This window comes from Puma concolor, chromosome A1 (assembly GCF_028749965.1).
Source record: "Puma concolor isolate L17-30 chromosome A1, mPumCon1.1.hap2, whole genome shotgun sequence".
NCBI classification, from domain to species: domain Eukaryota; kingdom Metazoa; phylum Chordata; class Mammalia; order Carnivora; family Felidae; genus Puma; species Puma concolor.
In genome coordinates this window covers 31457277-31599894 of record NC_141667.1, presented here as the reverse complement: position 1 = coordinate 31599894, position 142618 = coordinate 31457277, and the positions used below count along the sequence as shown (strand labels likewise).

At 42.6% G+C, this 142618-nt stretch overlaps 1 protein-coding gene and 1 non-coding gene across 3 annotated transcripts; both read left to right on the top strand.

Annotated features, from left to right (window-relative positions):
* Positions 1-54771: 54771 nt before the first annotated feature.
* Positions 54772-140645, top strand: LIFR (LIF receptor subunit alpha). 2 transcript variants are annotated; one of them, XM_086677534.1, is made up of 20 exons: positions 54772-54790; positions 80250-80410; positions 82040-82154; positions 84506-84645; positions 90365-90528; positions 101960-102134; positions 103955-104209; positions 109320-109449; positions 109878-110047; positions 111891-112036; positions 113673-113835; positions 116001-116071; positions 119377-119590; positions 122247-122426; positions 125043-125144; positions 125693-125860; positions 129656-129817; positions 130737-130830; positions 132686-132764; positions 133403-140645. In XM_086677534.1, the coding sequence occupies exons 2-20, from the start codon at positions 80269-80271 to the stop codon at positions 134024-134026; spliced, it is 3294 nt and encodes a 1097-aa protein (XP_086533660.1). In that variant the 5' UTR covers positions 54772-54790; positions 80250-80268; the 3' UTR covers positions 134027-140645. The 2 variants fall into 2 exon arrangements, with proteins under 2 accessions (XP_086533660.1, XP_086533653.1); XM_086677527.1 differs by lacking the exon at positions 54772-54790 and adding an exon at positions 55319-55629.
* Positions 117130-117325, top strand: LOC112861909 (U2 spliceosomal RNA). Its single transcript, XR_003223780.2, has one exon. It is a non-coding gene; the product is annotated as a U2 spliceosomal RNA (small nuclear RNA).
* Positions 140646-142618: the final 1973 nt, after the last annotated feature.

Genomic DNA, 142618 nt, shown 5'->3' with positions numbered 1-142618 from the left:
AAAGTTTATTTATTTTGAGAGAGAGAGAGAGAGGGTGAGCTGGGAGGGACAGACAGAGAAGGAGAGAGAGAGAGAATCCCAAGCAGGCTCCACACTGCCAGCACAGAACCCAATGCAGGCCACGATCTCACACACTTGATCTGAGCCAAAATCAAGAGTCAGGTGCACTTGACCTGAGCCAAAATCAAGAGTCAGGTGCTTAACCAAATGAGTCACCCGGGTGCCCCAAGAAACCCACTTTAAATAGAAAGATACAAACTGGTTAAAAGTAAAAGAATGGGAAAAGATATACCATGCTAACATGAATCAAAAGAAGGCTGGGGTAACTTATTAATATCAGACAGAGTAGATTTAGAGCAAAGACTGTCTCCTAGGACAAGAAGAGTCATTTCATAAACATCAAGAGGTCAACTCACCAACTTTTATGCATCTAATAAGAGAGCCTCAAAATATATGAAGCAAAAACTGATTGAGGCCCAATAAGACATGCTAGCCAGATATTTCTGTTTCTGAGAGTATCCCTCTCTCAATGATCAATAGAACAAGTAGACTGGAAACTTCAAGAAGATAGGAATAACACTATCAACCAACTTGACCTAACTGGCATTTGAAGAACACTCCCCCTACAATGGAGGATACATTTTTTTTCAAGTGTATATTTCTTTCAAGATTAATTTTTTTTTCAAAGATACATTTTTTTCAGGTCATTTACCCAAGATAGATTATATTTGGGGTCATAAAGCAAGTATCAGCAAGCCATATATTCTATGACCATAATGGAATAAAATTAGATTAAATTCATTTAAATTTTAGTTCGGTAGTAACAGAACACCTTTGGAAAATCCTCCCAAGTATTTGGAAATTATATAACACACTTGTATAAGTAATACATGGGATAAGAAAAATCAAAAGCATTAGAAAGTATTTTTTGAAATGAGTAAAAATGTAAAAACAGCATATCAAAATGTGTGGGATATATCCGAAGCAGTACTTAGGGAAATTTTTATAGCACAAAAATACCTGTATTAGAAATGAAGAAGGGTGTCAAATCAAGTGATCTCTGCTTCTACCTTGAGTAACTAAAAAACAAGAGAACAAATTAAAATTAAATCTGAAACCAAATTGACTCTGAAAACAAAGTTGGAGAATTATCATCTGGTTTCAAGACTCTTCTAAAGCTACAGTAATTAAGACAATTTGGAAGTTTCTTTCTTTCTTTCTTTCTTTTTTTGAAACGTGTGTTTTTCAACTTCTTGAGATAGAATTGACATACAGCATTGTGTAAATTTAAGGCACTGATTTGATACACTTAGCAAGTTGATTTGATATGCTTATATATCGCAACATGATTACTACCATAGTGTTAGCTAATACATAATTACCATTTCCTTTTTGTGGTGAGAACATTTAAGATCTACTCTTTTCACCACTTCCAAGTACATAATGTAGTATCGTTAACTATAATCACCATGCTATCCATTCGATTCCCAGAATGTATTCATGTTACAGCTGGAAGGTGTCACCTTTGACTAGTATCTCCCCCATTTTCCTCACCCCTCTGCCCTGGTAACTATCATTCTACTCTCTGTATCTGTGAGTCTGGCTTTTTTAGATTCCACCCATAAATGATACCGTACAGTATTTAGCCTTCTCTATCACTTTGCATAATGTCTTCTAGTCCATCCATGTTGTCATACATGTTTCCTTCTTTCTCATGGTTGAATAATATTCCATTCCATATTCTACGGCTTCTTTATCCATTCATGCATCAATGGACACTTAGGTTGTTTCCATATCTTGGCTAGTGTGACTAATGCTGCGGTAAACAAGGAGTGCAGATATCTCTTTGAGACTTATTTTAATTTCCTTTCGATATACACCTAGAAGAGGAATTGCCAGATCATACTGTAGTTCTATTTTTAAATTTTTTTTTAATTTAAAAAAATTTTTTTTACATTTACGTGTCTTTGAGAAACAGAGTGAGACAAAGCATGAGTGAGGGAGGGGCAGAGGGAGAAGGAGACACAGAATCAGAAGCAGGCTCCAGGCTCTGAACTGTCAGCACAGAGCCCAACATGGGGCTCGAACCCACAAACTGTGAGATCATGACCTGAGCCAAAGTCGGACGCTCAGCCAACTGAGCCACCCAGGCGCTCCATATTTAAAATTTTTGTTAATGTTTATTCATTTTTGAGAGTGAGAGAGAGAAGAGCGTGAGTGGGTGAGAGGCAGAGAGAGAGAGGAAGACACAGAATCTGAAGCAGGCTCCAGGCTCTGTGCTGTTAGCACAGAGTCCAATGCAGGGCTTGAACTCACAAACCGTGAGACTATGACCTGAGCTGAAGTCGTACGCCTAACCGACTGAGCCGCCCAGGTGCCCTGCTTTAGTTCTATTTCTAACTTTTGAAGGAGCCTCCGTGCTGTTTTCTGTAGTGGCTGTACCAGTTTACATTTGTTTACATACAAAAATATTTGCCCAAGAGAAATGAAAGCATATGCCCATACAAAAACTTGCGCACAAGTGTTCGTAGCAGCTCTATCGATAATAGGAAAAAGCTATAAACAATTCAAATCTATTAACAGTTGAATGGATAAAAAACTATGGTACATCCATACGATGGAATACTGCTCAGCAATAAAAACAAATGGATTGTTTACACTGGCAAAGGATGAATGAACTTCAAGATAGTTTTGCTGAGTGACAGAACCCAGACCAAAAAAAAAAAAAAATGAGTCCACTTAATGGAGTCCACTTAAATGGAGTATGTGACTCCATTTATTTAAACTTATAGAAAATGCAAACTAATCTATAGTGATAGAAAGTAGGCCAATGGGGTGGGAGTTGGGGGAAGGGTTACAAAGGGGACAAGAAAACTTTTGGGTGTGATGGTTATATGTCCACTATCTCGATTGCAGTGATGGTTCCTGGATGTATACATACGCCACAACTTATCCAACTGCACACCTTAAACTCATGCAGTCCATTGTATGTCGCCTCCGTAAAGCTTATACCTCAATGAAGCTGTTAACAAATTTCATAAAATTATACTTCAATGAAGCTGTTAATGAAAGAAAAGGAGATCAAACCCAGATGTAGAAAAACCGGTTTCCGTCTATAAAGAGGCGAAACAGTGTGGTGACTAACTGACATTATTCTATCTGAAGAGCAATATAGGTTTACTGCACAGTTGTTATTGCTTCTTTTGTCATCTTGAAACTGTGGAGAAAGCCAGAAGGACAAGGCCATACCATGTTCATCACACGTGTTGCATGTGGGGGGTCTTTGAGGCGTGGGTCTCAGTACTGCTAGTGTTTGAAGGATCTCTCTAGGCTGTAGAATCTCTCCGGTTCACTTCCTTTCTTGACTCTTTGGGTGTGGAAGTTATTAGGGGGAACATTAGTCATTAAATTCAAGGTTTAGGCCAATCCCTGGGCCGTGACCCCGTGCTAGGTTCCACATCTGCTTCTTTTGTTTCGTCAGCATTCCCTGTAAGGTGCAATTTAAAGAAAATAGACAAGCATTTTAAGGAGATTCAAAATCCCACTGGGTTCACCAGTCTTGGAATGAGGTCGCCTGGGGCACCATTGCTGGAGGCAGTAAGGGGGAGAGATGCATGATGGGGGTTCTGCAGCTGCTAAGGTTTCCCTGGAGTCACGAGAAGAGAAATGCCACCAGCACCGGGGTCAGCTGGTTCACACCAGTCAGGTGGGAGAAGGCACCCACCTCAGCAGGGAAGTATTCCTCCGTGCTGGGCCTCTGCTGATAGTTCCTATAGGTAATTTAGCAGGCATCACTTTTCCTGAATTCTCTGTGCCAGGCTCTGGACTAAGCAGTTTACGTCTCATATTCTTCCTGCCAACCTTGCCAGGTAGTAGCTCAGTTAGGGCTGCATTTGGCTGCATTCGGCTTAGCGTCACAGGCTGCTGCTTCCTCTCCTTATCTGTTCTCCTATCACAAGGAATCCAGGGACGGACAGTGGGGATATGTGCGACCGTTCAAGGGGCAATGCTTCTTTTTTTGTTTTTTAAGATTTTTTTTTAAATAATCTCTACACCTAATGTGGGAGTCGAACTTACAACAACCCCCAGATCAAGAGTCCCACGCTCTACCAACTGGGCCGGCCAGGTGCCCCAAGGAGCAATGCTTCTTAATCCTACTTGTTCCCTCACTCTTGGTATGTGGTTCATTCTGCAGTGGCTGCTTCCTCTCGGGGATCTCTAGCACATTCTTGGCGGGAAGAGGGGAGTGCAAAGAGCAAAAGCACGTGCTCTTGGGATCTCTGTCCATCGGGACAGCCCCACCCAACCACATCTGCTTATCATTCATTTACCAGAACCAGGTCACGTGGCCACCCCAACGCTACCAATGTCTGGGAAATGAGTGTTTCTAACTGGAAATATCACGAAACTGAAGAGAGTCATGGTTGTGTGAAAAGGAACATACACACTGAATAGGAAACTGGCAAGCAGCTTCCGGGGATAGTATTAATAACCCTATCTTGGGGCTCCTGGGTGGCTCAGTCGGTTAAGCGTCCAACTTCGGCTCAGGTCATGATCTCGCAGTAAGTGAGTTCGAGTCCCGTATCGGGCTCTGTGCTGACAGCTCGGAGCCCGGAGCCGGCTTCGGATTCTGCGTCTCCTTCTCTCTCTGCCCCTTCCCCACTTGTGCTCTGTCTCTCAAAAATAAATGTAAAACACAAAATTAAAAAAAAATAACAACCCTATCTTACAGATGAGGAAACTGGTGCTGACGAGTTAGCAAAACTAGAAACTAATAGATTAGATGAGATTGGAGCCAGCTGCCTGGCTCCAGCCCCTGGGCACTTTATCGCTACAGCAGAAGCCACCTGCTCTGGGAGTTGTGCCTCTGCATAACATCATTGCTGGTGACATATTCCACGGGCACAGATATGAGAAGGATATTCTGGCCTTCTTTTTTGCAAGATCAATAAACGCTTTCTTCCAATGATTTCCTTCCTGTAGGCAAGTCAGCAAACTGATCTTCATGCTATACATATACTCTAAGAAATTGATTCAACATTTACTGGAATAAGTAGCGAGCTTTGTTTACATGTGGTGCCATTTGCTTAAGAAATGCAGGGTTTTCCCCACCTCCGAAATTAGGAACAAAATCTCAGTGGTGTCTTTACTCACGGGCTGTGAGAAAAGCCTAAATTCCTTGTGAAAGACCAGGCCTTTGTGTTCCCCAAACGTGTCATGCCTGCTGTTTCTGTCCTGATGGCAGACAGTTTGTTTACATCGAGTGATCGAATTTGTAAGCTTGCCTGCTACTTTTACATTGGGTGATGGGCGAAAGAGAAGATGCCAGTTTCCATCTCCTCCCTTCTCACAAAAGGTACCAGAACCATGATCCCATAGACTCTTGTGTCAGTGGAAGCCCTGAGTTTCATGTGTGTAGATCAAAGTAAGTAGCAAACCCGTTTCACCAGTTTCAAGGGCCACGGAGTTGGCATAAGCAGGTTACAGGCTCAACTCCATTTCCTTGTGTTGATTCAGCTCCATATCTCCTTGGTGATAATCATGCCAGATCCACGTGTACTTTAGAAGTCATACATCTGTTATCTCTGGGACTCAGGAGTATGCAGGTCCCGCTGCGACTGTCCCTACTTACACATCACAAAGGCTAAGAACCCCTATAGGTTGGAAACTCATGTATAAGCTCGTGTGTGTATTTTTGTACTCAAGTAAAGTAATTTGCTTTTTAAGAAACTGATTCTTAACCTTGCATTATCAAAATGTGTAAATAGACAAGCAGGAATGATGATAAGACAGTGTTCACGGGACTCGACTGTTGGCAAAACACCAGAAAATTCCTATGTCTTACTAGATTTTTTTTTTTCCCCTCAGTTTGTAATGTGGGAATCCACAGTGCTCAAATTAGTCAGATAAGTAGCAAATCTCCCTTCATTTGGTGTCTACTAAGAAAAACATTAAATTAGTGTTTGACTGCGTCTGGTCTTCAATTTCAGGACTTCCTTTCCCCTATTGAAGATGCCATGTGGATGAACTGTACCCTTTAAGCTGAGGAGATATTTCTTGTCTCTGGTTTGGTTTGTTTGGATATTTTTGGCAGTGAACAGTTGCGTTTGTTTGCATGTTTATAAAGAGTCCTTTATTTCACCCTGTGTGAACTTGACATTTGACTTTTAATATAAATAAATTGCAAATAAAGCAGTAGTCACTTAACCCTGTGCCAACCAGAGTAGCTAAATACAAAAACCGAAAGCCTAGAAGCTTCCAAATGTGTCTGCTTTTGTTGGAATGACAACCTCCCTGCAGCCGCACAAAGCTAAATAGTTCAAGGAAATGGTAAGGGACAAAAGTGTATTACGTTTCCTATCCACTCTCTCATCTGTGGTTCACACACAGCAACAGTAATCAAGGCATTTTGACATTTTTTTTGGCTTTGTTAAATGAGCTTAATGATGGAGACCCAAAATGCCCCTGCCTCTGACCAATACTTGGGCAATAACCTCTGGTCTCTTTTCTTCCTTCCCTGAGCACACACAAACATACTACCTGTGTGTCTTTGTGCAAACAAACTAACCCTTTGGAGATTTTTTTCGCACCTGTGAAATGTTGGTAATGCCATTTCTCTCACAGAGTTGTTATGAAAAAAAAATGAATTGTGAATATATCGTGCCCTGATTCTGGAATATAGTACATGCCTAATAGACGTGAGAACGCTGGCCCTAGGTTTTCTTCTATCCCCAGGGCTGACTTCATGGGTGTGTGACCAGAGGAGCCAGACAGAGCCCCATGCTTGCAAGAGCCCCCACTCATGCTTTGCTCTCACCATCTTGAAATTGTTACTACTTCTTGGGGGCGCCTGGGTGGCGTAGTCGGTTAAGCGTCCGACTTCAGCCAGGTCACGATCTCGCGGTCCGTGAGTTCGAGCCCCGCGTCAGGCTCTGGGCTGATGGCTCAGAGCCTGGAGCCTGTTTCCGATTCTGTGTCTCCTTCTCTTTCTGCCCCTCCCCCGTTCATGCTCTGTCTCTCTCTGTCCCAAAAATAAATAAACGTTGAAAAAAAAATTTAAAAAAAAAATAAATAAATAAATAAATAAAAAAAGAAATTGTTACTACTTCTTGAATGAAGGACCCATCCACACTTCCAATTTGCACGGGCCCCACATATTACGTAGCCAATGTGCCTCGCCATTTTTACTCTTTCGCCCCTTCTCTGAACTTCTTGGGTTTGAAGAGCAAGACATTCTCTTGGTTACCCAGGTAGTTCCCTGCCATCGGTTGCCCACAGGTGTTCTGGTGGCCAGAGCGATGCCCATGGCTGAACTCCAGTGTCTCAGTCTTGACCTAGGCCTTACCCTTCTCCCGCATGGTGTCGCCACCATGCTTCTGGTTAAGGGGTATGTGAATAGATCAGGAAACAACTGTGAATGATAAAGCTTTCCTTAGAAGCGTATGTTGGCCCACAATTTGTAGTTGGCCCAGCACAGAAGCTATACAAAGAGGCCCCATCAGCAGCATCAGGTCACTGGGGGTTTTCGATTTCATGGTCTGCTCCTTGATGTTCCCCACCAGGGGCAGACTCAGATTTTGTGAGGCCTGAGCTTATGTAATTTGTCAATTCTCTGTTTTAGAAAGAGAAGTACAAAATTAGAAACACATAATTACACTCGGGGTCTCGTAAGGGGCCCTTGCTAGTGAAGGAGCCTGAAACCTGTGCTTTCTTAATTTCCCAGGAAGCCTGCCACTTCCTCCTCTGAATTCTACTCCTCCGCTTGTGAAAACAGAAAACAATCACTCCAGTACCCCGGCCCACTCTTTCATACCCCGTTGCTTTTTACACACGGGTGGTAAGAAACTGAGTAAGGGACCTTGAGCTTAACATTGTTTACGTTCTGTGAATGTTGGACTTACTCAGGCCAGGGGCCCCTCTCTGTTTAATTCTCTGGGTGCTTTAAACTGTTCCTATCCTTTGACACCATGAAGTTGCCAGAGGCTTGTTTATTTCTGTCCCCCCTCTGAGGTCTTCCCTGAGCTTCAGGCTTGTGTGTGTGGTTGCCGCGGGTCTTGACCTTCCCGTGGGTCTTCTTTCCCTCACTCTCCCCCATCTGTCACAGGCCTGTTGCTTCTTTCTCCAAAATAAACCTCACGTCCAGCCCCCCCCGCCACACTTTTTTGCACCTCCACTGCCACCAGCCTACTTCAGGTCACGTCCACTTCCTATATGGTCTCCCCATAAACACAAACATTCCACTCCGATACAGTTTCTGTTTAGCACCTAGAATAATGTGCTGACACCTAAATCAGATAAACAGAAAAACAACCTGTAACCTGGATCATCGCCATTCCCGACATGATATCCCCTAATGGCTTCTCATTGGGTTTTAAATAAAATTCCTTATTGTGGTTCCCACAGTCCTGCATGATTTGTCTCCAGCCTTAGCTCCACCACTCTCCTTGCAAGGCCTCTGATTCATTCCTGGCTCCAGGCTCATTGCTGTGTCCCCTGACTTGGGGGCCCTCATCTCTGCTCTTTGCAGGGTGGGCGCTTCTGTTCTTCTTCTCTCTACCAAGACATCTGAGAAAGCTTTTCAGTCCCCGGCAAGAGCGTCGGCCCACCCTCCCCATTATCACTGCCTACTATTTGCTCCTTTACAGTAAGAGCCTAGTATTTTTGGAAATTGTATAGTTTTTTTTTTGTTTGTTTGCTCACTTGTTCAATGTCTTTTCTTCCATTAAGCTGCAAGCTCATAAGAAGGGTAAGGACCTTGTCTGGTTTTCCCCCAACATATATTACATGCCTTGGATAGTGACCAGAGAAATTGGCACTAAGCACATCTCTGTTCAATGAATGAATGAATGAGCTACCTCCAAACGTGGAACAGACATGATTATATTTGTCACAATAAATTTAATTATTTCCATGTATTTTTCCTGGCTTGACGATGAACTCTGTAGGCAGGTTGTAAATAACATTTACTCCCTGTATGTATTGCCAACATTTAACACAGTGCTCAAGATGCACATATCCTACTAAGTACTCAATTAATGCATATTTAATTAAATTAGCTTCCAAATTATTGATGACCACCAGCTCTCCACTTAGCAACATTCAAAGGAACACAAGACAGAAGATCATCTCAGCTGGAGGAGCAGATCCTAGGGAGAGAATTTGTAGAAGTGCCCAGGAATAGGATAAACACAAGTTAATTCCACAGCAGTCAGTTTGAGAGATACGTGAGACAGTAGATAACACAATGTCACTAACTGAAGTATTTTTAAAAAAAAAATTTTTTTTAACATTTATTTATTTTTGAGACAGAGAGAGACAGAGCATGAATGAGGGAGGGTCGGAGAGAGAGGGAGACACAGAATCTGAAACAGGCTCCAGGCTCTGAGCAGTCAGCACAGAGCCCGACGCAGGGCTCGAACTCATGGACCGCAAGATCGTGACCTGAGCCAAAGTCAGACGCTTAAGCGACTGAGCCACCCAGGCGCCCCATGAAGTATTAATGTAGTATTACAGTAGTTTGTACAAAGGAAGAAAAGTCACAACTCTTCCCTGAGCATATCAGCACGATTTTCTGTGATGGCCATTACATTAAAATCTAACTCATCCAAGAGGTGTCCAATAAACATTCATGTATTTCAATGAAATACCAATCGTCACTTTTTAAATTTTTATTTATTTTTATTTTATTTTATTTTATTTTATTATTATTATTATTTTTATCTTTTATTTTTATTTATTTTCAATTTTTATTTACCAGTCGTCACTTTTGAATGTCCTGATCTGATGGAACTGTTTATCTCTCCAACTAAATTATAATCTTACTGAAAGTAAAACCTTGGACGTGTAATTACTATTTCTTTGAATCTTCCCTAACAGTGCCCCATAGTTTTGGCAGAGAGAATGCTGCAGTGTTGACTGATATTTACCATATTTCCACCCTATACGCCAATGCACAAAACCAGACGCTTCATTGCTATTTAGGGGTGTCAAAGCGTTCATCTGACTTCCTGTTAATTCCCAACCCTGGAAGGGATCTTACCTATCGCCTGGCGACACCTTCTCTTTACTGACAAGGAAACGGCCTAGAGAAGGTGTCTTGCTACACGGTACCAGGGCAAGAACCAGGCTCCAGGCTTCCCAGCTTGGGATCCCATGTTTATTCTACTGTAGGAATGCTGAGGGTGTGGCTTCAGAAGGATAAGGAAAGAAATAGAAATTAGATATGATTTACTTACGTTACAGATTATTTAATGTGATTCTTGAGCATCGGGAAGTATTTTTATTTTATCAGGTTCATCAGTGAAAGCACAGTAACAATTCCCAGGTTAATGCTAAATTAATTTGCCTCGTAAAGACTCTATTGTACTCAAACAGGGAGGAAATGTACAGAATTAGACTGGTCATATTTCATAGAGACAATGTTTGTTTGTGATTTATGATACTGTCCTGTTATTTTTCATAAGACATAATTCATCCCAAAGCTTTAATTTATGATTATGTTATCTATCTACCAAAGGAAAAAGGCATTTTTCCCCCAGACAAATAAATAGCTAGCGGAAAGTGCTTAATTATGAAGGTAGCTTTTAACCTTTGATTTACTCTTTTTTTCATGATTTTGATGAATATTAAAAATCAGTGTAAGCCTCTGATTGAGATATAAGAAGACTGAACAAGGACCCTCAGCAATTTGAATTTTCCCAGATGACCCAGACTGACCACACAGTTGAAAGAAGACTTCTCTCCTACTGGAAAGCTGCATGTCTTATAGTGCTAAAGGGTCCCCCAAAAGTAATTCCCTACAGCTCTTTGGGGAGATCTGTTCTCCCCCACTGAGCAGGCTACCAGTCCAGGGAGTTATTACCTCTTGCTGCACATTGGTATTATCTGCGGGGGTGGGGGCTGGGGGGGGGGGGAGGTTGGGAGGCTTAAAAATATCACTTAGTTCTCATCCCAGACCAATTCACTTTGAATTCTGAGTGTCTGTACTCTAAGTAGTCTAAATGTTTAAAATATTTGAAATGATGTAAACCTGATGTACAGCCAGGGTTGAAAACCACTGGTCTGGATGGGTTCTTCTGCCCAGCTGAACTGCTGTGTCCCAGCCCCTGCCCGGGTGGGAGAAGGAACCACATGGGGAATGGAAAGGCTGGTTCTACAAGATCCCATTGTGTTTTCCAATCCTGAGCTGAGGAGTAGGGAAGAGAATGGCAGTTCCAGGTGTGTGCCTGGAGGACAGATTTTGTTTTGTTTCCTTTCGTTTTAGTCTTTCTGCCAAAGGTGAAGAAAAAAAGAGAAACAAAGGGCCTCCACTATCTCCTAGAGAAGTTTTTCAACCTCGGCTGTATTAATATTTGGGGCTGGATACTTCTTTGTTGTGAAGGGCTCTCCTGTGCATTGCAGGATGTTAAGCAGCACCCCTGGCTTCTACCCAGTAGATGTCAATAGCACTCCCCTCCCTGAGTTGTGACGACTAAAAAGTATCTCCAAATGACCTCAAGAGCCATGAATTGCCCCTGGTTGATGTAGCCTCGACATAGCAGCCAAAGCTCTGATGGAGAATTTGGTGGTGACTGGGAGGGCATGGCTTTTGTAACTATTGGCAGAGGAAGACAAGGAGGGCTTGTTGGTGAAGACATTGGTGGAGATGGGGATTTTGACCAAGGCAGCAAGCAAAACCCTAAAGGTGGGCATAGTGCCCATGGCTGTAGGCCAGCTGTGGGTGGTGGAAAAGACTTCCAAAGCCTGGTCACACTATGCTTTGGACAAGGGGAGCAGTTGCGGACTCTTCAAAAAGAAGTAAGTTGTTGGTTGACCTTTGGGGCCGGTGGAAGGAAACATGAAAGGGGTGTCAAAGTGTTGGCAGGGAACTTGAATGCCACTTTTGAAGGATTAAAATATCACATTTGGGTTGGACTCTTGAAATAGCCAGTGAAAAGCAGCTATCCTTGATAAGGCAAGACTCCCAGATGCTAAGTCAATGGAATGATTTACTTAACACTATAATTAATATTTCATTCGTCATAGGTATTAAAGTAGGACCTGAAAAGTTAGACCCCATTTCCATCCACTCTCATAAATGCGGTCATATTTACCTACTTGCTCTCTCTCCTCTGATACAAGAGGAAGGGGAGGTTGGGGAGGACAGAAAGGAGTAACTTCCAAAGCCTGTGATTAGTCCTGGATTTAGGGATCATATGACTTTCATTTTATAGAGAGTCGTAAACTTTAAAGCAGCAAGTGATGTTAGAGGTTATGGCCCATCAAGTATCAATCTCAATAAAAACTATGGACTATGAGAATGTTGTATGAACCGATTCTAACTTTGAAAATGCATTTGGCCAAATGCTAGGATGTTAAGTAGTACCCAAGCTTCAAAGTAAAAAAAAAAAAAAAAAAAAAAAAATTATATATATATATATATATATATATATATATATATATATATATATATATCAGCCATTTCCCCTTCAGACTTAGAATTGCCATTTTGCCACCACTTACTCAACAGTTTAGGAAATGTACTGTTAATTCAGCATCTTCAAGTGTTTCAGTGGAAATAAACCACTTGCCACTTGGAAAAATCGTTGAAATGTGTTTGGAGAACAGTACACCGAGGTTTAGCTGGTCACGGTCCAGGTCCCATATCACATTGCAAACAGGCTGCTTTTAGACCAGCTCAGCTTGTGCTTACTCTTTTTTTTTTTTTTTTTAAGGTCATAGAAGCTGAAGGTTGAAAAGCAAACAGAAACACACACACACACACACACACACACACACACACACACACACACACACACACATTTTCTTCAGCTTAGAGATAAGCAGGAAACCCAGAGAACATGTTCTTAACAATAAGACCTCAGTAATAATACTGAATAGAAAGTCAACTAAGTGGGTCTGACAGAAGTCCAGGCAGACGTCCAGGAGATTCTTGTGGTGAGCTGCTGAGTCACTCCCAGAGCCTCTCTTCCTCATCTGTACATTGGGGATATAAGCAAGGAAGCTTGTATCACTATGAAAGCATGATCTTGTTGGTATATTTTGAAAAAAAGTGTTTATGAATGCACAGATCATTTCTGAGAGACACATCCTCTCCAGAGACAGAGGTAGAGTTAATGCACAATCCCATGTTCTGAACGATGGGTTGAAAAGTGTTGTTGGTATCATCATGATCGCCTCTAAATTAATTCCAACTCCGTGACAGTTATTATGTATGCAGCTGCCTATAACCCCATGCACCTGACTTCACCCATCTTCAGACACTCCTGGCTCTGCCTCCAGCTTGTGGTGGGATTTAGGGGAAGTTACTTACCCTCTCTGAGCATTGTTTTCCTTGTCTGTCAAGGGGAGAGGGAGAAGTAGGTCAATCTCCGGGGCTTCCAGCTCTCTCCCATTCAATAGTCAAGATGAGCCAGCTGCAGTGAGTGTGTGGACTCCCTGCTCCACTCACTCTCCTATAAAGGTCTCTATCCTGCTGGAAGTAAGAACTTACAGGAGTTTTCCATACAATTAGGAGGAAGGAGAGGCTCTGAGCTAGTGTGTGTGCGTTTGGCTGATAGAGAAGAGGGGTAAGGGGACTTGGGAAAGCCATGTTGAATGCTGAAACTCCGGTGCTCTGGAGAAAGGCTTGATAGGTGAGCGCCACGGGACACCGTCCCAGCACAGGCTCCTGCTCCGATCTGCAGAGGTGGAGCGGGCGGCGGGGAGGGCACACAAAGAACGTCGGAGGGCCTCTTCTTACATGCGATGCGAGGCCCAGGGAGATGTGGCCTCTGTAACGCCGGCTGGGACCCCGAGCTCTAAGTGCTGTCAGTGGGTTTGCAGCAAAATCATCCCAACAAGTGCAGAAAGATCCTACAAATAAGAGTATTTGGATTTCAAATGTTAAGTAACCAAGGGAAGACACCTGTGTAGGAGGTGTGACCTCATTTCTCCATATTCTAAGGAAGATGTTTACAAAAGCATAGGTTGTTCCCCGAGAGCTTAGGCGATGGGACTGGTGGGCAGAGAGAAGGTGCAGTGGAAGGAGGCTTGCTTTTTATTGTAGAGTGTTAAAAGAAAAGAAAGTATCACATGCAACTTTAACCTTGTCTAATAAAAGTTCTAATTAGTGCTAAACGTAGAGGTGAGATCTGATATGAATTGTGTGATTTAAGAGGTTTGTGAACCACTTGCCAACCAGCAGGTCACGGGAAGTAATGGGTTGCCTCGAACCCAGACATCCCCTGGGGAGACAATGTCACTTGATGAGAAGGTTTGGGCTTCAGACTAAGACAGACATGAACTTGAAGCCTGGCTCCATCACCAAATGCGGAGCTATACAGCCCAGAGGGTGGTAACCTCTGAGCCTGTTTTCTCTATAAAACGTGAAAAGAACACCCACTTTGTAGATTATGGGGTGGAATCAGACAACAGAAGTACAAGTTTTTATTCCTATTTTTAAACAGTAGGTGCTGGCGCTATAGATAATTTATGCCATCTGACCATTATTCATTGTCTCATCCTGGGTCTGCCCAACACAGAATCAAATACAGATGGACTGATTTTACAGACACTTCAATAGTACTTGCTACATGCCAGGCATCCTTCTAAATGCCACATAAATTGTAACTCATTTAGTCCTCATAGGAATCCCAAGACGTAGGTACTGCGATTATCATCCCCATTTTACAGGTGAGCGAACTGAGGCACGGGGAGAGGTCAAGTAATTTGGCCAGAGGCACAAAGGCAGCCAGTGGTGATGCCAGGATCCAGGCCATACGCTAAGCAGAATGCTCTCCCTAACCCCGATGTGGTGCTGCCCCACGCAAAACTGGAACTATAGCCCGACGTCTTTAACACACTTGGCCTTCTCTGGAGGAATGTGTTAGAGATCCGAGTTAGAGGTGCCACTCTACCCCTTCTTCCCATCCTCAGGTCTGGGAGTTAAATAGTAACTAGTAGACTCACTCTTTTCCCGGTAGAAGTAGAAGAAAAATGCTCTGCTCCCCTCGGCCTCAGCAGTTACAGAAAATGCCTCCCAGGCCTCCCTGTACCGAAGCTCGAGCTCTCCATTATACCTTTGTGTCCCTGCTGCCTGCGTGCAAACACGCAACGCTGAACTATGCCGTGTGTACAGCATTCAATAAATATTTGTTGGGTGCCCACTATGTGCGCGGGGCTTTCAGAGTCTACGGAAAAACAGTCCAAGTGACCAGCACCTGCCCTCAGGAGACCTAAGGACTGTGACTGGAGAGCACTAGGAAATACACAGGAAAATATAACCAGCAACGGGATAACAGATGGGAGGTGTTAAGTGAATTGAGTTTAGGGATGTGATTCAGCCTGGGTCAGGCCAGTTCAAAGTGGAGTCTGACCACAGGAATGAATATGGGCAGAGGACATCCTGGAAGACTGGACTTTCTCTGCATAATAAAACATGTCTGACATCCCCATCCAGTCCTGAAGTTCAGTCTCTGGAAGTAGGAGGATACCAGAGAGTTTCCCTCCTGGAGGTTAAATTGGTGGCCATCCTACTGTGAGCGATGGAGATCTCTTCTTCCAGAAAGGCTCCCAGAGCCCCTTGAGCCTGAGTTAGCCCCTTCTCTGTCCTCCCAGGTCACCCTGGGCACGTCCCCAGCTTTGCCCCTTGACACATGCCGTAAGGATCTGCTTCAACCAGTTCGGACTGGTTTCTGCTGAAGACTTCCTTGAGCCTGTGTATTGTCAATATGCAGCCTTCCTCAAACACATTTGGCCATAGATTCTCACTTGAGGAATACCCATAAACTAGAACTCTGAACAGCACCATTTAGAAGTGCTGTGCCAGCTGCGGAGGAGACAGAAATCCCAGGACAAGGCCCCACCCTCGAGGACTCAGATTTTAGTGGGGAAGATAAAAGCCTGCATGAGGAGGCTCCTAAGGGCCAGATTACAGGGGGGTACAGGGATGTGGTAGCCAATGGGGGAAAAGGCTCAGAGAAGGCTTCAAAGAGAAGCTGATGCAGAACTGAGTTTTCAAGGGTGACTTGGCATCCACCAAGATAAAGGGAAAGGGCATTCTAGGTACCGGGCGCTTGAGCATGAAGACATGGAATTAGGAGACAGCACGATGATCCAGGAAGTGGCCACTATTCGTAGGTGAAGCATGAGGTGCTACCAGGAAAATGGTTGTTAATAAACCTAGAAAAAAGAGGGCAAATCAGGAAGGAGGTTGCACACCGGGCATTGGGTTTGAATTTTATCTGGCGGTAGGTAATGAGCAGTCACTGAACCGTGGGTAAGATCCTCAGCTTCCCACAGTGTAAGGGACAATGACAGAGTCACATGGGGGCCTGACTGGGAGGTTGTAAACCTGGGTACAGATGACTAGGGGAAGCTGCTGAAACGTCCAGGTGAGAGATGCTAAGAGATAAGCAAGAAATGACAATGTGGAAGGAAGAGTATGACAAATGAACGGCTGATTTAAGAGGCAAAGTTGACTTACGGATGGAGAAAGAGCGACGAGTCAAAGATGACTCCCCAGTTTCTGGCTTGGATGACCACGTATCACTGTCAGGACAGAGAACCAGGCAGGGGAACAGAGTCCCGTGTGGAGGGGGAGAGAACAGCTTCAGTTGGGGGGGATGCTGATTTTTAGGTTTTTATGGACTGTTCAGGTAGAATTCCAGGTCTGCAGTTAAGGCTGGAAATATGTATTTGGGAGTCGTCAATTTAAAAATAGTATCTCGAGGGGCGCCTGGGTGGCGCAGTCGGTTAAGCGTCCGACTTCAGCCAGGTCACGATCTCGCGGTCCGGGAGTTCGAGCCCCGCGTCAGGCTCTGGGCTAATGGCTCAGAGCCTGGAGCCTGTTTCCGATTCTGTGTCTCCCTCTCTCTCTGCCCCTCCCCCGTTCATGCTCTGTCTCTCTCTGTCCCAAAAATAAAAACGTTGAAAAAAAAAAATTTTAAAAATAGTATCTCGAGGCACTGGAGTGGGTGTATTCACCTCGCAAAATGAAAAGAAGCTAGCCATAATGCAGAATCTTGGAGAACAAATGCCAGGTGGGCATGGAGGAAGGAACCAGGAGGTCCCAGTGGAGTGACGTGGCAAAAACTCATGGAAATAGGGTCTGGAAATCGGGACCTGTGTGTTGTTTCTGCTACTACAGGGGGTGCATAAGCCCATGTCAGAGCCATGCTCTGGTCGGAACTTGAGGTCCGTGAGACAAATGATGAACTGACACCAGACCACCCACCTGCACCTTGCATCTCTCCCTCGTCCAGTCTCTGCTCCAGTCCTTCAAGTTTGTGTGCTGGTTGACTGGCCCCTCTAAGGTCAAACTTCCTGCTGTGTTCCCTGCTCTACCTCTGTCCTTGTCCACCCTGCCACACCAATGTTGGCTTCCAGCATCAACCCAGAGCTGCTGGCCTCTGTTAAATGGTGCCTACACTCACTCCTTCCCCCAATTCCAGAGGACCAGGACCAAAATGATCAGGAAAGACATCAGGGTTTGAGGCTTAGATCTAGAAGTCATCTTCATACAAAAAGCCATAACTGAGACCATGGCTGAGATTAGCAAGGTAGAATTTGAAAAAGGGGAGGAAAGGGACAAAAGGAAATTTGAGCACTAATCTGCTTTCAGGGGAACAAGGGAGGCTATAAAGTAATATTCCAGAAGACTGAAAAAGAAGCCAGAGAACACAGTGATATGGAAACCATGGTTGCTGACTAGTAACGGAGGGGGCGGCGCTCGGGGTGCTGAATGCTGCAGAGATTACAGAAGGTGGATCGAGAACAGGCCAGTGGGTTTGGCAATGCAGAAGTCAGACAGCCTGCTACAGAGACATTTCGGTCACGTGCTGATGGCAGAAAACAGGGAAAAGTAAAGGAAGTGAAGGGAAAGGGAAAGTTCTTTCCAGAAGTTTAATGGTGGAGGCAACAAGTTTAATCAGTCAATGTAATTCATTTAATTCTTGAGCGTCTACTCTGTCCAAGGCACTAAGATGATCAAACTTTAAAATCTGAAAGTGTCTAAGGCTGCCGGAACGGAGTGTAATTAAGAAGATAAGCTACACACAAAATGTCCCCTGAAAACACAGGACACTGCAGAATCGTTTGCACCTTTTCAATACTAAGTCCTGTTCTCATGCGACACTTCTGTCCCTCTCTAATTTCATCCAGTTCTGCAGCTGCAAAGACCACCTGTGATATACGCCCTCTGTGCTAATGAGACCCCAAGATGTGCCTCAGGTCCCGACCTGCCCCCTAGTCTCCAGATCTGTGGCTCTGCTATCTGACTATTCCTGTTTTACCCCGTGGGTTCTGCAGCTGGGCTCGTGACCCTTCCATTATTGGGGCCAGAACACCTGAAGTCAAATTTGGGAGCCCTTTACCAAACATGCTTTAGGAGTCTAATGCAGGGGCGTTCAAACTCTCTTTCCTGGAGACCTAGACACGGCCCCTGGTTTAGCTTTAGAGAAGAGCAGGGAAAGGCCTTGCATACATGAACTGCATATCCCTGATTCACTTTCTGTTTCTACTCTTTGTTTTTTCTGTGACCCGTTTCTGAGTTATGGTTTTGCTGGAAGGCTCCTGGGGAACGCCTGCTCATGCTGTCTTTCCTGGCCATAGGTCTGGGGGAAGGTGGAGGGCCCAGAAAGGCGTACTGTGGCGGGGGGGGGGGGGGGGGGGGGGGCTGTCCCATGCACGGTAGGATTTTGAGGAGCATCCCTGGCCTTTGCCCCTAGATGCCAATAGCACCTTCCTCTCCAGATGTGACAAGCAAACATGTCTCCAGACTCTACCTATGTCCCTCGGCTGAGAAACACCACTGCTGGCTCTCTGTTCCTGCAAAGCAATATTTGCAATTACCATGACTAACTTTTCAGCCCAGGAGGGATGGCGTCCCTGGGTCCGAGGGAGCCCCCGAGGGGAAAGCCCTTGCCCCTTGCTTTGTAATCCTCTCGCCTACAAGCCACTTCTGTGTCTTTTCTTTATGCAACACCAGCTCTCCAGCTCAGACTTCCAGGTCCCGCCTGAGTTGATAATCTCATTACAACTAATCCTGTTTACGGCCACTCTCTTGGCAAAACAATCTTGTCAGGACCTTTCCTTGCCACCCACTGTTCTTGCTGCTCCATTGTTACTGGGGGCCGAGGCCTGGCAGTGTATACGCTTTCATTGATAGGGCTTATCCTGTTTACGGGGAGTCCGCAGCAGGGCCTCATCAAATACTTCCATCCCTTCCTTCAATAAATGGCTCCCTTTGATCTGCGTAAGGCAAATGGTGTTTATCAGAAGCTGGGCTTCCTCTAGCTGCTGATGGGGACATCCTGTCCCAGAAAGCACCCCAAAATAACACTTTCTGAATTTCAGAATATTTCCAGGTTTCTCTTCTTTTGTAAGCATTTTCCCCCCCACCCAGGGTGTCTCTTTATGGAAAGCGAAGAAAGGGTTTGATTTTACTGGTTCTTTTTTAATGTTTATATATTTTTGAGAGAAAGAGAGAGACAGAGCACAAGCAGGGTGGGGCTGGGGGAGGGGCAGAGAGAGAGAGGGAGACCTGGAATCTGAAGCAGGCTCCAGGTTCTGAGCTATCAGTACGGAGCCCGAGGCGGGGCTCCAACCCGGGCACCGAACCGTGAGATCATGACCTGAGCCAAAGTTGGACGCTTAACCCACTGAGCCACCCAGGCGCCCCTGGCTGGTTTTAGTTTTTGAAGCCCAAGGTAACACACAGCTGAATGGTTTTCTGCATGCAGATCACCAAACAGGAGAAAAAGACAGGGCTGACGACAGTACAAGCTTTCGAAACTAGGAACACATACAAGACTAGGGCTGGCCAGGTGAAATACCTTTTTGTATTGTTAATTTAAAATTTAAGTTATCTAACAAGGTGAAAAAGAGGTCGTGGGTGTTTGTAATCTGACCGATGACGGTCAGATGGAAGGGTGGTGGAAGTTAGTTCAATTATGCAGATGAATAATAAGTGGAGTTTTACACTTTCTGAGCTTTTAAGAGCTGGCCAGGTGAAGACCACTTCTCTGTCTTCTCAAAGTGTTGTCCCTACATCCAGCAACATCACCCAGGAACTCGTTAGAAATGTAAATTCTCAGGCCTCACCCCTGATGCTGACCTGGCAGCTCTGGGGGTGGGGCCTCCAACGTGTGTGCTCAGGAGTCCTGGGGTAATTCTGACGCGTGCTGGAGTTTCACAACTACCCGTCTACATTAATTACCTTCAAATGCAGCGTCCCTAAGGATGACTCAGGAAGCTGACTGAAATGCAGAGTCCCAGACCCAATCCCTGAAGATACAGATTTCCTTGGTCTAGGGTGGGCCCTGGAAGTCCGTCTTGTTCATAAGCATCCCAGCATGATTTGGAGACAAAGGTCCAAGCCCCGAGCTTAGGGAAGCACTGACCTATATAAGCAGGAGCAGTAGAAATTTTCCACAGTGCTCCCGCCCTGTTCGGAAGGGACTCCCTTCAGGGCTAAGAATGAGCAGGTCTCACAATTCAGCGTCCCTCCGCCGTCGTTGGGTGAAGCTGGCTGCTAGGATTACCTATTGTGGCAGGTGGTTCTTTTCAGGATTACTCCAATACTAGAAGGTAGACCGGCCCCATCAGTTCCTTTCACGCTGACATCTGAAGCACGTTGCTAACTCCTAACCTGGGTGGGGCTTACAGGGCTGGCCTGGAAGCAAAAGCTTTTCATCCTGTTACTAGTTCCTTGAACCACAATCCAAGACACGGCTAGGTTTTCCCAGGAGTTTCGTTTTGCACAGCTGATGCATTCCAGTCATCGTTGGGATGCATTTCCTTCTCCTCTTTCCCTCCAGCCCCTGGACCATGCCTTATGTGCATATATAGGCTCCTGGGATCAACCTCCTCAAATCCTAACCCTCTCTCCTGGAAGCTGCCTCTCCTACCAGTGCCCGGCCCTTCTCTCTGCAGAACTGCGTTTGCCAAGACTTCTCTCAACTGAATCCCAGCTCAGAGAGGCAGCTGCTGGGTCTCAGACATCAGCTTCTAGGTACAGTATTGCTGTGGTTTGCCTCCTGCCTTCCCGGCTTTGTCTCCCACGTCCCTTTTAATTTCTTACCACCCCACTTTTCTGCTGCTTCTCAGGGTCCCTCAGCACTCTGTTCTTGGCTCTCCACTAATAAGAAACAATATTGCCCGTATGTCTTACTGTGATTTATTCTCAACAGATTCTTTCTCCAGTCCATCTCTGGCACCTACAGAGATGGTCATCCTTTGTCCCCAGTCACTACAACCACACCAGCCTCTGTTTGGAGCACCATGTAGTAATGGGTAGGGTTCCAATAGAGCCACTGTGTACAGTTGTGCAGTTTGTGCACTGCACAAAGACACCTGAGAAAGGGGGCAAGTGTAGACTGAAATCCAGCTTGCACTCCGCTTACCCAGATGAGTGCCTGACTCTGTGCTGTGGACACCTGGAGGACAGTGCACTGTTTTTTTTAATGACCAAATATTTACATAAGTACATAATTACATAAGATTATCAGCTGACACTAAATTAATCTGTTTTGTTGTCCTTTCATTGTTTATATGAAAATGAAGACTTTTAGAGTGTTTGAAAATATTTTATGGGAGGGGCACCCAGGTGATTGAGTCAGTTAAACCTTTGACCCTTGATTTCACCTCAGGTCATAATCTTGCGATGCGTGAGTTCCAGTCCCACATCAGGCTCTGTGCTGACAGCGCAGAGCCTGCTTGGGATTCTCCCTCCCTCTCCCTCTCTCTATGCCCCTCCCCCACTCACGCTGTCTCTCTCTCTCTCTCTCTCTCCCCCCCTCAAAATCAATAAATAAACTTAAAGAAGAAAAAGAAAATATTTTGTGGGAAATAGTTAATTCATACATTTCGTTTCTTAGAGCAGTTTCAGGTTTATAGAAAAACTGAGCAAAAAGTGTACAGAGTTCCATGTACCCCTCCCACTCCCTCCCACCAGTTTCCCCTCTTATTAACATCTGGCAATAGTGTGGTACGTGTGTCACAACTGATGGACCGATACACTATTATGAGCTGAAGTCGAGAGTTTACATTAGGGCTCATTCTGTGTTACATATTCTACCGGTCTTGATAAGTGGAAAATAAAATGTATTCACCAATTTTGTATCTTTCAGAATAGTGTCACGAAAACTCCCCCATACAACCCTCCCTTCCCCAGGCCTGGGAAGCCACTGAGCCTTTTACCGTTTCATAGTTTTGCAGAAGGTACACTTTTTGCTTTGTACAAAGGAATATCTACCAGCCAAAACCACAGGGATGCTTCTGCCTAGAGGTGCATCATTTTTAGAACTTAGCCGGTGCTAAGTCGGGACTCAGTCGATTAAGCGTCTGACTCCTGACTTTGGCTCATGACCCAGGTCATGATCTCAGGGTTCATGAGTTTGAACCCCCCACCTGGGCTCTGCATGGACAGCTTGCTTGGGATCCTGTCTCCCGTTCTCTCTCTGCCCCTGCCCCGCTTGCTCTCTACCTCTTCTCTCAAAATCAATAGAAAATAAACTTTTAAAAAAAGTAAAAGTTACTTTCTAAAAGAAACAAGAGAACTTAGCCAATGCCTGGCACCTAAGATCAAGCCCATTTCACGATCTTCTCCTGGGTTGGTTCAGTGAACCCATCTCCTCGTGTCTCCTGCTCTAGTTCATCCTTTCCCTGGTCAGCGTTACCTTATGGTCCCCTTTCCCCCATTCATCCGTCCCTCCCCTTCTCTGACGAATCTTCTGTGTCATCATAGAACTTTCTGTAGTGATGGAAAGGTCTACATCTGTGCGGGTCAATACAGTAACTATGAGATTCATGTGGCTTTGAGCACTTGAAAGGAGGCTTGTGTGAGGGAGGAACTGAATTTGAGAATTCTATTTCATGTAATAATTTCAACTGAACTAGCCCTTGTGGCTGGTGGCTATTGTATTGGACAGCACAGGTGTAAGTTTTTGCCTCTGCCAGATCACCCTTTGTGATAGCGTTCATAAACTTTCCCCTGACCTTACACTTGAAATCCTCCCCTCCCACGGGAATCTTCCCTAGTTAGGAAAGAAACAGGATCCTGCCTGACCCCTTGTTGGAATACATAGCTCCCAGATCTGTCAGGTTCATCGCCATAAAATATGCACCTATCCTTCTCTTGACACATAATATTAACAAGCTTATAAAATTTCGTTATTTTAGGAGGCATTTCCATGTTCCTTAACCATGTATTTTTATGTCTCCCTCTGTTAAATGTTCTCTGTTCAAAACTCTGTACTCCTAGGAAACAGAGTAGAATTACATAACTAATGTTTTGGTTGGCAGTAACTATAAGCCATTGTTAGTGGGTTGACACATGTCATTTTAGATGATTGTAGTACGATATTTCAGGTATGAAAGAAGGAGAAGGGAAGAAACAATAACATCAAAAGAAACTAAGAATTTCAGTTCCGGAGTCAGCATGAGGTGAGCAAGGAGCCCTGGGCTGTGGGCTCTCAGGACATCTGAGACAGCTGACAGCCTCTCAGGAGGCTGGAGGTCTAAGGACATCCGTGCCACCAGCAACCCATGACATTAGTCACATCACTTCATCTCTCAGGGTCTCCGCTTTCTTGCATGCAGGGTTTTGACCAGATGCTCCAATTTAAGGTCTCTCCCAGACTGAAGTGCCCCTTGGGTCACAAGTAGTTTGGGAATAACTAGGAAAGTTGGAACCAACTTTTGTGACACGGAACATTCCACACAACATTTCACGCCCACCACCGACCCCTTCCCCAACCAGCAGAGTTTACGATGAACACATCAACCTTGCTAAGGGAAAGACCAAAACAGTATTTCGAGAGCTGACAAAACCCAGGTCAGAGTGCGTCATTGGTCCAGACTATAGCTGCTAAACTGACCACAAAAGCTTGTGACTAGTCTATATGGTGTCCTTAAAACATCTGCACGAACCCTTTATTTCCGGTACTTTGAACAGAAATAAACACAGTCTTTAATCCGATTTCTGCCCTCTACAGATGAAAAGTTAGAGTATAAGCATGGGCTCCCTGGCAGTGTCTCTTACCTACATGCCCATGTGAGCGGTCAGTTAAATGCCTGGTCTGTGTTATATAAGCAGCAGGAAATATTTGCATATAAAAACAGGGTGAGTTACCCTGAAGTGAAGTCTGTGTTCTGGAACTCTTAATGTGCGCATAATTACCACTTAGGCTTCCAAGCGAAATGATTTGCTAATGGCAACTGAAATGTGACATGTCCCAGAGTGAAATAATTGATTCATAACTTGAGAGGATCTGAGTAGATTGTCCTCAGCCAAGTGCCTAACTAGTTTTCCTTTCTGTCCCTAGACCTTGCTTCTGCTGCCTCACGTGTAAAACGGGAACAGTGTGGTGGCAACTGAGTGAAACGAATACCTAGTACCACAAACCTTTCGTTCAAAATCCTCACCACCATTGCAATTAGACATTTGTTTATATCCTCACTCATCTAGTGTCTCTTTTTGCTAGACTGTAAGTTCCAGGAAGGCAGGGATTGTGTTAGCTTTTGCTCAGGGCTGTAGTAGGGAGTCAAGAAACGTCCCAATAAAACACGGAAGCTATTTTCAGTCACTGGAGTCAAATGCCTGGACTTGGATCCTCCTGTGCTCTCGGATAAGCAGCTTTCCTGCCTATGCCTTAGTTTCCTCCTTTGTAAAGGAGGATAATAATGATATCGACTTGATGGAGTAATTGTGGGAATTAAATGAGATAGTACACATGAAGAGCTCAGAACAGTGTCTGGTTCGTAGTGAGGACTCCGTAAATGTTAACGATTTTTAATGAGATGCAACAATGCTAGCTGATGTGTAACGAGCACTGCATGAGGGATAGTTCTTCTTCTTCTTTTTTTTTTTTTCAAAGTTTATTTATTTTTGGGACAGAGACAGAGCATGAACGGGGGAGGGGCAGAGAGAGAGGGAGACACAGAATCGGAAACAGGCTCCAGGCTCTGAGCCATCAGCCCAGAGCCCGACGCGGGGCTCGAACTCACGGACCGCGAGATCGTGACCTGGCTGAAGTCGGACGCTTAACCGACTGCGCCACCCAGGCGCCCCATGGATAGTTCTTCTTCTTATTGCCGTTGTTGTGGAAAGAGTATTTGCCCTTGGAAGTATCCATTATTTGGAGGTCCCCAGTCACATGCACTAGAGCAGGACGGCTACTTCCCTTCGTACATTCTGCCAGGCGTGGGGGCGGAGACAGGGTGTCAAAGGAGATACCAAAAAGATGTTCACAAGAGTACATGGGTATCTAAGGCTCAAGGGAAGTTACAGAATGCTTTACCACCTCCCTAAATTCACCCCTCCCTTCCCACCTTGAATTCTCCACCCCAAGAGAGGCGAGTATTTAACCAGTCCTCCCTGAAAGCTCCCAGCTTACAAATCAGCCTCCCCTATAGGATCTCTCTTCCCATCACAGTTGAAAGATGCTCTTCAGCAACCCATTCTCTTGCAGAAATAATTTATTGCCAGAAGGTAAATGATAGAAGCCTATATTCCTATATTCGGGACAGGAAGGGAAAACAAGAGAAAAGACTTGAGGCTAATTCTCGACCCCACCTTTACTAACAGAGTCATCTCTGTAAGTTGCTAGATTAACTGTGTCTCAGAATAATATCAGGTGGGAATGATCGATATGTGATCTACCTCCTGGGTTTATGAAAATTAAATGAATATGTAAAGGACCTAGTTCCAATTAAGGCAAGAGGGTTTCTAAATTATGAAACAGAAATTTTGCCCCCTGCCCTCCCAACTCTAGCCATTCTGAGTTTCCAAACTGATCTGGGAGATTTAGTTAAGGGCTTTTTCCTTTCTCCTGGGACTCCCTTTTTAAAGGCTGAGGCTACTTTCTGTTGGAGGACAAAGAACAAGGGGGAAGAACACATACACACACACACATACACACAAATACATGCACACTTTCTTTTCTTCTTTGCCTTCTGACTCCTTCTCTCTTTTTTTTTTTTAATGTTTATTAATTTTTGAGAGAGAGAGAGAGTGAGTGTGAGTGATGGAGGGGCAGAGAGGGGGACAGAAAATCCAAAGCAGGCTCTATGCTGACAACAGCCCTATGCGGGGCTCAAACTCATGAACCGCAAGATCAGGACCTGAGCATGGGGTGCCTGGGTGGCTCAGTTGGTTAAGCGACCAACTTCAGCTCAGGTCATGATCTCGCAGTTTGTGAGTTCAAGCCCCGCGTCGGGCTCTGCGCTGACAGCTCAGAGCCTAGAGCCTGCTTTGGATTCTCTGTCTCCCTCTCTCGCTGCCCCTCCCCTGCTCACGCTCTGTGTCTGTCTCTCAATAGTAAATAAATGTTAAAAAAAAAAAAATTAAAAAAAAAAAAGATCAGGACCCGAGCCAAAGTTGGACATTTAACCACTGAGCCACCCAGGCACCCCTCCTTCTCTAATTTCTAAATAAAACTTGAATGATGCTATAATCTCATTTCAATATTTTACATATGCTGTTCTTTAATGGAATAAGGTCATCAAATTTTATCCTTAACTGCTCCCCGAATTTCTGGACTGAGTGACACCAGATTTGAATTTTATGGCATTTTCAGGAGCAAGTTTTTGCCCATGTAATTTGGGATTCAATTTCATTTATTTGAGAACTGTTATTAAAATCAGATTATTTTTAATAAGCAAATCCACTTTGATATTTTATTCTTTTTTTTACAATTAAAGAGCACGTACTTTAATATTCATAGTTCTTTGAACTATGCATTACTATTTCTTGTTTGAACATGATCTGGCAAGATCAATAGTTAACCTGTAAAAAATATAAATGGGGGAATGGGTAAGCATGACACTCAAAGAAGGCAGTATCTCACAGAACATAATTGTAAAAAATGAGAACAGTACCCTAGATCTCTCAGTATGAAAGTAAACTGAATATAAGAAATATGTGCATGATCTGATCCATTTTATTCTGATAGGTAGAATATATAAAAACTTTGCCAACCTGTAGATTCATGGTTTAGACCAACGATTGGGTAGGTGATCTGGAAAATAAAAGAAAAAGCTCAGAGCATTTCACGAATCTTACTAGAGCAAACCGACCTCTAAAGAAAAATTTTCAAGTTCAAGTTCCCAAGTTCAAGTCTTAATGTAGCTTTTAGCCTATTATAAGCCTTTCCAGAGTTGAAAGGACATAACTTGATTAATTCATGGGGATTTAAGGCCTTTTTTAAAAAGATACTCAAAGACCTAAGCAAGTATCTGAATTTTATAAATATTTTATTTTTTACTTGTCTCAGCCAAATCAGGTGTCCTGCTAATAACTCTAACCACATACAACTTTTAACCTAAAGAAAAAAAAAAAAAGGGGGCGAGTGGGGGTAGGGAGGAAAGAAAAAAATATGCTTTGGGATTTAGTTAGAATTGGATTCATTTCCTTTCTAAGTAGCAATGACTTGTGTAGGACTTTTCAACAATGAGGCTGGTTAAAAATAGCTCAAGCCATGGGGAACGATTGGACAATCTCATGCCATGTCACACACAGTGCTCTTAGTGTCCAAATTATTTCCCCCGAGCCCCTTCCTCTTCCCGGCTCCTCCCTCTCCCCCTTGCCAGGAGTGACTTTCTGCTCAGAGAGAAACTGCGTGGCTGTGTGGCCCCAAGAGTTTGGTTCCCAGGACAGATGTTGGTCTCCCGGTTCTGGGGCTTTCCACCTGTGTGACCTTCAGCTAGTGGCTTAACCTTCTGAACCTCAGTTGACCCATCTGCAACAGAGCACTCACTTTGCAAGGTTATTGTTAGAACCAAATCAGACTGTGGAGACATTGCTGACGGCACAGTGTTTCCCCAGAGCCCCCAGTTGCAGTGAACTTTCACTTTGGCATAATATTGCCGTAGGTCAAAATCAAGTGGCTTTGGGGGTATGTATAAATGGATGGGGTCAGAATATAGATCCCAAATTCTAGCCTCCAAGTAGGAACAGAATACAGGTTATACCTCCTGGACAGTGCTTTTGAATCCCTACAACTAAGGTGGGCCCTGATACCTAGTAAGCATTAGACACATGTGTTTTGAATATTTTTCTTGGTGGATTTGATAGAGGTAAGATTCCCTGACTAGAATGGAGATGGTAAAACTAGGAGACAGTAGAGAATGATGAGTTAAGAACAAAGGATAGGAGTCAAGCACATTGGGTTCAAATTCCAGCTTAGGAGTGACTTTGGACCCAGATGCTTAATTTTTATGAATCTGGGTTTAAATCTGATCCTTCTTTTTTCTATTCCACACCCCCCCCCCAACCACACACACACACACACAGAACAATACCACACTGAATGGCTTCATGCTGTGTCCAGGATAAAACATGGCCCACCAGGTTCTCCTGCCTTTCTATCTCTGGTTGTCTCATCTCCATCAATAGTGGTCCAGTGCTTTCACTGTCTCATCCGTCTGGTATGATTTTTGCCCCCAACACCAGCACCTTTCCTCCCATTACCTGAATAACCTGAATGGCCTTAAACATCGTTTTCCCAGTGGGACTTTTCTTCCCATCCAAGTCTAGTTTAGGACTCCTGTATATGCTCCTTAGTTTCCCCCTTTCTTCATGAGATATGAAGGAAGAGGCTGGGGTGGGGTGGGAGCGTCAGGCTTACCTTTTCACTGCTATACTCCCAGGGTCTAGCCCGGAGTCTGCTCATAATACTCACTGACCAGATGCATGAAGGACTTAGTGTCAGGACACTAATATCTACTCGTAGGCTGTGAGCACTAAAGGAGAGGATGTATGCATAGAGTTCAGCACAACTCTCGGTCCATGGTACATGTCTCAGTCCATGGTGGCTATCATCACTAATAAGAATGTGTAAGTGATGAATTTGTTTCATGTATAAATTCTTCAGTGGGCACTTCTCCAATGGGAGAGTTAAAGGAAGGTAGCAAGGTGCCCTTTGGTACCCATTCTTCTGATTACTATTTGAGAGTTTTAGAGCAGAATGAGGTAGAATAACATGCCAAACCTAAAATTGGATCCAGGATAGAAATGGCTTTGATGTGATGGATCTAGCGTGATTATATGTTTGCATGGGCTTCGGGTCTGGCTACGTTCCAGGCACAAACATCTATAATCCAGTCTGTCAACCAGATGTGACCAGTTTTGGGAGATTTTTTTTTTTTTTTTTTACCAGAAATATGATCAATGCTTATAGAAACCTACATGTTAGCACTTGCAAAATGACTGCAGTGAACATTGTAAAAATACAATTTGCAGCAGATAATTATGGCATCTGCATGACAATCTTATACTTGAGTAATAAAGTGTGACTACTGTACCTACAGCTGGAATTTTAAGGTAGGGTTTTCATGATGAGAGCAAGACAAGATTATGTGAAACTTGGTGTGATAAAGTTGCATCTTTTCTTTTAATGTGTATTTATTTCGAGAGAGATGGAGAGGTAGAGAGAGAATCCCAAGCAGGCCCTGCACTGTTAGTGTAGAGCCCAACACGTGGCTCGAACTCACAGACCAAGAGGTTATGACCTGAGCTGAAACCAAGACTCAGATGCTTAACTGACTGATCCACCCAGGCACCGCTGCACGTTCTTTTATTAAAAGATTACAAATAAGTGTGAGGCCTTTTCTTTCAACTGACCAGGTCTCATAATTAAGTTACATAATTTGCTGAAAATCTAACATGGGCAGATTGGATGTTGATGATTCTTAGTGTTGGAAGAAACTTTACTATTCCAAGGAATGAAGTCATAATGTTGGTATGATACGTATCAGGACTGATGTTTTAAAATGAGAACTTTTAATTCCACCTTCTAAGACTGGTGCAAAGTTTCATGGAGGGGGAGGGAGGCAGGGAGCAAAGGGATATTTGGGGAAAAAGGGAGGAAAGCCTGACTAGCTTCTACCTCTTGTAATTTTGAATCCCTCTACTACTGGCATCCTGAGACGTTTTCCCTGAGGATTCCTGATTGAGCTTCTGTTAATAGACTTGGTGTATCAGTTAGGGATGTATTTGGCTGCAAGTAACAGAAAACCCAAACAACAGTGGCTTCCACAAATAGGAGATTACTTTTCACACATACAGAAATCCAGAAGCAGGTGGTTGCTGGCCTTGTTTGTAGCTCGTGAGGGACCCAGTCATTCTGCCTGTTTGCTCTGCCATCCCCACTGCTCATGTTCCAAGATGGGCCAAGACATTTGCTGTAGTTCAGATATCACATCGCTTTGAAAGCAGGAGGAGAGTGGTCTGTCTGTCTCTTCTTAGTGGGATATCAAAGGCTTTACCAGAACTCCCAGGCAAATATCTAGTTGTGTCTCACTGCATGGGAAAGTGACTATTTAGCTGGACAAGTGTTTAGTGATGAAAAAGAGGGAAATGGGTCTTAGATAAGCAACTCCACTGATGCTACACTTGATTCAAGTCTTCGTGCTATCCTGGTTGTCGATGGGAAGTGGGGAAGTGGATAGACTCATGTACGTGATCGGTCATGCTCCCTTGGTGGGAGTGGATGAGTAAGTTAAGATTTGACAGACCATTTCTGGTGGTTTCCAATTCCATAATAGCTCAGTTAGCAAGGGAATTCATTAATAATATTTTGTTGTTAACTTATACTTTAAAAACTATGATGTTATTTAGAATAAAGTATATAGCCATTCTGAGGTGCGTGGGTGGCTCAGTCGGTTGAGTGTCCAACTCTTGGTTTCGGCTTAGGTCATTATCTCACGATTCGTAGGATCAGGCCCTGAATTGGTTCACAGCCTGTTTGGGATTCTCTCTCTCTCCCTCTCTGCCCCTCCCCTGCTTATGCTCTCTCTCTCTCCTTCAAAATAAATAAATAAACTTAAAAACAAAAAAAGGCATATAGCCATTCTGAGCAGAATTAGATGCTGTCCTACACAGGATGAGTGACTAAGTAACCATTTGCAATGGTTCGTAGGTGACTCTGTATGACTATGTGCACTCTAGAAATAACTGGGCCTTCTTGATGTCCAGACTGGCACACAGCCTTCTTGCCAAGTCGGAAAGGGATCTGAAAATTCCCATTCCATTCCATTTGCAGAAGCCACCACAGCATTTCTTCTTCTGACCCTAATGGGAAGCACATGGAGATCATTGAACGTCGGGAGCCCTCCTATGCTCAAATTATGTTTTTCAAGCCAGGGCTATGATAAAGTAACCTCCAAACATGACCCTGGCAAAAGTCAGTAGCCTTGCTTATTCTGGCCACGTTCCTGGTGCAATCCAGGGTTCTGGGAAGATTTACTTTAATTACAACCTTTTTTGCCCTCTTTCTCTCCCGCTTACACTCATGATTTCTTACATAACATGTGTTAGAGTTAGCAAAACCGAAAATTTCATTCTTGAGCTAATTAAATGGATGTAATGTGTGCTTGGCTTCTTTTATTTCAGAAGATCTGGCCAAATTAGCATGTTGTACTGTGTTTCTGAGGCATATGTAACTTCAATCCTCTTTAATTCTTTAGTTTTTATGTCTCAGTGAAACTTTCATTTTTGTTTTCCATGGCAAAGATAATAAAGAGACTTACTGTATTCTTAAAAATTTTCCCTAGCCAAACAATACCCTATGGAGAATATTGCCTCTAAAGACTTTTTCTTGGTATTCTAAACAGTGCTCATGAGAATTGGCTCATTTCCAAAAAGTTTTGCATGGAGCTTATATATGAAAGTTAAAATTCACATTAATTAACTTGGAACATATTGGCTAACACTAATAGCACCACATTCTCCATGAATCATGGAAGTATTAGCATGCATTAAAATACCAGATTTTGGAAGTATTTTCAATTGTACCACATTGCTTACCACAAAACATCTAAGTCGTAATTTTTGCCTTCTGTTCGACAGCAGCTCAGTGGGACAAACATTAATTGAGCACCTTATGTATGTGCAAAGGCCATCTGCTCTAAGAGAGAAACTGGACAGCACAATACCTACACTCACAGGACACTTATTCCTTTGAGAAGAAACAGACATGTAAACCAATAATTGCAATGGTTTGTGAAAACACAATGATGAAAAGATACCCAGGCACAGAATTTAACTCTGTTGGAGTATAGTGAGGAGAAGGTGTTGGAAGGAGTTCAAAGGGAAAGTGACACCTGATGAAAAGCTTTCCTTGATGTGGGGTGGGGGGGAGCTGCGGGAGTGGTGGGAGACCATTCTGGGCAGAGAGAAAGCAAGTGGGGTGTGAAGGAAGAGCCCAGGTAAGGAGTGATACGGGCCCAAACTAAGACAGTGCCAGTGAGGAGACCGGGGACGAATCTGCAATCCTTAGGGGGTAACACTGAGCACTTCAGCAGTTGGCTTCATTTAGTATCTTTGGTAATATGCTACCAAAGGTGGGACTTTTTGATGGTTCAAGATAATTTTGCTGGTACTGTCTTTTCAATAGACAACCCGATTTAAAGCAAAGCTTTGACAAACATTAGGTGGGCATAATCTGTTTTCATTTGAATATTACACGTACATAAATGCCCAAGACTTTTTAATACGTGCAAAAATAGCATCTTTTAAAGGCATTTATTCTTGGTACGTAGCAATGAACTAAGAGCAAAATAAGAAAATGACATAATATTTGGTGAGCACGGAGAAAACCCCAAACTGGCTTTCTCACTGGTCTCCTTTCTGCCTGCATGAAGGAGTTACTTGGTCACCTACCACTGCCTATTAGCAGAAACGTTTTCCCCAGCCTTGCCTATAAATGGCCAGGCAATAAACTGCCTCATTCATCCATTCTGTTGACACGTTCCGGCTACTAGGATGCTGGGAACCTGGAAGAGAGAAATCAAGAAGTTGTGGTCATTGCCTCTGAGAGAAAGGGGGGCATAAACAGATATTCTCAGCACAGTGTGACACTCTATTAGAAGTGGAGCCAGAGTCCTGAGAGAATGAAGAGAAGTGTACCAACTGCTAGGTGCCAACAGGAAAACTTCACAAAGGAGGTGATAATAAAGCTTGGAAAGTTTTGAAGGAAGGAGAAAAGGAGGGGTGTGTGATGGCATTTCAAATATAAGGAACCGTGGAAGACCATATTATTGTCTCTAAGTATTTGCTCCATCCTGCTGTGAGAGGTTTTTATTTCTCTGCCCCTTAATTGGCGCAGGGAAAACCTCAGAGACCTGGGCATGGTTGTTACAGTTGCATGACTAACACAGAAGCATTGTGTGCAAAGGCACAGAACTAGGAATGAGTATGGAGTCTCTGAGGAATGGGAGGCTTAGCACAGCCCAGAGTGTAGACTCCGTGTGTAGAGCCTCTGTGGCCAATATGGAACCCAGAAAGGCAATTGAGAACAGATTTTTAAATGGTTTTAAATGTCCTTCTGAACAAGCTGAGCTGCATTCTTTACACAGTAGGAAGCCGGTAAAGCTAAGGATTGACATGATGAGATTTGTTTCTTAGGAAGACGATTCTAATGGGGTGGAAAGAGACTAGTACCAGAAGAATCAGCTAAAAAGTTGTTGTGATACTAATAACAAACGTTTATTGTGCATTTACTATGTGCCAGGCATTTTGTAGGCATTTACCAAAGTAATCCTCACCCTATTTGGTAGATATTATAATGATTCTTTATTATATATAAATGAGGAAACTGAGGCACAGAGACATTATATAACTTGGCTTGATCACTCTGCAAGAAGCGGTAGAATCAGAATTCCATCCTAAGCTGCCTGGGGGGCCAGAACCCACACTCTTTGCCAGCACACCACACTCCCAGAATCCAGGCAAATGATACTCAGCATCTGAACTAAGGCAGTGCATGGAAATAGAGAGGAAGGTATCAAGTCTCCTATTTCTGAGATTGTACAGAATGTGGGCATGAGTTGGAGCTTAAGAGTGAAAGAAATAGAGGGGCCAGAGAGAACGCCCCATTTCTTGTTTAGGAGACTAAGTAGGTGGTGAAACAGTGAGCGGAAACAGAATATAAGAACAAATTTGGGAGGAAAATGAAGAGGTTTGTTTGGGAAACATTAATTTTGAGGCAGGATACGCGGCACCAGGCAGAGATGAGCTGTCATCATTAAATATGGTACCGAAGCTCAGGAGAGTGTGGGGCAGAGACAAAGCCAGGCTGCGCAGAAGGCCAGAGGGCAGATGCAGACAGTGAGGTGAGAACAGGAGCAAGGACAGAATAAGAAGAACCCCATCCTTCAAGGACGAGATCTAGCAGGAGGAGCCAGAGAAAGACTGAGAGGCAGTGATAATGGAGAGAAAGGTGTCAGAGAACAGAGGCTTAGAATGAGTTAAAACTGGAAAAATTGGGAGACGACTATGGCCACTTCTGCTGTGGCACCTCCAGCCACATAATGACTTTGAGAAACCAGAACCTCCGCGTATATAGAGGCATAAACATCGTGTATCACCAGCACCGCCGTGGGGGTACAAGGACGCGTTGGGCGGAGGCAGAGAAGTAGAAATGAACTTCCCCAGTCATGGCTCTCATAGAGTTGACCACATTTATACTGATTTATAACTACAGAACTGCTAATGAACTTGTGAAATACCAGGTTCCCATAAATGGAAAGAAACAGTACATTGCTTCGATTTACAGGAATTACTTAATTCCAAACATGGTAATGAGAAAGATTTAAAAGTAAAATCTTCTCTGGAACACTCTCATACCTGGAAGAATGGCTTATTAGTTTCACTTCTTCTGCGATCCACAGTAACACTATTACATTTCAACTGCCTGTAACTAGTTAGAATAATAGTAAAAGTATTTGCATAGAATTCTCCAGGTCTTTGGATAACTTAGTACAATAGCATAATTTTTTAACATGTGAATAGCTTGAAGCTACACAGAATTTATTAGGAAATAGTACTAGGAATAACCCACATGCATGCTCTGTAGTAGGGGAAGAAGAAAATACTATTGCATCTACAACACAATTTCAGGGTACCTGAAATTGTTAAGGTATGTTGGGACGGTGTTTGAAAAGGGCTCTATGGAAACAAAGCTTGGAAACGTGGGATTAAATAATCATAATTTTTTTCTCATTGCAGGGCTTCTGGGAGCCTTGAATGTGTTGGTTTACACTTATAGCTCTAGATGTAGTACACAGCAGTCCCCAAACTTATCTGACCATAGATCCCCATGGTTTTTCAAGAACACATGACCTACTTTATTGAATGTCCTACTGGTAGATTGTATTTCTGTTCAGAATGTTTGCTGCTCCTACTTTATAGGATCCATTTTCTTAAATCTTTTTTTAAAAAAGTTTAATGTTTATTTATTTTTGAGGGAGAGAGACAGACAGACTGAGCATGAGCAGGGGAAGGGTAGAGAGAGAGGGAGACACAGAATCCAAAGCAGGCTCCAGGCTCTGAGCTGTAGGCACAGAGCCTGACACAGGGCTCGAACCCATGAACAATGAGATCATGACCTGAGCGGAAGTTGGAGCTTAATCGACTGAGCCACCCAGGCGCCCCTGTATCCTTTTTCTATGGGACTATCTTGCCCTACTCCACTGAACATAGGAGCCATTATGGACCTACTTTGGCCAACGTAATGTGGCTACAAGTCACGTGTGTCACTTTTGAGCAGACACTTCAAGAACTAGCCTGTAGTCCACTGCTAACAAGACCAGCTATGCCAGATAAAGACTGTTCCAATAGCGCAGAGGTCTGGAGTGTCCTGTGATGAAATGCAAAGACATAAGGAATAAACCATTGACATTGTAAACCATTAATGTTTTAGGTCATTTGTACCACAGCTAACTTAGCCTAAGCTGACTCCATCCTTCCTCTAAGCATTTCTAAATTACATGGGCCCGACTGCTTTTATAGGTGTACTCATTCAGTTTCAATTTTATAAATGATGAGATATTCTTAGAATTCCTCTTTAGGTTCAGAAGGTGAAATATATAGATTTAGATAATACATATTTCGGAAGGTGACATATACATATTTATATAAATATATAGATGACAGGACTTAAATGGTGCTCAAACTCTTATATGCCTACAAAATTACCTGGAATTTTGTCGAAAATAGACATTTCCAGGCCCAATTCCCAGAAGTTCTGATTCAGTGGGCCTGGAATGGATCCAGGAAATCTGAATTTGATAACAGCTTCCCAAGATATTACCAGTACAATGGTCTACCAGCCACATTTTGGGGAGTGTATTGCTCTCTAAAGCCACTCATCTGATTACCAGGTATAGGTACCAATAAATGCCATTTCAATTTTATTTTATTTATTTTTTTTTTGCCATTTCTTTTTTTTAAAATTTTTTTTTCAACGTTTATTTATTTTTGGGACAGAGAGAGACAGAGCATGAGCGGGGGAGGGGCAGAGAGAGAGGGAGACACAGAATCGGAAACAGGCTCCAGGCTCCGAGCCATCAGCCCAGAGCCCGACGCGGGGCTCGAACTCACGGACCGCAAGATCGTGACCTGGCTGAAGTCAGACGCTTAACCGACTGCGCCACCCAGGCGCCCCTTTTTTTGCCATTTCAATTTAAGGAGGCACCATGAAGACTCCTCTTTGAATGACATGTATGAAGTTAGTCACATCACATTTTAGTTTATATTCATTATGCTTTGTTATAGTTTACTGGAAAATATTTTATGCACAAAATGGTACTCATGTGTGAATGCCTGTCTTATTCAGAAAGCCTGACTCTAGGTGACCCTTGGCTCTTTCAAAAAAAAAAAAAAATCAATCTGCTCTACAAAGATGAAGTTCTATTATCAATGAAGATCAAGAGCTATTTTTGTTGCAAGTGACTGAAACCTAATTCAAACCATCTTAAGCAAAACAAATTTATTGGTTACAGAATTAAATTTCCATGGTTTTGAGAGAACGAAGTTTGTTGCTGGTTAAGCAGGCAGCATGTGTTAGAACTGGAGAACACACCTGCCTATGGGAGGGTCCCATAATGGCTCCTGTGCCTTAGGAGGGGGAGACGTTAATAAGAGGGCCAAATGAAGATGGTGTGCGGGTTCTGAGGGAGGAAGACCCAGTAAGCAAGGCACTACCTGGAGAGTCTGGGGACAGGTGAAGGACAGTCTACTCAGGTGATTTGCACTGGGGAAGTTTGGCATGTGTGACTAAGTGGAAGTCTTGGAAGCTGGTTAAGAAAGTAGGGAGGTAGACAGAGTAAAGGGTGTCAATCAGTTGGAATCAAGGCTTTACTTACAGTTGGATACAGATGCTCAAAAGATGGCTTCAAGTATCTATTTTTTTCCACCTCTCAGTTCTGCTTTCCTCCATGTTACTTCACTCTCAGGCAGAATTTCCCATGAGGAGCAAGATGGTGACCATCAATTTAGTAATCCCCAAGCTGGGTCTCATTGGTATGGCTTGGGTCAAGGCCAATCTTTGGCTCAATCACTGTGGCCAGAGATGCCCTGTTTGGCCAGGACTGGGCTGTGTGCCCATCTCTGCAGACAGGGATGAGGTTACAGTTATCTAAATCACAAAGGTTTCCCAAAGGGAAATTGGGACTCTATTCCCAGCAGCAAGGGAGCAATGAAGACCGTGCAGGCAAAATTCAATCTGTCCACTGTAGACTTAATGATACTTTTCTTACTCTGGATTAGCAATCTGACAGGAAAGGGAGCTCACACACTGGATTTTTTTTCCCCCAAAGGACAACAAATGAATAAAGAAAACAATTTCAAAGCAAGCCAGCAAGCGAAATGTTTAAAGTAAACAAACCATATCTATCCCTTTCTGGGAAAATATCAGAGAAGAACTCAGCGTTTTAGACTGCAGTTAGGTCTCATGGCAGTCACAAGAACCTGTGTTTTCTTCTTCAAGATTGCCTGTTAATAAAATTTTTCCCATAGATATGTTGAACCTGCATACTTTTTAACCTTGCTTTAAATTCACTATTGTGTAGTTTACATGGAAGCCAGATTTTCTACAGATGCATAAAGTTTAAGGGGGAAAAATGCTGGCAACCTCTTGTCTATTTAAGTTAATTACTACGGGCTAGAATCAGAGCCATTTCCTGCAGAATTCTAAAAGTACCATGGAGAGAAGCAGTTCAGTCCTCATTATGACTTCTATTGACTCATGATTTTTAACCAAGATGATCTGCACGAGATCTCTTTACAGACAAAGGTTTTGGACTCAGATTCGCCTTTCCCCTTATGGCTCCCACTGTCACTTGTGTGGTATTATGGAACAATTTAGGGGAAGGAAGCTTATGAGTGAAGTTATTTCTCCATTGACCTATTCTTTTACCTTTTTCCTCTGCTTGTTCCCCCTAGTATAAGTAGACTCCCATTCTTATATTTTTGTTTGTATACCGGGTTAGTGTGATGCCTTGTATACGAGTGTTCAATAAATGTCACTAATTAATGACTCAGCCCGATATCAACATGTTTTGCATTATGCCACCATTCACTGAACTGCAGAGTCATTTCTGAGACAAGTCAGAGCTCTGCCAAGATCTATTGGACGTTTTACCAGAGACTTGGAAAATTCCAAAAATGAGATTATTTTTTAAGTGTGGCTTCTTTTTTAAAAAGCCAAAACATAGCAGCCACTTTTATTTGTTAATGCTCAAAATATAAAGTGGAGAACAATTAAGAAAGTGAGGTTTATATGGGAAGACTGTTAAATGCCATCTAGTTGTTGACAGTTTTGGCACTCAAGATTTCAACATCTGACTGCAGAGAAATATCTCTGATGCATATAATCTATATATAACTTGTGTAATCGTGCAGATCAGGCAATTTCTGCCCTTCCTCCCTTCACCTTTCCTCCTCTGCAGAGCTGACACGGCAACAAGTGTATTTATCATTTTCGGGCCATTGTAGAAAACATAGAATCAGCCAGGAAACCAGATTCCTGTCCTGCCCCTGCAGCCTATAGGCCATTGTGAAGGTGATAAATAGCTGTCATCCTGCATGGCATTCGGGAACTGAAAAGTTCAAGGGCATGGAGGGCTCATCTGTGTCTGCCCCTTCCTTTGGTAGCTTGTAGGAAAGCTGTTAGGAGTCAGAGTGGGAAGAGAGAGGAGGGAGGAGAGTGAGTTGGCTGCTTATCATGGCTAGATGTCCAGAAACCAAACCGTAACAGGCTTTTCGACTGGTGTCCTTGAATTCCTTGAGCGATTCACGAAATTCTTATAACCTCAAATATCTGTGTGTCATCAGTGTCAGTTCAAATCATGGACGCCACGGACAGCTTGATAGGCGACCTTCCGTTTTATCACAGACAAGTGCACTATCGTTCCATTAATTATGTTGCTTAGGTGAGCACTTTGGGATTATATCTGTAGATCTGTTTCCAGTTAAAAGTTTCGTTTTCAGAGTGTTGCTTTACCAGTTGTCACAAATTTATGCCTCGGTTGTGTCTGGGTTTTGCCCCAAGTGCCTCTCCACAACAGGCGTCCAAGCACAGCTGAGGTTACTTGATTCTCTCTTATCACAGACAACTGACTACTGTACCCAGAGAAGTCCCTGCTGACATGATTGTGACGCCTGCCAAAGACTCTGTCTCATGTCATGTTGACGCAGTAAAAATGATGACCGACCTGACTCCAAGTCGTCCTTCACTAGAGGCTCTAACGGCGTGTTGACTCTTGGCACTTACGGTTGTTTGCTTATTGAAAAGGTGTCAGGTTTCTATGGCTCCGAGTGCTGGCTCTCATTACAGTCAAGTGGAAGCAAGAAAATTCAGGCAAGCCTTTCATGGAAAGAGAAGCCTGCCACAATTTCAGGTTTCATGGTAAATGAACAGAGAGAAGGGAGATGCAATCTCTCTTGACTTTTCCAAGATTTTGACAGAAGGAAGTTGTGGAGTTGAGGATGTGGGTAGGTCACGTTACTGCTGGAGACCAGACCTGCCTTCATCTCTGAGACGGTTGTGGGTGAGCGTGTTGCTGGTAGGGTAGGAGCAGAGGGAGGGATGAGGACAGTGTGCGGGTCCAGTGTGAAGGCAGGACCCTGTGTCCAGGGTCACAGAACCTAGAGAATCCAGGGACAGAAAGGTGGCAATCCAGGGAAGTAGTCTGTGCTCGGAAGGTTAGGTAAGGTGAATGTCCTGGCAGGTGGGCTAAGCAGGACTAGAAGTAGTGGGAATGAGGTAGTCGGGATCAAGAGCACTATTCGTCCAAAGTTGTGGCACCATCTGGGATTAAAGGATAGATTCTAATCTCGAGAGGGGTGCTGGAGTCTACAAGGAGAGCAGTAAGACAGGAAAAGCACCATGATTAAATCCTGAAAAATCCAGTTATAACAGTGGCTTGGTCACAGAAGAGTGAGGAAGGGGGAGCTAATATCCATTGATTGCATAGCAGACATTGAACTGGGCTATAGATTTCAGTCATTCATTTACTCAACAAGTTTTAATTGAGCACTGACTATGTGCCAAACACTGTTCTAGGCACAGGGGATAGAAGAAGCAGCGAAGAAAACAAAACCCTTGCTTCCTTGGATCTTACATATTCATAGGGGAGACAGAAAACAAACAAAATAAACTTTTTTACTAGGTTAGAGGGTAATGTGTTCTCTGAAGCAAAATAATGCAAGGTAGAGATAAGAAGTATGGAGGATTAAAAATTTTAATTTTTTTAATGTTTATTTTTATTTCTGACAGAGAGAGAGACAGAGCATGAGCGGGGGAGGGGCAGCAAGAGAGGGAGACACAGAATCCGAAGCAGGCTCCAGGTTCTGAGCTGTCAGCACAGAGCCTGGCGTGGGGCTCAAACTCACAGACCGTGAGATCATGACCTGAGCCGAAGTCGGACACTCAACCGACTGAGCCACCCAGGAGCCCCATGGATTAAAATTTTTAATAAGGAAGCCAGGGAAAGCCTCACTGAGAAGGTGACCTTTGGGAAAATCCTTCCAGGAGTGGGTGCGAGCCATACAGATACCTGGAGGAAGAATATTACAGGCAGAGGAAAGAGCAGGTGCAGAACTGAGGTGCCTGGCACACTCAGAGAACAGCAGGGAGGCCAGACAGACGGATCTGTGCAAAGGAGAGGCAGGACAGAAGACGAGGGAGGAAGCAGCTGACAATGGAGGTCAGGAAAACATCTAAGCCCTTTTAGGACAGACAGTATTTCTCAACTGGGATCAACTTGTTTCCAAGGGGACACTTGGCAGTGTCTGGAGACATTTTTGGTTGTAACAACTGGAGGCTGCTTGCCCTGAGCAAGACTTTAAACAGTCCAAAGTGGCATCTTTACATGCATAGGAAGCTCACATCAGGCCAAATAGTGGGTGGCCAGTATATTGGATGGTGGATTCGATTTCAAAACAGTCTCTGTAAACTGAAGTTGTCTGAAACAGATAGGAAGTTGTTTTGTAAAACCTATTACTGAAGTATAATACACATAAAGAACAGTGTACATATCACAAATGTACATGTTGATGGATTTTTATAAGCAAACACCAATGCATAACAAGCATCCACATCAGGAAACAAAACATGATCAGTCCCCTGAAAATCCCTCCACTCCCCACCCCCTCCAATCACTACTCTTCCAAGAGCAGCCACTCTTCTGTCTTTGATTATTTTTTATTTTTTTTAAAATTTTAATGTTTATTTACTTTGGAGAGAGACAGAGACAGAGCACAAGTGTGTGTGTTTGGGGGGGGGGGGGCAGATAGAGAAAGAGGCACAGAACCCAAAGCAGGTTCCAGGCTCTCAGCTGTGCGCGGGGCTTCAACTCACACTGTGAGATCATGACCTGAGCCAAAGTCAGATGCTCGACCAACTGAGCCATCCAGGCGCCCCTACTCTTCTGACTTTTAATACCATAAATTCTTTTGCTAGTTGTGGAGCTTTTATAAATGGAATCATGTAAGCATATACTTGACTTCTTCCCCTTAACATTGTGTTTGGGAGATTCATCCATATTGTCGTGTAGACCATAACCATTCATTCTCATTGTTATACAATATGCCATTGTGTGAAAGAAAATAGTTGATCTATTCTACTTGGATGGGCATTTGGATAGTTTCCAGTTTGGAGTTATTACGAGTACTGCTGCTATGAAAATTCTAGTACATGCCTTTTGGTAAACACGTACACATTTCTGTTGGGTAAACATGTAGGAATGGAATTTTAGGGTTACAGGAGAGAAAAGAAGTCTTGATGAGATGAAATGTAGCATATTGTAGCCAGGGCAGTAAAAATAGAGACAGATAGAGATAGAGATAGAGATAGAGATAGAGATAGAGATAGAGATAGAGATAGAGATAGAGATAGAGATAGAGATAGAGATAGAGATAGAGATAGAGATAAAAATAGAGTTAGAGATATAGAGATACATATACATATATACATATACATATACATATACATATACATATACATATACATATACATATACATATGATAGAGAAGGTATGGGTAGGTTCACGAATGGAAGAAGAAGTTCAGAGCTCAGGAAAGAAAAGGCAATGATGTGAAATAGAGTGTGGTTTAAGCTAAGGAGAACGATGGTGTGTGGAGGTCGGTCAGCATGTAGCTTATGGAAATCAAGTAGCAGCTATGTGGGGCAGCAAAGGGCTTGGGTAGGTGTCAAACAGGCCTAAGTTTGAAGCTTGCTCTGCCAAATGTGACTGTGTATCACCTGATAGCTCGAAGCTTTGACTTTCCATTGCAGGAAATAGAGGTTGTTGAAAGATGAAATCCATTTACTCCACAACTATTGATCGAATATCTACCCGTGTGCAGCATACTGGGGATTCGGTGGTGACCCAAAAATAAGAGTCCTTGCCTTGTTGATTTTACTGGTAAGGAATAGAGTAAACAATGATTATTTCATTACAATTATGGTAAATACAATGAAGGAATCTAACTTAAACTGGTGGTGGTCAGGCAGGAGTATCTGGGGCCAAGTAGGCATGAGTCTGGCCAAGAGTTGGGGATGAGAAATTCCAGGCGGATGTAACAGTATGAAGGAAATCTAAGGAGGCATGCTCTAAGGAGCATGGCATGTGTGAGGAAAAGAGTGAATAAGAATGCAGAGGGAAGAACAGGGGCAGATTTGATGGGAAGGGCAGGAAGAGCCTTTAAGTGATGAGCTTTACTGTAATCATTAAGCACTCTAAACTGGAAGTAAGGAGAGGGCTGGTGGAAGAAGCAGGACTGGCGGCAGAATCACATCAGTGCAAAAATGTAGGTTGATTCATGAATTTGCAGTTCAATATTCACCCATGAATTCAAATACCTTTACGGGATGAGGAACCACCAAGTGAATCCGGTCATGTCTGAAATTATTTGGGTATCAATAACTAATGAATGGATGAATATATAAATAGTAGTTTATGAAGTTAACATAATCTACAAAAATTGTGCTTAAGATTATTCAATCCTCTGGGGCACCTGGGTGGCTCAGTCGGTTAAGCATCCGACCTCGGCTCAGGTCATGATCTCGAGGCTCATGAGTTCAAGCCCCGCACCAGGCTCCGTGCTCACAGCGTGGAGCCTGGAGCCTGCTTTGGATTCTGTGTCTCCCTCTCTCTCTGCTCCTCCCCTGCTTAAACTCTGTCTCTCTTTCAAAAATAAATAAACATTAAAAAAAAAACTTAAAAAAAGATGATTCAATCCCCTTTGCTCTGATATTGACTTAGTTCTGTAAGTAGATTTCCATTCTGAGCATAGTAGCTCGTATTTATTGTGTTGCTATGCACCAACTTCCATTCTCAGCAGTGCCTAACATGTGTATGCTCTCATTTAATACTCATCACAACAACTCAGGAGGTCCATTTTATTATTATTTTTGTTTTACGGATGGGGAAGTAGATGCCGAAAAATGCACTGATCCACTTGCCCCAGATCACCCAGTTAGTAAGCATGGCCTCAGGAATCTCCCAGGCAGTCAGATTTCAGCCCACAAACTCTCAATGACTACTCTTTATAGCCTCCAGAAAGAGGTCACCAACAAGCCAACACCAACATCTGGTTGGTTTGATTGCTCCATTTCTCATTTTGAATTAACATGTTAGCAGTGTGCATTGCACATTCATCTCTTGTGAGCTCATTAGTAGGATTCATTTCCCAAGGGTCTCATCCCCTAATAGTGGACTAAGAAGGCGGAGCTTCCGAACCAGCAGACCTAGTGGTGGATCAATCACTGGACCTCAGGAGAGTCATGTGAGTAGAGATTGGGGAGGTAGGCAGGATCCGAATCCTACAGGCCTTGTGGACCATGGAAGTGTCTCAGACTGTTCTCTTAGTGCAGAGGAACGGGGTATGATTGGTTAGGAGGTGATCGCAACAGTCCGGGTGAGGGATGCTGGCCACTTAGACCAGTGTGATAGCAGCTAATGGAGATGAAATGAGAGATTCTGAGTAAAAGGCCTTGCATAATGCTTGGCACATAGTAGGCACACGGTAAGGGGCAGCTATAGTTAACAACTAAGGCATATTCATTTCAGTCTGGCAGGGCACATTTCATGGCTTGGAAACTGCTGCCTAAAGCATGGCGTTGAGAAAGATACCAAATGTCTTTCAGACCTGCATGAAAGGAGGAATAGCGGTGGCTGCCGTGAGCTCTGGATAAGCAGCTGGTCGCACACACACGGAGGATTGCTTTAATAATGATTTGCAGGTAAGGGTGCTTGGGTAGCTCAGTCAGTTGACCATCCGACTTTGGCTCAGGTCATGATCTTACGGCTCATGAGTTCGAGCACCGCATCGGGCTCTGTAATGACGGCTCAGAGCCTGGAGCCTGCTTCGGATCCTGTGTCTCCCTCTCTCTCTCTGCCCCTCCCCTCCTTGCTCTCTGTCTCTCTCTCTCTCTCTCAAAAATAAATGAACATTAAAATAATGATTAGCAGGTAAAGACAAGATTCTTATACAGATGATTTTGAGTCATTTTTCTCAGTATAATAATATTAAAATATGAAATCTTGTATGATACAGAAACTTTTATAAAAGGATTTTTATTAGATAAAAGCAATACATGATGAATGGTAGATTATAGAAACTTACTGAGTTGACCTTGGGTTTGGAAATATTCACAGACAGTGCACGGCAAACAAAGGTTTGTGCAGACAAGTTAGTTTGACTTGGGTCAAATAATTTGTAGAGATCCATGATGCACATCAACGTGTTAAAGGTTCAGAAAAGGAAGCATAATAAAAGAAATCTCTTTTCTGTTATTGCACCCAGAATTTTTCAAACTGATTTGACTGTGGAACTTATTTTCCACCTGACACTTCCTAACATCTCATTGAAACATGACAATATTTGCATTAATATTATGTTACGATAACATGATGCTATACTACAAAGCTTGTAATGGCATCTCTTTGGTCCTGGCTTTTGTAGAGCTCGGTTAGTGAGAGAATATACAGTATTTGTTTTTAGACAACCATTCTCACTTAAAGGTAGTTGGTTTTATAGATGGGCAACTTTGCTTTGAACCCAATCACTGACTTTGTGACTGACAATAGTTAACCTTTGTCCAATGAAGGTCAGTTCCTAGCCAGAACCCACGTTCTGAAGCTGCTTCAATTTGGACGACCCAGCAGAACACAGATTGCCTAGAAGTGGGCCAGTCCCAGAACACTAGGGCTCATTCATTTTAAAAAGTTTCCAACTTTTAGCTCAGCGCTTGGTGCATAAAAGACACGCCACAAATATCTTTTGAGTAAATGAATGACCACATAACCGAATGAATAATCACGGTCACTATTTGTCCTCATAAGAAAAGGTAATTATGAGACCAGTAGGTATTGTGCCAAATCTAGGAGAAATCTTAAATAACACAATAAGCCTGAGAAATAAACAAGATTTCTTTTTTTTTGTTCTGCGGGGATTTAGCAAGTTAGATCTACCTTTGTTGAATTATACATATTGAAGGAAATAATGTCTTTGGGCAAAAACTGGATAATATTATTGAATAAGTTTGTCCTTTAATAACTTGGATACATTTGTGTGAATTAGACAAGTCACATAATTTCTTTGTTTTTTGTCTTCTGGACTAGGTGATCTCTAAGGTCCCTTTCAGTTCAAAAGTGTCTGTGAATCTATTCACTCATAAATGCTATGCTTTGTGCTTGTTTTTTTTTTTTTTTTTTTCTTGCAACATTGGAAAAGTGCATGATCTTCATTATAAAACCAGGTCTGAGTCCAGACTGAAAGAGCCCCAGGAAAGCACAGAATTCCAGAATGTTTTGCAAGAATATCCTCACTCATTAAAGAAATGCTGCTAAGAGGAAAACAAGAGCTCTATTAGCAGCTTTCCCTACAGAAGAGCTGTATGAAGTCCCCTTCATTGGGAGTATGAATCTCAGCAAGGAGTAGTTTCCTCTGGAACAGTCTTGATGAGCACAAGTGAGCACGGGTCAACATGGGGACTGGTGACACAGGCAGGTACCCAGTAGCCTCTAGGCATGATTATGAACCAACACTTATATGTGCTCACTTAACAGTGGCTCAGTGACAGCCACTGTTCTAAATGCTCTGCTTAGACTAATTCATTTAATCCTGACAATGACGTTATGAAGTAGGTATTATCATACTCGTTTTAGAGATGGGCAAACCAAAGCATAAAACATTAAATTTGCCCAGCACTGTGGACCTAGTAAGTGGTGGGGCCAAATTTGGACCTCAACAGTACGGATCCAGAAGCCCTGCTCTTAGCCATTCTGCATATGGCCGTCTTAGGATACAGTCTAGCCATTGAGGAAAGACATAGACCAAGCCACCCAACATTATTGGTAGCCCACAATGCTAAATGCTGTTAAGGACTGAGAGGGGGTGGTGAAATGATGAGGAACTCATTCCTGCTCCTACTCGGCTAACAAGTAAGCAACTCACTCCGGGCGGAATGAAAGGAGTATTAGAGGTTCTGGGGAAAGAGAAAGGTAGAATTCAGCTAGCCTTGACAGATAAAATAAAGAGCATTTCTGATTCAAGCAACAGCATGGGTTTTGGGGTGTGCCAGATAGACTTGTCTTCACATATTGTGGGACATATGGTAGGAAGATGATGTTTGGCTCTTAGAAGGTTCTGTACCATGCTAAGGAGTCTCAATGTAAGTAAGTCTATAAGCAGTAAGAGCAATTTATCCTTTACTTGGAATGTAATTCTGGAGATAGCATAGTGGGCTATAGTCTAAGCAGAAGGAATGGGGAATTAAATCAAGGTAGTTTGAGTGACAAATGTCAAGAGGGATGTTGTGGGTGGTAAGTATTGTGAAATGGTTCCCAGACCACTTTAAAGAATAAAGGTCTTGGGGCGCCTGGGTGGCGCAGTCGGTTAAGCGTCCGACTTCAACCAGGTCACGATCTCGCGGTCCGTGAGTTCGAGCCCCGCGTCGGGCTCTGGGCTGATGGCTCGGAGCCTGGAGCCTGTTTCCGATTCTGTGTCTCCCTCTCTCTCTGCCCCTCCCCCGTTCATGCTCTGTCTCTCTCTGTCCCAAAAATAAATAAACGTTGAAAAAAAAAATTTAAAAAAGAATAAAGGTCTTATTATCCAAGTCACTGAGAATGCTGCCAACAGAGAGACCTCAGCCGTCAAGCCTCTTTATCCACAGTCATACCCTCTTCCTGAGATAGTTGGTGTCCAAGGACTGATTACTGCAGGGGTATAAGGGCACCACCTCTCACCACAGCTCTGAATGGTCATCCTAGCCTCAGAAGCCCCTGCACTGCAGTTGAACTTGTTTCTCTGCCTGGTCCGGCTTCCTACCCTTCTCTTCAACAGGCTGGTGTCCTAAGAATACTCCCTAATAAACCTCCTCGATGGTAATAATCTCTTAGAGTCTGAAGCCTGGGAAACAACCGGCTTCCAACGGCTGCAGAGTGCATTGTAGAAACAGTTGGGCATCTATGCAGGGATGTAGCCAGTAGAAGAAAAGGGGAAGTCAAAGAAGATGACCAAACCAAAGTAGCTAGAAGGATGATGGTCTAAGACAGTATGATCTGTCCCCTGACAACTCTGAAAGGCCCCTTGACAACATCCCTTTTCTCTTCTTGATCCCTAAAATCTGCTCTTCACCTATAGGCTAGAGGGATCACATACAGAAGAAAATCAAAGTCCTGATCATACTTTTCTGGTCTCTCCATTCTCTATGCTCCAGCCACCCTGGCCTCCTTACAGTTCTGGAACATGTCAGCCATCCCACCTGTTGGTTTCCAGATATTAGCGAGTCTCCATCTCTCATCTCATTTGTATTTGTCTGCTCAAAACTCCTTCTCAGGCAGGCCTCCCCAGCTGCCCGCATGTAGAATAGCAACCTCTGTAATTTTCTACCGTTAAACCCACTTTATCTTTTCCAAAGTATGTATTTCAAGTTGACACTGAAGTGATATTATTACTTATTTGCTGATGTGTTCATTGTCTCTTTTTCTTTATAGAATTAGGGCAAGAACATCATGGTCTTCACTGTTATATCCCTGGTCAGGAACGTAATTAGTGCGTAAGTTCACGAAAATTAGGGACTTTTGGCAGAAAATATGAATTTCATTTGGAATATGTGGAGTCTGAACAGCCTCTAGAATTTTAGAAGACAGTTACCCAGAGAAGAGGAAGTTCCTTCAGAGTGTCCAGTACCCTGTGAAGTGAATGGGGAGAATGAGCTACACCAGTTCCCAAGTTGCTCCAGAGAACATGTAGAGCATGCCTTTAGGCTGGGAAGGGCTTTGCATGGTGCTCCAGCAAAACCCAACTTGGTCAAAGCATCACCTACAGTGGCAACAAGCTGGAGGTGAGATCCCAGTGAAGCTCCTAAAACTAGAAGTGGCGAAGGTTTACTGGGCAGCACTCATAGTGGAACAGAGTCCAGGAATCAGAGTGTGGATTTTAGAGCCAGTCTGTGGTGGTTTGAACTGCACTGTTGTTGATACCTGGCCTCCTTTGTAATTGGGGATGCAAACTCACAGGGTTGCAGAGGGTGCATGAGTCAGTACATAGCACCTGGCACACTGCAAGTGCTCGATAAATGTTTATTGCTATTATCTGCCAACTAAATATTCTAAACCCTGCTCTTAGCCCATGTCTTCAAAATCATTATAACAACTTTGCAATTAGACTGGTATTTTCAAATCTTTGTTGTTTTACCTAAAAAATTTTTTTAATGTTTATTTATTTTTGAGATGGTAAGAGAGACAGAGTGTGGATGGGGAAGTGGCAGAGAGAGAGGGAGACACAGAATCTGAAGCAGGCTCCAGGCTCCGAGCTGAGCTGCCAGCACAGAGCCCGACGCGGGGCTCGAACTCACGAACCAGGAGATCATCAGACGAAGTCAGACGCTTAACTGACTGAGCCACCCAGGCGCCTCTATTTTACTTCTTTGATCTTTGGTTTGTTTGTTCATCTGTAAAGTGGGACTAATCCCTATAACACAAAGAAAGTGCCCAGCGCTGGGACTGTTGGTAGCTCTTAATTGGTTAGTTACCAATTAATATTAACCTCCCAGTCTGAAGGTCACACGTACAACTGTCTCTCTTTCCTAGAGTTAAGAAAAAAATCTAGCAAACTTAGATTCATTGGCGTAGTCCGGGTTAGGCCTACGTAGGTGGGTAGGATGAGATTCCATGAGCTCTTGACTTTGAACTGCATCTAGGGAGTGGTAAAGTTTCTGTCTGCTCTTTGAGCCTAAGACTGTGCTGAAACAGAATAGTCAGAAACCCCCGATTTCTTGGGTTTGTCATGGAAAAGGTTCTCAGAGCTGCTACCTTTTCCTTTGAGAGTCCTCAGTTACCTCAAGTTCCGGCAAGCAAATCATCAACAGAAATGTTCCTGTTGACCAGAGCTACGGTAGTGATGGCCACTTTTGTTTCCAATAGGAGACCCAGGCGGTGTACCAGATTAGGAATCTGAAGGAAACCCCAGGGACGTTGCCGTTATTGAAATTAATTATTTAACGGACTCATTATTTTTCAATTGTGTTAGAGACCTTGAATTAAGTCTGTTGGCAAACGTGTAACCATTGAAAATTCTTCACAGTCAGAAACTGGAAATGAAAACTTTCTTTTGGTTTTAGATTTTTGGTCTTGTGCAGACCATTGAAGTCTGTGGATTAAGTGCATTAGTTAGAATAATATATTCAAGGATTTAAGGAATTTGGGTCCAATTTCGAACCACTCCACTACCTCTGGCTTGACCTCAGCTCAATTCCTTAATCTTTTGGCTTCGTGCTCCATCTGTGCGAGAGGCCTCTGGCAACCCACTGAGTGCAGTAGCTGTAGGAATAAATTAAATAATGGGCTTAATATCACCACTGAGAATGGAGTAAATTGCTCTTTTGTGGCATCCATTAGCTCAACTGAGAATATCAGCACAGGATTCTGGGACTATGATGGACTATACGGGATAAGGTAGCATCAGTGTTAATGTCTTGTTTTGCCTCGAATGACTCTAGACAACAGATACAGAATACAGAGAAGAAAGAGAGAAACAGGGACAGAGGAGAGGGTTTGGAGAGGAAGAAGGAAGAGAGAAAAGGTGAAGGGATGGAGGGCCATAAGGTAGGAGGTGAGGCATGAGTGTAGAGGTTATGCAGGAAAAGAGAAGACCAGCAAGGCAGGGAGGGGAAAAAGCTTACGGAGAGGACGCGCTTTACCCAGTAAGGATAGCAAGGTTTTATAACCACCTCACAACCACACTTAGTCCCAAAGCAGGCTCTCACATCTGCTTTGATAGATTTAGGAGGGATAGCAGAAATTGTAATAATGAGAATATTCCCAGCTAACATTTATCACTTACCCTGTGCCAGGCACATGCATAATGCATTCTTCCAAAAGGGACTCGAGGCTGTTTGCAATACAAGACAAACTACAAGAAGGGAGGGAAAACTGTATGTGCACACGTTGGCTGAGGGAAATTTTAGCAAAAGTAACACAGCGGTGAGTGGTTTTATAGGAATTAACTCATTTATTCTCTCCACCACCCAACGAGGTAGGTACGTTTAATAACCCCTTGTTATAAAGAAGGAAACTGGGAAAACCAAGGTTTTGATATTACGTCCTTGGATTGCCTTCAAAGGACAGTCTAAAAAAAATAATAACCCTGTGGGCGTCTTGCTACTTACTTTCAACAATAGCAATTTCAAAGCTATTCACCAGGAAAAAAAAATATATTAGCTCTGCTTGCCACCAAAAGATGGCCAAAAATTATGTTGTGTAGTGTCCTTCTTAACTTAGGTCTTTTGAAAAGTTTATTTATTTATTTTGAGAGAGACAGAGACAGTGTGAGTGGGGGAGAGGCAGAGAGAGAGGGAAGGAGAGAGAATCTCAAGCAGGCTCCACGTTGCCAGCACAGATCCTGATGCCCAACGTGGGGCTGGAACTCATGAACTGTGAGATCGTGACCTGATCTCGATCGTGACTTGATCGAAATCAAGTCGGACATGTAACTGACTGAGCCACCCAGGCACCTCTCTTAACTTTCGAGTATCCCTTATATAAAGACTCTTAAATTCCTCTCAGAACTTGGGCCAGGAGAGACTTTCTCCTAAATAAACTGTGTGATTCCTTCTACTTGACAATGGGAGTTATGAAAATCTTCATTTCCCCTATTTCACTTGGCTATGAGGAAGCTTGGAGCTAAGTTTTGTGCTCAAATGCTATTTGTCTCAGCCAGAGTTTTTTTGACTTGTCCTTTTTAATATTTGTCTTTCACTGTAAACCACCTTAAGTCTCTTTGGAAGAAGGCACAGTATAAATAAACAAAAGACAAACAAAATGTAATCCTGTTGGGGTTATGCTAGGGATATAATAATTTACCGAAATAGTTTCCATAACACCCCTGAAATCTTTTTATCTGAGAGGGAATATTCTACACGGTATCCTGGGCAGATACTATCTTTCATGGTGTTTATCGCATTTTTCATGCCCCTCAAATAGCATTCCAGACCACTTTGGGTAAGGAACATGACATCTAGAGAAAATTAGCTGATTGCTCTCATATGTCTTCTTGTTACAGGGATCTAATTAAAGTTTTGAATCTTGTCCAAAACTGTGCTCTAAAATAACCCAATTTAAATCTACATTTATCAGTCAGGCTTAAAACAAAGAACAGTTTCGCTCACCCCACCTATTCACTGGTTAATCACTACACTTAATTTGTAGATTTTTATTCAGTTCCAAAACTTCTTTCAGAAACAAAGCCAGTTCTCATCCCCTCGATTGATAAACACTATGCATGTTAGATCACACATCCCAAGAGGCCAGCTTAAGGGCCAAGATGGAAGTAATTTAATAACAAAACCTTATCTTCTCAAGGTTGCTTCTTCTGTGGGTGATCGACCCTTTCAGAGAACAAAGCCTTTCATTTCCAGAACTTACATTATAGGTATGAGTACGATTTTTGTTTCACTTAGAGATTATTTTATATTTTAAGCATTTCAAATGAAATCTTGTTTATAAAAAAAAAAAAGAAAGAAAAAAGAAACATAAAACAGAAAAGCAGGGAGAACGGCCAAGAATTTGAAAGAAGAATGCAAATCTTGGGCACAAAATAACTAAGAAGCTAAATTCTGCTGTCCAGCAGGAAGTTAAAGTTTAACAATTCGCTGCTTCATTCCATTTTATTTTAGCTTATAATATAACCTACCCTTTTACTTCCAATTACGTGATCTTTTCTATTTCATTCTTGCTGTTTAACGAGCATTTAATGGGAACTATGTGTCAGGCTCTTCATATTATAAGACCTAAGCATCAAAAGAAACAAATTCTTGTTCTGATATTTCTTTTGCAACAGCTCATGAAATTGTAAAAAAAGTAAATACTCGATAAAACAATATTTACAAATTGACTAGCCTGTGACACTTGAGTGAAATCCATGGCCCTTGAAATTAAGCTGAGATTCCCAGGAGAATCCACAATGGTTAGTACACTTTTTACACAATAGTTCAGAAAAATTTACTCCTATCAGCACAGATGACAGGACCATATCAAGTACTGCAAACTGAATTATGGCCTCGTCATAATCGGGATATTACCAACGTATTTTTAAAGCCACTTCTTTGTATGGAAATATAAAATCCGTGATTTCTTGGGAGAAGTGTGAACACCCCCCCCTCTTCAAACCAGACCTGGGTATGTGGTGAGCATGATGGTGGCCTTTAGGAGCTACCGCAAGTTCCTAAGTTTCCTGACCTATGAATTGGGTAGAGGGCATACATCAGAGGCAGTTTTCTGTGGAGCTAACTAAAGCTAAGCTTCAAGGCATCTTTTCCAGGCCCCCCTTCATGGCCCTGGAAGGAGTCCTAGCAATAATATTCACGCGGTTGTGTGTTTTTGTACAGTTGGCAAAAGTAAGCTCTTTTAACCACAATCAGCTGGGATTGAGGTCCTTTTGCACGTGGATTTTCCCTCCGTCACTTTCCCTTGTGTTGGGTGTTGCTAGAGCAGTATGAGTAGGCTGCATTTGGTTTTTACTTTAAAAGGACTATCCCAATTGCATAAAGTTCAGGCCTCACAAAAAAACTGCATCAATGCCTAGGTCCAGTAACAATACCTATATTACAGGTGCATCATGATGCTTAAATGAGTAATGGACAGATCCGGGTACATGGTATATACCCAATGGATGCTAGGCTAGGCATTATCCCCCCAAATGTTTTCTTCTCTCTCTCTCTCCCTTTATCTTTCTTTGTTCCTTTCTATCTGGAAAACAAAGTTCCAGAAGTTAGCATTTTATGTGCTTAAAACTGCAAATATTTTTCATGAAAAGGAACTTTTCAATCCTAGGTAACAGGATCACATGATTTTGGGGGCCCTAGGCACTTTTGCCTCTGTTGAATCCCCTCCTCCATTAAAAAATAATAAATAAAAATTAAAAAATATACTTTAACATTGTATTAGTGTAATGACAAATATTTTAATGTATATTAAAACACTCTCTTAGACCTTAAAGTTAACTTTTTTCCTTCTGATTTGAAATGAGACCATTGACGTGGGCCCCTAAAGCTATTATGGGCCCTAGGCACTGTGCCTAATGGAAAAGCCAGTTATAGGCTTCTCCAATATAAATAATAACTTTCTCTAACCATCATGGACTCAAGAATGGGGGTAAGCAAAAGGCAATGTTGTATATCTTAAACCGAGCTTCAGGTACACAGAGAAGAACCATGTTTTCCAAACAAGATCTTAAGGACAATAGGAAGCATTTAGTTTTGGTGTTGCAAATATGCACGTGGAAAAAAAAAAAAATACTCACATGGATGGAGTTGGCTCTTAGGAACTAGCAGGGACTGTGAAGCAGGGACTGTCTTACTGTGAAACACATTTTTTGTCTCTGAAGCTTACTTTTCAATTAACATTCTTGCAGGTGTTTGGTTGCCTGTTTTAGTCACATTATCAATAGTGAAACGTTCTTTCAGAAAATAAGCTTCATTTTTGCCAGTTTAGAATTTCACCCAAAGGTCTCTAGAAAACACATTGGTTTTGGTGCTGGTGCATCAAATAAATCACAAATGAAACAAACAAGCTGGCTTCCTATCAAAGGTGTGTCTGCAGAGCCCTGTGACTCTGCGTGCCAGGGGCTCTATCTGGCACATTTCTTAACTTTGCAAAATTAATCGTGCCAAAGAGAACATCATCAAACGCGTCCGGCATAGAGTGTAAACATCTTCAAACCATGATTCTGCGCCATCAAGCGCTCTCCAGCTAATTTCATTTGGTGCATTACTCTGGAAGAAAATCGAGGCCAAGTGAAACTGCGGAAATGGGAACAATGCAAGGAGGAAAAAATCTCACCCCATTAAGGGATCCGTTTCTTCTTTGCACAAATAAACCCACCACGCCTTGGAGGCAAGACTAGATGGCTCCAGGATATTATCAGAACGCCCCGCGGGCCCTCTCGGACTGAGGGAGCCCTGCACTACAGAGGAGGAAGGTGGCTGGAGCCGCAGGGCCCCAGCTCTGGGCGCCTTTTAGGTAACTCCTATAATCTAAGCAATCGCTCCTCCTCCCCTCCCCCCCGCCACCCTCGCGGAGGCACAGAAGCCGGTTTTCGTGTGTTTTCACACGGGAGGCTAAAGCACGGCCCCACATTTTCCAGTCCTCAACGCAACGTTAGCAAGGCGCACTGATAGCGTTTCGGGAGCCACTCTCCTTCCCGCAGGGCCGCCGCACGCTCGGCCGGCCTTCTGTGGGGATTTGCACGGCCCCGTCCGCTTCGCTCTCCCTGGCTCCTCCATGACCTTCCGAGATTGGCCTCGGGACAGGACTCTCCGCGGAAGCACCACCCTCGGCGCTCCGACCCCGCGCGCGGCCGCGCTCCTGCGACTCCCAGAGGCGGCCCCTCGGGCGAGGGCTGGACGCGCGCGGCCGGGCCAGGGGGCGGGGACGGCGGGGGCGCGCGGGCGGTTTCCGGCGGGGGCGCGCGGGGCGCGGGCGGCGGGGCGGGGCGGGACTGGGGGCGGGGCCGGGACAGCAGCGCCCCCCGCCGAGCGGCGTGCAGGCACCGCCCCCGCGCGCCGCAGTCCGGGCTGAAGCGTCTCGGCCGTGGCCGTGGCCGTTAGCGTTGCCTCCTGGAGCCTCTGGCGGCGGCGGCGACTCCCAGGGCTCGCGGAGGGCAGCCGGCCGCCCCCAGCTCGTGGCCGCCTCGAGCAGCCCGGCGCTGGGACTGGGGAGGCGAGGCGGCGGCGGCGGGTTGTGCCCGGCCCCCCTCCTCCTCGCCTCCGGTCCCCGGGCGACTGCGGACTCCGGGCAGCCCCCGGGCGGCGGCCGAGCGGACGGCGGGGGATGGCGAGATAGCGGCGCGGGAGCGGCCCGTGAGTGCCGGAGGCGGGTGGGCGCGGCGCGGGGCGTGGGGAAGCGCGAGCCACGGAGCCCGGTGCCCGGTGCCGTGGGCGCGTCGCCGCGAGCGCCTGGCGGCTCGGGCGGGGTGGGGGGCAGCGCTCCGGCCGCCTCCGGTCTGGGGGCGTCCGCGAGGACTGACACCGGGGTGGGGGGAGTGCTGCGGGTCGTGCTGCTCTCCGCGCGCCCTGGGGCCACCCCGCGTCCGGGAGGGCGCCCACTCCCTGGCCGCGAAATTCTGCCCCACGTAGGGCAGTAAGTTCTGAGACCAGAGGCTACCTGGGGGATGGGAAGGAGCTTTAATTTTTATTTTCCTTTGGAGATGTAACCAGCCGGGTGATTGCGTGACCCCGTGCCTCGACTCTTCATTAAACAGTTCTTTCTCTCTTCCTCCCTGATTTATGAGTGTATTTAATTTACCTGTACTTTTTATGTGCTTCTGTCCGAAGGCGCTAACCTCGATAAAGCCAAAGTTGAAGTGTTAGCGATCAAAGTGAGGCTTCTTGCACGATGCCACTTTTGATGTGTTGTCTGAAAGGAAGGACCTGGAGTCTTGAGTTCTGACCCCTACAGAAAACTCTGCACGTCAGGTGGTTGTGCATTAACTTCAGGGCTTGAATAATGGGATTCTGGTGCCCACCTTCGGCTACCAAAAAACAAACTCAGCAGCATATGAGGTCTTTACTCTCCGTTGGGTATCTTTGTGTTCCTTCTTGTATGAGTGTGTTTAATGCAGTCAAATATTGATAGAACGGGTGTGCATTTTTTTGAGTGACATTTGTGTGAAAATGAATTCTTTGCATTTGTTTTTATGTGTCCTTTTAACTTACATTTTTCAACAAAAAGGTTTCAGTTTAAGGTTTGCCTTCCCATTGTTCGTTTTCAGTTTCAGATTTCTCTTTAATTAAAAAAAGTTTTGGTTGGAGTAAAAGTCATGTGACCTAGTAGTATCATTTAGTCAGGGGTCCACAAATGAATCCTAAATTAAAGCCCATTCCCATCCGCTGCAATTGAAAAATTAAAGCGTTTGTATACTGAAAATGATGGTTGCCCCTCCCCCTAAAATTATTTTGCTGCAGATCTGAAATCATATTTCACCAAAATCGGAGGGTTCCTTGTCTAAACAAGCCTGGCAGAGGAAAGGAAACCTAAGTGTAGTAGTTAGTGTGTTCTCAAAAACTGGGGACTCTCCCCTCGTTTTTGACATTGACGTCCTGTTTTATTGCCAGGTGGAAACTGTGTTAATTTGGAGACTTCATTAGGTAGTTACAAGCTCAATTTAAATACGAGGTATGTTTTCAAGGTGAACCTAGGCAGCTCTTTCCCTTCCAAGAATTGAACTGAGGCTTATTTGCTTTGTAATAGGTGAGATCACAAGCGAGCCTCTCTTAATTAGTGGAGACTTGGATTCTCTTCTGGGAATTAAGGATCAGGAACTCTGCTGTCGAATGGAACAACTTTTGTGATTTTTGAAAGCCTGTACTCTTAATGGGTCTTCTTGAATAATATGTTGGTAACCGTATACGCTATTTTGATATTGAAATGTATTAATTTGTGGGACGGGCAGTTTGTGCACACTGGAGGAGATCAAATAGATATGAAGAGCTCTGGAGTGGAAAGTCCATCTTTCTCCCTTCTCTGCAGCAAGTACCCTGTTCTCCCCAGGAATCAGGGTTCCTAGTTCCTTACATATATCTTTCCAGATATACCTTATGCTAGTATAAACGTTTTGTATGTTTCTTTTTATTTGTCTTTCCGCAAACGAGGTCACTTTGTATATGCTGTTCTGCACCAGCTCCCCGCCCTTCCCTTAGAGTACTAAATCTTGGCAGTCTATCAGTACTTAAGAGAGCTGGCTCATTCTCTGGGAGCCGCTGAGAGTACTCCAATAAGGATGAACCATAATATATTTAACCTCTTTTTTTTTTTTTTAATTGAGGTATGTGTAGGTTGTTTCTAACATTTTGTTATAAAATTATTGTAAAACTTGTGTTTTTAAAGTTTTTGAGTGGGTTTCACTTATTCCCAAAGGCAGTAGTAACATACGTCTCTGTAGCACATTCCAGGAAATAAATGCCCCTTCTCTCCAATATACACTTTTTGCTTTTGTATAATTTCACAGTGACCCATAAAGATCTTTGGTGTCTTTGTGATGAAGCCTGAGCCATGATGGCCAGTAAACTAAGGTCATATACCTTGATGAACACCTTACCTCTTTGTTTCGAGAAAAGAAAGAAAAGAACAGATACAAATTTTTAAGAATAATCTGTAGGAAAAACTCATAAGAGATTAAATATTTTTGAACATGGAGAAAAGGCCTGTACCTTTGATTAAGTTGAAGATGAAGGCAGTTTTTGTTTCTTGAGACTTGTTTACCATTAGGCACTGAAATACCTGCCTTCTGTAGATTATCACCAGTATCTCATACTTTCATGCTGTTATAATATGGTTATAATTTGTACAGTTTGGGAGGTTAGAAGTAACTCTTAAGGGGAGGTATGCTTTTGGAAAATATTTGGCTCTTTAAAAATTGACATCTCAGTGCTTTTAAAACGAATCGTAGAAACAGTACTAATCCTAGAAATTGAGCCTAATACATCATAACATTTGAGTATTAGCCAATGTTGAGTTTTACATGTTTATTACATTTATTTTTGGAGAGTGTTTTTAAGATGAGGGTAAGCTATACTTTTTTTTTTTTAACCTATCAAACAACTTTCTTAGTGTTTAAGATGTTTTCTTTTTCCTTATTATTTGGCACCTGTCATTGTAGTACAAAACTGCTAATATTGTCTATATTTGCTCTTCTTAAATAAGCATACATTGAGCATCTGTTACATTCCAGGCACCCTTATAGGGACTGCGAATATAGCACTGCACAGGGCAGGCAGACCCCACTTTTAATGAGTTCACAAATTACTGGGGGAGATGGATAAAAAGCAGAGAAGCAGTAAAGGAAATGATACCAAGTAGTGATAAGTACTGGGAAAGTAATGAGTCACTGTGGTAAAGACAGGATGGGGGCTGCTGTTTTAGATTGAGTGTTCCTGGAACTTTCTCTCAGGTAGAGAGATTTGAGCAGAGCTGAATGAGGCAAGGAGTCTGTGTGTTTGGAGGTCTGGAGGAAGAGTGGCTCAGGCAGAGGGAACCGCAGGTGCAAAGGCCCTCCGGTGAGGCTGGGCCTGTCTTACCAGAGGAGCAGAGGGCTGCCTCTGTGATGGAGGCAGATGGGGAGAGTGCCAGGCCGGGGAGAACAGGCACTGTACCTGGTGCCCGAGTGTTTGCACGTGTGAAGGAGTATTGTAGACATGGAATAGAGGCCTTGGATGGGTTGTTCCTCCACCTGCTGAAAGCTCCAGGAGGGCAGGCAGGGGTCTGGCTGTTCCCCACCCTCTCCCACCAGCAGGAACAGCTGGCTGTGAATATTTGTTGAAGTAATGAATAATTGGGGAGTTTCAAAAAAATAATCCTGCCTGATTTTGGCCAAAATACTGGGATTCGGGAGTCTTGAGCTTTCCATCACGGCTGTGGCCCTTGACATTACCAAATCTGTGATGTACATCCTCTCAAAGTATTGCTTTGTGTTGGTTGCATTTGATTGCTTTTCCATGAAATTGAAGTGTGAGGGCTTAAAAACATACCTAATTTTCCAGGACATTGTAGTGACTTCTGAGTAATTTAGTCAGAAGTTTCACCTGTGATATCAGTAGATTTGCTATTTGCTTGAGCATAACATTTTCAAAAATGCCTTTTTTGGGGTTTTGTTTACTAAATGGATGAATTCCTTTGAGCAGATGACAGACTAATGAGCAAATAAAATATATGTACTTTATGCAGGTACTTCTATTCTCACAGGAAGAATGTGTGCATGTTCTATTTTAGGGAATATCAGGAACTGGGGTATTTCCTCTTCCCAACTTCTAATCTGTTTGTCATTCTAAATACATGTTCCCTTACATTAATTGAAAGCGTGGGAAATGAGTTTTGTGCCAAGTAATTGTTATAGATGTTTAATAAGAATCTGTTATCTTTCTCTTGACTGTGACTTTTTGGCTTCTGTGTGACATTAGGAATTTGGTCATCTCGCAGAGTGAGGGTTTTAAATTTTTTAATTTGCTATTCGAACTGGTTGATACCAGAACCAAATAAGTTGTTTCTAGGTTTCTCTTCCAACTTTTTCTCATGAGTTCTGCACAGACACTGTAAAGGATGGATTCTGTGGCTCCTAAAACTTAAGTCAGCTTTGTCCTTGTCACTGTCACTGCAGCGAAAACTCTTTAGCGGTATAGCAGAAGCACGTGAGCATCTGTTTTATATGTAACTCGTTGTGGTCACTTAGCAGCTTAGATGTTTGAGCTGAAGTACTTTTCCTGCCTCCTTTGGATTTCCTCTGTGAACCACAGAGATGCAGAATTCCAAATCAGACTTCGGTTGTCTGAAATCAGAGCAGATACTTTCTCGCCCATCACTGCTGCTCATGTTGCTCACATAAGCAAAGGTTGTGTTTATCAGATGCGGTTTTATGGGTTTTATGTTGGAAGTTGGAGAAGAACTTCTGGTGGGTGAGCTTTTCATGGAATTTTGCACAGAGGTGAGAAAAATCTTGGCATTTACCCAATTCTTCTTTTGTGTGGCAGGTACAGAAGACGACTTGGAATCCTGATAGGTGCCTGGAGTTGAGAATCTATCTGTGTTATTAAGTGGCAGCATTCTGCACTTAGACCACAAAGAAGTGATGTCACTTCCTGAAAGTGTGTGTGTGGCCTTTCCCTAGAAGGGGGCTTGGGTTACTGAGGCCCCTTGCTGCGCCTTCATCTCACTGCTCTCAGAAGCAGCCTTCAAGGAGACTCTGGATCTGAGGACAGTGGAAATGGTGGCGGCAGGAACATCTGGTGGAAAATAACAAGTGGCAGAAGTAGTGTTTCCCATTTCTAATATTAGAAATGCTAATGGGGCAGTGAGTGGTAGACGTTCTGTGGGCAGAATTGTGTGTCTGTTGAGCTGGGGGTGTGGGTGAGCTGGGGAGAAGTGAGAATCCGCTACCCAGCCCTGAGTGCCGCAGCCCTTGAAAGTGCCGCCGTGCCGCCTGAAAGCTAGGGTGCCGGCCGTTCCTGGCCACAAGCTTGGAGACCCACTGCCGTACCAGCGAGGTCCTGTTTCACATTTCATGCCTCAGTATTCATAGTGCAGTACAAAAGTGAAGGAGGCAAGAAGGTTTTAGAAACCTTTTCAAAGAAACTGTTAAAGTTGGGAGCATAAATCTTCATCTAATTGGAAACCTCCCCTGTGTTTATTCCTCGAAGATACCTGGCTCACCAGAGTTTTACCGTGAATATAAAATTATCTTTTTTGGAGATCCAGGTTCAGGTTTTGTGGAACTATATAGAGCTTAAAATGCAAAGCACGTATCAGTAATAAGAACTTACACATTCAGACAAAACCGAAGAAAGTATAGAATTTGAGAGCCACAAGAGGTCGCAGGTCATCGGGTCCACTTCTTTTTTTTTTTTTTTTTAATTTTTTTTTTTTCAACGTTTATTTATTTTTGGGACAGAGAGAGACAGAGCATGAATGGGGGAGGGACAGAGAGAAAGGGAGACACAGAATCGGAAACAGGCTCCAGGCTCTGAGCCATCAGCCCAGAGCCTGACGCAGGGCTCAAACTCACGGACCGCGAGATTGAGACCTGGCTGAAGTCGGACACTCAACCGACTGCGCCACCCAGGCGCCCCCATCGGGTCCACTTCTTAAGTTTACTTGCGAAGAGACCAAGACCAGAGCTGTTGTAATTTGCCCAAGAATCCAGTGGCTCCAGACTGGGACTGTGGAACCACGATGTGCTGATTCTTCGCTACAGGGCCCTGAGCCTCCCCCCTTAGAACAGCAGCTCCTTGAAGGCAGGGACTCTGTGGGGTTCGCCACTGTGTCCTCAACAGAGAACATTGCCCAGCCCATAGGCATTCAGATACTTGTTGCTAAATGAGTATCTACAGGATTTTAACAACTTCAGAGTGCCCCATTAGCTATAATATAGTACAGTATTTATAAAACTTGAAAGAATATGCAATTTCATGAGTTTCTTGTTAAAAAAATATATCACATTACTTTTTTTTTTTTTAATTTTTTTTTTTTTTCAACGTTTATTTATTTTTGGGACAGAGAGAGACAGAGCATGAATGGGCGAGGGGCAGAGAGAGAGGGAGACACAGAATCGGAAACAGGCTCCAGGCTCTGAGCCATCAGCCCAGAGCCCGACGCGGGGCTCGAACTCACGGACCGTGAGATCGTGACCTGGTTGAAGTCGGACGCTTAACCGACTGCGCCACCCAGGCGCCCCATCACATTACTCTTAAAGCCCCCAATATTAAGCCTCATATTAGCCAGATGGGAAAGTGAAGGTGTGGCGTTTTACTTACTAGCTTGGCACTTTTCTGAGTCTGGCTTCACTACATTTTCTAATTGTCATTCTGTAAGCTCTGTCAGCTGGGATCTGATGTCATTAACGTTTTATATTTTGTTTTTGAAGACATGTATTTTAAAATACAGCATTTGGGCACCTGGGTGGCTCCGTCAGTTCAGCGTCTGACTCTTGATTTCGGCTCAGGTCATGATCTCATGGTTAGGGAGTTTGAGCCCTGCATTGTTTCCATGCTAATAGCATGGAACCTGCTTGGGAGTCTCTCTCCCCCACTCTCTCTCTGCCCCTCCCCTGCTTGCCCTCTCTCTCTCTCTCTCTCTCTCCCTCAAAATAAATAAATTAATTAAATAAGTTTAAAATACGTCATTTGTTGTCTGAATTGTTTGCTGTTTCTCCACATATGTTTTACCAGTCATTTCACTATTTTTAAAACCGAAGGCCATATAGGGATTTGATTGTTTAAAAACAAATCTAGCCAAAGGGACGGGGGAATTGTCACTTTCAAATCCTGCTGGTGGGTGTTTGAATTGTTACAACTTTCCAGGAGGGCAATTTGGTATTACTCATCGAAAGCCTCAAAAATGTGCCATGTCTCTTAGTCAGGCATTTCCATCACAAGGAATTTAAACTAAGGAAAAAAAAACATGTGTACAGAGACCAATCTGTAGCAATGGTTCTTACCTCCACGCTGCGTGTGGAGACCATATTCCTCAGTAGCTGTCTTTCCCACACTGGTTCTTAACTTGATGGGAAGTCCACTTAGTGTGGAGTGTCTCAAAATTGCACGGGGTGCTCTCTGAAGTTTGGGAAAAACACATTTCCAGAATCTGGTGACGTCCCCACAAAGTACACACAAAAAAACAAACAACCTCTAATTTGCAAAATGATTTTTGTAGTTTTGTTTATAGTTCTAAGCTAGAAACAGTTTAAATGCTCAATAATAGGGATTGGTTAAACAAATTGTGGTATGTACATGTAATGGAAAAAACCCTTTATTCATGAACAGTGAGGTAGGTAAGGGAGTAATTTATTGATGTGAAAGATATTCAGAATTTGCAAACTGAAAAAGCAGATTGTAAAATGGCGTGTGTAAAAAAAAATTTTTTTTAATGTTTATCTTGAGAGAGAGAGCACGAGCAAGCAGGGGAGGGGCAGAGTGAGATGAGGGAGAGAGAGAGAATCCCAAGCAGGCTTGGCACAGCACAGAACCAGACATGGGGCTCGACCTCATGAACATTGAGATCATGACCAGAGCCAAAATCAAGAGTTAGCCGCTTAACTGACTGAGCCACCCTGGCACCGCATGCATGTGTAAATTGATCTAAGTTTTTTGGTGATTTTATTTTGGAGGGCAAATGTGACAGAGCATCCAGAATACAGACTGTGTATACAGTTTTCTACCTATTACATGGGAAAATGTCAGGGAAATTATACACCAAATATTAGGTAGGATTATCTTTGTGTGTTGAAATTACAAGTGACTATTAGTTATTTTTTTTTTATTACTGTTTTCCTGATTTCCACTATATAAAGCATGTTATATAATTAAGACAATGGGATCAGATGCTATTTCCCATTTACTGGTTGTGTGAACCTGGGCAGGTTCTGTCTCTCTTTCCTTATCTGTAAAATGGGAATAATAATGTCCAGCTCAAGGTGCCTGAAGTAGCGTTTGATAAGTCTTACCTTGACTTCACCTATCTGATATGATTAAGACCAATATTATATTTCTATTAATATAGAATTTCTAAGCAGGATAATTTGTTTTACAAGTCCCATTGTTGTGAAAAGCATTTCAGGACATTCTGACAAAATATTTCATTGCTTTTGGTCGCTGATTTTGTTGAATTTTTATTTAGTTTAAACTTTTTTTTTTTTAAGTTTATTTATTTAGAGAGAGAGAGAGAGGGAGAACACGCATGGGAGGGACAGAGAGAAAGAATCCCAAACAGGCTCCCCACTGTCAGCATGGAGCCCTATGTGGGGCTCAAACTCATGAACCATGAGATCATGACCTGAGCTGAAATCAAGAGTTGGACGCTTAACTGACTGAGCCACCCAGGCACCCTGCATTTTTATTTACTTTAAAACTGAAATGCTTTCCATTGCCAAGAAATTTTATTTTGAATTGAAGGCTTTTTTCCCCTTCTGTTTTTGTCTTTAACAGTAGTAAGTTCTTGAAGGTCAAGGTCTCGTCATCTTTCCTTTTGTAGAGTCAGAATGAAATGTGATTCACTCCTTCAGTAACTGTTAGGGGCCTTTTTTCCCTGGGCGGTGGGTAGGCATCAGGTACACAGCAGCGCCCAGGACAGACATGCCCCATCATTTGCATGACATGGGAGGTGACCAGGACGGTTCAGGGCCAGGAGGCACACTCACACTCAATAAAAGGTCTTCCGCAGCTGACAGACACGTAGACCTCATTTCCTCCCCTGCAATTTTAAAAGAAACTTGGTTGTGATGTTACTTTTCAGTGAAACAAACTGTGCCTCCTGCTTATTCCACAAAGCACCTGAGGAGCAGACTGGGTTATTGTTGCCTTCACTGACAGTTTACATTACACCTGCTTGAGAATACCCGAGGCTAAAAGTCTCTAAATTGCTGCTGTGTGTCTTCTGTGAAGGACGGGCCTTTCTGAGCTTACCTTTTATAAAATTACTGTGATGGGTTCCTACTAGTAAATTTAGGACCGAATGGAATACGTGGATCCCATTTGAGAAATTCTAGCACATACTCTTACTGAGGGTGAGGACAATAAAGCATGCACTTTAGAGTAATGTTTCTACTTGACAGTGTATAAAATGACATTAATTTTGTAATTTCCTAATGTAAGGGCAGTTTTTAAGTTGGCAACAGTTGCAATATTCTGATGCAAAGCAGACCGAACAGTCACAGAGGAAGCCTTGGAATTTCACAGGTAGTGACCTTGCGTATCATTCCCCTCAGACAGCCTGATAAAAGAACGTGGTCCCCACAAACCTTTTTTCTTGTGTCTACAAAATGCGTTGAAGGTTAAGTCATGCCACAGGTCAGAGGCACCAGCAGAGCCAACATTTTATTCTTCATTTATCTCACGTTTTTCCTGTCTACACCATTGCTTTGCATGGTCCATTTTACCCCCTCAGCAGTTAGCTTCCCTTTTTTGGTTGAGGAAAGACCACTTTGCAGAAAGAAACACGCTTTATCTCTCTCAGTGAGATGTACTGAGTATGCATTGGCGAGTAGGAAGCAGCCAAGCTGTGTTGACATGCAGACAGTAGGCTGTCAGCTAGACATCGAATTTAGCGCACTCGCCCTTTCTCAAACACCAGCTTCAATAAAATTACAGACGTCTCTGTTTTGGAACTTTTCAGCTCTCTTCCAGATAATCAAAGCTGTGATTGCTGTACTCACACATCCCATGGGCTGTATTTATTGCTGGGATCAAAAGCTCAAACACTTGCAGGTGCAGTGAAGGTCACGTACCTTGCTGAGTGCGTCCGATCTGCCTTTTGTTTCCATGCTTTTGGTAGACACAGCGATACTTCACTTTCTTTTTACTACACGGTAGACAGCAGTGATGATCTAGATGGTGAATGACAACTGGAAGTTGTCTCAGTTCTGGGGACCAGTAAGGAGAGACACCAGGGGAGGTTGCTGTGCAACGTGAGCTTCGTTTCGAAGGATGGGCTGGTGTTTGTTCAACAGATGAAGAGTGGGACGGACATGCCGGGCGGAGGGTGCAGCGTGTGCAGTGACCCAGAGGACCACCGAGTCTGGCATGTCTGGGGCAACTTGAGTGCAGGGGCAATGTGTGCAGAGGTGGGATTGGGAAGTTAAGAAAGCCTCGTGTCCTGCTAAAGTTGGCTCCTTTTCCAGTAGGTCAGGGAGACTGGTGGGAAACTTCAGGCCTGTGAGACCAGCATTTCAGAAACGTGACCTGGTTGTGCTGTGGAGGGTTTGGGGAGCCAGAGACCAGTGAGGAGCACTGCAGCAATGCAGGCCGAGGGGAAGGGGCCCCTGCCAGGCCCGGCCCCTGAAGTCTGTGTTATCCTAACAGTGTCCAGGCGGTGGCACACAAGCTCCTCTCGCGCCCGGCCCTCCGTCCCCGTTTTTCAAGCTTCTGATTGAACTCCACGCAGAAGCATTCCATGCGTTTAAAGCTCCCAAGCACTGGTCTACTGATGGCTTCTCCTTAAGTTGCTAAATGTTCAAGGGGTTCCCAAGTGTGCGTGGTAGGTGGAGCCCGGAGCGATGACGTAGCTGCTTGGGTTAAAGATGTTGGTCAAAGGGTAGGAGCTTTCAGTTCTAAGGTGAGTGGGTTTTGGGGATCTAATGGACAGCAGGGCGAGTACAGTTAATTTTGTATTGTATGCTTAGAAATTGCTGTGAGAACAGATCTTAAGCATGTCCACTCTGCACACACAAAAAAGTAACTGTGAAGCGATGGACGTGTTAAGTTGATTGTGGTGGTCATTTCACGGGGTACATGCATATCAACACATTAAGTTGTACACTTGAAATGTATACAGTTTTGTCAGCTCTACCTCAGTAAAGCTGAGAAAAAAACAGGTAGGTACACCTGTGGAGAGATGGGATAAGAAAGTGTGGTGTGAGATTTATATTGAAGTAAGAACTTCTTTTTTATTCTTTAATAATTTTTTTATGTTTTGATTTTTTTTTTGAGGAGAGAGAGACCACGAGCTGGGGAGGGGCAGAGAGAGGAGGGTGGGGGACAGAGGATCCGAAGCGGGCTCTGCGCTGACAGCAGAGAGCCCGATGGGGAACTAGAACTCATGTACTGTAAGATCATGACCTGAGCCCAAGTCGAATGCTCAACCGACTGAGCCACCCAGGTGCCCTTGAAGCAAGAACTTCTCATAGTTTGAGCAATAATAAAGACAATAATAGTCTCTGTTTCATATTAATGATACCTTGACATTTGATTACCTACCTGTTAATTTTTCAGACTAAAAGTGAATCCTCCAGTTTTAATGCCACTGGAGAAGAGGATTTTATGCATTGTGGTAAATGAGGAGGCAAAAGAGTTATCCTTATTGTTACTGTTTTGGCAGTTACGTTACATTATTGGCCCATTTCACTGATCAGTCTTTGGTGTTTTTCCCGCATGTGGCTGCTAAATTATGTCTCTTCCAACCTGTGTTTGTTCATTTTCTACATGTGTTGTCATTGTCAGCATCAGTGTCATTTTGGACCTGAAATTATCAATGCTGAATTTATCTTATTGGATTAGTTTGTTGGATTAGTTTATTAGAATCCTCATTATTACATGCAGTATATTTGCTGTTTTGTCCATTTTTTTCATCCACGGATTTGACGAATGTGATTCCTGTGTCGTCATCTAGTTCGTTAATGAAAATGTCAAGAGAAATAGTGTGTCACACCTGTCAGTAAACTTTGTCCAGGGTGACGTCATCTGCTAAGAGGCACCCCTTGAGTAAGGCTGGGGAACATGGTGAAAGAACCCCCTTCACTCTTTTGCATACAACCAGTGTCTCTTCATCTCGTTCATAAATACCTTTCAGTAAATATGTTCTGTTTCTGACGCTTGCTTTCCCAGTTCAGTAGCCTCATCAGGTAAGGGGGTGAGGGGTGGGGGCTGAGTACACTGGCCTAGGGTCCCTTTCCTGACATGTCCTGCAGTCTGACCCAGGATCATGGTAAAGCTTCCGTGTCTCTGGTCTGTAGAACCTACTTTCTTGACGGAACATCTCACAGAACATCCCTTTCCAAAACGGTTTTGCCAGAAACCAGTTATTTCTATTGTATTTTTCATTCTCTGTTCCACTCTGTTCAGAAGTTTCAAGTGAAGGTAAGGTGCAGTGCTCTGCCCCCACATCTGTACAAGATGTTGTAGACTGTGGTCTGAAGCTAAAGGTTTTGTTTTAATTCTTTTTCTTTTCCTTTTTTTCTTTTGAGAAGCACTCGTATTCTAAAATAATGCTTCAGATTTTGAGATCTGTAATTAAAGAATACCATAAAGGAAAGAAAAGGACTCAGTGAATTCTTTTGGAGAGGAGAGCTTTGAGATTCCAACCCCAAACAATGTTAAGAAACATTCAGGCCCCCTTTGGTCGATATCTGTGCACTGAAATATAAATCTTCAGACCGTTTATATTTTAAGATCATTTCAACAACAAGTCAAGAATTTTTTAATGCCAATACATTTTGAAAACAGGTTGTTAACTGGTGCCCTAAGAACTGTACTTGGCCTTCAGACATGTTTCCTTTGGCCCGCATAGTGTTTTGTAAAGAATTAGTTGCCAGCGTTAAAAATAAGGAGATTTCACGTTACAAAACCAAACCAAACCTGCCTTCCTGTCCCTTTTTTCAAAAAGGGTCAAAAAGGTCTGTGACTACCGGGGCCCTGTGTTCCCACGTGGCGGTTATGTAGGAGTCCAGCACGAGCTCCAGGCTGCCCGCCACCGCTGTCCGCTCCGTGCTTGTTCCCTGCAGCCGGCTCCACTCGCCTCATCTGGCTGGTCCTCGGAGTAGGTTTGAGCTTGCACCTGCTGGGTTAGGAGCTAACCAGTTCCAAGTATACTTGGGAGAACAGCAAGGTGGTAGCAGTCTGCAGTTTTGTTCCCTGAACACAGGTTGTCTGACCTCTGTCTTGAGGTGACAGCCAGAAGTGCCTGGTAAAGCAGGTGGAATTTCCCCAGGAACAGCACGCAGCTGGGCAGCTGGGCAGGGTGGAGGAGGCCAGCACTCTTCACGCATTCTAGCTCTGCTGGTTCCCGGTGACAAGCAGCGTGCCCCAGGAATGAAACAACTGTGCATTTCTTAGGACATGGAAAGTAGGGGGAAGTAGGCCTGGGCGGTAGTTGTCTGATTCTAGAGACGTCAGGGAATTTGTCTAAGGTCACATACCTGCCACCCGGTCAGTGGCGGAATAGGGACTGGAGCCCAGGACTTGTTGCCCTGGTTCAGTGAGTTTTCCACTGCACATTTTTCATTTATGTGTAATTGTCTAGAGATGGGGGAATCAGGCCTGGATTCAAATCCACGTTCTGTTCCGGACAACATGTGTGACCTCAGGCAAGTGTCAAAACCTGTCTGTGCATCATTTTCCTTGTTATAAAGAAGGGGAGAATAATGATACTGACCTCATAGGGTGCTTACGGGGATTAAATATGATACTGCATTTAAAGAACTTAAAGCAATGCCTGCTTGTGATAAATAATGTATTAATAATGCATGATACCTGAAAATAACATTTGTACATTCTATATTATCATAGTAGACTTAGCTGAAACCAGCATCGCAACCGTACAAAACTATTATGTAATCATTTTTTTCCTCTTAGAATTTAGAAAGGGCTTTTAGGATGGCTTTACTCCATATATTTTTTTTTTTTGAAGCCAACAATTTGAGCCAATTTTATCTTTTTATTCATAATTTTTTTCTGTCGCAGACAGGCGCATTCAAAAGCATACCATACAGCTTCCTCTTCAGAATGTAAAGAAATAATTGAGTGTCATGAAAATATTTTCAGTTCCTCACCAAAATTGCCATTTGGGTGGATTTGTTCAATTCACTGAATAGATCTTGGATATATTGTGCATATAAAACCCTTTCAGATGCAGGAGTGTTATAAAGATAAATCTCTGGGGGCGCCTGGGTGGCGCAGTCGGTTAAGCGGCCGACTTCAGCCAGGTCACGATCTCGCGTTCTGTGAGTTCGAGCCCCGCGTCGGGCTCTGGGCTGATGGCTCAGAGCCTGGAGCCTGTTTCCGATTCTGTGTCTCCCTCTCTCTCTGCCCCTCCCCCGTTCATGCTCTGTCTCTCTCTGTCCCAAAAATAAATAAACGTTGAAAAAAAATTTAAAAAAAAAAAAAAAAAAGATAAATCTCTGTTCCTTAGGGAGCTCATAATTAATGGGAAGAGAGGGTTGGAGGAAGGGAAAGCGTAACCTCCGTTAATACCTGGGGTATGATACAATAAATGCCCGAGGTGGAACTTGTGCAGGGTGCACTGGGAACATTAAGTGATGCCAGCGTCTGGGCGTGATGGCCTGCGAGAGATCCAGGAGGCAAGGACGCCCAAGGACAGGGAGTTGAGAAGGAGGATCAGCTTGTGGGGCCGAAGTTTGAATTTGAGTTTGGACGTACAGCCTGAGCAGTTGGTTGGGCCGCCTCCTGACTGTTGGCCTGAAGCTTGAAGGGACAGTGAGGGCTAGAGATGGAGAAGCTGATGGAAGCCAGGTGAGTCATCGCCGAAGCCAGAGGCCACGAGGTGGATTAAGCTGTGATTAAAGTACATGTGACGGCGATGCTGCTGAGGGCCCGCCAGAGCAGTGGCCTTGGAGAGAGGGGGAAAGGGTTGGGGGGGAGAGGCGGAGCCACGTGTAGGAGGTAAAACTGGTGAGTAGGTGGACGAGGTGGGGAAGAAGGTGGGGTTAAGGGTGACTCTCGCTTGGGTGACCCAGGAGAGACTGGTGCCACGAACAAGACCTGGGGCGCAAGAGAGTAGGTTGGGAAGGGAAACTGAGTTTAATTTTATACCTGTGGAGTTTTTGAGGGATCTGTGAAATCTCTAAGTGGATATGTCGCGTCAAAATATTTGTCATTCTTGAAGGACCTCGTTTGAGTGGATTTGTGTAGATAAACAAGAAGTTGCCTAGTGGACAGATGGTTCATCTGTGGCTGGGAAGAGACCAGTCCTAGAAATACGGATTTGGACATCATTAGCTGTTGAACGATGATTAAAGCCACCGAATAGATGATGCTGTTCAGTGAAGATGCACAGGGTGAAAGAACGGTGGGCTAAGGGAGTCCCTTCCCAGCAAGGAAGTTGAGAAGGAATGCTCTCTTATGGGCGTCTCTAATCAACGGGGGAAGGAATGGATTCTTTAATTAGTGGTGTTAGGGTCAGCGTAACCTTTGGGGGCCAGGGGAACCTGCGTCCCGACTCCTCTTGTACACCGAAATTAATTTCAAAAGGACCAAAGTTTCAGATGTTAAAAGCCTTAAATGTACTGGAAGATTAGATGGGTGACCATTTTTACAACTTCGGCATGAGGAAGTGTTCACGGTCAGAAACCAGAAAGGACAAAATTGGGAAACCTGACTTAATGAAAGTCCAACAAAACCTCACTGGAAAGTAAGAAAACAAGCTGGAAATATGTGCAGTGCATGTAGCAGTCCATCTGTATACTGGGCTGTGATGTTAGGCTGTTTCTTATCAAGCAGTGTGAAAAAGATTAGTGTCTAATTAGAAAAATGGGCAACCTCCCCCGTTCATGCTCTGTCTCTCTCTGTCCCAAAAATAAATAAACGTTGAAAAAAAATTAAAAAAAAAAAAAAAGAAAAAAAAAAAAAAGAAAAATGGGCAAAAGACAGAATGAGCATTTTATTCATAAAGCGTCTCAGATTACCAATAGGCACGTGAAAGGTAGTTTTGACTACATATTCAGGAAATGCCGTTTATGGCCTAACAGATGGAAGAGATCAAAATTAAAAAAAAAAAAAATCCTTGATCTTGGTGAGAGTGTGGGGAAGCAGGTACTGGGGAACGAGCTGTTCCTGTTTGTTTTTGGAAGGTAAGCTTTTATCGTGCTTTTCCCCAGCACGTTGAAGATCCCTTGGCTGATTTTGGACCAAGAAGGAGTGTTCTTCAGGTTGTTTCTGTACTATAATAATAGAGCGTTTAACTCTTGTGATAGAAGGCAAAAACAAGTTCGCGGGTGTGATAGACATTGTTAGCATTTATCAAAGGCTGTTGCATGTCAGCGACTCTGACCGCCCAGCGGAGGTCAGAGGCGAATGTACAGACCTCAGTCGGCAGCGCCGTGGAGTGTCTGGTGGATCCCGAAGCACAGGAGGAGTTGGGGGTGTGGAGCATCCCAAGAGGCAGTGGTTGGAGGGGGGTCCTAAGGCCTGTGGGAATGTGTGGAGCTGGAGGGTGGTTCCCTGCTGCAGTGGGGGGTGAAGGGGATGGCTCTGAAGGGTTTTGTCTACCAGGCTGGCCAGGAACTTGACGCTGGAGTCATGGGGAGTCTTCAGAGGAGTCTTAGACACCAGAGTGGTGTACTCAAAATTGTCTTTTTTTTTTTTGAACGTTTATTTATTTTTGAGACAGAGAGAGACAGAGCATGAATGGAGGAGGGGCAGAGAGAGAGTGGGAGACACAGAATCAGAAGCAGGCTCCAGGCTCTGAGCCATTAGCCCAGAGCCCGATGCGGGGCTTGAACTCATGGACCGCGAGATCGTGACCTGAGCTGAAGTCGGACGCCTAACTGACTGAGCCACCCAGGCGCCCCTCAAAATTGTTTTGACACGCTGAAGTTGATAGTGAACAGCCCCTTGAATTAACAGGGAAGTCCTCACTGGAGTGAAGATCGTCAAAACTGAAGGAGAGGAACGTAAAGATCCTGAAAAACAAAAACTCAGACCCAGGAACACTTTTGGGGAAACGCTATCCTGCAGAATCCACGAAGACATATTCTTATAGCACAAGTCACATTTCATTATCATTCTCCTGCACGCAGATTCAGATTAGAGCAGGATAATGGAATCTGGAGGCCGTGGAGATGTCTCTCAGATTCCCAAACATTTCTTGGCTCACAGGGCTCTTGATGTTTCATTGTTTTCATGGTGCCCCTAAGTCCAAAGAAATGCCTAACAGCTCTTTTTGTGAAGTACTTAGTTCCAGACAACTTAGTATTTATGACCTGACACTTTAGTCGCGGTTTGGAAAAATAACGCGTATCAATTTTTAAAACAAAGATAATATTTTGATGTTATTCTTTAAAAGCCACATGTGTGAAAGATAATATTTTGATGTTATTCTTCAAAAGCCACTTGTGTGAACCTGTTGGGTACTGCATACCTTCTCAAACCTTGGAAACAGGTCGGGACACTGCCACCCTTGTTTCTATTTGTACGTTGATATCTGGATGGGTGGTGCTTATATTTTATCACAGCACCCAATGACCCTGTCTTTGCAGGATAAGTGACGTCATTGAGAGGAATGTAGCATCGCCTAGTGTTGAAAGTGACCTACCTTGGGGTGCCTGGGTGGAGCAGTCTGTTAAGCGAAGCATCCGACTTTGGCTTAGGTCATGATCTCAGAGTTCATGGGTTCAAGCCCCGCGTCGGGCTCTGTGCTGACAGCTCAGAGCCTGGGGCCTGCTTCGGATTCTGTCTCCCTCTCTCTCTGTCCCTCCCCCACGTGTGTGTGTGTGTGTGTGTGTGTGTGTGTGTGTGTGTGTGTGTGTTGCATGCGCGCTCTCTCTCTCTCTCTCTCTCAAAAAAAGAAAGAAAGAAAAACTGACTTGCCTTCCTAACTTGAGCTAAAGGTTCTGACAGTGTTGGACAGTGATGTCACTTTGTTTCCTTTGAAAATTTAAGATACACTGTAATATCCCAGATGGCTTGCTTTTGTGCCTTGGGGCGCCTCAGTGCGTCGATTGGGAACTGCAGCTCCAGCTCCGACTCTGTGTTCTGGGCTGGGCAGTCCTTGGGTCAGCCATCAGCCAGCTTAAACTTGTGAGTGTCGGTGCCGTGCTGGACAGTGGGGGTTTACGGTGAACGGAGAGGCAGCATCCTCTCAAGGAACTTGGAGTCTGTAGGAGGAATTACAAAACTGGGAAGTGATGCCTGGGAGCCAGGGTCAGCAAGCTTTCCCTAGGAGGCCAGGTAGTGAATAAATCTTTTAGGCTTTGCTGGCCATGCAGTCTCTGTGGACGCTGCCCAGTCCTAACACTATAATGCGAAAGCAGCCACGGGCAGCATGTAGCAAATGAGCACGGCCGTGAGCTAGTAAAACTTCATTCACAAAAGCAGACATGGCCCACGGCTCATTGTTTGTGCAAGCCCTGAACTAGAGATGTGATTAAAGCGTGGAAGCAGAAGAAGGAGCCACTGACCTGCCGGGGAATCCCAGAAGGGATCTCAGAGGCCGCCCTGGGCTCTTCCTACCTCCTGCCAGGAGTTTCCCAAGTGAATGGAGGAGAGGAGGCGACAGAAAGCCATACAGAAAAGGAATTCCAGGCCCAAGGGAAATACTTGCAGATACAGGGAGTTGTGAAGGGGTGTGGCAGCTTGGAAATGGTAACTGTTAGAGGGGAGGGCACAGGGCTACAGTTCCATGGATCATTTCTCTCATGTTTTGTTTCCTCCCTCATTTTTTGGTGAATCGCATCCTCTAGTAGCCTCCGGAGAATAGGTGCGTGGAGGTGTAGCTTTTGAGTTCTGGCATAGCTTTATAAAATAGATTTTATCATCTCTCGTAATTAGTAGTTTGAGAATAGAATTCAAGTGTGAAAATAATTTTTGCACAGATTCTGGAGATGTTCTCTTTAGCTTTCAATGCCAAGAAGTCTGATACTCCCCCCCCCCCACTCCCCCACTGTGTCTGTGGACCACACACCCAGTGTCTCCTCTGCAGCCCGCTCTGAAGATAGTGCTGTCACTGTCCCAGTGTGCTGGCGGAGGGCTGGTCGGGTTCATGCAGCAAGTCCCAGCGTCCTGGTTTTAGAGAACTGTTCCCATAGTGTCTCATTTCCGAAACCTTGTATGGATGGCCTTCCCCTCCCTGGAAGCTTTTGAAATTTTCTTTTACACGGTTATTCTCAGTGATGTACTTTGTTGTAACTGTAAATTCACTGTGCTGAATACTTGCCTGGCTCTTTGAGAACTAGACTTTTTTGCAGCTGAATATATATATATCAACAATTCTTTGTCTTTGTTATTGCAGTTCTCTCTTAATTAATCTTCCCAAAACACCACTTCCTTCAAGCTTCTCTCTTCCTGAAAAACCTTTACTGTTTTCCTACACAGTCTAGTCTCCATCTGCCTTTCCAAACCAGCCAAGTTTGTGTTTTTCATAGGTATGTCTCCCTCAACTCAAATCCCCACACTTGACTTAGCAGCACAGTGGGGTCTCCCTAACTGCAAAGAAGTTCATGTTCCTGCCAAGCCTTCTTCAAAGGCAGTGCCCCGGAGCTGAAGATCTCGTGTATAGGGGAGGTGGAGGCGTGGAATGCAGTTAGGAAACTAGTTGCTGGTCACAGTTTTTCAACGTTTTCTTTTGTCCTCTAATAGAAAAGAATAAAGGGACACTAAAAGAGTATGAATCAGCAGTATGGATACTGTTTACTTTCCATTCAGTCTCCCTTGCTTGGGGGTAAACATTCCAGCATCTCTCCTGTAGGTTTGGTGACCTTGCCTTGTAGTTAAGTGGCTTTTCTCCCTCCAGTGTGCAGTTCCTTTTCTGAATCCATGACAGGAAGTATCTCAGGGTGATGACAAAAAGCTACATTCTCGGGATGAAGGATGCTCTGGGCCATCCTCATTCATGTCTCCCTGACTGAACAGGTGTTTCTCAAGCCCCTTCCCGCTGGCTGTAGTGCCACCCGGGCACTGTAGGGAGAGTCCTGCCGGCAGGATACACTAGCTCTCTGCCACATTTCCCCTTCCCTCCTCACCCCCCTCCCCATCCTCCCTCCACCCCGCCAGAAGAAAAATTAGATCAAGCAAAATCTGTCTGGACCGCAGTTTCTGGTCCTTCTCTGCCTTTAGCTTTACTTCCCTCTTTTCAACCCTCTTTTCTAATTGTCCTCAGCAGAAAGGACCAAAACCTCATGTAGATTGGAACCGGGATTCTCAAAGCTGAGGAGGAAGCAAACCGAGTGCATACGTGGAGGTTCCATTTCCCCAGGAGGGGCGGAAAGCACTGCATGCGGGCTGGCCTGCGCTTCTCCGCAGCCTATGCGAAGTCAGGACGCAACGTAAAGAAACTAACTAAACCAGCGAAAAATAGATTTTTTCCTTTCGATTCCAGCAATTTTATAAATTGATTCTGCTTGATCTGTTTTCTTAAAAAGAAGATTTGTTGATGTTTTTTAATCCTTTAACATAATTGTATTGCATAAGAGACAGACTGGTGGCCCACGGGTGGGGTACCTTCTGAAGGCATATTTTGTTTGGCCTTTAGAATGTCTAAAAAATACAAGTTAGTTCCTTACATTTTACAAAGTTGAGCTTTTCATATACATCCCAGGTTTCTACCTTGGCTTGAAAAATAAAATCTGGCAGCATGAGGCCCGCTGCTGCCACCTCTAGGCTGGGCGGGGAGCTCCGGTTTGTGCCTGCCCCTGTGGCCTGTCACTTCTTTTGTCCTCCAGGAATGTGCTGCTGCATTGGGCTGCCGCAGCAAGCCACAGTGAGCCTCCTTTTGAAAATCAGCTCCTAAAGCTCTCTAAAAACGTGTTCTCCTCTAGGAATAAGGCATCCGGTGGGGAAAAAAGTAAATTTCTGGCAATGTTTCTATCGGAAGGGAGCAAAGACCAGTTTCACGTGTCCTTTTTCCATTAAAGTTCATTAGAAGGCTCTGTTCGTGTATTGTTGTGGTCTCAAGTGAGTCCCTTTGAAACTCTGCTTAGTAGTGAAGTCAGATCTATCACAAGCACCGTATCATATGGCGCGAGCGACTTCCTCCGAATTTGCTACATAAGTGTTAAGGACAGAAGAAAGTTTTCTTTATCATCCTGCGTGTGTTCACTTAAGCAGGTGTTGGTGGCATTGCCATTGATTGTCCTGTTCCTGAGCACACCCAGCACCCCAGCCTGATGCTCGCTGACCTCATCAGTGGTGTCCTTGATCGCTGCCTGCGGTCGGCGCCGACCTTGTGCTGGTGTATCTGCTTGCTTGTTGCCTGCCAACAGGAGTGGAATAGCACACCTTGACTTTGGGAAGTTTCTCGCTTGAGCCCCGAGTAGAGGCGGCTTCGGTGCTGCAGTCCCAGAGGCTGAGGCCGGGAGGGATCAAGTGATTTGCCTCAGTCATGCTGCTGATTAGCCTTGGAGCCAGGAGGAGAGTCTGCGTCCACAGGGTCTGGTCCAGAGCTCGCCTGCCTACATACCGCTCTTGCCACTTCACAGGACACATGTCTCCTTTCTAGAACAACTGTAAACTTGTAGTGAGGGACTGTTTCACCTCAAGCTAATGTTCAGCCAGTCAGTGAATGCGGTGTGTGGTTATTTCAGTTACGGTTTGGTCGCTTCCAGGGCTCCTTGATTCAGTTATTCCTGCACAGGCCATGTAATAATTCTGTAACTTTAGCAACTGGCATTTTAGACATTCCACGAATACATTTTCATTCTAATATGTGAGCGAGTTGACACCAGAAGTGACTAGGAAGTTATTCAGCCAGAAAATGGCTGAACGCCTTTGAAATGTGTGCCCGTGCCTCTTGTTGTGTTTTGGTTATAATTATTTAAGCTACTCGAGATTGCTGTTCTGAATTTTTGACAGTATTCAGCAGTAGCTGAGAAGTCTTGCCGTCTGCGTTTGCTAAGAAAAGCGTTTTCTGAATCCTCTTTTTGGGCTCCAGTTAGTTAGATGTTGGATCCTTTTTCCTCTCTCAAGTCCCTGCTCTTAACATCTCTTCTCACCTGTTCTGTTCTTGTCTTGGGTTTTTTCCTGAAAGATTGCTCTCAATGTTGTATCCGTTTTTAAAAAACTTTTAGTATCAGCCAATGCATTTAACTTACAAGAGCTATTTTTATTCCTGATTATTCCTTTTTCATTGCATCTCTTCTTGTTTTTATGACCGAGTCCTGTTCATTCTGAGAATACGATTTAGAGGTGGGTTTTCTCTTTGTGTTTCAGTTTTCCTCTTTTCCACGTTATCCCTTTTCTCTAGGAGTAATTTTTATTTGTGCCCTGGTGACCCTGTTTATTTGGAATTTCTTTTCATTGTTTTGGGCTCTGCCTGTATGTTTTATGATCCTTGGTTGTCTGTTCCAGTATAAAAACGAGACACTATTAGGTCTGACAAGGAGTTTTCAGTGCCTTGGAAGGACTCGTGTGTGGTGGGCTTCATCCCAGCAGCAGCGAATGGGAACGTCATTCCTCTGAGGAACCCCTGTGTGTCAGATGCGGAAGCCTTTCCTCTTGGATATCTGTGCCTTTGGTAGCTGCTCTGATTTCCTGGACAGTTCTTTTACATTCTGCAGGGAATATGTCTTTGGGGAGCAGGAACACATCAAAGTTGAGGTCTTTAAACAAATCTCTGTTACAAACAGACTGTCTGTAAACAGCCCCGTAAATCGCTGCCTCCCTCTTTATGGACCCAGAGAGGATTTAAATGGCACCACCATCCTTCCATTGTTGTGTTCCCACCAAATCTGATAGCCATCTTTGCTTCCTGTCTTTTCCCTCTATCTCACACAACACACTGAATACGCTCAGTACCACTTACCACGTGTGTGGTACTCGGCTAAGTGCTTTACGTTTATTTACTCCTTTAATCTTTACAAAAAACTTAAGAGGAAAATATTGTTATCACCCCCACTTTACAGATGAAGAAATTGAGGCACAGAGAGGTTCACGCCACACAATGAGTAGCACGGCTGGGCTTCAGCCCCAATCTGTGTTTTTTTCACCACACTGTCCTGCCTGCAGTGCATTGGGAAGACCTTCCATCTCTAGAACAGAGCCTACATGTGACTGCCTCTTCCACGTCTGCTCTTAGAATCCTAGCCTTCACCACTGGTGGTGATGTCACCTGCACTATGGTTTCCCTGCCTCTTCTCTCCTCCCCTGGAGCCCACCCTCCATGTAGCAGCTAGAGAAGTCTCCCAAAAGTGCACGTCAGATCATGGATCTCCCCTGATTAAAACACAGCAGTAGATTCTTTTCTCGGAACTCCATATCCTTTCCATGGCCCAGAGGCCCTCTGTGGCCTGACCAGCCCACCTCCTCTTGGCCCCAGCCCCGGCCCTTCCTCCTGACGTTTGAACCTAGTAAGCTTGTCCTTTCTTAGGGCTTTGTATCTGCTGTTGCCTTTCTTTCCCCTGCTCTTATCATGGTCATCTTCTAGTTATAGTCAGGCCTCAGCTTAGCTAACATCTTCACTTTCACACTCTCACACACATTGACTTATTCTAGTTTTTTGGTTTTTTTTTAAGTTTATTTATTTATTTAGAGAGAGAGCCATGGAGGGGCAGGGGCGGGGGAGAGAATTCCAAGCAGGCTCCACGCTGTCAGTGCCGAGCCCGACTAGGGGCTCAAACTCACGAACCGTGAGATCATGACCTGAGCCAAGAATCAAGAGTCGGAAGCTTAACTGCCTGAGCCACCCAGGCGCCTCAGACTTCTTCTAGTTTTTAAAGCACCTTTCAAGATCTGAAATTTCTTACTTGTTTGTATATGTGTATCTCCCAACTAGAGTCCAGGCTCCTTGAGGGCCAGGACTTGGTATGGCTCAGTGTGTATCTCCAGTGCCTGGATGGGGACCCAGTGCTTGGTACCCTGTCTCTAGGCATTTGCTGCTGACAAGTGTCTCTGGGAGCTCTTAGGCTGAACAGCGCCTGCCTGCATTGCAGCCACTCCCCATGGCACTCCAGGTTCAATCGCTGCCCATCTTCTTGTTTACCAGCAGCCCCTTTCCTCCCATTGTGGTGTTTGGTACACTTTCATCATTTCTGTGTTGTCAATACTTTTGTCACATCTGCAAACCCGCTATACTACTATTTATCCTAATTCTTTCTTTAAACTATTTAAGTTTATACGAAAGATAAACATATCACGGTATAAACAAAAAAGAAATAATGACTTGTCACAAATGACTATGTTAATTAAAATTTAAAATGTCATTCCGTACATCGTTTAAAATTGTCAAAACTTCAATTTCATGTTCTGCTTTTCTATACTGAATAGTATTGGAGTGGAGAGTTATAAATATGTGCTTGGTTATAATCTTGAACTTGAAGCCCATCATTTGTTTGTTTAATTTTTTTTAATGTTTATTTTTGAGAGAGAGAGAAAGTGGGCAAGCGCACGTGAGCGTGCACAGTGGGGGAGGGACACAGAGAGAGAGGGAGACACAGAATCTGAAACAGGCTCCAGGCTCCGAGCCCATGCGGGGCTTGAACCCAAGAACCGTGAGGTCATGACCTGAGTTGAAGTTGAATGCTTACCCGACTGAGCCACCCAGGCGCCCCAAGCGGCTGTCATTGAAAGTTGAGCCTGTGACGGATCCCGGAAGCAACCGCTGTGTCTGAATGTTCACATCTCCTGAAGCCCGGGCAGCCCGAGTCTCGTGTGCACAAAGTTGTTCATGTAGAGTATGTTTCAGTATTCGCGCGGCTCTGTTTTCTGTGCCGGTGGGCACAGTACGAGGGGTCTTTGGAGCACTTTGAGCACCATTTGAAACTCTTCTCCTCGCCTAGGACTGACTGCTTTGCACGGATGATGAACATTTCCTTGCGTTTGAGAAGACCATCCCGGATGGTGGATGGTAAAAGGATGAGGATGACTTCAAGTTTCCAGCGGCTCTTACTAACATTTATTCTTCTGTATTTAATGAATCAAGTAAATAGCCAGAAAAGGGGTAAGTACATCTGAGTCTTAGAGAATAAACTGATTGCAATGCCATTGCTATTTTTTGCCATTACTGTTTTGGTTATGAGGTGATCCTGTGTCTTTATTGAACCCTTCAGGTTTTCTGTGGTTAAAATCCATTTCTTTGCAATCTTTTTTTTTTTTTTTCTGTGTACTTTTTGTTCTCTTTTATAAAGGCCCATAAAGGTAGATGTAAATATTCTTGCCCCATTTAAAAAAATTAAGATATTATTTACATAAAATAAAATTCACCCTTTTAGGATAAAATTGTGTGAGTTTTGACAAATGTACACAGTCATGTAAACACCGGCACAATCAAGAAGTAGGACATTCTAGAAAATTCTCCATGCTCCTCTGTATTTAGCCCCTCTCTCACCACCTCCAGCCAACACTGACCTGTGTTCTGTCTATAATTTTGCTTTTCTGAATGTCACATAAATGAAATCTAAATATCTTTCTTTAATAAAATGCTGTGTCCATCTTTTTTAAATATATTGAAAATGTTTGTGTAGATTTACTACCTCACTTATTTTTATGAAGAACATTATCCTTTTGCCCCTGAACTTATTTTTAATATTACTTCCATAATTAAACATCACTTTTCCCCCAGGATCACTGTTGAATAATTTTATTATGATTACTGATAACTTCTAATGTATTTCTAACGTTTTTGTTTTCTGTCATATAAATAGCTTTATAATTTATTGCTTTCCGAAATGCCATGCCAATCGTGTGTAAAAACTAAAAAAATCTTTTTCAGAGACATTTATATAGAGTCTGAGAGAGAATAACCTTTTTTACACTATAATTGCTTTATCCACTCCCTCCTTCCCTCTCTTCCTTCCTTTTGCCTTTTGTCCTCCCTCTCGTACCCTCCTTTTTTTTCATTTTCTTTTCAGCATGATAATTTTTCATTGTATCGTGCTTCTGTATTCCATGACCTAATAGTATTTTATAGGTGTGAATAAGCACTATTAGGATTATAATCTTCTGAGTCATTTGTTACTTTTCAGTTGTTTAGGCCTACACAAAAGACATATTTTTCAGACTCGTGTCAGTTCATTACTGCGTAAATGTCATATGCTTCATAAAAATCTAAAGATTGGTTATGGGGTTTCCATGCAGGTAGCAGTCTGGTAACAGGCAAAGAGACAGCAATGGCTACAAGTGCTCAGAAGCTGTGTTTGTGGGCATGGGGAACTTGTAATTTTTACTTGTAGTTATTTGTTTTGGGGGAAGGAGTGGGGCCAATGGGGCTATTTAAAAAATCTTCTAGGCCCTCTCTGGGTCTCATCCTTGACTCTACCGTCCCTCCCTGCATTTATCTTAGTGGCTGGAGGTGGGACTTTGATGGAGGCCCAGTCCCTAAGTGGTCTAGTGGTTGGCCCACGTCCATCGGTTTCCTCTCATTTTTTAATCCACAGCTACAAGGAGAAACCTAAAACCAGTCCCTCCTGTGACTCTGCAGTCAGTCCTGCAGAAAGAACCTGGCTCCTGTGCAGACACATGTGCTCATACTCATGACTAAAGATGATTTGATGTGTTGACCTTTTTACAGTGCAGTTAAATTATTAAGCATGTTCTGTGTGTGTGTGTGTGTGTTTCTCTCCTTCTCCAGGGGCTCCTCGTGATTTGAAGTGTATAACTAACAATTTGCAAGTGTGGGACTGTTCTTGGAAAGCACCCTCTGGAGCAGGCCATGGTACTATTTATGAAGTTTGCATTGAAAGCAGGTAATAGAGATACTTTGATTATTAGCTGTAACCTAAAGGTCTTCAGTTGTAGAACATAGAGATTTTGTTCTAGAAATATTTTAATGAAATTTTAAATCTTAGCTGTTTCCTAAAAAATCTGAATCTTACGTCAATCAAAGTGGAAAAAAACCCTTCTCCTGGTTAAAACTTTGATTCTTTTGTTATATGAATATTAAGTATGGAACACACCTTGAATATGTTGTGGATTCTGATCTGTAGAGAAGTTTTACTGGTCTGTCCCACACCATCTGTCTAGATCAGTTAGGTTGAGGTTTTGACTCTGCCAAATGGGAAAGGTCAGGCCTGGAGTAGGCAGTTCAAGGCTGACATGGTTGTTGATGAGAGACCCAGGTTCCTCTTTATCATGCCGCCGTGCCACCTTTAGCAGAGGGCCTCATGGTCCCAGGATGCTTGAGGAGTGGCCGTCATGTCTGCCTTTCCAGAAAGCAATGAGGAAAAGAAGGGTGATTTTCTTTGCATAAGAGGCGGGGTAGTGTGCCTGGATAAACCTGGGGTTAATGTAGGGAAAGGGAGAGTGGACATCAGGAGGCCAGTCACAGGTCCCACCACCTTCCCCCTCTCGGGCGATCTTGGAGAAGGCCACAAGCTCCGAAGCCTGGAGGTGAGGCCTTTGGGCTCTCTGCAAACCAGAACATTCTCTTCGCTGTCCCTGACTCCACGGGCCCAGGCAAAGTGGTTCAGCGACACCAGAGTTGTTCAGCACGGCGGGTCTGAGGCCAGTTGGCTGATGGGCGGTCCTAATGCGAATTGACATAAGTCTGCATTTAAGTACTACTCAGGTTTTCCCCGTTTGGTGTACATTTATTGAGCATTAGTCTAAGCTTTGTGGGAATTTGTCAACCAGGAGGAGCTTGGTTGTGTTGCAGAAACAGCTCTAACATCTTACTTGCTGTGAAAATAAAGGCTTATTACCTGCTTTCGTGCTGTGGCCCTCTGGGGCCAGCTGGCATCTCTACCCCGAGTCTCTCCCGCAGGGCGCCCGGCCTAGGGCTCCCTCACCCTCCAGTGCATGAAGTGCTGGCTTTCAGAGCTTCCTTCCTGAAGTGACAGATGTGACTTTCACTCCCATTTCTCCATAAATAAAGTTGCATCGCTACGCCTTGCCTCAGAGGAGTGGGAAGTGCAGTCCTGCTGTGAGTCCAGCAGGTCTGGGAGAACCTGACAAACCTGGTAAATAACATGAGTGGCTTACCTCAGGCCACAGGGAGAGGGAGTTGTTCTGGCTCTCTGTTCACAGGAGACCAATCGTAGCAGTGCTGTGGGTCAGGTGCTGCCAGAAATGTGGAAATTCTATGTGAAGGGTCGACGGAGCATTGACTGAGGAGCGTGGGGTGCCGGAGAGGCTGTTGGAGGGGTGATTGCGGAGTACTAATTCCCGGTCTTCTCAGCAGCAAAAGGACAGAAGGACATTCCAGCCTGAAAGGATAGGGGCTCAGTGGCATAATGGAACTTATGAAATAGCACGATTTAGCGAATTCAGGTGCTTCTGTGTTACTGACACCTAACGAAGCCTCCCGCTGTGAGGCTGAGAACAGGTGAGCCGACCTGTTCCGTGGTGGTCCTTCCTAGTGAGTGACGTGGAGAGGCCCGCGCGACGTGCCGGGCAGGGACGCTGGGACGCCGGGACACCGCAGAGGCCCTTTGCTTGAGTTCAGATTTGCATGGGACGTTAGAAATATACATGAATAACGGTTAAAATAATATAAATGCGCTCTTGAAAGGTTCAGAGGGCCATGAAACCACAGAGGAGAGGAATGACTTTTGTCCAGGGGATAATGGATGGGGAACTGGAAGAGCTTTGGAAACAGAGCGGATGAGAAAGTGTTGTTCAGACCAAACCGTGAGCCAAAACAGGAGCAGTGGCCAAGTCGAGGGTGTGTTTGAAGGGCCACAGACAGCCAGTTTCATTCTTGTCCTCTATCTGTGGAGCAGCCTCTGCACGTGAGACTCTGTGATGGTCTTCTGTAGAGGGGTGGGGGGTTAGGGGAGCAGGCGTGTGCAGCTCGAGGGAAGGCTGCAGAGGGAAGGCTGGTGGGAGTGTGAAGGGCATGCTGAAATCCTGAGTTTCTTGAAATGACCATCTCTGCTTATCACTCGACTCTCTGGCCCAATCTGGTTATTCATCCTCCATGTTGATGCACTTACCATTAACCTCTCTTTTTTCAGTCTTAAAACGCAGTGTAACCTATCGTGTTTCTGTATGAAAGAACAGAAAGTATTTTCTGGTGCATTTTGTGTTAATCAGGCTTTTATGAAAATTGCACTATTAGTTTTATCCACTAATTAAAATGTGATTTTTTATATTGCAGGTCCCGTTCTTGTTATCAGTCAGAGAAAGCAAATGCTAAAATCCCAGCTCTTTTACCTGGCGATCATGAAATAACCATAAATCGTCTATATGATTTTGGAAATCCTATAAGTAAATTCACACTAAATGAAAAAAATGTTTGTAAGTATTTGAAAAGACAATTGATTTGAAAATAAGGCAGCAACAGTGCTTTGTAATTGGCAGAAATTTACTCTTCTTTTGAATTCCACTTGTTAGACTAATAGTTGCATTTCCCCAGCAACCATACTGTGGATTCTAGAGCATAGCCAGGATCAGGAAGGAAGGAGTCAGAGTAAATGTCACAGAGTTGACGATCCTTTCCACATGCGGGTACTTTTCTTGGCATCACTTCGCCTCGTTGATTCCTGCATACCTTTCAGAATTCCTCAGGTGTCGCATGCTCTAGGAAGTGGTCTTTGACTATCCCCTCCCAGAGGAGATCCGATTCCTTTCTTAACATTCCCTTAGGCAGTGTGTTTTTCTCCTTTGTGGCATTTCTCACAGTTGCATTAATAATGTGTTATGTAATAAGGCACTGCGTTTGTTGCTTCTGCAAGAAATAGGCTCAGTAGGGCAGGGAGTGTGCCTTCTACACCTGGCACCTCGCCCACTGCCTTGCACGTGGCAAGATCTTCTACACGTGTGTTGATTGAATGCCTATGACCTATGTTACCCTCGTGACATAGCCCAGACTGATGGAGATGGAGATTTTGCTACACACTGAGACCTTAAAAACCCCAGTACTCTTGACTCTTAATGGTGGGAGAAGCAGGTTTCTTTCTCTCCTGACAACTGTGAGGGCGTGGCATCGTAATGACATTATGATGAGTCTTATAAGGATGACTTACTTTGCAACAAGGAGAAAAATATAATTGGTGACTTGTTCAATTTTATAGATAAGATGCATGTTTGGAGCGGTCTGTGTCTGAGATAGAACAGATTTTGAAAGGATAATAACAAAGCGTGCTTTCCAGGAACTTAGCATCTGTCTCACTGCCTTTTAAGTTAAAGAGAGAAGAGCCATGTTTGTTACTTTCTTTCTGTAGCTGTATGTGAGATCCATGTGAGAATGTTTTGAACAGATCAGCCATGATCTCAATACCCACAGAGAAATACTGTTAACACTTAAATATATTTTCTGTGCATATACATATAAACAGTGAGGTTCATATTAGTACATAAGTAACCTGCTTAACAGAAAACAGAGTTTTCGGTTTGATATCTAAATAAATCTGTATTATTTGTATAGGCTGCAGAGTATTCCACTGAGTGGAGGTACCATAATTACTTAAGTGACTGATTATTAACATTGAGATTTTTATTTCTGGTCTTTCAGTGTAATAACCAATGCTTTAATGAACATGTTTCGCAAATACGTGTTTCTGATTTGTGTGATGATGTCCTTAAGGCTAAATTCCTAGAATTGGGAAAGCTGCATTAAAAACAGTCCCCTTGTTAGGATTTTGATGTCCATTGCCAGTTGCTCTCCAAAACTTTTGAGTCTCTGCATTTCAGTCTCTTTGCAAACGTCACACTAGAGGGGACTTGTTCTTCACTTCCTTGCCAGGACTGGGTTTTGCCAATTTCTCTTAGTTCTGCCATTTCAATCTGGTGGCCCCCAGTTAGAGCACTTTGACTTTGCATTTCTGTGATTACTTTTTTGGGAAAAAATGATCAGTCATTCTCATTCTTTTCTGAACTGTCTGTATCCTCTCTCATTTTTCTCTTGTGTTGAAACTCAGCTTTTCCTCCATCAGTTCACAAGAGCTCTCAATATTGTTATTAATTCTGCCATATTTCCTACAAATAATTGCCCAAATTTAAAATTTAAACTTCATGGTTTTCATTTTTATATAAATATACTCTCTTGCTATTTTTCTCTGAGATTTTGGTTTTATTATCATGCTTGATTTAAATCCTTTACACATCTGGAATTATTTTGTAGTAAAGTATGAGGAATCTAACTTAATTTCATTCCAGATTTTTAAAAAATTCCCCAGGACTCTGTCAGAGAGCCAGTTTGTGTTGTCTGATTTTTCAGCAGGTATTGAGAAGATTCTGTCTGGGAGCTGCTTGAAGATGTCAGTATTGGATAGAAAGAAGTAGAAAGGGGTGGGGGGGGGGGGCGCCTGTGTGGCTCAGTTGGTTGAGCGTCCAACTTCAACTCAGGTCATGATCTCACTGTCCGTGGGTTTGAGCCCTGCGTCGGGCTCTGTGCTGACGGCTCAGAGCCCGGAGCCTGCTTCAGATTCTGTGTCTCCCTCTCTGCCTGACCCTCCCCCACTCATGCTCTGTCTATCTCTGTCTCTCAAAAATGAATAAACATTAAAAAAAAAAAAATTAAAGAACTAGAAAGGCAAATCAAGACAGATTCTGGATGACTTACTAGAATGATATAGTTCATTGTTTTTACATATCATGTAGTTTGTTGATAGCATTTTTAATAATACTGGCTCTGATTGTGATTAGAATATTAGATTAATAGTATCCCAATACTAAGCTGCTACTACTATGATAATACTGCTAAGAAAATTGAAAAGCAAACTAGATGAATATAAGAGAGGGAGGTGGCTGCATCAGCAAATCTTTGAGTACCTGCTGTGTTCGGGAGAAGCTGTGGAATGTTGGTGCAGTTGTGCGTTAGAGGATCTGGAGTTTGGGGCATTTGGCTGCTTAAAAAAGTATGAGAAATTCAGTTTTCTTCAGATGCTTTCAACAGTATACATATAAAGAAAACTAATATATATATATATATATATGTGTGTGTGTGTGTGTGTACAGTTTTTTTTAATAAGCTTCTAATTGGCCAGGGCTAGCACAAAAAGAAGTCTTTGTAAGACTTTTAGTGTCTTAAGTTTAAAATAACCTGAAAGTATGGATCTGTCTGAGGCAGAATAAAATCATGTAGATCCCAGAAATGAAGTAGGGAAGCCCCCATCTTCTGATGTCCTGAGGAAGAAGAACATGGAGGTTATAGGTAAAGATGTACTAGCTTTAAAAAATAAACACAAATGATTACATTTCTTTCCCAGCTGAAAAGTTCCTGTTTTTTAGAAAGCAAATTAATATTGTCCTCAAGTGTCCGTTTTAGCTGGAAAGAAATGCAGATAATAGATAGTTCATGGGAGCTTAGGGAAACTTCCCTTTTACTGTGAGGATGTATACTATGAAGTAGTGAGAAAAGTGTGTGTATATTTAATCTTTTCATTTGTATAATTGTGATTATTCCCTTCCTTAGCTTAAAATACTGTATATGACTTGTGTTTTGAAGAGTAGCCCACTTCTATTTAGATAACATGTAAATTACGTGTACTTTTCAGGGAGGGAGCATCTTAATAGACAAATACTTTGTGTAAATTTTCCCATAATCTTTAAGTTACTGGATCATGACATCCTGAAACACTTGAAAGAACCATGTTCTTAGAAGCCTCTGCTCTGGGTGATCACACTGGCACCTTGAATTTCTTGCTCCTTGTTTGCTTCTTCTGTTTTATTGTTGTTATTATTATTATTATTATTATGTTTTTATTTTAATTCCAGTTAGTTAACATATTAGTTTCAGGTATATGATATAGTGGCTCCTTCTGTTTTATTTTATTTTTTTAAGTTTATTTATTGTATTTTGAGAGGGGGGAGGGGCAGAGAGAGGGAGGGAGAGAGAGAATCCCAAGTAGGCTGCATGCTGTCAGTGTTGGAGCCCATTGCTGGGCTTGAACTCATGAACCGTGAGATTGTGACCTGAGCTGAAACCAAGAGTCGGACACTTAATCACCTGAGCCACCCAGATGCCCCAGTGGCTCCTTCTGTTTTAAAAGCAGTTCCTACTTAAAATTTGCCCTGTAAAGCATCCTCCACTGTCCTCATGTAGCTGTGAAACTGTTGACTTTGCTACATAGTGGTTAGGTTTTGAATCCACATGTACTATTTCCTGTACAGCCATAAATATTTTACACAGATCCAGTGTAGAGCACTGTGCTCAGCAAATTTCAGCTAAATTTATTGAGAACTTATTCGTAAATCCCAAGACTAATTTGTATTGATTTGCTCTGCCACTTTTGTTATAGGCTGTATAGTGCAAATACAGGTTATATAGTGCTATGTTCTTAGCACATTTGGCTACCCTACCTCTGGAAAGTCCTGCAGTTTGTGCTTGCCGTGACTTATTTCACTGGCCCCTGTGCTTTTTGGGGAAGTGCTAGGAGAGGTGTGAGCCCCCAAGAACATGTGTCTCTGGGTTTCTTTTAACTTACGTTCACATTGTTATTTGAAGAGAGAACATGCAGGAAAGAATCCCAACATTGTCTGCCCTTCATACCAGAAGACTATGTTTCATAGAACAGAACAGGTTCGTATCTTATGTGTTTTTCATTGAGCCAAACTATTTTAGTAATTTACTCATCCCTTGTAGGTAGGGAGACTTGAAGATTTTGAAAAGTAAGAAATTTACCATTTTCTCCCTATGAGGTACTATATCCTTGAGCATGTTTTTTTTTTTTTTTCTTTTGTAAGGCAGCTTCAGAGCCCATTGCCTTCCCAAACTTCTCTCTCAAATATTAACAGTACCCTCACCAATGTCAGTGGTCTTTGCTCAGTTTTCTTCTATGAACTGTCTTTATTTGGCCCAGATGACAACCCATTTCTTTTGGTCTCAGCAATGCTGTATCTTCTCTGGTTTCCTTGTGCCTCTCAGGATTCTTGCTGGGGTTCTCTGGCTCCTTGAGGCTGTGACTGTCTATTGGTAGCTCTCAAACAAGCTTTGGCCATTTTGAGTCTGTGTTCAAGTTCATTTCTTCAGCTACACTCAGAGAGTTCCTCTTGAGCCTGTGTCCATGGTGCTGATGGTCCCCGTTCTCACTTGCTATCTGCAGACCTCTCCACTGGTAGGCTCTACCTCCCCAGATACTTGGTCATCCAGAGCCTATCCTCCCGTTTCTTCCCAATGTCGGTGATTCCTTTTGCCTGCTTTCTGGGCTAGAAACTTGAAGAAATCTTAGATGTTTCCCTTTCTCCTTATGCTAATCCTTCATTTCTTCAATCTGGTCATTTCTTTGAAGTGCCTATCAGGGTTTTTCCTTTTCCATATCCCTCATGCACATGATGAGGTATCACGATCCATATCCTTGCTACCCTGGTCAGCCTTTCTCCAGTGGTCTCCCACTTAATCACATTATGTCTCCCAGCCCTCTGCACTGCATTGCACGCCACAGCTCAGCTAGCTTTTCTGAAGGACTTCTTACCCTGCTGAGTACTTCACAAATCTGCATGGTACCCTGTTGGCATCCTCACTTAATGCCTTGGTCATTCCTATGGTCTTGCTGCTGTTTACAGATATCCACACCAGTAATAGCTCATAGCATCCCCAGGTGGGTGACTTTCACCAGCATTGGGGGTTCTGACACTGGGAGATGAGTGGGAAGGGTGCAGAGGAAACAGATGGAAAGGTCTACCAAAGCAAGCTTTCCATATTCCATCATTTTCTTAGGCTTGACCTACAGTTACCCAAAGGAAGCTCCTTTACTTCTCTCTGATGTTGCCTATTTGTAGATTCCAGACTGATGACACTACAGTAGTATGCGAACCCAGTAGCTGTTTGTATAAGGAAACATACTAAGATTTGATAATAATTTACTCAAATTTGACTGATGAATCATTGGGAGCTGCTTATACAAATAAATACATATGTTCTCTTTTGTCAGTAATCACTTTGAGAGTTTGCTTTTAATTCTTGATTCTTTTTTGATCAAGAAGGAATAGAGTTTAAAATAGTTGATTAACGGAATTACAATATGAAGACAACATTACTTATTTTACTAAGTTTGTCTTTTGTTTTTTTCCCAAGCCTTAATTCCAGATACTCCAGAGATCTTGAATTTGTCTGCTGATTTCTCAACTTCTACATTACACCTGAAGTGGAATGACAGGGGTTCTGTTTTTCCCCGTCACTTAAATGTCATCTGGGAAGTTAAAATTCTGCGTAAAGAAAATACGGAAATCATAAAATTAGTAAGTTTGAATCAAAATAGATTTTTTTCTTGTGACATTAAAGAAACCAAATAATTTTTATTTTTTTTTTTATTTATTTATTTTTTTTATATATATATGAAATTTATTGTCAAATTGGTTTCCATACAACACCCAGTGCTCATCCCAAAAGGTGCCCTCCTCAGTACCCATCACCCACCCTCTCCTCCCTCCCACCCCCCATCAACCCTTAGTTTGTTCTCAGTTCTCAACAGTCTCTTATGCTTTGGCTCTCTCCCACTCTAACCGCTTTTTTTTTTTTTTCCTTCCCCTCCCCCATGGGTTTCTCTTAAGTTTCTCAGGATCCACATAAGAGTGAAACCATATGGTATCTGTCTTTCTCTGTATGGCTTATTTCACTTAGCATCACACTCTCCAGTTCCATCCACGTTGCTACAAAAGGCCATATTTCATTTTTTCTCATTGCCACGTAGTACTCCATTGTGTATATAAACCACAATTTCTTTATCCATTCATCAGTTGATGGACATTTAGGCTCTTTCCATAATTTGGCTATTGTTGAGAGTGCTGCTATGAACATTGGGGTACAAGTGCCCCTATGCATCAGTACTCCTGTGTCCCTTGGATAAATTCCTAGCAGTGCTATTGCTGGGTCATAGGGTAGGTCTATTTTTAATTTTCTGAGGAACCTCCACACTGCTTTCCAGAGCGGCTGCACCAATTTGCATTCCCACCAACAGTGCAAGAGGGTTCCCGTTTCTCCACATCCTCTCCAGCATCTATAGTCTCCTGATTTGTTCATTTTGGCCACTCTGACTGGCGTGAGGTGATATCTGAGTGTGGTTTTGATTTGTATTTCCCTGATAAGGAGCGACGCTGAACATCTTTTCATGTGCCTGTTGGCCATCCGGATGTCTTCTTTAGAGAAGTGTCTATTCATGTTTTCTGCCCATTTCTTCACTGGGTTATTTGCTTTTCGGGTGTGGAGTTTGGTGAGCTCTTTATAGATTTTGGATACTAGCCCTTTGTCCGATATGTCATTTGCAAATATCTTTTCCCATTCCGTTGGTTGCCTTTTAGTTTTGTTGGTTGTTTCCTTTGCTGTGCAGAAGCTTTTTATCTTCATAAGGTCCCAGGAATTCACTTTTGCTTTTAATTCCCTTGCCTTTGGGGATGTGTCGAGTAAGACATTGCTACGGCTGAGGTCAGAGAGGTCTTTTCCTGCTTTCTCCTCTAAGGTTTTGATGGTTTCCTGTCTCACATTCAGGTCCTTGATCCATTTTGAGTTTATTTTTGTGAATGGTGTGAGAAAGTGGTCTAGTTTCAACCTTCTGCATGTTGCTGTCCAGTTCTCCCAGCACCATTTGTTAAAGAGACTGTCTTTTTTCCATTGGATGTTCTTTCCTGCTTTGTCAAAGATGAGTTGGCCATATGTTTGTGGGTCTAGTTCTGGGGTTTCTATTCTATTCCATTGGTCTATGTGTCTGTTTTTGTGCCAATACCATGCTGTCTTGATGATGACAGCTTTGTAGTAGAGGCTAAAGTCTGGGATTGTGATGCCTCCTGCTTTGGTCTTCTTCTTCAAAATTACTTTGGCTATTCGGGGCCTTTTGTGGTTCCATATGAATTTTAGGATTGCTTGTTCTAGTTTCGAGAAGAATGCTGGTGCAATTTTGATTGGGATTGCATTGAATGTGTAGATAGCTTTGGGTAGTATTGACATTTTAATAATATTTATTCTTCCAATCCATGAGCAGGGAATGTCTTTCCATTTCTTTAAATCTTCTTCAATTACCTTCATAAGCTTTCTATAGTTTTCAGCATACAGATCCTTTACATCTTTGGTTAGATTTATTCCTAGGTATTTTATGCTTCTTGGTGCAATTGTGAATGGGATCAGTTTCTTTATTTGTCTTTCTGTTGCTTCATTGTTAGTGTATAAGAATGCAACGGATTTCTGTACATTGATTTTGTATCCTGCAACTTTGCTGAATTCATGTATCAGTTCTAGCAGACTTTTGGTGGAGTCTATCGGATTTTCCATGTATAATATCATGTCATCTGCAAAGAGCGAAAGCTTGACTTCATCTTTGCCAATTTTGACGCCTTTGATTTCCTTTTGTTGTCTGATTGCTGTTGCTAGAACTTCCAGCACTATGTTAAATAACAGCGGTGAGAGTGGGCATCCCTGTCGTGTTCCTGATCTCAGGGAAAAAGCTCTCAGTTTTTCCCCGTTGAGGATGATGTTAGCTGTGGGCTTTTCATAAATGGCTTTTATGATCTTTAAGTATGTTCCTTCTATCCCGACTTTCTCAAGAGTTTTTATTAAGAAGGGTGCTGGATTTTGTCGAAGGCCTTTTCTGCATCGATTGACAGGATCATATGGTTTTTCTCCTTTTTTTTGTTAATGTGATGTATCACGTTGATTGATTTGCGAATGTTGAACCAGCCCTGCATCCCAGGAATGAATCCCACTTGATCATGGTGAATAATTCTTTTTATATACCGTTGAATTCGATTTGCTAGTATCTTATTGAGAATTTTGGCATCCATATTCATCAGGGATATTGGCCTGTAGTTCTCTTTTTTTACTGGGTCTCTGTCTGGTTTAGGAATCAAAGTAATACTGGCTTCATAGAATGAGTCTGGAAGTTTTCCTTCCCTTTCTATTTCTTGGAATAGCTTGAGAAGGATAGGTATTATCTCTGCTTTAAACGTCTGGTAGAACTCCCCTGGGAAGCCGTCTGGTCCTGGACTCTTATTTGTTGGGAGATTTTTGATAACCGATTCAATTTCTTCGCTGGTGATGGGTCTGTTCAAGCTTTCTATTTCCTCCTGGTTGAGTTTTGGAAGAGTGTGGGTGTTCAGGAATTTGTCCATTTCTTCCAGGTTGTCCAATTTGTTGGCATATAATTTTTCATAGTATTCCCTGATAATTGTTTGTATCTCTGAGGGATTGGTTGTAATAATTCCATTTTCATTCATGATTTTATTTATTTGGGTCATCTCCCTTTTCTTTTTGAGAAGCCTGGCTAGAGGTTTGTCAATTTTGTTTATTTTTTCAAAAAACCAACTCTTGGTTTCGTTGATCTGCTCTACAGTTTTTTTAGATTCTATATTGTTTATTTCTGCTCTGATCTTTATTATTTCTCTTCTTCTGCTGGGTTTAGGCTGCCTTTGCTGTTCTGCTTCTAGTTCCTTTAGGTGTGCTGTTAGATTTTGTATTTGGGATTTTTCTTGTTTCTTGAGATAGGCCTGGATTGCAATGTATTTTCCTCTCAGGACTGCCTTCGCTGCATCCCAAAGCGTTTGGATTGTTGTATTTTCATTTTCGTTTGTTTCCATATATTTTTTAATTTCTTCTCTAATTGCCTGGTTGACCCACTCATTCGTTAGTAGGGTGTTCTTTAACCTCCATGCTTTTGGAGGTTTTCCAGACTTTTTTCTGTGGTTGATTTCAAGCTTCATAGCATTGTGGTCTGAAAGTATGCATGGTATGATTTCAATTCTTGTAAACTTATGAAGGGCTGTTTTGTGACCCAGTATATGATCTATCTTGGAGAATGTTCCATGTGCACTCGAGAAGAAAGTATATTCTGTTGCTTTGGGATGCAGAGTTCTAAATATATCTGTCAAGTCCATCTGATCCAATGTCTCATTCAGGGCCCTTGTTTCTTTATTGACCGTGTGTCTAGTTGATCTATCCATTTCTGTAAGTGGGGTGTTAAAGTCCCCTGCAATTACCACATTCTTATCAATAAGGTTGCTTATGTTTATGAGTAATTGTTTTATATATTTGGGCGCTCCGGTATTCGGTGCATAGACATTTATAATTGTTAGCTCTTCCTGATGGATAGACCCTGTCACTATTATATAATGTCCTTCTTCATCTCTTGTTACAGCCTTTAATTTAAAGTCTAGTTTGTCTGATATAAGGATGGCTACTCCAGCTTTCTTTTGGCTTCCAGTAGCATGATAAATAGATCTCCATCCCCTCACTCTCAATCTAAAGGTGTCCTCAGGTCTAAAATGAGTCTCTTGTAGACAGCAAATAGATGGGTCTTGTTTTTTTATCCATTCTGATACCCTATGTCTTTTGGTTGGCGCATTTAATCCATTTACATTCAGTGTTATTATAGAAAGGTATGGGTTTAGAGTCATTGTGATGTCTGTATGTTTTATGCTTGTAGTGATGTCTCTGGTACTTTGTCTCACAGGGTCCCCCTTAGGATCTCTTGTAGGGCTGGTTTAGTGGTGACAAATTCCTTCAGTTTTTGTTTGGGAAGACCTTTATCTCTCCTTCTATTCTAAATGACAGACTTGCTGGATAAAGGATTCTCGGCTGCATATTTTTTCTGTCTAGCACACTGAAAATCTCGTGCCAATTCTTTCTGGCCTGCCAAGTTTCAAAAGAGAGATCAGTCACGAGTCTTATAGGTCTCCCTTTATATGTGAGGGCACGTTTACCCCTTGCTGCTTTCAGAATTTTCTCTTTATCCTTGTATTTTGCCAGTTTCACTATGATATGTCGTGCAGAAGATCGATTCAAGTTACGTCTGAAGGGAGTTCTCTGTGCCTCTTGGATTTCAATGCCTTTTTCCTTCCCCACTTCAGGGAAGTTCTCAGCTATTATTTCTTCAAGTACCCCTTCAGCACCTTTCCCTCTCTCTTCCTCCTCTGGGATACCAATAATGCGTATATTATTTCTTTTTAGTGTATCACTTAGTTCTCTAATTTTCCCCTCATACTCCTGGATTTTTTTATCTCTCTTTTTCTCAGCTTCCTCTTTTTCCATAACTTTATCTTCTAGTTCACCTATTCTCTCCTCTGCCTCTTCAATCCGAGCTGTGGTGGTTTCCATTTTGTTATGCATTTCGTTTAAAGCGTTTTTCAGCTCCTCGTGACTGTTCCTTAGTCCCTTGATCTCTGTAGCAAGAGATTCTCTGCTGTCCGCTATACTGTTTTCAAGCCCAGCGATTAATTTTATGACTATTATTCTAAATTCACTTTCTGTTATATTATTTAAATCCTTTTTGATCAGCTCATTAGCTGTTGTTATTTCCTGGAGATTCTTCTGAGGGGAATTCTTCCGCTTGGTCATTTTGGATAGTCCCTGGCGTGGTGAGGACCTGCAGGGCACTTCCCCTGTGCTGTGGTGTATAACTGGAGTTGGTGGGCGGAGCCGCAGTCAGACCTGATGTCTGCCCCCAGCCCACCGCTGGGGCCACAGTCAGACTGGTGCGTGCCTTCTCTTCCCCTCTCCTATGGGCGGGATTCACTGTGGGGTGGGGTGGCCTGTCTGGGCTACTTGCAGACTGCCAGGCTTGTGATGCTGGGGATCTGGCGTCTTAGCTGGGGTGGGTAGGCAAGGTGCACAGGGGCAGGAGGGGCAGGCTTAGCTTGCTTCTCCTTAGGTGATCCTCTTCAGGAGGGGCCCTGTGGCAGCAGGAGGGAGTCAGATCCGCTGCCGGAGGTTTGGCTCCGCAGAAGCGCAGAGTTGGGTGTTTGCGCGCGGAGCGAGCAAGTTCCCTGGCAGGAACTGGTTCTCTTTGGGATTTTTGGCTGGGGGATGGGCGGGGGAGATGGCGCTGGCGAGCGCCTTTGTTCCCCACCAAACTGAGCTCTGTCGTCCGGGGGCTCAGCAGCTCTCCTTCCCTTTGTCCTCCAGCCTTCCCGCTTTCTGAGCAGAGCTGTTAGCTTATGACCTCCCAGACGCTAAGTCGCGCTTGCTGTCGGAACACAGTCCGTCAGGCCCCTCCGCTTTTTGCAAGCCAGACTCGGGGGCTCTGCTTGGCCGGCGAGCCGCCCCTCCGCCCCGGCTCCCTCCCGCCAGTCCGTGGAGCGCGCACCACCGCCTCGCCACCCTTCCTACCCTCTTCCGTGGGCCTCTCGTCTGCGCTTGGCTCCGGCGACTCCGTTCTGCTAATCCTCTGGCGGTTTTCTGGGTTATTTAGGCAGGTGTAGGTGGAATCTAAGTGATCAGCAGGACGCGCGGTGAGCCCAGCGTCCTCCTACGCCGCCATCTTCCCTCTCTCTCCCCCAAATAATTTTTAAAAGATTTTTAAGGTGGTATCAGTGAACTTTTCTTTACAGTGTTAAGGGAGTAGATCAACTATCCTTTTAGGGTTCATTAAAAACTATATGCTATGACTCAAAAATCACTTAATTATTAAAATGATGTATAACCATTACAATAAGTTTAAGAAATTAAGGGAGGAATAATGCATGATTCCACCACACAAACACAGTAAACATTTTTCTTTTTCTTTCCAGCTTTTTTCGTGTGCGTGTTTTTACATAAACAAACTTATCCATATAATTTGCTGTTTTATTTTTGTCTAATACTATAAACATAAAAATAAATGTTTTGAAACCTATTTAGTCATAGTAATTGTTGAGAAATTTTGTATAAGCCTGTAAATTTGAATTTATCTGAACCTGAAATAACATTATTACATTTAGTAGTACATGTTTTTTTCTCTATTTTTTAAAATTTTGTTTATGGTTTCCTTATGATCTGCTTTTAGTTTGCTCTTAATCGCAAGGATAATGAGGAATAGCAGTGAACAGTTTTGACAGCTGGTACTTGGTAATCCCCCCTTTTGTTCCTTGAACTCTCTTCCTCCTCAGTGGATTTGAAATGCGCTTAGATTTAAGAATTGGAAGACTATCTCATGATTTTACAATTATTTGCCTGAGTGCATAGATAAGATAGACAGTAAAGGTAAAAAAAAATAGAATGACTCTGTACTTTATAGTTACTGTCTTGTTTTTCCTTTCTGACACTCTGTGTATGACATTCCTAAAATGAGAGCCGCCATAACTGTAGGCAACATGTCTCCAGTGCTTCCGGCAGTGCTGACACCTGTAAAACCTCTGTAGGTGTTAATTCCTTGCATTCCTGACCCTGCGGTAAAAGCTCTGTGTATGTTCTTTGCATCCTCACAGCCGGCCCATGAGGGAGGCACTATGAACATCATCCCCATTTTATAGATGAAGATACAGAGACACAGGAAGACATTAAGTAGTGGAGCCAGGACTCAATCACAGGCAGTTTAGTTCCAGTCTGTGCTCTTTCTTACCCACCACAATTTCCGCTACAAAGTAGATATATTTATTTTTGTGTAAGGAGCCTTCCCTTTCCTTTTCACCAGTGCAGACTGAATGTACATTCAAGACCTAAGTCAAATCCTGCCCCTTATTTTAAACCCCATCCTAATTATCTCGGCCTAAAATGCTCTCTCTTTTCTTGAATTTCAATGTCAATTCTTGTCTGTCAGTCTAATTTGCAAGTAGCTTTGATATAGCTGTACCATTGTTGTCTTATAACTATTGCTTATCTGAAATTGTCTCTTGTGGCTTTTTATCATGGCCTGACACTTTGTGCTTTGGGTTACCACTTACCGGCTTAGGGTAACTTCCCCAAACCTCCTTTTTGTCATTTGTGAAGTGGTGCCAGTCTTTGCTTTAGTAAATGATTAGTGTTATCTGTAAAGCTGCTAAACAATTATCACTTGTCATTACCTCCTTTGGGGGCTCCCTGAGGGCTGCTAGAGTTAGAAGGCTGATCTTTGCAGCATAAGTGAAATCAAGCATACATGAACAGAGATGCTATTTTTAAGATCATCTAGCTCATTGCCACAAGATATGAAAGAAGATGACACTGACAAAGTAGCAATTCCCTACTTTTGGGGATGTGATCTTTGAAGAAAAATCTTTGTATCGAGCAGTAGAGAAAGAGGCAAGAAAAACAGAGATAGAACAAATTAATTTTTAAAAAGTGAAATGTAAGAGGGCAGGTGATCCAGATCTATAGTAAAATGTGACATTTTTGTTTATAATTATATGTTATTAATACCAGCATTTAAAGCATAATTGCTTATAACCTGTCATTTTGTGACAGGTTATATGCTATTATTTTGTGATAGTTTAAGAATCAAGAATACTATACGTTAGTGTTTATTTGGAACTTTACCATTTATGCCCTTGGCCTCATACGCGGGCAAGGAAGCATGTGCTGCACAGACCAGGATGCCAGTGACTCCTGGGAGCTACGCAGCACCCTCCCGCCCCCCCCATATTTCTCTCCCTATAAACAACAATTTTCAATTCTTTTACCTGATTCTTTTATTATGTATTTCCATTTTCCAAATAGCATGCCTATGTTTCTCTTTCTTCATTTTTCTTTTCAGTTTTGAGCAATGTTTTATTTTAACAGTGGGTAATGAGAATTTAGTCCCCTCGCCTTCCCTGGGCACACACACTTGCATGCTTCCATGCTTGCTGTCTCTTACATTTCCCATCTTTTTCCAATATTGTTCTCTCATTCTGCTCTAATTTTTGGTAGACTGCTCTAATTTTTGGTAGATATAGATATAAACACTATCCACAACTGAACCAAGTAGTGTATTATCATTTTCCTTTTTTGGGGGTACAACTTCTTGTCTTGTATTTTTAGTTTTATTTTCATGCTCCATGAATTCATTCCTGAATTCTCTCCAAGTTTTATGAATCTCCTGTTGAAATGTCCACGCACACTAGTATCTTACCAGCTATGCATTTGTGAATAGCTCTGAGACCTTCTGACTTACTTCTCAACACTTCTTACAGAGGGTTCACGTAGATAATGTTTGTACAGCAGGAGTGTGGTAAGTAGCTGAGGACTCTCGTGGCCAGAGGTTTCTCAGGAGCTCCAGCAGCCTCCACTCCTACCAGCAGCCCTTGATTAGAAGAGATTAATACCTAGGTATACACGTAACCCATCCAGGGCAAACCTCTGTGTTTCTTTTTGGCACATTTGTTATGAAGCTGCGGTCCAAGAGGTCTCCTGTCATCATTCGGGAGATTCCTTTTACCTTTTTCTTACAATGGATCCTCTTTTTCCTGAATTCTTCCTCTTATTTTCTCATTTTGGTAGAAATGTATATTTGGTAGAAGTGTATATTCTCGTAGTTGTTAGCTATTTATTATAGCTATTTATTATAGATACTCTCTGTTACCTACAATGATAGCTTCCAGAGATAGATATATTGATAGATATAGATAAGATAGATATTTTCTTAATTAGTTGCTAACAAAATTTAAAAGACTGTCAGTTCCAAATATTGAGGAGAGGTAGAACAGTTGGAACTTTCATACACTTCTGGTGGGAGTATAAAATGCTACTTGATAAATTCATTAAGACACATTTCTAAAAATGTCTATTTTGCACTCATTCGTGATTACTATTTTAGCTGGGTATACAATTGTAAGTTGGGGAATTTTCCTCAAGATTTGAAGACATTGTTCCATTTGTTTCTCATTGTGGATCTGTCTTCCTTTGTTGTGCTAGGAGCAGTCATGGGCTCCTTTCAGTCTCAAACCACATGTCTGTCAATTTGGGAAATTTTCTTATTTTATGTCTTTGATTTCTTCCTCTCTGTTTTCTCTGTTCTTCAGAAATCAGACCTTCTAGATTGGGAAGTAATTTTCTTACTGTTCTTACTTTCTACCTGTTTTTTTTCCTCAATTTTCTGAGCAGTTTTTTCTTAAACTTTATCTTACAGTCTGATTATTGAATTTATATTAATATATATATTTTTAATGTACAAGATATCCCTTTTCTCTGTTCTTTTTGTTTGTTTAATGGATGCAGTATCTCTTCTTACCTCTGAGGACATCAGTTACCTAATATTCTTTCTTTCTGTTCTGTTTCTTCAAGTTGCTTTTTTCTTTATTTTGATCTTTGACCCTCAGAACTTTTTCTTCAATTTCTGGTCATCCTGGTTGCTGCTCATATTTTAAGTGGCTCTTAAAAATTTTTTTTTTATTTTTAAATCTAATAGGAACTTCTGTTTGCCATCCAGGGTCTTGTTGACTGAGATGTTATTATAGGTGATTAGGATGGGCCATCTAGTTGGCAGAATCTTAATAGTATTATTTTAGGTGTTCATCGTGACCTGTTCCTATGCTCCAGAAAATTCGTTTTGGTTCCTACCAGGTAAGTAGGAACTCTGCCGTCAGCCTCCTAATGGCTGGGGAGAAGGCAGGAGCACACCAGCCTTCACAGTGCATAGGTTAGCAGTCTTCCTGGTTGTGGTACCATATTCCCCATTCTCCATTCTTTCTGAGGTTCTTCATTCCAGAGATATTTGGTTTTACTTTCCCAGAGCATGAATCTCCCATCTGCCAAGATGAAGAGGAGTAGTCTTTTGGTAGCACAGAATGTGGGAGGGGATCTGGGTATCTAACATTATCTTCAGACAATTTTCAAGCAGCTTTCTGTTCTGTGCCTCACCTTCACCTGCATTTCCATAGGAGCCTGGTGCATACAGCCCTTTCCTGAGCCCTTTGGCATTTCCATGATAGAAGTCAGGTTGTTTCTGCCTTTTCCACTGAAGGCTTCAGGTTCAGCTTTCTCAGGTCTTCTGAGTCCGTTCCCCTTGTCCATCAGCCCTCCACCATCCAGAATTTGACTGGTGGTGTTTCTTCTCCTGTGTTTGCCCTTGTGCATCTATACCTTTTTAAAAAATCCATGCACTTTTGTATTGGAGACATTTCGGAAGGTAACAGAGAGGGAAATACAATTATTTAAGCTGTTGTCATTGGCTGGAGGTCCCAAGGTCTCTTTTAGTAGATCCTCAATATTTGATTGAAATCCTTCCCATTTTTCACAATTGAAATTAATAATTTATATTATTTTATATTACTTATAAGTTGCATATTTAAAAATAAAACTTTAAACATATAACACATAGATACAAATCCAACCTGAAACAATTTTTTGTTGAAATGCTGCTCCTCTCTTTGCCTTTAACTCTTTTTATTTATTTTGAGAGAGAGAGGGGCACAAGCATAAGAGGAGCAGAGAGAGGGAGATAGAGAATCCCAAGCAGGCTCCATACTGTCAGTGCAAGGAGCCTGATGTGGGGCTTGACCCCACGAACTGTGAAATGATCTGTGCCAAAATCAAGAATCAGACCGAGCCACCCAGGCACTCCTGCCTTTAACTCTTGGAAGTACAGACCCATTATTTTTCCTCAGTGAAAAATGGAGATGATTTTAGGCAATGGTACATTTGTCTGTGAAATGTATTGAATGTTTTGGAAAAAGGAACATCATGTGTAATAATGCAGTGGAGCCTAAAGTTGAAGAAGTAAACAAGTGCACCCATTGTGATGAGCACCAGGTGTTGTATGGAAGTGTTGAATCACCAAATTGTACACCTGAAACTAATTTAACACTGTATGGTGACTATACTGGAATGAAAACAAAAGAAGGAAACATAAATGAATCACGATTATGGATTCTGTGAGTTATTATGCCTTTTCAAAAACTGAGAGGGTTGTACAAAAGGACAAACCTTTATTTAACTTAGTGGTGATTGTGTACAGTCTGTTGCGTCTTTTAATCTGAAAAGAAAGCAGGACGTATCACTTAGAAATCTCACTTTGTGTTTGTGTTGGTTTTTTAGGTGACCCACAACACAACTGTGAATGGCAAAGATACAGTTCATCACTGGAGTTGGGCCTCAGACATGCCCCTAGAGTGCACCACCCATTCTGTGGCAATTAGATGCTATGTTGACGATCCTCATTTCTCTGGTCGCAAAGAGTGGAGTGACTGGAGCCCACTGAAGAACATTTCTTGTAAGCTTATATGTGAAAAGCTTCCGTTTCAAATGAATTAGATTAATCTTGCTTAAGGTTTAGTTTAAGCTTTAAGTTCTCCGAACGCCACTTAGCGTTATGAGGGTCACCTGAGGATCTTCCAAGTCTCTCTCCCAGAACATTTTGATTCAGAAACTCTGGGGTAGAAGTCAGGAATCTGTATTTTTAGAGACCTTCCTGAGTCATTGGATAAACGTCTAGGTTTGAAAGTCACTGTGGTAGGCGTTGAAGGACATTTAAAAATTTTAGGTAGATGTTATTGACGTCAAGTTTATATTTAAAAAAAAAAAAAAAAAAAAAGGCTCCTAGTTTCTTGCCCACAGAGCAGATCCATATGAGCTGCAGAGTTATTGCAGAGAACATGGGGATCTGTAAGTGTACTGAACTCATCTGCACCCTGAATGGAACTCATGCAGGTAGAACGTTGGCAGTGGGAGAGAAGGCCTGGAAAATTGTTGTCAATACCTAGGCTGATGTTTATTGTAGATCCACTCTAGCGACAGCATGGAGAAGTGGATCCGAGGAAGGAAGGACTGGAAGCAGGTAGATGAGTAAGGAGGGTCTTTTGCAGTTCAGCAAAAGACAGTGAAGCTGTAAAGTAGGGCACTCGGGTTTGGAAATGAAAAGGGAGAAAAGTTGTGAACACTGAAGACACAGGATTAAAATTGGTGACTGTGTGTTTGGTAACCAAGAAATAGAACCAAATGTGAGCATTAGTTTGGGCAGCTGAGCAGCTGGTGATGTCTTCCACTGAGGCAGAAAATATATGAATGAATTCAGTGGGAAAGATAAATTCATTCTTAATATGTTAAGCTTGAGGTGCTTATGAAGTGTCTGGGTAGCAGTGTCTCATAGGCAGTGATTAGTAGGAGCTGAAGATCTCTATTTGAGAATCATCAACATACATGCGATTCATATTGTTTACGTCTGGAGGTTAACATGCTCAGGGAAAGAGAAATGGGGACCAGGGATACACATCTTACAAGCTTGAATGTCTAAGGGTAGGATGAAAGAAAAAGAGGCCAGCAAAGCAGACAGTAGCCAGAGGGTTAAGAGTAGCCCGGTAAGAGTAGCCCGGTGGGGTAGAGTGATGTAGAACCCAAGAGAGAAGGGGGTTTTGAGAAGTTAGAGCTTAGGCAACACACCCGATGCTGTGGATGTCAAAGGGAAGGGGAGACTGAGAAGTGGCTGTTGGACTGAGCAATTTAGGCCAGCAAGACACCTTAGTGGAATGGTCAAGGTAGGACCCACATTGTGGTAGATTAAAGAGTAAGTAGGAAACTAGAGATAATTAAAAAGATTGGACATTCAGGAAAATAAAAACAAAGGTGTGGCTTTAACCAGCAGGGAATTAGGATTAAAGAAAAAGTTCTGTTTAAGATGTAGAATACTTAAACATATATTCAGGCTGATGGAAAGTAAGAAGTCGGCCCTAAATACATAGAATCATTTCAGAGGAATAGAATTATATAATGAGTGACTTTTTCTTGGTGTGGATTTTTTATGTGTGGATATAAACCCATTTAATTTGAACCTTTACACTTCTTAAGACATTAACCTGTGACCTTAGCTATTGGCCTATAGTCCCCTGCATTCCCCCACCATCACCCATCATAAGTAGATAAGACATACCTACTTTTATTTCTTGTGTAGGTCTTGCTCCTTTGAAACCTGGGGGGTCATACCTTGTCTTTGGGCCACCATTATTACAAAACACTTTATAGTATGTTTTGTATACACTGGGCTATTTTATGATAAAATGCTTCTAAAGTATTTGTGATTCCTTTTGCTCTTTCTAGGGTCTCCTGATTCCCAGACTAAGGTTTTTCCTCAAGACAAAGTGATACTTGTAGGCTCAGATATAACATTTTGTTGTGTGACTCAAGAAAAAGTGTTATCAGCACAGATTGGCCAAACAAATTGTCCCCTTATTCATCTTGATGGGGAAAATGTTGCAATCAAGATCCATAATATTTCAGTTTCTGCAAACAGTGGAACAAATGTGGTTTTCACAACAGAAGATAACATATTTGGGACAGTTATTTTCGCAGGATGTAAGTATATAATACTGAAGAAAGAGTTCCTAGTAGTCTGTTTTGGTCCTCTTTGAAAGCTTTAATGCTGTTTCCAAGTGATGGGGGATGGTGCTATTTCTTTCTCTCTTTTTTTAATTCTTTAATAAATTATAGATGAAGGCATCCAAATTTTTGCTTGTTTTAAGATGAGTTCTAATCTTGTATTTATATAACTTGAAAGTTTTGTAAAAAGATTTGCAATATCCAGCCAGTAATTTTTAAATTCTTAGTTAACAGCTGTGTTGAGTCAAGGGTAATTAGTATATAATACTTCTTAATCCTACATTGTTCAGGAATTATCTCATATAACAGTTGACCCTTGAACAAAAAAATAAGTTCGAACTGCATGGGTCTGCTTATACATGAATTTTTTTCAGTAAATACAGTACAGTACTGTAAATGCATTTTCTCTTACGATTTTCTTAACATGTTAAATAGCTCACTTTATTGTGAGAATATAATACACAGAATATGTGTTATGTTAATCAATTGTCTGTTATTGGTGAGGCTTCCAGTCAACAGTAAACTAGTAGTTAAGTTTTGGGGGAGTCAAAAGCTATATATAGATTTTTTTTAAGTTTATTTTTTTAGTAAAAAAATACACCCAACAATGGGGCTTGAATTCATGACCCCCAAGATCAAGAGTCGCGTGCTCTTCTCATTGAGCCAGCTGGGTGCTCTTGCATGTAGATTTTTGGGAGGTTCCATGAGAACTTCGTGGGAGGTTGGTTCCCCAAACCCTGTGTTTTCAAGGGCCACTCTGTGTCAGTTTCCCACCAAAAACATACCTTTTAAAATTAAAAAGGTAAAGCATCCCACCTAATTAAAACATATCTTTTTAAAATTTAACTTTAAAACATGCCTTTTGGAGCACCTGGGTGGCTCAGTCACTTAGTTGAGCGTCCGACTCTTGATGTCAACTCAGGTCATGATCTCAAGGTTGTGGGATCAAGCTCCACATCAGGCCTCCTGCTCAGCACAGAGCCTGCTTAGGAATCTCTGTCTCTCTCCGTCCCTCTCCCCTTCTTGCTGTCTGTCTGTCTCTCTCTACAGTAAGTAAATTTTAAAAAATTTAAAACATACCTTTTAAAACTTACCCCAATTAAAGAAATTGTAATGATTTTACACAAAAATCTTTCCATAGTGTATTGCAGGCTTCTGTGACTTTTAAAGTAATATATTTGAGAAGGAGGAGTAACTGGAGGACATGCATGAAAGGGCCCCCTCTCCCTGTTTGTGTGTATAACATATGCTCCATTACACAGGGGCATCATTATTAATGTGGTCACTCCTACAGTTCTAAAAGTACAGGATGTTTCCAGAAGTTATTGTGGGAGACTGCCCTATTTATATAGCTTGTGTTGAATGTCCACAGGGACTTTGCGTTTCGAGCTTTTCTGTCCCCTCTCCTGTGGCAACTGTCCCGTGGCGCACTGATGGCTTTGCCTCCAGCAGTTCTTGCTTCCCTTCCTCCCCCCGCAATTCTGAATTCGAGGCGGAGTTTGGGCTAAAGGGTCTCGTGAATAAAGTGTGTGGAACGTAGTGAGTGGGTTTTGTGATTTTCTTTTGCTTGTGTGGTGATTTTTCTTAAACTTTTTTTGATTCTCAGCTGTGCTCTAGACCAGCAGCTCTCCACCTTTCTATTCCTTCTGTTGAAACTTAGGAGGAATTCTGTCGATTCGCTGATACACTCCCAAGGGAATAACCAGGCTTAGGTGCACTTCTCAGTGATGGCTGGAACCGTGTTCCCTTTTTGTCTTCCCAGAAATGCATTTTGCAGTTCAAGTGAAAGTGAGATTATGTTCAAATTTAAACTTTAGAAATTTCTCTCCTAATGGAATTTTAGGAAATGACTTGCAACATTCCTCATAAATGATCATGGAGCATATAAACTGGGAACCAGTGGTGTATGTAGTGAGGCTACCTGATAAGTGATAACCAAAAAATGAGACAGCCACTTAAAAGTACAAAAGACAAAAATTAAAACTCAGAAGATGAGAATATCCATCAAGTTTTTATTATTTCTAACAGTGTTCTAACCTTCTGTCACATAGTAGGACAAACCTATTTAATTCATATATTAACCTTCATTTGTAGCATTTGGTGGTTGAAATACTATTTGTTAACTCTGGAGCAGCGGTAGCATTTCCCTTCAGAGGGATTTCTTTAGGGACTTAACAGCAAGTGCAGTTTATGGTGTGAGTTAGGGATCAAGAGTCATTATTTTCTTTCCCTCATGGATATCGTGTTAACCGGCCACGTGTTCAAAAGACACATTAAAAACCTACCAGGATTTTGGTTTGAGTTACATTAGATCTATTAATTGAGGAGACCAGTTTAGGAGAATTTTCATTCTTTCTATACTGAGTTATCCAAGCCAGGAACATGGTCTATCTTTCCATTTAGTTAGGTCTTCTTTGATTTATATTGGTGATAGAAAGTCTTATGTATCTTCTAATAAATTTATTCCTATGAATTTGGTGTTTGGTGCTAGTAGTAACAGTGGCTTTTTTTCCTCTTAAGTTTATTATTGTAATTGCAAATAAATTTATTATCCAGCAGACAGAAGAATACTTATTTACCAATACTTGTCAGTGTTTGTTCATGAGCTAATTTAGTTCTAAGCAAAATAGATCTTATTTTATAAATACTATTTCTTCAGTAATCATTCAGAGTTATTTTCTTTTTTTCTTTTTTAATGTTTATTTATATTTGAGAGAGAAAGAGAGCACGAGCAGGGGAGGGACAAAGAGACAGAGACAGAATCTGAGACGGGCTCCAGGCTCCAAGCTGTGAGCTGTCAGCACAGAGCCTGACATGGGGCTCGAACCCAGGAGCATTGAGATCATGACCTGATCCAAAGTCTGATGCTTAACTGACTGAGCCATCCAGGCGCCCCTGGAGTTATTTTCATAGATAGTGCCACTTCAGCATTAAACATTGACCTAAATACTAATCTTTCATCATACTTAAAGCATTTTAACAGAATACACTGTGACATAGAATTAGAGTGTTTAAATATTTATGTCAATGTCAGATTTCATACTTGCTCATTTGAAATCATTTTCATAAAAAATGGCTTTGTTTTTTAAATTACATTTGCTATTTGCTGGTAATACAGTTGATTTATACCTAGTTTTTACCTAGCGTCAGGTGATTCCTTTATAAGTTAATTTATTTGGGAAGACAGTACCTTACCTTTCAGATCCTGCCCGCTCATATTTTTTCTGCCTCCCATCTTCCCTTCTCCTTCTTTCTCTTTGCTCCTGTTATTTGGATTTTAACTATTTCAACTTAACATATCTGCCAAATACTAAAATAATCAACATTTTTAGTGTACTCAAAAATTTGGTATGTCATTCTAATAAAATGACTTAAAGTTTGGCCTTAGATTTAAAACAGTTTTAAAACAAATATGTCAGTTTTAGTCTCACTATGCCATTGTTAGACTTCAATATAAATACTCATGACTCCTCTTAATGTTACCTAAATATCATTTATGGACATTATTCTATCTCAGGAAGGTATGGGAAATTTGCTAAGTCCTTTTCAGTTACTCACACAGTCTAAGAACGGTTTTTAAAGTTTAGTTTTTAAAAAATAAAATTATTGGGACACCTGGGCGGCTCAGTTGGTTAAGTATGCAACTCTTGGTTTTGGCTCAGGTAATAATCTCACCATTTGTGGGTTCGAGCCCCACGTCGGGCTCTGTGCTGACAGCTCAGAGCTTGGAGCCTGCTTCAGATTTTGTGTCTCCCTCTCGCTCTCTGCCCCTCCCCCACTTGTGCACTTGTTCTCTCTCAAAAATAAACATTAAAAAATATTTTACAGATTTTTTCAATAAGTAATTGTTTTTAAAAAATTTAGTGAAAGATAGTTTGGATAAATATGAGAGCACTAGTTTCTATGTATGCTTGGTTAAGCATGATTACAGAAATACCAATTTCAGGGGCACTTGGGTGGCTCGGTTGGGCAACTGACTTCGGCTCAGGTCATGATCTCACAGTTTGTGAGTTTGAGCCCCGCATTGGGCTCTGTGCTGACAGCTCAGGGCCTGGAGCCTGCTTTGGATTCTGTGTCTCCCTCTCTGTGCCCCTCCCCTGCTCATGCTCATGCTCTGTCTCTGTCTCTCAATAATAAATAAACGTTAAAAAAAATTAAAAAAAAAAAAGAAATACCAATTTCTTTTTTCTTTTCTTTCTTTCTTTCTTTCTTTCTTTCTTTCTTTCTTTCTTTCTTTCTTTCTTTCTTCTTCTTCTTCTTCTTCTTCTTCTTCTTATTATTATTATTCTTTTTGAGAGAGAGAGAAAAAGAGGAGCAGAGGGTGAGAGAGAGAATCTAAATAGACGCAGGGATTGATCCCATGACCCTAGGATCGTGACCTGAGCTGAAATCAAGAGTTGGACGCTCAACCAACTGAGCCACCCAGGTGACCCTGGAAATAACCAATTTGTGTAATTAGTGTCCAACGCAGAATTTTCCATTATTACTTTAAAGGTCTAAGACACACACACACACATTCTTTTTTTTTTCTAGTTTTGTCCCTGCAAAATGAGAGGGAATCATTTCAATAAAGAACAAAAACCAAAGAGCAGTAGTCACTTCTGAATTATAGGAAGATGCAGCATTTCACCAAGAGATACTTTATAAGTAATAGTCCTTGCAACTTCTTTAAGAACTTTGAAACTTGTAACATGACCCGTGTTGACTTTTAATTCGAATTGGAATTTCTTTTCAGATCACAGTTATAAATGATAGATATTGATACTTTTAACCTGTAAATTTTTCTGACTTGTTGGATCCAGGTTCCTCTGAGAGATTTGGTAGATTTTGAGGTGGGTGGGGGGGTCGTTGTTGGGGAGCTTCCAAATGAGCTAGTAGTCATTCATCAGCATATTTTAATCCATCATTTCTAATGTAAAAACTCCAAAACATGCTACAGAAATTCCTGCATTGTTCCAAAGGTAAAGTGTAAACACGAAGTTATTTTCATTTTTAAAAGAAATTGTACAAAACATAATTAACATTTGTGAAACATGTTTTCAGGGAAATTGTATATCACCTGTAACTACATTTTTCTTCCCATTAGATCCACCTGATATTCCTCAAAAACTGAATTGTGAGACATACGATTTAAAAGAGATTATATGTACTTGGAATCCCGGAAGACCAACAGCACTGGTGGGCCCACGCAATACAAGTTACACTTTATTTGAAAGGTAAAGATCACTAGTGAGGGAAAAATGTCAGACAGTGAGGAGTACATTGGAGGGGTGTTAAATGACATAGGGAATGCTCTCATTTATGTTATGAGCAAGATGGAAAATCCAGTATGCTGTATGAAATTGGATATGCATATTACATGCACACAGACTATATTTGCATGCTCTTTTAAAAATCCTGGAAGAACCCTCAAATACGAACAGAGGCTGTTTCTGGGTAGTAGGCTTCTGGCCGATTATTTTCATCTATTTTCTGTATCCTCTACGTTTTCTTCCCAGAGTCTGTGGTAACATCTATAATTAGAGATATAAACTTTTTAAAAAGATTAGTTATTAGAAATTTTACCCACTTATTTTTTCCTGCCGTATTTATCTCTCTTGCCATTTTGAAATTATTTTAATCTTGTTGCTCTCTTAATTCATAGTTTCTCAGGAAAATATGTTAAATTTAAAAGAGTTGAAGCACCAACAAATGAAAGCTACCAGTTACTCTTTCAAATGCGTCCAAATCAAGAAATATATAATTTTACTTTGAATGCTCGCAATCCTCTGGGTCGGTCAGAATCAACTATTTTAGTTAACATAACTGAGAAAGGTAAGCTGCTTCATAAACCAGTGTCTTAAAAATAATTGTAGAAGTGCTGAAGTGTCTTGAGATTAATGAGGAGTGCTTCCAGGGACTACTTTTTACTATTTTCTTTCTAGTTTTATAAATTTTTATAAATTAGTTTTATAAATTTTATTTGAGAATCCTTAAAATGTATAATTACGTTTCACCATTTTATTGAATTCAGATAAAAATTTGAATTAGTCGTTTTCACAGAAACTTTAAGTGGTCTTATCTAATAGGTTTTGATTCCTGAAAAATGTTTTGCCCCAGTTTTAAAAGCTTTTTATTTTAATTATAGACTCACAGGTGGTTGCAAAGATATAAATTACAGCCCCGTGACCTCTTCACCTAGCTTTCGCCATTTTTGACGTCTTAGTAACTATATAGTATCATTTCCAAATGAGGCAGTTGACACTGGCACACTACTGTAAACCAGGCCAGTGAGCTGGCCCGCTGACTTTGCCCAGTTTTCACAAGTTTCTACGTGCACTTAGAGAGGTGTGTGTGTGTGTGTGTGCGCGCGCGCACGTGCGCGCACTTCTGTGCAGTTGGATCTACGTATAGGTTCACAGAACCACCAACACAATCAATATAGAACTGTTCTATCTCCACAAAGGAACTTCTTGTTGCCCCGTTGGCAAATCCCCTCCCCCACCCCCACCCCCACCCTTCCACCACCACCCCTCCACACATGCTCTTGCATCCCGCTCCTTAGGCAATATCCAATCTGTTATTCCTCTCAGTGCTTTGTTATGTTGAAAATGTTATATAAATGGAATCATACAGTGTATAACCTTTGGAGATTGGCATTTTTTACTAAGGGCAGTATCCTTGAGATCCATCCAAGTTGCTGTATGTATCAGTAAGTAGCTTGTTCCTTTTTATTGCTGATGATTCCGGAATTTTTAGCAGCCCTGTTAATACATAGCTCCAAATAGAACTTAAATATGGTCCATCTTCTTAGGATTCATTCCTGTGGGCATTCTGCTGCATCGGGTCCATACCAGCCTCTGCAGCACAGAACAGTGACATAGAGGCCTTCTCTTAGAGACTCGGTCACTGAGAAAGGCTTAAACCAAATGCCATTAAAAAACAGACTGGCAAGTGATTAGTAGATGACCCTGTTGCCTTGTTTGTAAACCTAAGTATACTTCATCAGCTATTCCTTCTCATCATTTTTGTTATTTCCCGGGTTTTCGTAAGGTCCAAACAGCTACGTTTTATACTTGAGTGGTGGTGTTTGTGTGTATTTCCCTGCCTTCTGCCTTTCAACTTTATTTTCCCATGTTGCTTTCCTCCCACTCACGTGGCACGCGCACTGTCATCAGCATCACTGCGCCTTTGTTCTTGCTCAGAGCCCAACCTGAAATGCTTTTCTGCATCCGTTCTGCCATTTTGCTCAGATTCTCCCTTCAAAGCTCCTCTTAAGACCCATCTTCACTCTAAGACTTTCCCTACCACACTGACGTCTAAACTCCAATAGCTGTTAATATCTCTGCCACACATTTCAAACTCAGCATATGTACTCTTGTTACTTTTCTTTTTGTCAGTCCCCCAGCAAGTTAGAGGTTCCTTAAAGGTAGAGATTATGCTCCTACGACCTTGTAGTATTCCTGATGGCAGTATAGGAACCTTGAGTGTGGTTGGTCCATGAAAACTGTGGGCATGATATCAGCAGTAAAAGTGAGCTTTTGTGTTCCATGGATACTGAGTGGAATATTGTTGATCAATACTAATGATACCTCTTTTGTTTTTTGGGGTTTTTTGATTGTCATTTGTCATGTTAGAAAAGAGCTTTTAAAATGATCTCTACAAATTGTATTTACAGTTTATCCTCGTATTCCTACTTCAATCAAAGTGAAGGATATTAATTCAACAGCTGTTATACTTTCCTGGCATTTACCGGGCAACTTTGCAAAGATTAAACTTTTATGTCAAATTGAAATTAATAAAACTAACGCAGTACAAGAATTGGTGAGTAAGATTCTTCTGTAGACTTGCTTTGAGGTTGCTTTAGATAAAATACTTCGTTTTCAAAAAGAATTGAGTAAATTGAGGGGCGCCTGGGTGGCTCTGTCAGTTGGTGTCCACTTTTGATCTCAGGTCAGGTCATGATCTCATGGTTCATGGGATCAGGCTCTGCATTGGGCTGTGCACTGACAGCATGGTGCCTGCTTGAGATTCTCTCTTCCCCCCGCCCCTCTGCCCCTCTCTTTCTCTCTTTATCTTTGAGAGAGTCTCAAAATAAATAAATAAACTTAAAGAATTGTGTAAATTGATACGCATAGGCTCTCAGGTTATTTATTATAGAGATTTACTAAGAACTAAGGCACTATACATCAATGTAATAACGGCATTTTATTTAGCACTTGAACGCAGTTATAATGCTGGATATTATTAGAACATGAGTTGCACTTTTATTAGGTTGTTTCCAGCTCTCGTACAGCATCTTGCACATAGCTAGTGCCCAGTAAATTTGTGAATGAATGAGTAGTTTTTTGCCATAGCCGCCAGCATGAATTAATGGACTAATAATAAGCACCAGAGAGAAGGTTTCAGACTGCCAAGTGCAGCAGTAGGAACAAGTGAGTAAGTGAGAGCATGACTTTTTAATACCGTTTAGATACTTAAGGTTGACTTTTATACTGTACCGTCTTGTAATTTGTGCTAAGTCCCAAATAAAAGAGACTGTAATGAAAATATTCATTGGAAGCTTATTGATGGTTGCTACAAAACTCAGATGCCAAAATATAACCCCAAAAGCTTTGTAATTGGGAGTTCAGAGGATTTCCTGAGGCATGCACATCCCCAAATTTGTTTAAACTGTTTCATTTTTTATGTAATTTAAATAAGAATTTGTTGAATATTCCGCATGTTTAACACCAAACTAGAGGTTCTAAGTGCTGTATTAAAAAATGCACAAGGGGCGCCTGGGTGGCTCAGTCGGTTGAGCGGCCGACTTCGGCTCAGGTCACGGTCTCACACTCCGTGAGTTCAAGCCCCGCGTTGGGCTCTGTGCTGACCGCTCAGAGCCTGGAGCCTGTTTCAGATTCTGTGTCTCCCTCTCTCTGACCCTCCCCCATTCATGCTCTGTCTGTCTCAAAAATAAATAAACGTTAAAAAAAGATTAAAAAAAAAAAAATGCACAAGACAATGCCTGCCTCGAAGCTTCCAGATATACCTGACTAATGTACTTAAATCCTCAAGGTCATCTTAGATTAGTAAATCTGAGGCTTACCATATATTAAGGCTTATTGTATTACCATTAGCCATTGACCGATGATCAAAATTTATTATCATCTTCTCTGCATAATTTAATTGATCATTATTACTTAGATCCAGTATTTGGATTAAAATCACACCGAAGTTGTTTGGTTGTTGTTGCAGAGCATAATTTTACCGATTTGGTAGTTACGTAAAAATTAAAATGTTTTGGTGGCTGAACTAACTTTAGTGCTCTAAAGGCAAACTCAGGTGGACATTTAGTCAATTTATGTGACAAATTTGGGCAGCTTTCTTATCAAAAAAAAGTATGTGTGTATAAATGTGTGTTTTTAAACACATGACATTACTTATGCATACATTTGCATATTTATTTGCTCTCTAATAGCGGAATGTCACGGTCAGAGGAGTAGAAAATTCAAGTTATCTTGTAGCTGTGGACCAGTTAAACCCATATACTGTATATACTTTCCGGATTCGCTGTTCTGCTGAAACTTTCTGGAAATGGAGCAAATGGAGCAATGAAAAAAAATATTTAACCACAGAAGCCAGTAAGTTAACTAAATGATTTATGGCTAAATATCACTAGGGATCCTGAAATTTTACAACTTTTTTTTTTTTTTTAATGTCACCAAATGAGTAAAAGGAGAACACTTGAATTGTGTAATTATATAGTATCTGCTCGTAAAATGTCATCCAGACATTTTAAATGGTGGCTCTAAGGTTTGGGATAGTGTGGACAGTTACTTGGCCCGTGTTGTGTGGGAAACTCTAGGTCTGTCTGCCGGATGATTGCAGCTGTCCTAAAATGATGCAGAGGAAACAAACTGGAAACTGTGCTAAGATTACGGGGTGATTTTGCTCACAGTCTTTTCCTCCTTTTCCTAGAATTTTAATTCTGTTTTAATTCTGTTCAGTTCTGTTTGCTGAAGACAATTCTTGATAAAGAGAATTTGTTGGAATTTTTGTTTGCGACCTAGGCCTGAGAAATGGATGGGGCCACGGGTCTTGAACACTCTTTCTGCAGTACACCAAATAGGTCAGAATAGGTGCAAAATTAGTTGACTGGTTTTCTGAGTATGATAATTTCCAACGACAGAATGAGATTCTATCCTTGATTAATCACATGTCAGCTTTGAAAATCAAAAACAAAAAACGTAAAAATAGGTATAATTTTCAGGAGTCATTCAGTAAAAGATAGCAAAAGCTTTATTTAAACTAGATAACTTGCGGGGGGGGGGGGCGTGTAAAACTTCTTCCAAAAAATTAATGAACAGTAAAACACAAACTGATAGGTATTGATCCAGACTTTGCCTCTCCACAGGAAGGAAGTTTAGAAAGATGAGAGGGGCTTTGCAATATTGTGTCCAGGTGGTTTGGATCATCAAAATGGAATCCCATGCATGAATCCAGAGACGGAGAGTGTTAGTTATTCATTGCTGCCTGACAAATTACCCTAAAATTCAGGGGCTTAAAACAGTAAACATTTATTCTCTCACGATGAGTTTAGGTCAGAAACTCAGAAGCAGCTTAGTTGAGTATCTCTGGCTTCGAGTGTCTTATGAGGCCACAGTGTGGATGTGGGTGGGGGCTGCAGGCTTGCCTAGGACTAGAGAATCTGCTTGAAAGATGGCTCGCTCAGTGGCTGGTCCTCACCACACAGACCTCTCCGTAGTGCTGCCGAGTGGCCTCATAACATGGCAGCTAGCTTCCCCCAGACTTAGTGAGGAGAGAGAGACCATGGTGCCTCCACGATGCCTTTTATGACCTCGCCTCAGAAGGGAGGAGCCATCGTGTCTGTTGCACTCTGTGTCACACAGGCTGATGCTGATACAGTGCAGGAGTGGACCACACAGGCAGGCATATCAGGAGGCATGACCAATGTCATTGGTCATTTGTAGACTGGCTACCACAGGAGCCTTTGCCTTCGGTTGACAAGCTGCTGTTGCCAAGAGGAAACACTTGATTCACACCTCATTAAGATGACAGCATTAATTCACTTAACAAATACTTGAGTACCCGCCATGTGTCAGGGACTGTTCTAGTCACCAGGGATATAGCAGTGGATGAAACAGTCTCTGCCCATGGAGTTTATAGGCTAGAGGATTAGAAGTAAAATTTTAAACATAGTATGTTGGGAGAAAAATACAGCCGAGAAAGGGGACTAGGGAAAGAAAGTCCGAGAAAGGGGACTAGGGAAGAGGGGTTGCAGTTTTAAATAGCGTAGCTGGAAAAGACCTCACTATTAAGGTAACATTGGAGCTGAGATCTAGAGCAGGTGAGGTAGCAAGCTACACGGGGAACCAGGGCAGGAGAGCTTCTGCGCACAGGAAGAGAGGTCACAGAGAGCTCAGGAAGCCTGAGGCAGGTGTCCTCAACACGTTGGAGGAGCGGGGCACCAGGAAGCCCGTGCTCGGCCAGAGCCTACCTGAGCAGCAGGAGGTGGGAAGATGTGAGCCAGAGCAGCAAGAGCCTCAGGTAGGGCCTGAAGAGTGATTTTAATCCACTCGAAGGGGCCTTATGTCTTGCAGACGTTGAGAGCTTGGCTGTTTCATCCCTTCACTTCTAAGTGGAAGCCACTGAACTACTTCACATTTTTATGGAGAATTCCAAAAACCTAGAAAAGAATCTCAAGCGCCACTGTCTCAATTATCGGTAGTCTCGACTGACATGCCGTACATGTCTTCGAATGCTAACTTTTAAATCTCTTTCCTAGTTCCTTCAAAGGGACCAGATACTTGGAGAGAGTGGAGTTCTGATGGAAAAAACTTAATAATCTATTGGAAGGTAAATGTCCAATTTTTTTTCCTTAGATATTTAAATGATTATATTATGCTAAACTTGCGTGTGGTACTTGGGTTCTCCAGGAGACTGGATTTCCCAGACTGGCTCTTTGCAGCACTGCTGAGAATCTAACCTGGTACTAAAACCCCCCAGACCCCTCATCACTACTGAATCACCACGGCCAGTGTGGTGAGGGTCTTCTCTGTCGGATCAGAGCGTTCTTTACTTTGATTTCATGAGGACTGGAAAGGACCTGAGGATTTCGTGAATTCCATCCACGTCTGTCACTTCAGCCAGAAACACCTCAAGAAGCCACAAGTTAGAATCTCAGTTGTGTTGGTGTTACATTTTTTATCTTGAACACATAGGAAACTTTTTACATATTTCGTGTGTACTTTGTTTCCCTTAAGTAAATTGCATTATTATATGCCACTTAAAATTTTTGCATTTGGGTGGAAAATTAAGTTGTAGAGTTTTGTAAAAATTTTAGATACAGTGTAAATTGCATTCTGTTTCCACAGTTTTTCTCTACTAGAGCAACCGTTTTTGTTGCTATACTCTTTATCTGATTTGCAGACATCAAAAACCATTGTTTTCCACATCAGATATTATAAGAACAGTCATAATTGGATTTCTTTAACTAGGGAATTCTGTTGTTGAAAGTAAAACTATTTTTGCAAAAATTTGATGTCAGTACAACTTTGAGTGAAGTAAGTCTTTGTGCAAGTTCACTCTAAGTTCTGTTGCTTTGTGGTGGGCTGTATATGACCCCTCTTACTCATTTTTTTAAATGTTTATTTATTTTTGAGAGAGAGAAGGGGAAGGGAGAGAGAGGATCCCAAACAGGCTCCCCACTGTCAGTGCAGAGCCAGACACAGGGCTTGATCTCATGAACTGTGAGATCATGAGCTGAGCCAAAATCAAGAGTTGTACGCTTACCCGACTGAGCCACCCAGGTGCCCCCCCTCCCTTACTCTTGATCAGAAAATCCACTGGCTACCCAACAACTGTCTGTCACATTTCATGATAATATAGTAACGATGATACAGTCACTTCAGTATATCACTTCTCAGCCTTTTGGCTAAGATCAAGTGTAGTATCTGTTCTTAACAGTTTAGTATCTGATATGTCCTCTATCTGAGAACAATATAACACATGGATTTTTGGAACCATAAGACAGAATAGGAGCTTGCTCTGTCCATTTCACACATCAGCCTGGTACTGCAGAACCATTACTTCAGGTATAGAGAAAATCTGTAATGTTGTTCAAACTAGACGAATGCTTAACCGAAGCTTAAAAATACTGAAGTGATTGTAACTTTGGTGACTAGGTTGATGGTTCTGCCATTTGTCAAGGACGAGCATATTTGGGTGGAAAATTAAGTTGTTTGGGGTTGAATTTTTTAAATCTGTTTTTAAAAATCTGTGCCAGTGGGATATCCAAGCAGAGTCTAATAGGTGGTGGTTTGATGTAAGGCTCTGGAGTTCGGGGCAGAAGTCGGAGCTAAGGCACAGCTTTGAGTAGCATGTAACTGGGATCACTCAGGGAGAGCATGCAGGGTGCAGAGAGGCCGAGGACGGACCCCTACGTGAAAACAGCACAAAAGGACCAGCAAAGGAAGAGGATCCAGCAGAGGAGAGTGGGAAGGGTAGATGGGCAGGAAGAAGATGGAAATAACATAGCAGAAGCCGAGGGAGGGGGTTCTGCGAAAGAGTGAGCAGTCAGCATCATCTGATGAAGCCCACAAATCTTGGGATGATAATGGGTACGGTAGAACAGGTCATCGGAGAGTCACTGGGGACCTGTTGTGGAGCAGTGTTTTCAGCAGAGTTGTTTCTGTTTTTAATGAGAGAGAGAGAGAGAGAGAGAGAGAGAGAGACATAGTCTAAGTGGGGGGGAGGGCACAGAGAGAGGAGAGCGAGAATCCTAGGCAGGTTCCGTGCTGTCAGCACAGAGCTTGACGTTGGGCTTGAACTCACGAAAGCGTGAGATCATGACCTGAGCCAAGATCAAGGGTTGGACGCTTAACTGACTGAGCCACCCAGGCGCCCCTTCAGCAGAACATTGATACCAAGGTCTGTCTGGATTAGAGGCTTCCATGCGTCATCATATAAATTGGAGCAGTGGTTTTGAAAAGCAGTTTAGCTCCATAAATAAAGAAGTTTGAATGTTTCCTCATGCCCAGTAAGTCTACTTTAGAAATCCATACTAAAGAATTAATCCTAACTATGAAAATGAAAAGTGGCACTGAAAGGTGCACCAACTATTATCTTAGTATTGTGAAAAATTGCAAACTACTTAAATTTCATTTATTTAAGGAATATTCAGATCAACTAGTAAAAATACTACATAAAATATAAAGCCATTAAAGTGTGTATATTATAGACAAGTATATTATAGAAAGGCAAAAAAAGATAAATTGTATAGAATGATTAAAACAATGTTAAAAAATCTACATCTTAGAAAAACAACTTGAAGAAAGTATCAAAATGCAAAAGTATTTAAGAGATAGACATGGGAACATTTTATAGTTTTTTTTTTTTAACTTTTGTATAAATTCCAAATTTTCTGGTGATGAGCATGTACTGGTTTGATAAAACAGTAAATATTTTCTAAAAACTGTGATGCCACAGGGGCGCCTGTGTGGCTCAGTCGGTTAAGCGTCCCACTTCAGTTCAGGTCATGATCTCACGGTTTGTGAGTTTGAGCCCTGCGTCGGGCTCTGTGCTGACAGCTTGGAGCCTGGAGCCTGCTTCAGATTCTGTGTCTCCCTCTCTCTCTGACCCTCCCCAGCTTTCACTCTCTCTCTCTCAAAAATAAACATTAAAATTTTTTTTTTTTACATAAAACTATGATGTAGTAATTTTTTTAAGTTTTGTTTATTTATCTCTACACGCACAACCCTGAGGTCAGGAGTCACATGCTCCACTGACTGAGCCAGCCAGGGGTCCCTCATGCCATAATTTGTTACGTTTTGCTGGGTAGAGCAGTCATTCTTACTACTTTTTTTGTTTGCGTCTGAAAAATGAGGCTAAGTGCTGTTTTGTATTTACTTAATTTTTAAATTTCTGTGTGTTCTTACTGCTTACGGTAAGTATAGTTTTTTCTTCAGTATCACTTTCCTGATTTATCCTGGTCTCGTGCCTTTTAAATCTGTGTTTTATACTGTTAACAGCTTCATCTATTCCACTGTTACCTTGTTGTGATTAATGCAGTACCTGGTTTAGACTTGACGGATGGGCCTGCCTCATCACATAGCCATTTTTTGCAGGTATCTTGACAGAATTTATTTTTCTGTTTTTCATAGCCTTTGCCCATTAACGAAGCTAATGGGAAAATCCTTTCCTATAATGTGTCATGTTCACTAGATGAGGAGACACAGTCCCTTTCTGAGATCCCTGATCCTCAACATAAGGCAGAACTACAACTTGATAAAAACGACTACATCATCAGCGTGGTGGCAAAAAATTCTGTTGGTTCATCGCCACCTTCTAAAATAGCTAGTATGGAAATTCCAAACGGTGAGTACTTAAGATGACATAGTACATAAGAACAGGGAATTAGAGTGGAGCATCTTAAAGGTGGTTTGCTCTCATAATGTCAGCTTTCTTCTCCTATCCCCTCTTGCTGCCGATGCAAAAGGAGGAACGAGCAGATTAATGTCCCGAATTCATTGAGAGACAGCAGTCATCAGTCATTAGTGTTGACTCCAGACATCTACTGATGGATAAAATAATTACCCAGTTACTTTAGTGCATAATGTTGGAGAGTTATGGTGGTAGATTACTTTTCATAGGAAACGTTTCAACTACTTACTCAAGTACCGTTTTCATTTCTCTCTCCAAGACCATGAGAGCTGATGCTGTATTAGCTAGGCTATTTTGCACACTGCCAGGACAAAATTTTTATTTTAAGTGGCCACTTTGTTGGTAATGTCTTACCAACAAACGTCTTTATTATAATATTATAATATATATTATCAATATAAGCTTGAAAAAGTAACTGGGGCAGTTTTGAAATTAACTTAATGCCTTTTTTTTTTAAGTTTATTTATTTATTTATTTATTTATTTATTTATTTATTTTTTAACGTTTATTTATTTTTGAGACAGGGAGGGACAGAGCATCAACGGGGGAGGGTCAGAGAGAGAGAGAGAGACACAGAATCTGAAACAGGCTCCAGGCTCTGAGCTGTGAGCACAGAGCCCGACGCGGGGCTCGAACTCACGGACCGTGAGATCATGACCTGAGCCGAAGTCGGACGCTTAACCAACTGAGCCACCCAGGCGCCCCTAAAGTTTATTTTTTGAGAGCAAGAAAGAGAGGGCAGAGGGCAGAGAGAGGGGAAGAGGGAGAGTCCCAAGTGGGCTCCACATTGTTAGTGCAGAGTCTGACATGGGGCTCGATCTTGCAAACCATGAGGTTGTGACCTGAGCCAAAATCAAGAGGATGCTTAATGGACTGAGCCACCCAGACTCCCCTGCCTTTCTTTAAATACTATGGATTCCCAATGATGTGTCCGTTCTTTCTTGGCCGCCTTGATAGCTCTAGACTTGGGAATTTTAAATAGCCACTTCTGCCTCTTTTCCCGGTTGATTCCTCTCTGAGGTCATTCCCTGCTCCCCCACTTTGCTGTCCTGCCTCAATATGGGGTCTCCTATCTGTGCCCACCCACTCCTAAAGGAAGAAAAGTTGGTCCGGTTGGGGTCCTCTGAGTATCTTTTCAACTCTTGATTGAGGCAGTTTCTTACTGCCTGTAACTTAGCTGGTTCTTTGCTTTGTTTCAGTCAACAATTCAGGGGAATTAGGAAGGACTAGGGGAGGCGCCATACATTTCAGAGACACGCAACACAGAGCCCAGGAAGCAGCACACGCCAGAAAGAGAGGTCTCCAGGTAGCAGTGTGAGCACAAAAAGGAAAGGAAAGAGAGACACACAGAAGAGAACACCAACACTTCTGATTTAGAGTCTGTATTTCATTGCTTTATAATGATAAGCAATAGCTGTGTTGTCTTTTAATTTAAGAACTGTATTCCTGCCTTTTCCCTGTGTCCTTCGGAAGGTGGCAGTTTATGGAACTAACAGTGGTCTAGCATCAGCACCTAGAGAGTTAAGAAGAAATCAGTGTGCCTTGAGGATTTCCCAAGATGGCGGCCTTGGGCCTCAGAGCAAGTTTACACTGTGGGGTTTTAATCACATTGGGCCCAAACATGTTAAATCCAAAGTCTTCTGAATTCTAAACCAAATTGCTATCTTTTGTTAGGTAGTAATTGCCTTATGAGCACAATTTTTTTTTTTTTCCCAGAAAGCCTTTCTTTGACTTTTTTACTAAACCCTTGAATATAAATCAGTTACAGAAATTATGTCTTTTCTCCCATTACTGTGGGAAATTTCGGCCTAACCTACCCAATCCTCACCCCCAACCTTGGGCCTTCCTTATCCCTGGGCCGGGATCTGGCAGGATGGGGAAACAGAACCTCAGCACGGCCCCCTTCCCACCAACCTCTGCATCTCACCCCTCCCTTTGCCCACACTGGCTGTTCCGTCCCACAGCTCTTGATCCCACTGCGTTTTAGCAGATTCCCCATTCTTCACACCTTCTCCAGAAACCCCTGCAGCCCCCCGCCGCCCTGACTCCCACCATGGGCCTGAAAGGAAGAGCAGGTCTGCTCCACTCATTCACCGCGTGTCACTGTGCTCCTGCTCCGTGTGCCCCGGGCTGGGGTTGCAGGCACACGCCTCCGCCTGCTGGCATGGGGCTCGTGTCCGTAGTGGACGAGGAGAGGAGAGGTTAGGACCGTCCACTCGTGCTCTGCACCTGCCTCCGGCATGCCTGCCCCCTGCCTTGCTGCACCTGTCTAGTGCCCTCACGCCCTCAGCCCCATCCCTCCTGACGCTGACCTTCACATCCCAGCCCTGCTGTGTCACCGTCTATCCTGGGTGCTCTTTATTACTTTCTCCAGCTTCTGAGTTTATCTGTGTATACCGGTAATTACTGTTCCACAACAGAAATAACAGAGCGACATTTCTAAACTTTGCTAGAGATTTATCTAGTTTGAGCACTAGTTTCAAATTTCTCTACAGTGAAGTAATTTTTCTAACTCCTGCCCGTTTTCATGAGATTTACCGTATGTTATTGTTTTTAATACAACTAAAACCCTACTTCTTTCTTGTTGAAGATGATCTCAAAGTAGAGCAGGCTGTCGGGATGGGAAATGGAATTCTCCTCACGTGGAATTACGATCCCAGCATGACTTGTGACTATGTTATTAAGTGGTGTAACTCCTCTCGGGCCGAGCCCTGCCTCATGGACTGGAAAAAAGTCCCTTCCAACAGCACTGAAGCTGTAATAGAATCTGGTAAGATGAACTCATGCCTCTTAATGAAAGTTCTTAAAATATATTTTTAAACGGCAGTATATGGTGTGACTGGGTATAATGAGTGACCACCCGCCCCCCCCACCACCACCACTGTGAATTGGTGTGACTTTTCTGGAAAGTGCTTTGTAGCCATATGTGTGTGAAATGGTTCATATCTTTTGATCTAGTAATTACTTGTCTGAGAATTTATTCCAAGAAATAATCAGAGTGACATCGGATACCATGTAAGAATGTTCACCACAGTGGTATTTATAAACATAAAAATTGAAAACCCAAACAGCAAATAGGAGAATGAGTAAATTACGGTACATCTAGAAAGTGGAATGTTAACGCCAAAGATTGTGTCAAATATGTAACACCAAGGACAAGTGCTCCTGAAGAAAAAAGACTGGAACCCTAAGTAGTATGGTCTCACTCATCGTGTGCTCAGGGTGCAGGTTGAGGGGTTAGGCAGAGCCGAGAACAAAGGACTCGCAGCCATCACTGCTGGTGTAGGGCATGGGGGCACCCGTGTGGCAAGGGGCATGGTGCGTGCATGTTTTGGGGGGCCGTTCCCAGTGTCTGACTGTTGATGACCCGTGAGTCCTACCAGGTGAGCTGCTTTAGATACGAGCAGTCTCAAGTTCAGCCATGAGGAGTGTGTGGTAACCTGCAGGCTAAGCCAGCCCTATCCTTGGTAATTACAGCCCCCTTTCCACTATCATTGTTCCTTCTGAGTGGCTGATGAGTGTTTTGTGCCTTTGCCCTCGGGAATTGTGGAACATGTAGCTCAGTGGTGGTGGTGCTTCTCGAGGTCATTCCGTTGCCGTGGTTCTCCCTCACATGGGCACAAGGCTCAGGAGAGCAAGCAGCTGCTGATTCTTATCTCCCAGAGAACCAGGGCTACCTGCCTGCCCTTTTCACTGTCAAATGGTGAAGATGAGTCCCGCCCACGAGATTACTCCAAGTCGGTTGAGATTATTTGCCACTTCTTAAAATATGCAGTGGTTCCCTTCATCCTTTCTTAGAGCATACCTCCCTCATCAGAATGCCCAGCTCATACCAGCTCCTCTCCTGGGCCCCCTCCTCCCCCCACGGAGCTGCCTGAGTCTCCCACAGTCCTGCACACCCCACCGGAGCTCTCGTCCGTTTTCCAGCCTTCTCGCTTGGGCTTTGAGAATGACTGGGTGGACTAGGGCAGGCTCGGTGGTGTGGAAAGGGGTCTCCTTGGATAGCGTGTGACCTGTAGGGTGAGAGGGCCAGCCTCCCGTGCCAAGGCAGGTGAGCAAAGGCCCTGCGGCGTGGTTGAGAGAACAAAGGCTCCGAGAAGTAGGTGGCTTGGCCCAACGTCACAAAACTGGTGTGGGAGAGCACCAGGATTCACATTCAGAGCTGTTCTGAACCTCAGGAGGCCAGGAGTTGTCTCCATTATATATGGTTGCTGGGAGGCACTTCTCTTGTCCCCTCTATGTACTCACTCCACTATCCTCTCTATCTTATGACCTCAAAACATGGAACCCCACTCGGGCTCTTTTTCTTCTTAAGGCTGTGGAACCCTATAGAATACTGATACACATAATTGTAACATAACGCTGGGTGCGTGCAGATTACAATAACCTCAGGTACACCTGTCTCGAAAGAAAAAAGTTGCAGAATGATTGTAGAGGTTGATCCATCTCTCCTTTGAGCTTGTAGACCCACTGGTGTTCCTTGGGCATGTAGCTGGAGATCTGGTGCTCTCACCACACCAGAATTTCCCCCTAAGCAGTATCATCTCCCTAGACCACCACTGGTGAGCTCCTGATTGCCCTTTAAGGCCCTGTTCACATGTCACTTCTTGGTGGATTTTCGTGATATTCTTAAATTCATTTGGTCATTGAAGGTGCCACAGCCTATGATAGACCCCTGTGGTCTAGCACATTGTGTCATGGTTACCCCATTCGTCTGTCCCCCCACCACTCTGCCAGCCTCTCTAGGCCATGGGCCATACTGTGTCCGCCCATTCCCAACATTTCTCACGTTGCATGGTATTGAGGAGGTATCTTAAAAGGGATTTTTTAACTGAAGTTAAGAATCTTCTCTTGCATGTCTTGTGAAGTTAATAACTCAAGGGCACTGAATGGTAATGCTACAAAGAGAGGCTGACTCTATGGCCAGGACCTTCCACCCTGCAGCATCAAGGAAGGGTGGAAATGTCAGTGTCTGCTTTTGGGAGCAAGGAGGGAGAGAGAACACTGGCCGGGGAAGGGCTTCCAGGGGCTTGATGGGGACCTGCGACTTGCTAGTAAACTGACCCTGGACCAGATCCTGGGGAGAAGTCTTCATTGCTTGATTTTAAGAAACAAAATGCAAGTTTTGATCACTGTTCTTTCCCTTCAAGGTCATGTCATATTATAATACTGTTCATTACAACAGAAGCGAATTTGTTTAATTTTTCTTCGGTCACTTTTCACTTTGTCAATTTTGAAAATACAGATGTATTGTTTTAGAAGAAGAAAACATCTGTTTAAAATCAGCTTTGGAAATTTCAGAATAAGTTAGCATAGATTGGATATTTCTAAAATAGATGTCCATAGTAACATGTACTTATTAAAGTTAATTGTGTTCACCCTGTAGATCAGTTTCGACCGGGTGTAAGATACAATTTTTTTCTGTATGGGTGCAGAAATCAAGGATATCAGTTACTGCGTTCTATAATTGGATATATAGAAGAATTGGGTAAGTTACGTGGGTAAGATTTCTTGGAGTTCAAGGTAATGTGAAGAAATAGAAATCAATTGCAAGAGTAGATTCTATAAATAGATTAAATGGAGATACTTAGCTCAAGGAAGGAAAAATAATTCATTTGATGAATTTAAAATCGTGATTACTTCATCTTCATTTCTCTAATGTTTATATTTCACAATTTCACCATTGAGAAAACCAGATCTTCATTTTGATGTCAAAGATACTTAATTTGCACTTAAACACATTTAAAACACCATTAGCTTCGAGACCGTCTGTTGGAGTGACCGCTTACAGACTTGGCCCAGGACGCTTCCCTGGGTATGTGTGTCCTGGGTTCCACCTGTGTGTCTAGTTATTAGTGTATAAGCTTCACAGGAAAAACACTTGTGATAGAATTTCTGAAATTTTATGACTCAGTAGAGAATAAAGTTCTAAGTCCAAATGCAGTTATTTTTGAGGATAGAAATTTCATGAAATGTTGATGTCTTGCTCCGTATCAGTAAATCCTCCCTTAACTATCCACTTTTTCCCTTTTACAGCTCCAATTGTTGCCCCAAATTTTACTGTCGAGGACACATCTGCAGATTCAATATTAGTAAGATGGGAAGATATTCCTGTGGAAGAGCTTAGAGGCTTTTTAAGAGGATATTTATTTTACTTTGAAAAAGGAGAGAGAGACACATCTAAGATCAGGGGTTTGGAATCCGGTAAGTAAATTACCTGATTGTGAGTATAGCAAGAACAGTACTTCCTAGAAGTTCTCATTAACCACAAAAAAAAGAAAGAAAGAAAGAGAGAGAGAGAGAGAGAGAGAGAGAGAGAGAGAGAGAGAGAGAGAGAAAGAAAGAAAGAAAGAAAGAAAGAAAGAAAGAAAGAAAGAAAGAAAAGAAAGAAAAGAAAAGAAAAGAAAAAGAAATTCTGCTGAGCAACTTAATACTTGTTTCCAAAACTGTCTGAAAAATAGGTAAATGAAAATGTATGAATATGAGAATTTTAGGATTTTAGTGTGTGATAAAAGACATGTACCACCGTTCATTTAAATTATTTATTCTGCAGCCCTTGGTAATAAGCCCCATAGGGCAGGGAGACCATCTCTTTCTAGTCTTGTATGGTGCATAACATAGCATCTTACATAGCATCTGTAATTATAATGAGGAGAAAAGCTCAGGAACCCAAAGAATGGCTCTGGAGCATCTGCTGTTCTGTGACAAAGAGCCACCCGTGCAGTTCACCAGGGCCTTAATGAGCTGGCCAGCTTAATTGACTTGACTGGGGATGTGTGTCTCCATTAGATCCTAAAAAGTACAGTCAGTCCTCGACAGTTGGTAAGCATGTGTCCAAAGACCTTAGAGAATTTTCAAATTTACAAATACAGAGATGTTTGCGCAGACCTCTGGCTTCTCCCTAAATTATATTTCTGTTGGGAGTCAGATGATTCCTATCCATAGCCACATAACACAAGCATATCATCTTTTCAGTTTGAGAGCTTTCATTTCCCTTAATGACCTCTCCTCAGAAAGAAGCCATTTTAATTATTTAATGCCTGTCCAGCAAGTAGAGAACAACAGTGCTGGATGGAGATGCTGACCAGGCATTAGCTAGGTTACTTCCCAGAGCAGCTGCATTCCATGGGTACCTCCCCCACATCACTGAGGTCTGCATTTCCTGAACCTTCCACTGCCTGTGAGTGAGAAAAATCCTAAACACAAAGTTCTACAAGCATCCAGAGTCTAGTGAAACTTTTCTTAAATGCTCAGAAATTTTACACTTGGATCAGCTAAAATTCTAGCATATGGACTTCCATTTAGAGGTGGTGGATTTGTCACTAAAAGAAGAAAACAAAGGCAACTGGACAGGCGAGAGTACACCGGATGTGGATGTTTGGGAGCTGATGGGCGTGGGGCACATGACCTAGAGAAAAGCGGAGCTCCATGAAATCCAGGTGGACGTTCAGGCTTCAGTGAGAAATAATTTCACTCATTGTAGGGGCCAGGATTGGAGACAGATGGCTAGGATGGATATGGGCTGAGCAGTGAGGGTGATTGAAAGTCTGCAAGAAGCAGTTAGAACCCCCAAGTCCTGCACCGACTTCATGTAGTGAACATGAGTGCTCTCTCCTCTGCCTGAAGACAAGGGGTTTATTCTTTGGAGAAACTGAGCCAGAGAGCCTCCAGAGAGGGGAACATGACAGGAAGCAGTGTCTGAAGCACCCTGCCTTCTCCTTCCTCTAATAGGAAGCTAATGGGACATCTTCAGCTAGGCCTGTTTCCTTGGACGAGATTGGAGGATCTTTCTTTGGAAAAAGTACATGGTTCCTGAGGAATGACACAAAAGGTGCTGATAGTGGGGGGCTGTCCCAGTGAAAGGCTGGAAATTGACCTGGTCATTTCCCACCAGTGATAAGCGATGCCCACCAACCAGTAAGCGCCACCAGTTCACAGTGACCTTCCAGAGGCTCACTCTTAACCATGACTAGCAGCCAAGGGTAACCAGATGGTTGAGAAAGATTCTAACACAAGGACAGAAACCGGAAGAAATGAGAGGAAACAGGTTCAGTGTAGGGAAACAGATTTAAAACTATCCTTGTGTGGTTGAGATGCGCTGTATTTATTGAAAGGGCACGATGTTCTAAAAAGGAACAATCAGAAGATAGGTAAGGGTTCATCAAAATTAAAAATGTGATCTAAGAAAATTTTAAAGAATTGAATAGAAGATAGAGGAAAATTGAAAATAGAGAAATTCTTCCCCAAATTACATGAATGCAGAGGAGAAAACTTTGGAGTAAAACGATTAGGAAGTTGGAGCATCAGAGACATGCACTGTCATGCGAGAGAGAAGAGGGAAATAGAAGGAAATTACCAAAGAAGGAGCATAAGACCATTTCCCAGAAGTGAAAGACCAGGCTATATAGAGTAAAAGTACACAGATAAATAGAAAAAAAAAAAATCTACACCAAGGTAGATCGTCATGAATTTCCAGAGCACCTGATAGATAAAGAACAAGTGCTAGAAACAGAGAAAAGTGTCTTGTGTGTGAGGCATCAGGAATGAGAGCGGCCTCGGACTTCTCAACAGTATACCAGATGCCAGAAGATAGCACAGCTATGTGATACTGACTGAAAATTCAAGATACTGACTGAAAATTCAAGATACTGACTGAAAATCTTTCAACCTAGAAGTCTGTACTCTGTCAATCTTCCAGCCCGTGTGAGAGCAGAACGAAGGCATTCTCAGACCTGGAGAGCTGCAGATCTTTCCTCCCCCATGCCCCCTTGTCAGGGGGCTCTAGAAGAGCCCATCATCCTGAGGAAGCAAGGGGGGCAGGCCCATCCAGGAAGGTGGGAGCTAGGAAAGCCTCACGTCTGGAGCAGACACCCTGGGGAGGGGACCCCGGGGGACATAAGGGTTTGGGGGGAGCTGGTCGTGGCACTGGGATTTTGTTGTTGGGCCACATGAAAAATTGTGTTGAATGTTCACAGGAGGATATGGGAAGAATTAGGAATAGGTACACTAAGCAAATGAGGGCAAAAACACGCAGTTACAACAACAGTAAAACAAGAAAGGAAACATGAGCAGACCAAGCAATTTGTCTTAACAGGAATTCATGTTTCTATGATCCTAGTGATGTACACGCTGGATTTCCCAGACATTGCGATGTGTTTGTGTGAATGACGTGGGATGAGAGGGAGAAGGGGTGTGGAGAACACCAAAGCGTCACCTTCTTTGTAGGACGTGCATACGGAAGGTCTACATCAAATTTATAAATCAAAATCAAATCAGATTTGTAAATCAAAGCACTGCCAGTCTGAGGTTTTTTTTTAAAATACGGAAGTAAATCCGCAAAGAGGCAGATTGTGTGGTGATTGTCGGTGGCAGGGGAAGGTGCTGGCAGGGAGCTGCTACTTTTTGGCTGTTAGCCAATTAGTACAGTTTGGTTTTGCAAACTGTTGTCTTCCGGTATTTTGATTCAAACTTAAAAATAATGGTTTAGACAGTTCTTCATACTTCTTTTGAAATGATGCAAGACTTCCTCGCCAGTGACTCGTCCGGCAACCCTGGTGCACTGCCTCTACCCCGGGTTGTTTGGAGCAAGTGCTCTAGCGAGGCGGGCTCTCCTCCCTCGAGCCTCTCTCTCAGCTCAGGCAGGACCAGCCCCAGGCACCGCGTCCCCCTCCCCAGCAAGTTGCGGTTGTGGTGTGTTCTCATGTCCTTAGGAAGAGAAGAGACTTCTCTTGTTTGTCGGCTGTACACTGGGATTGTCCTAGGGAATGTATGGCAACTTCACTTCCACAGGCAGAGAAACTCAAGCTCAGAGTGGTTTACGTAACAGGTCCAGATTCCACGACTACTAACTGGCAGAACTTAGCTGATTCCACAGGCCTTGGTCCTCCCGGTGACCAGCAACCAGTCACTTGAAAGGGATGTGGGTAGAACAAGAGATGAATGACCAGGTGTTTAAAATGGTGTAGAGATCAGGAATAATAATCTTTGCTTTAAAAATAGGTCGCTCTGATATAAAGGTTAAGAATATTACCGACCTCTCCCAGAAGACACTGAGAATTGCCGATCTTCAGGGTAAAACGAGTTACCATCTGGTCCTGCGAGCCTATACAGATGGTGGAATGGGCCCAGAGAAGAGCATGTTTGTGGTGACAAAGGAAAATTGTAAGTTAATTACTGCTGTTGAGATGCTTTCCACACTTGAGTGCACATAACGCTTCTAGCAAGTTTTGTCGCTGTAGGAACCCTCTTCTAAAAAATTTCACGTGTTGCATGTTTAAAGTGGGTAGCCAGCAGTGTTAAGAGGCCATGGGGATGGCTTCATATTTATTCTTGTCAGTTATCTGGAGCTGTTTCCTCGTGAGTACCTAAGAAATTAAGGAATTAAGGATACCTCTGAAGTCTGGAGTTCTGAATGCATGTTGAATTCAGATAATGGTGACCCACTTTATCCTTTTTTGCCCTAACTATTCTAAATGTGATTTTTAACATATCTAGAGAAGGGTGAAAGAAATATCCTTAAAAAAAAAAGGAAAGCCCAGCATTCACAAATTTGAGATGGAGACTGGGGAAGATAGTCTTGACTGTCTGTGGCAAAGAACTTGAGTCGGGGCATGGCATGTCCTGTAGCCCCGAGGTGGGCTTCACACACTGAGTAAAGCACCGTGAGGATACAGTTCTCAGCCAGGGGTGATTTTTGCCTCCTGGGGGATACTTGGCAATGTCTGGTGACATTTTCGGATCCCAGAACTGTAGGGTGCTCCTGGGATCACATGGGTGAAGCCCAGGGATTCTGTGGAACTTCCTAGAGCGTGCACGACAGCCTCCTCGCCCGCCCCGTACACAGGGAAGAAGAATCTAACGGTCACTAGCGCTCAGCTGTGCTCTAAAGAATTTTAAGTATTAGTGTAAACATTATTAAAATGCCTAAAGGTCATATTTGAGTAGTTTTTCAATGTCCCTGGAGCAGTGAAATTTTTTTCCCTTTAAATAATCTATCAACTTAAATGTCTTCTGATAGGAATTTATTCTACACTTCATGCTAAAAATAGTGATGTGAATATATCCAATATTCTCTTTTTAGCTGTGGGATTAATTATTGCCATCCTCATCCCAGTGGCGGTGGCGGTCATTGTGGGAGTGGTAACGAGCATTCTTTGCTATCGGAAACGAGAATGGTAATGGTACCTGCATTTACTCTTGCTGTTGTGTTCTTAAGAGCATGATTGTTTAGTTTATGTGTTAACGGAGAAGTACTTGGCTGAAACTAGTCAGTGAAAAATGTGGATTTAGTCAGAATCAATGTTGGATTTAATAGTAAGCAAGAACATGGCATGTTATTTAAAGGTTTTTAGTCAAGTGAAAGGTAAATTTTTTCCTGCTGTATTTACTAATAATTTTAAGTAATAGCAGATATACTAAAAAATATTTACAGGCATAAAAAGGGCAGTACCTCTATGCAAGATTAATGATTAGGATCACGTTTGTCCTGATGACCTATTTAGAAACTACTATCATTTATTCATTATTCAACAAATATGAATGACATCTCCCATGTGAAGAGTGAGACAGAGGTGAACTAAATAAGCGTGATCCTTATAGACTTCTATCGTAGTAGGGAAAGGTGGACATTAAACACATAATCATCCAGTAAATGCACGCTTACAAAGTATGAGTGGGTACTAGGAAAGTCACTGGGCACCAGGAGGGGAATAACAGGAACCACATCACTAGAGATGCCAACCAAGGCTTCCCTATGGGAGTTCCATTTGAGTGGAGTCCCAAAGTGTAAGGAGAGGGGAGAGTGTTCCAGGGAGAGAGAAGAGCTCCCGTGCGGGCTCAGACATTGGAAAGAGCTTGGTCATCTGGAGAAAGTGAGAGGAACTGTGTGTCTGGGTGAAGCTTGAGAGGCAGGAGGTGAGGTGAGGTGGTAAGCTGGGACTCTGTGTGAGAGAGTACATCATGGTCAACTGGCAGGCACTGTCCTGGGCTGGGTTTGGGACAGATGGCTGTGTTCAGGCATAGACAGCCCTCACTGGCATTAAAAATGCCATCATTCATGACAGAGAAGAGAATGTATTCTAATAATCTCGGTTTATAAATTAGCATAGTAATAGTTTAGAACTATAGAATACCCTGTTTCGGTAACCATCTTTTCATTACCAAAAATCACATTTTAAAAATGATTTTAATACAAAAGATAACATGAGAGAGTTTATTTTTATTATTATTATTTTTTTAATGTTTATTTATTTTTGAAACAGAGAGAGACAGAGCATGAACAGAGAGAGAGGGAGACACAGAATCCGAAGCAGGCTCCAGCTCTGAGCTGTCAGCACAGAGCCCGATGCGGGGCTCAAACTCACGGACCGTGAGATCATGACCTGAGCCAAAGTCGGACGCTTAACCGACTGAGCCACCCAGGCGCCCCAACATGAGAAAGTTTAAAAGCTAGAACATTTCATACTTAACATTTAACAAAGTTGTTTTGTTTTTTCCTGCAGGAATTTCAAATACTAAACTTCCTTTTAACAGCTATAAATGTAATATGGCACTGAGAAAATACCCTTTATGTTTGCATTTAGTTTTTGCTCAACATTAATAGCCTTTTCCCCTAATAGTCCAGAACCTGTTACGAGCAGTGGAGAACTGCCTGATGCAAATATGTTCCCACAGTAATGGGCCCTGCTCAATCTAGTTTGCACTGTGGACGTTTGAGTAGATGAGCAGGTCCTCTGTTTCACTTATGATTTGGGAGTACAGTCACCATTTCAATTCATTGCTTTCCATTTTCAGAAGATGCTGTCGTTCTAAAATAGAAGTACCGCTTGTCTGTTTCAAAGAGGAACCTCTCAGTGCATTGTACACAAAGGTTCATGAATGATCACACTAAAAAGGATCTTGCATTTTTATCTCAGAAGTTCATTAAAGCATCATATAAAATGTCCAAGTAAACCTAGTGATTTACTAACTTATTTGTTGTCTAATTGATCATCTCGGTTATTAAATGTACTTAATCATCTTTATTTAAAGGATTAAAGAAACCTTCTACCCTGACATTCCAAATCCAGAAAATTGTAAAGCTTTACAGTTTCAGAAGAGTGTCTGTGAGGTAACCCTTTATTTTCTTACGTTTCTCTTTGAAGTACTGGCCTCCTTTTTTCAGTCTTTTGTGGAAAGCTTTTATTTATTTATTTTTTTTTTTTTTTAATTTTTTTTTTTTCCAACGTTTATTCATTTTTGGGACAGAGAGAGACAGAGCATGAATGGGGGAGGGGCAGAGAGAGAGGGAGACACAGAATCGGAAACAGGCTCCAGGCTCTGAGCCATCAGCCCAGAGCCCGACGCGGGGCTCGAACTCACGGACCGCGAGATCGTGACCTGGATGAAGTCGGACGCTTAACCGACTGCGCCACCCAGGCGCCCCTGTGGAAAGCTTTTAATGTGCAAATATCATTCAACGTAAAATGTATCAAGCGAAAGAGCAGTGCTTTAACATCTGCTGAACTTCTGAAATCATTAATTTTAACTTGTTTTTACCCTGCTCTTTTTTCCATTGCTATTAATAGCAAGGAACATATTGATATGTAAAAAAGTAACTTTGTTCTAGCAGGTACTACAGAAGAGTAGAGACAAATTTGTATAAACAGCTGTGAAAAAAATCCCTCCAGCAACGCCCCTTTTTGTGGGAAGGGCATTGTGGCAGCTTTTAGTGCTATTCTTAATCATTGTTTCATAATCTATTTCTAGGGAAACAGCGCTCTCAAAACATTAGAAATGAATCCTTGTACCCCGAATAATGTTGAAGTTCTGGAAACTCGATCAGCAGTTCCTAAAATAGAAGATACAGAAATAATTTCTCCCGTAGCCGAGCGCCCAGAAGAGAGCTCTGATGCGGAACCCGAGAACCACGTGGTTGTGTCCTATTGTCCGCCAGTCATCGAGGAAGAAATACCGAACCCGGGAGTGGATGAAGCCGGAGGGACCTCACAAGTCATTTACATCGATGTCCAGTCCATGTACCAGCCTCAGGCAAAACCAGAAGAGGAACAAGAGAGCGACCCCGTCGGGGGGGCAGGCTATAAGCCACAAATGCACCTCCCCATCACTTCTACTGTAGAAGACCTGGCTGCAGACGCTGACTTAGATAAAACTGCAGGTTACAGACCTCAGGCCAATGTAAATACTTGGAACTTAGTATCTCCAGACTCCCCCAGATCCACAGACAGCAACAGTGAAATTGTCTCTTTTGGAAGTCCCTGCTCCATTAACTCCCGACAATTTTTGATTCCTCCTAAAGATGAAGACTCTCCTAAATCGAATGGAGGAGGATGGTCCTTTACAAACTTCTTCCAGAACAAACCGAATGACTAACAGTGTCACTCTGTCACTTCAGTCTGCCATCTCAGTAAGCTCTCACTGCTGGTGCTGCCGTGCCAGCATGGGGCATCTTGGAGGGATCCTGTGAAGTGTTGTTAGCAAGGTGGACCTCACTGCGCAAGTTACACTCCAAGTGTTAATGTGCTCTTAACGTAGTCTCATGGCCCAAGTAGGGTAACTCAGAAATCCAGACCATGCAACTCAAGTTTCAGAGCTATCTGTGATTAGAGCCAAAGAATTCTCTCGTGCTCCACCTTTGGGGAGCACTTCACGGCTAATCCTGTCCGGTCCCACACATGCAAAACAACTCCCACAGCAGCGCGTTCTGTTCTGTCAGTGGTTTTCTCATACGGATACTTTATGGAATTGCAAGCAGATTTACAGGCACAGGAGAAAAATGTCAAAGTAACAGATGATGTTTATTTGCCTGACACTTGCTCCATTTAGATGAAAACCAAGCACAGATTTCAAAATTGTTAACATCATTCTCCTCTATCCACAGCATTTACGAAAAATTAATATAATTTTTAACGTAGCAACAGCTACTTAGTGTTTTGTTTGATAAAGTATACTGATTTCCGTGCCTACTGTATAATGGTTATCAAACAGTTTTCTCAGGGGTACAAACGTTGAAAATGAGCGTGACACTGACCAGCCCAAATGAGAATCGTGTTCTCTTGCTTTGGGAGGGTTTACAAACCTGTCCCTTATTTTGTAGCTTGCATGCTGACTTCCCTTGTTGCAGTTGGTTGCCCTAATACTTAAAATTGAAATTTCTGAGACTGCAGATCTAAGTTTTTCTAAACATCTGTTTTTTTGCGTGTGACACGGTGCCCGTTTTGTAAACATGAGCAAATTCAGTATTACTGATAAACACAGGATTCCAGGGGTTTCCTGTTTGAGGTGACTACTGGGCAGTCTCGCTGTGTCAGCCGTTCTCGTGCAGCAGCCCTGATCGGTGTCAGTGCCTCCTGAGAAGGCTGTGCCACGGAGCCCCACGCACCCAGGCGCTGATGACCCAGGACATCTCGTAGCAGACGTTCCTCCTGATCAGGCATTTTGGCAGGTTCTGCCTCTGAAATGATCGTGAGTCCAGACTGTTTGATCCAGTCCTCAAAAATTTTAAATCTAAAACTAAAAAGATAATGCTTCCTGTAGGAACAGTTACTCAAGGGCTATTTTGTATGAACTGTCACAAAGTCAGTTTGAATCTGTGGGCACGCCTGCATTAAGGGCACAGCATTTTCTTTGTGAGCTGCCCATGATTGTGTGTCCTCTCAGCATCCTCTGCCCCCTTTGGTCTTCATAAGTGATGTCTAGGACGAATGTGGTCAGAATGAAAAACTCAAAAGTGTATCTTCTGTTTCCCTCACCCCCACGTTGTCTTGTGTGTTTTGTCTTTTGACAGTTAAGGCAAAGTACCTGAAAAATGGAAATCTCTGAATACATCAAAATGTGCCTGGTTTTTTCTTTTTTATCATCCGAGGTTCTGTGATGTATTTGCATATAATGGATCAGTTGTCTTTTTTTCTAGCTCCTAATGTTTCTTTTATAAAAACCATGTCATGGAAAAAAGCCACAGGGTGACAAGGAGCAAAATCCATTTGGGTACTCTATGAATCCTGGCTCTAATTGCTAGAGTTCAACTAAATTCTTGAGCTTCATGTTACATGGACACGTGCGATGAACTAGAACTAATTATATACACACACGGTATATTAAAACCATGTCACAGCTCCTTGGGATTTAAAACAGGGAAAAATCTATCAAGCCAGAGCCATCCCTAACAGTTTTCTCTTCTTCTTTGTCTTCTTGGGCTCCTTTCCTCAGCTTTTACACCCCAGACACTCAGACCTGGGGCTGCCTTCGTTTCCCGCCGTGGCTGGTCATTACCGCACCCCTGCTGCCCGCAACTCATGCCTCGTTCCCCCTGAAACCAAATGGATCCTGCACTTCCATCTCCTTAGGATAGCATACGTGTTGGCTAAGGTAGACATTTTTTTTGGTGTGAACTACACCTCACCGAGAATGGGAAAAGGCAGGCCAGCAGAAATTGATCTGTGTCATCAGTACATATGCATTATGCATTGCAGCCGTGGCCATGTGGATCTGATGCCCTTTCCAGCCTATACAGCTCATTTGTTCAGCTGACAGGGAATATCACTGGGCTCTTGAGTCCTTTCACCTTGTCCGAGACTTCAGTACTTTTCCTGCATGAAAAAGGTTCAGAGAGCTGCTCGGCTCTGCTCTCCCCTGCCTCTGGGGTTCCATACACAGTGATCACTAGGTTAATGGGAAGCAGAGTAACACTGTTAGTGTGGGTAGGCTCCTGATAAGTTGCCTCATGCTTCGGAGTATGTGGTTTAGGTGTCAGGCCAAAGGTTCCTTGCCTTTTCCCACGGAATTGAAGACAGCCAGACCCACTGTGTAAATCCTAAGTTATTACCTCCCACCCACTCCCAACCCCCCAACCTGGGCATATGGGGGTGGCCTCAACACGGGGAGAGAGAGGGGAGGGGTGGAGAGAGAAGATGCCCTTTGTCACATATCCAGTTGTTTGTGGCACTGGAGACCCTGGTAAATGTGCACTGTCCGCCAATGCTGGGGCCATGCTCCAGTGTGAAAAGCAGTTTCGTAGGGGTCCTGCTCTGTCCAGTCATGGTAGCGCCTCTGCCTGGGGCAGGGGAGACTAGAATTGTTCTCTCCAGCCCTTCCTGACTGGGAAAGTAATTGGGAAATCCCTCTTTCCTCAACTAAGGCCAAGTCATTGCTTAGAACATTCTAAATATCTGAACTACAGTTACGCCCCACCATGTCTGTTTAATAGTACTGTGTATTAGGACGCATTTTCATATCTCTTACAAGCCAGTTCACTTAGTAGCCAATTTCAGATCAAGTTTCCCTTGTGAGAAATGGAGATTCTGGTGGTCATTATGGCTGCCTTTCTGTTGTGAGTGGCCCTCTTAGGTAAACAACATTTAGCATAAAAATATTCTTAGAAGACGTAGCTAGCATTTTGACATTAGCTAGAGCTTGTACATTATGGACTGCGTGGATTAATCTCCACATAGAGTTGCAGTCATCAGTGTGTTGAACTGTAGAAGCCTGGATTTGAGATTGTGGCCCTGGGTATCTGGACAGTTGTGTGTTTATGTGCTTAGGTGACAGAGGTGCTCTGTTCTGCAGCTGAGACTCAGAAGCAGCCGTTCGTGGAACAAGTTCAGGGCGGAAGTGTCAGCCTCGTCTTCCATACCAGCATAACCTTCACGGCCCGTGGTTCTGAAGAATTTAGACACCCAGTACTGTCGCCCTCTCAGAAACTGGTGAAAGTCACACTGTTAAAACTTGATGCAACTTGGATTCTTGCTGGAAGTTATTAGTCCTGTAATTCTTAGTGGTTTTCATGTTGTCCACGTTTAGGAACATTACAGCCCTTTCTGTGTTTGAATAACTAGATTTAGGTTAGTGCAAAAAGAATTTGAAGTCAATTTTACGGTCTTTTGAAATTGAAGTACTCCCTAACATTCGACATGCAGAAAATGTTATCTCAAAGCTTTCTACTGCTCAGGCACATAATCTGATAAGACTGATAAGACTTTTTTTTTTTTCTATTTACGCTAAAGTAATTTTCACTGTTATCTGTTTCGAACCATTTAAACATTTGCATATCTTCTATAAAATGTCTTTTTTTTTTCTTATTTCTTATCTAAAATTAAGCATCTCAGAATTCAAATGTGAGATCATTAACTATTTACAAAGACTAGGTACATAGTGGGAGTTCAATGAGTAATTGTTTATCGAGGCCCCTTCCAGAAAGTGCAGAATAAGCAGTTTTCCTGAAGGGTGGTATGTACCAGGATCTAGCTTGTGTGGATCTAAGACTATCGGCTGAAAGATTCAGATCTACTCACGAAGTAGCTCCAGTTTCAACGAAAACTTGGGAAAGACTCCTGCAAAAGCATCACTGTCTTATTCCTTGCATCTTATTCCCTCCCTCATGAGTATTCGTAGTGTCTTTTTATTTGATGGCTACAAAACTTGGGACCTGTTTGTGCCAACCAGCATGTGTTCTAGCGAACCAACACTACACTGATGTGTGAGCTTAACCGATTAATATAAGCATTCGTTCATTCTCTGGATAAACTCTTTCTTCAAAGCGTTTATTTTAAACTGGCACTTCCCGCCAAAACAAAATTCCATGGTACCGTGCCCATCCATCGTACTTTTTATATCCAGAAGAAGATTTTTCACAGAAGGAAAAGATTTTCTAAACTTACTGTAAATGCATCTTTTAGATATGACCTTAGAATATCATTGGAAAGCACTTGGTTTAAATTTGCTCCATTTATGTCTTCATGGATTATGTACCAGGGCTATTAATATTTAAACTTCTTATTTCAATACGGTCATGAGATTTTTATTTCTTTTCAGTTTGAGCTTTTGTCTATTACATGATCATATTCATGCCAGTTATAATACAAATGAGCTATTTTTAATGCCTATATGGAGGATCAAGAACATTAAGTTCATGTGTCAGGCTTTATCGTGTGTGGTAAAATTCCAGGGGATGTGAGTTGATCTGGAATATATCCAAATTCTTACAATTATGATACTGAGTTCTGAAAGGTTTCTGTTGCTTTTAATCATGGGTAGTGCTTATTTCTCCCTCTATTAAGAATGTTCATGTTTTGGATTATAAGTGTCTAAGTTATAGACAGAATTTACCTATGTAAGACATAACTGCAACATTTTAATGAAAATTAAAAGTGTTTTAAGAGGGAAAACTTCTGAATGTTTTTATGTACAAGTGCCTAGCTGAAGAACCATAGAAACAGGAAGTTCAAAATCTCTTAAATATGGAAACTATACTGATTGAATATTAACCAAATACAAAACAGTAATAACATAGTACTTTTTGATGGCTATAAGTTAAAAGATGTGGGTGGGGGAAATGAATATTTAATTGATAAGAAAATTAATTTGTGTTACATAAATCTTCTGAGATTGCCTTTGCAGTCAGTAGCCAGTCATAATTTTAAAAAGCCCAAATAACTAACACCATAGACCTTATGCTGTCCTTAAGCCAAAAATACTTTGTATACCTGGTTGATGGCTTATTTAAATGTATTGAAGTTCCTTATACATTTAAAATGTACTTCCCTTCATAATTATTCCATTTTAAAAAGGGGTAACTTTCAATTTCTGAACTTACTATTTCTCCTAAGCATTCCATTATAAGAGCTCAGAAAGATTTCTAGATGGTATATAAAATTTTCATTGAAACATGGACAAGCTAAACTGTTAGGTTTAACATTAGTATTTTTGTAATTGAGCATAGAAAACAATAGTAATTAATTATTTTCATAAGACATTTTTCAAATATTCTGCCCCCAATTCGATTCCAAAACTTTTTGGATGTTTATGACATACTCATCTATTTAATTTTTTCCTTCCAACGTAATGCTTTGGGAAAATGTGAATATGTTATGAATAGTTGAAGACAACACACAAGAAAAAACCCTGTTCGGTTTGTTGTTGTGGAAGGGTGGGTATTCTAAGATACCATGGGCTTTGTTTCTCCTGTTATTTTCTCAGAAAGGAGCATGGCTTTTTCTTACATACATTTCAATTCAGAGTTGCTTGAAAAAGATTGGCCTGGATAGAAAGACATCCAAAATTTGAGATAGAACCACCTTAAAAACAGGTCCAAAGGTAAAAGTCACTTAAAAACTTAACTATCCTAAAGGAATGTGTTGCCTTTTCTTCTCTTTCATTAGTTGGCCAGAAGTCAGAGGTCCTCTTCATAACATTAGGAAATTGCCATTTTTTTACTTTCAAAATTGCATTGTAGTGAATTACTGTTTACAAAATACACATACTGTGAACAGATATAACTTTTTGTTTTTTATAAGGTTGTTTGTAGAGTGAGTGTTTTTTTTTTTAAGGGTTCTGTGTTAAATATTTTCAGTTTTTAAAATAAATACTAGTAACTGTTTACTAATTTTTGTTTGGTCAGGTGTGTGCAGATGTAGCGGAAAGATAGGGAGAAATCAAATCCAACACTGTTCCTGTATTCATTTCTTAAAATGTCACCACTACAGACCTAAAAAAAACAACAACAAAAAAAAAACCCGAGCTATAATTTGTGATAATCTGTACCTAAAATCATACTTAATCATGTAAGGAAACATCTAAATACTCATGTAGAGGAAGCAAACTACAGATTGCAGTATATTTGTGTGATTCAGTCTGATTCACAGAATTCCGAGTTCAAAATGGAATAAAACAACTCCACTTAACAGAGATGACAACTGAAGTATTTTCTGCCTTGTGAAAATGTGGAGATTATGTTGCTGTTAGAATGGAAAATTTGAACATTTTATATCCTCGTATAATTTCAGAATTTAGTTTCCATATCTTTTGGAGAACATGGTTATATCAAGAACATAGAATATAAGTAACCTATTACTAAGACACCTTAAATGTAAAACTAGTATGCTTGGCTGTTAACTCTAAAGATGTTACTTATGTTTGTTTTTAAAACATGCATGTATTTAACAATTTTATCATAGTATTGTCATGGAAAAAAATAAATATATTTTCTTACAACTTACGCAGACGAATTTGGGCATTACTGGTTTTTTTTTTTTTTTTTTTTTCCCTCCTGTCTTAAGCACTTAGGAAAAATACCTTCTGCTTTGTTTAATACTTCTGTTAATTCTGGTAAGAATTACACTGGTTTATGAAGCAATAACGTAGGGCTATCTATACATTTTTAATATTTTAATACATTGCTATGCCATTGAGATAATCATCTGTATCTTCCACTAAACCTATAATCTGTGTACCAGAAATGTTAGCATAAAAATAACCAAAAAGTGGGACTCCAACATTATAAAACAACACTGGTCCTTAAAAGTATGGTTTCTAATTTCTTCCCTTTGAAGACCAACATTTCTGGAGCTTCTAGGAATATATCAAAATTAGTTTTATCTCAAGTTACCGAATTTGGAAATCCAGTCGTTGCTTCAGCAAAACCTCAGTAATTTTCAAGTAAGAAGTGATCTTAAGTAGAATTTCATAAGGGGGAGAAATTAAGTCTTGGGTCCTGTGTAGCCTGTGCTTTACCCAGAGTAACAACTGAAATATGAATGGGCCACAATTTAACCTGAAGAAACTGTGAACTAATTTTGAATTAGTTGTGAAACACGTGTTAGTGTTTAAGCCCTAAGAGAGCGTGTACATGTGGTCTGTCCTCCAGGGAGATGTCCATGCATAACTTGTTTCCCAGATGGTGAATTCTTGAGCCAAAATACATAGCCCCATCAACCGTAGGGACTTTGAAAAGGTCAAAAAGAGAGGAACGATGTATTAGGGAAAGAAAAGTAGAGATGTATGAACTTGTTTTTAATGTATTCAACATCACTAAAAATGTTAGTTTACAAACCCCAGTTCTTTACAAAAGAGCTGTGTAAAAGTTACACAGCTATGGCCTATGAGGTTGATCCAGTACCCTTCCCCTGGAGCGACTAACAGAAAAATTGAATTAAAAGTATTTATTCGGTCTCTAAGAACCAGCGAAGTTGATGTAACTAGAGATGTCTTGAACTAATTCGGGATTAAATTGGAGATGATTTTATCCCAGAGTGATTAGTTTCAGATTAAAGAGACAAGAAAAGCTTTTGAGGAGGATTTTGGTAAAAACTGGGAAGCAGAAATCCTGTTAAAATGAGTGCAACTGAAGTGTCCTGGCTGCTCAAGATTCTCTCTGAACCTTTGAAAGGTGAGAACGAGTCTGAGGTCCCAGCTCAGATGCAAATCTGCTTCCCGGGTGACCCCAGCCAGCTTTATCACTGCTGTGGAAGCAGGCCCTCGCGTCTCCCGCTGCAGACAGCCTTCCAAGGCCGAGCCCCCCTCCCCCCCCCCCCCCCCCCGCCACCATCTTCCTATCCCTGCAGGTACTTGCACACCCCCCGCCCCCCACTCACCTGGTCCTCAGGGCGGATTCTGATTCGAGAGGCAGGAGGCCCTGAAGAAGCAGAGTGCAAGACACGTGCACCCTCCTAATCCCAGATTGCCCAATTACCAACAGCCAATGGCACCCTTCACAAATGAACCTCGAGTCTAATTTTCTGCTGTCGGTGGCTCCTTTCCTCTCCTGTGGCGGTGGACGGGGTTTCCCGTGAGACCAGGCGGCGGCTGGCTTGCCTGAGCCACGCACATCTGGCTCCCAGCTGGTTTCACCACCTGCTACCTGGGCCACCCTGGGGGAATTACCAAACTCTCGCTCTCCTCCGCCCTGAACGGTGGGTCTTGATAACCTCTTCTCGCAAGGCTGTCGTGAGGATTCCCATAGTGTATGTGATGCTCCCAGCAGAATAGGTGTGAGATTCTTACATGTGACTCTATCCCTCCAGAAGCCTCAGGAACGGCTCTTTGTGACCGGCACCTCAAATGTGAAAATGCCTTAGACACGGATAAGATGCACCTTAGGCTACGGCCCACAGTTACCCAGAGGGCTGTTTGTTACACGGCAAGAGTCCTGCCAAGATGAACCACGGGGCCTGTTCCCACCTGCTCATATGC

What these genes read in the sequence shown, in the direction of transcription:
- LIFR (XM_086677534.1), top strand. Translation starts at nt 80,269, where the DNA reads ATGATGAACATTTCCTTGCGTTTGAGAAGACCATCCCGGATGGTGGAT. An exon ending in AGTTACACTTTATTTGAAAG is followed by an intron (nt 109,450 to 109,877) that starts GTAAAGATCACT and finishes CTTAATTCATAG; the next exon opens with TTTCTCAGGAAAATATGTTA. An exon ending in TAGTATGGAAATTCCAAACG is followed by an intron (nt 119,591 to 122,246) that starts GTGAGTACTTAA and finishes TTCTTGTTGAAG; the next exon opens with ATGATCTCAAAGTAGAGCAG.